Source organism: Oncorhynchus masou, chromosome 16 (assembly GCF_036934945.1).
Source record: "Oncorhynchus masou masou isolate Uvic2021 chromosome 16, UVic_Omas_1.1, whole genome shotgun sequence".
In the NCBI taxonomy this organism is placed as follows: Eukaryota; Metazoa; Chordata; class Actinopteri; order Salmoniformes; family Salmonidae; genus Oncorhynchus; species Oncorhynchus masou.
Genome location: NC_088227.1, coordinates 2860568 through 3004746, shown reverse-complemented (window position 1 = coordinate 3004746; position 144179 = coordinate 2860568). Strand labels below are relative to the sequence as shown.

The 144179-nt window shown below is 41.7% G+C and overlaps 5 protein-coding genes across 8 annotated transcripts; 3 read left to right on the top strand and 2 right to left on the bottom strand.

The window, feature by feature from the left end:
* The first annotated feature begins 2857 nt into the window (after positions 1 to 2857).
* LOC135557157 (arf-GAP with coiled-coil, ANK repeat and PH domain-containing protein 2-like) lies at positions 2858 to 9857 on the top strand. The gene is made up of 3 exons (XM_064990366.1): positions 2858 to 3126; positions 9506 to 9550; positions 9654 to 9857. Exons 1-3 carry the CDS (start codon positions 3070 to 3072, stop codon positions 9777 to 9779), a joined length of 228 nt encoding a protein of 75 aa, XP_064846438.1. The 5' UTR covers positions 2858 to 3069; the 3' UTR covers positions 9780 to 9857.
* A 21369-nt stretch (positions 9858 to 31226) lies between these two features.
* ctbs (chitobiase, di-N-acetyl-) lies at positions 31227 to 44711 on the top strand. Its single transcript, XM_064990553.1, has 7 exons — positions 31227 to 31456; positions 32966 to 33104; positions 39999 to 40207; positions 40769 to 40940; positions 41100 to 41197; positions 43708 to 43869; positions 44175 to 44711. The coding sequence occupies exons 1-7, from the start codon at positions 31346 to 31348 to the stop codon at positions 44376 to 44378; spliced, it is 1095 nt and encodes a 364-aa protein (XP_064846625.1). The 5' UTR covers positions 31227 to 31345; the 3' UTR covers positions 44379 to 44711.
* A 479-nt stretch (positions 44712 to 45190) lies between these two features.
* On the bottom strand, positions 45191 to 62357 carry spata1 (spermatogenesis associated 1). 3 transcript variants are annotated; one of them, XM_064990552.1, is made up of 12 exons: positions 62097 to 62357; positions 61778 to 61884; positions 61422 to 61539; positions 61278 to 61307; positions 60640 to 61003; positions 60284 to 60407; positions 60100 to 60157; positions 59588 to 59690; positions 59368 to 59493; positions 46493 to 46671; positions 45794 to 45937; positions 45191 to 45536 (listed from the first exon to the last, which is right to left on the bottom strand). In XM_064990552.1, the coding sequence occupies exons 1-12, from the start codon at positions 62154 to 62156 to the stop codon at positions 45396 to 45398; spliced, it is 1554 nt and encodes a 517-aa protein (XP_064846624.1). In that variant the 5' UTR covers positions 62157 to 62357; the 3' UTR covers positions 45191 to 45395. The 3 variants fall into 3 exon arrangements, with proteins under 3 accessions (XP_064846624.1, XP_064846621.1, XP_064846623.1); XM_064990549.1 differs by having other exon boundaries at positions 61254 to 61307; positions 62097 to 62356; XM_064990551.1 differs by having other exon boundaries at positions 61254 to 61307; positions 61422 to 61515; positions 62097 to 62356.
* A 21583-nt stretch (positions 62358 to 83940) lies between these two features.
* Positions 83941 to 101347, top strand: uox (urate oxidase). The gene is made up of 8 exons (XM_064990548.1): positions 83941 to 84059; positions 86223 to 86435; positions 86855 to 86971; positions 87320 to 87398; positions 93416 to 93602; positions 97694 to 97817; positions 98649 to 98732; positions 99010 to 101347. Exons 1-8 carry the CDS (start codon positions 84039 to 84041, stop codon positions 99082 to 99084), a joined length of 900 nt encoding a protein of 299 aa, XP_064846620.1. The 5' UTR covers positions 83941 to 84038; the 3' UTR covers positions 99085 to 101347.
* A 9514-nt stretch (positions 101348 to 110861) lies between these two features.
* Positions 110862 to 143834, bottom strand: prkacba (protein kinase, cAMP-dependent, catalytic, beta a). 2 transcript variants are annotated; one of them, XM_064990547.1, is made up of 10 exons: positions 143465 to 143834; positions 127936 to 127997; positions 123840 to 123968; positions 122301 to 122399; positions 120389 to 120471; positions 120089 to 120215; positions 119789 to 119884; positions 119525 to 119647; positions 119051 to 119215; positions 110862 to 118717 (listed from the first exon to the last, which is right to left on the bottom strand). In XM_064990547.1, the coding sequence occupies exons 1-10, from the start codon at positions 143508 to 143510 to the stop codon at positions 118592 to 118594; spliced, it is 1056 nt and encodes a 351-aa protein (XP_064846619.1). In that variant the 5' UTR covers positions 143511 to 143834; the 3' UTR covers positions 110862 to 118591. The 2 variants fall into 2 exon arrangements, with proteins under 2 accessions (XP_064846619.1, XP_064846618.1); XM_064990546.1 differs by lacking the exon at positions 143465 to 143834 and adding an exon at positions 130256 to 130540.
* Between the last annotated feature and the right edge of the window lie 345 nt (positions 143835 to 144179).

Here is a 144179-nt window from a genome sequence, read left to right as displayed (position 1 = left end):
CTTATGACAAATGTTTTTCGTTTTTAGGGGTGCGACTGCTTTTAGGGTATTGCGGAGTTAGGTGGTTAATTGATTTTTGTTCTCTGACGTCCTTGGGTAGGCAGAGGGAGTCTGGAAGGGCATCAAGGAATCTTTGGGTTGTCTGAGAATTTATAGCCTGACTTTTGATGATCCTTGGTTGGGGTCTGAGCAGATTATTTGTTGTGATTGCAAACGTAATAAAATGGTGGTCCGATAGTCCAGGATCATGAGGAAAAACATTAAGATCCACAACATTTATTCCATGAGACAAAACTAGGTCCAGAGGATGACTGGCAGTGAGTAGGTCCGGAGACATGTTGGACAAAACCCACTGAGTGGTTTTGATGGTTCCGAAAGCCTTTTGGAGTGGGTCTGTGGGCTTTTCCATGTGAATATTAGTCACCAAAAATTAGAATATTGTCTGCTATGACTACAAGGTCCGATAGGAACTCAGTGAGGAATGCTGTAAATGGCCCAGGGGGCCTGTAAACAGTAGCTATAAAAAGTGATTGAGTAGTCTGCATAGATTTCATGACTAGAAGCTCAAAATACGAAAACATTTTTTTTTTTTGTAAATTGAAATTTGTTATCGTAAATGTTAGCAACACCTCCACCTTTGTGGGATGCACGGGGATATGGTCACTAGTGTAACCAGGAGTTGAGGCCTCATTTAACACAGTAAATTCATCAGGCTTAAGCCATGTTTCAGTCAGGCCAATCACATCAAGATTATGATCAGTGATTAGTTCATTGACTATAACTGACTTGGAAGTGAGGGATCTAACATTAAGAAGCCCTATTTTGAGATGTGAGGTATCACAATCTCTTTCAATAATGGCAGGAATGGAGGAGGTCTTTATTCCAGTGAGATTGCTAAGGCGAACACCGCCATGTTTAGGGGAGTTAGAGCCCTGTCTATGTTCGTAGATAAGATGAGAGCACCCCTCCAGCTAGGATGGAGTCCATCACTCCTCAACAGGTCCAATTATCTACAAATTATACATTTTGGGAGGGGCAGAAAACAGTTTTCAACCAGAGATTGAGTTGTGAGACTCTGCTGTGGAGCTCATCACTCCCCCTAACTGGGAGGGGGCCAGAGACTCTGCTGTAGAGCTCATCACTCCCCCTAACTGGGAGGGGGCCAGAGACTCTGTTGTAGAGCTCATCACTCCCCCTAACTGGGAGGGGGCCAGAGAGTCTGCTGTAGAGCTCATCACTCCCCCTAACTGGGAGGCGGCCAGAGACAATTACTTGATGCAGACACATCTTTCTAGCTGATTTACACGCAGAAGCCATGTTGCGCTTGGTGACCTCTGACTGTTTCATCCTAACAGTGCTGGTGCCAACGTGGATACCAATATCTCTCTACACTCACCAGTTTTAGCCAGCACCATCTTCAGATTAGCCTTAACATCGGTAGCCCTGCCCCCTGGTAAACAGTGTATGATCGCTGGATGATTTGTTTTAAGTCTAATACTGCGGGTAATGGAGTTGCCAATGACTAGAGTTTTCAATTTGTCAGAGCTAATTTAATTTACCTATATTTAACTAGGCAAGTCAGTTAAGAACAAATTCATATTTTCAATGACGGCCTTGGAACAGTGGGTTAACTGCCTGGGATTTGAACTTGCAACCTTTCGGTTACTAGTCCAACACTCTAACCACTGGGCTACCCTGCCACTAATGGTGGGAGGCTTCAGCGTCTCAGACCCCGTAACAGGAGGAGTGAAGACCAGAGAAGGCTCGGCCTCTGACTCCGACTCGCTGCTTATTGGGGAGAACCGGGTGAAAGTTTCTGTCGGCTGAATGAGCGACACCGGTTGAGTATTCTTCAGCATTTCCCTAACCATAAAGTTGTCAGGTTGCAAAGTAAGGTTAGCAACAAAACGCACAGCAACACGTAAACAGCATTGCTTGCTGTTTGGTGTTGTAGGCTGGGTTTCTGTATAGCACTTTGTGACATTGGCTGATGTAAAAAATTCTTTATAAATACATTTGATTGATTGACAGATTCACACCCACTTTGAGATCTAAATATATATATGTCACCTTGAGCGACAGGGAGAGAGAACTCCAGGGCCAGACCCTGGTCTCTTCACAATGAGATACTGTCTTCTGTGAATTAAGTATCATTCATACAAATCTTAACCTTGTGACCCATTCATACATCTGTTGGTTGTCATGAACATCCAAGAGGATGGACTTTGCTATAAAATGCTGTGTCTCAAACCAGCTCATTGAGTTCTCAGTGATCACCTCCAGGGGTGATTACCGACCAGCTCCATTACTGCACTAATAAATAATAAAGTTTGATTGCTGTACTAAAAGTCTCTCCTTTTGATTACAATAATTCCACCACACCTTACCAACACATGCAGTGCCCTTTGCTCTGTTGACCAAATCCTTCCCCTTTCTTTTTTATTTTCTTTCTGACTAGTCCAGACCTGAATCCAATCGAGAATCTGTGGAAAGAACTGAAAACTGCTGTTCACAAATGCTCTCCATCCAACCTCACTGAGTTCGAGCTGTTTTGCAAGGAGGAATGGGAAAAAATTTCAGTCTCTCGATGTGCAAAACTGATAGAGACATACCCAGAGTTACCAAGCGACTTACAGCTGTAATCGCAGCAAAAAGGTGGCGCTACAAAATATTAACTTAAGGGGGCTGAATAATTTTGCACGCCCAATTTTTCAGTTTTTGATTTGTTAAAAAAGTTTGAAATATCCAATAAATGTCGTTCCACTTCATTATTGTGTCCCACTTGTTGTTGATTCTTCACAAAAAAAATACAGTTTTATATCTTTATGTTTGAAGCCTGAAATGTGGCAAAAGGTCGCAAAGTTCAAGGGGGACAAATACTTTCGCAAGGCACTGTATTTGTTTAAAACACACAAGTCCAGGATGGGACGCAATGTTCCACCACTCTTGGGAAATAACAACTACTGACTGTACCAACTGCTCTGTACTTCTGACTAGAGGTCTTCACAGATCCACCTTCACCCGAATACACAAGACCCGATCTAGGACCCGAGCGGATCCGGATCCAGAATGCTAAATGATGTCACAGGTCTGGGTCGGATCTTATATGATTTCTACGAGTTTCGGGTATGTGTAATTTCAATTGACTTGTCCGGAAGGTTCCATACAGATCCGAACATGACTGCTGCATTAGAGAGAGAGGTGGAGAAATTGCATAATTTATGCTGCTGCTCTTTGCTTTTCACGAGAGTGGCGCGTGTAGCTTGTTGTTGTTGGCCAATCATAAGCCATCAAAGCGGCAATAGGATACAGTCCTATAGCCTCAGTGTGGGGCAAAAGTGAGGACATATCTAATCAATGGAAGATGTGAAAAGTGATCATACTTTATCACTCAGATATGAACAATGATGCTAATTTGCAAAGTCATCAACAGCTTTTGTTTCAATTCAACCCAGGATTCGACTAAAAACAGACAATACAATAAGCTTAGGGTTTCAAGCTCTGGGTAATTTTAAACACAATGATTTTTAGTGATATTGAATTTTGTTTGGTTGTCATCTACATTTGAAGGAGAGGCATCTTCTGCTTGAATAGTTTCATATGTGCCACTGACTAAGTCTGGTTTTAATACCAGTTTGTCTACAAATTAATAATTTATATGGTGGATTCAAGTCTCCATCCCAACCAAAATCAAAGTTAAAGAATAGGACTAATTCAGATCAAATCAAACTTTAAAGGCACTTTAAATCAAGTTAAAGAATAGGACTAAATCAGATCAAATCAAACTTTAAAGGCACTTTAAATCAAGTTAAAGAATAGGACTAAATCAGATCAAATCAAACGTTAAAGGCCTTTAAATCAAGTTAAAGAATAGGACTAAATCAGATCAAATCTAAATTTAAAGGCACTTTAAATCAAGTTAAAGAATAGGACTAAATCAGATCAAATCAAATTTAAAGGCACTTTAAATCAAGTTAAAGAATAGGACTAAATCAGATCAAATCAAACTTTAAATCAAGTCCTATTATTTAACTTAGAATTTTGGTTGAGATGGAGATGTGAATCCAACATAACATAACAATGTATTATTTGTCAGATCTTGTCAGATCAAACTATCCAAGCAGAAGATGCATCTCCTTCAAATGTTGATATTTGGTTTTGTTGATAGCCGAACACCATTAAATATCATTTTTGAAATACAATAAATAGCCTATTAACTTGTCGACAAGCCTTTTAAGGAGGCTGCGAATTTTCGCAGCTTTTTGTTAAAAATCGCGTAAACTTTCAACGTCCTGCTAGTCATGCCAGGAATATAGTATATGCATATGATTAGTATGTGTGGATAGAAAACACTCTGAAGTTTATAAAACTGGTTAAATGATGTCTGTGACTATAACAGAACGTGTGTAGGAGGCAAAATCCCAAGGAAAACTGTTCACAAAAAACACACAAAAAATATCAATCTGCCAGTCTTTGTATTGTCTATGGCAAGGGAAAATAGATAACGACCAATTTACAGTTCCTACAGCTTCCGCACGATGTCGCCAGTGTTGGGAATTGTATTGAAGTTAATCCTTGGTCAAATTGAGTAATAGGCACTTCCTGTCATCGAGTATACCGGAGGAAGTTATGAAAGGTAGAATATGGACGATGATTTCAAGACTTGCTGCTATTGAATACAGATCGCCCCGTGATCAATTTGATCGTTTATTAACGTTTACTAATACCTAAAGTTGGATTACAAAAGTAGTTTGAAGTGTTTTGTCAAAGTTTATAGGCAACTTTTTTAATTTAAAAAAATGACGTTGCGTTTTGAAACTGATCTGACCGTGTTCATAAATGGACATTTTGGGTATACATGGACCGATTTAATCGAAAAAAGACACAATTGTGATGTTTATGGGACATATAGGAATGCCAACAAAGAAGCTCGTCAAAGGTAATGAATGTTTTATATTTTATTTCTGCGTTTTGTGTAGCGCCGCCTACGCTAATTATTTTGTTTACGTCCCCTTCGTGTATTTCTGGGGGTTGCATGCTATCAGATAATAGCTTCTGATGCTTTCGCCGAAAAGCATTTTAAAAATCTGACATGTTGGCTAGATTCACAACGGGTGTAGCTTTAATTGAGTACCCTGCATGTGTGTTTTAATGAAAGTTTGAGTTGTATCGAGTACTATTAGTTGGCGCTCTGGAATTTCCGCTGATTTTGATACCTGTACAGGGACCGCAGCCATACAAATTATACTGTATGTTGAATTCACATCTCCAACTCAACGAAAAATAAAAGTTAAAGAATGGTATTTTGTTATTTTGCCAGTGGCTCAGATGGAATAATCCAAGCAGTTGATACCTTTAAATATGGATATTTGATGGCGTTGTCAAACAAACATAATTCAATATAGCCCCATATACTACCCACCATTGCGACCTGTACTCTCTCGTTGGCTGGCCCTCGCTTCATACTCGTCGCCAAACCCACTGGCTCCATGTCATCTACAAGACCCAGCTAGGTAAAGTCCCCCCTTATCTCAGCTCGCTTGTCACCATAGCATCTCCCACCTGTAGCACACGCTCCAGCAGGTATATCTCTCTTGTCACCCCCAAAACCAATTCTTTCTTTGGCCGCCTCTCCTTCCAGTTCTCTGCTGCCAATGACTGGAACGAACTACAAAAATCTCTGAAACTGGAAACACTTATCTCCCTCACTAGCTTTAAGCACCAACTGTCAGAGCAGCTCACAGATTACTGCACCTGTACATAGCCCACCTATAATTTAGCCCAAACAACTAACTCTTTCCCTACTGTATTTAATTTATTTATTTTGCTCCTTTGCACCCCATTATTTTTATTTCTACTTTGCACATTCTTCCATTGCAAATCTACCATTCCAGTGTTTTACTTGCTATATTCTATTTACTTTGCCACCATTGTCTTTTTTTGCCTTTACCTCCCTTATCTCACCTCATTTGCTCACATCGTATATAGACTTGTTTATACTGTATTATTGACTGTATGTTTGTTTTGCTCCATGTGTAACTCTGTGTCGTTGTATGTGTCAAACTGCTTTGCTTTATCTTGGCCAGGTCGCAATTGTAAATGAGAACTTGTTCTCAACTTGCCTACCTGGTTAAATAAAGGTGAAATAAATAAATAAAATAAAAAAATATTACTTTTGTAATACAGCCTTAACTTTAGGCTATTTACTGTATTACAAAAGTAATATAACGTTCAACCTTAAAATGAGTAACACCTCCATGGCCATATTTTCATATTTTCTGTAACTATACATTTCTTTTTATGTAATCATATAACGTGTGCAAGATGTTCAAGATAGAATGCGTAGGTCGTCGTTGGGCATGTTTTCACAGTTACTGTAATAATCTACACAGAATCTTGAATGGCATTGGTCATTTGCACCATGCAATTATTATGTAATCTCAACTGCAATCCAGGTCATTTGGTTCTGCTATTAGAAGAAGCACAGTGATAACATATTAACAAACAAAATATCTGACATTGTATTCCAATTTGAACTGTGTTGAATATATACAGTGAGGCCCAGAAGTATTTGGACAGCGACAATCACCAATGTCAAATGTGACATAAAGCACAATGTCTAATATGATCTTAACATGGGCTTTATAAAGGGTGCGAGTTGGGTCGCACGATTGGAATATCCTCTATTTTTTTATTTATATTTTACCTTTATTTAACTAGGCAAGTTCAGTTAAGAACAAATTCTTATTTTCAATGACGGCCTAGGAACAGTGGGTTAACTGCCTGTTCAGGGGAACAGTGGGTTAACTGCCTGTTCATGGGAACAGTGGGTTAACTGCCTGTTCAGGGGAACAGTGGGTTAACTGGCCTAGGAACAGTGGGTTAACTGCCTGTTCAGGGGAACAGTGGGTTAACTGGTCTAGGAACAGTGGGTTAACTGCCTGTTCAGGGGAACAGTGGGTTAACTGCCTGTTCAGGGGCAGAACGACAGAGTTTTACCAGTGGGTTAACTGCCTGTTCAGGGGCAGAACGACAGAGTTTTACCTTGTCAGCGTGTCAACCTTCCAGTTACTAGTTCAACGCTCTAACCACTAGGCTACCCTGCCGCCCCTAAAGTGAAGTCATGTTAGTCACATTACACCTAATCTCATTCCCAGACACTTCCGTCTAAATGTGCAGAAGGTCTGGTGGACCAACACATTAAACTTGGCCTTCATTAGTTAAGGTTAGGTTTAACATTACTTATTTAAGAAGATAAATTGTGTAAATAGCAGGGTTTAGCAATAATTATGACTTTTTGACTGTGTTAAGTAATGATGATGACAAATACTTTACTCGGTAAGGTCACTCCTATAGAATTCTGTCGTCACTCCCACTAAGGCCAACTTTGAATGGTTGATATCCCAGGCTTATGTGCCATGTGTGGTGATGAGGTTCCACCAAGAAACACTTACCTTGATGAAAGCCCCCAACCTAGAGAAATTGAGTGGCTTTCTTCTGGAACCAAGTTACATGTTCCTCAGTGCACAAACATGCACACAACAAAAACCAGCCATACCGCACGGTGCTCGGCCCAGTCAGGTCTTGACACAATGTAACAGGTTGTAATCAACCCTGGTCTCCATCATGGGGACAGATGAGGAATAGCTGGTGCGGAAGTCTCAGGTTGGACAACTCCAAATAATCTTGGTTCTGACACACACACACAAATGCAAACATTGCAGATCCATCAATCCATTTATTATTGTTTTATTTTTTAAGTAAATTTTACCCCCCTTTTCTCCCCAATTTCGTGATTACGATCTTGTCTCATTGCTGCAACTCCCTAACAGTTAAAATCAGACCACTTTTGTCATGTATAACACACACAATGCATTTATGTATCATATGACGCTGTACTTACTATAAATTCAGACACCTTTGGTCATTCATAACACATACATGAAGGTTTAATGATGTAAACAGATGTATTGTCAAAAAAGAATAGGACACGTCTGTGGATGCTACTGTTAGATTCGACATTTTGAGCATTGAGATATTAAATAAATGATAGGGAAGAAGTAGAGCAACGGTTGAGATAGGGGAGACAGATGGACATCTGTGGACTAGGGGAAGGAACGGTTGAGGTCAGGTGGTGAGGTCAGTTCCCCTTAATCCCCTCAAGGGAGTAATCCAGGTTTAGTATCTGGTTACCTTCTTCCTGTTGAGCATAAGATGTAAGGATTGGGGAGAAGGGGGAGTGTCTTAAGTGGGATATAAATATCTGGATGGGACAAATGTTGGGTTGTCTGAATACAGCTGTACAGAACCTTTGGGAAGGACTAAACTTGGTTAAAGCTTCTCTATGATGAGAAAGTTAGAGGCTCAAAGATCCCCCATGACATGCTAATCTCTCACCATTACCAAAATCAGTCATGTATACAGCCATGCCTTCATTGCCTGGTCTTCTCCTGGGCTGCTGCAATGATGATGAATGGGCCATGTCGGCGGATAATGGGGCCAGACAGCTTAGCATTAGCTATAGCTTGGGTTTCATAGTGTTGCTGTGAATGGGGAAGTGGAAGTGGACTGCACTTAATAGCACGCACGTTTTCCAATAACAGCAGCATTCTACCAGGGCTGACCAATACTTTATCAAAGCCTTCGAGCGGTATCGATCTCGCCTGCTATCAAGCTCTCCGAAAATCTATAAGCCGGAGAGCAAGGCTGATTGTAAAGGGGCATTCCATTGAAGTTACACATTTTAATATGTTGTTCTTTTCCACATGAGAGTCAGCAGCATGTCAATGTAACCGATGTGAAATGGCTAGCTAGTTAGCGGTGGTGCATGCTAATAGCATTTCAATTGGTGACGTCACTCGCTCTGAGACCTTTGCTCTGCAAGGGCCGTGGCTTTTGAGGAGCGATGAGTAACGATGCTTTGCTGTTGTCTGGGTGCAGAGGGTCCCTGGTTTGAGCCCGGCGAGGGGACGGACTAAAGTTAAACTGTTACATCAACATCACCTTCCTTAGCAGCTATAGTGGAACATTTAGATGTTTACCAATTGATACGGTTACAGTTCTTTAAGTTGCTCAATGTCCTCTCAATTGCCCAGTCTGAGAACAACCAGCAGGCTAGAACCTTCCACTAGTCTCAAACCCTTAAGCTTTTGCAGATGTATGAAAGAAAGTGAAAGCAATAACATAGAAGCGAGGATAATAGAATTGAGTAGATGCAATAAACCTATCCCATTCCTACGGCCTGCTTCTACCTATCCAGTTCCTACCACATCTACAGTGAAGTAATTCTGGTTAATTATATACTATTCATGATGCCCATTTAATGGGAACCGATGAACTTTAAATGCATTTGAAGTTCATTGGTGTGAACTGGGATGAATATTTGATTCGATCATTTCATTAGTACAGTGCTTTGTTTTTCTCATACACACACGCGCACGTACGCACGCACACGCACACAGTAGTGACCCAATCTAACTGTGAGCCTTTCTTTCTACCCACACAGATCAATGTACTCCAGTCTAAGAGAAGATCGGAAATCCTCAAATCGGTAAATATTGTTTTCTATGAAAATAACCATATGAACTTAACTGTTGTTCCCATGTCTTTTGCCTCGTGTACGACGTCTCTGATTGGTATGTTCCTGTCCGTAGATGCTGTCCTTCATGTACGCCCACCTGACCTACTTCCACCAGGGTTACGACCTCTTCAGTGAACTCCAACCTCTCATGAAACAGCTGGGGGGACAGGTAGGCCTTTACCCCATTTACTCCCATTAAACTGTAACTGTATCTCCACCTGGCCCATCCGAATGCATAGTGGTTCTTAAACCTCTCCTCGGGGATCCCCAGATATTTTACAATTCACCGAGTTAAGGGCTTGATGATGATAAGTTGCCAAGTTGAATCAGGTGTGCTAGCTCTGGGGAGGTGTGCTTTCCCCGAGGAGAGGTTTGAAAACCACTGTCCCCTCAGCGCTAACATACCTGATTCAACTTGGCAGCTTATCATCAAGCTCTTACTCTCTATACAGAAAGTTAAAGCCATGCCAGTCAATGCTTTTTTTCTTCCTGCCAAGGAGTTGAACTAGGGTGAAAATGAATTGCTTCGCCCCACAAACCAAACTGTTGTCCATTATTTTCGATGGGTGCATATGTACACAAATGTGCCCTAGTTTAGTTCAGTGGCACTAGGTTGGGACAACCAACACTGGGCCTGTGGCCAGTAATGGTGCACTTTCATTGTGTGTTCCATGGTCACTGGTAGGGCTGGGAATTGCCGGTGACCTCCTGATGCGATACTATCATGATCCTTCGATGCCGATACGATAGTTATTGCGATTCTCACGATTTTATATGTAGGTATTGCAAATCGCTATTGCGCACTATTTGTCTGCTGCGGAGAGAAGAGAGAACAAGGTTTGATCAGTCAGATAAATACAAGTACTGAAGAGATGTTGGCTCACTATTTAAAAAGAAGATATAGGATAAAACAAACTGGAGTTTCGGCTCAGGTACAGACAACTAGCGCTAGCTAACGTTACCTACAGTAGTAAATGTTAGTAATTTGATTTTTTTTTTGAAATATTGATTTTTTTCCACAATCACTGGTCAGATACACCAGCAGCTTCCTCTGGGCCAGGGGGAGTTTAAAATAGGGCTGGGTGATATGGCCAAAGGATCATATCACGTTTTTTTTTTTAAATTGCCGGTTTGACAGCATGTTTTGTGAGTAGTGCGTGACCCTAGGGTGGCAATGCAAACATTCTAAGTGATTTCAATGGGTCTTTCTCCATTCTGATTGTTTTATACTGTTCAATTCAACTTCAATCAAAAATAATTTCCTGCATTTTCTGCACTCATTTGTGATCATTTCCAGACTACCACAAGATATTTCTATTTATTTAACTAGGCAAGTCAGTTAAGAACAAATTCTTATTTACAATGAAGGCCTACCCCTGCCAAACCCTAACGACACTGGGCCAATTATGCATTGCCCTATGGTAATTCCAATTACAGCCGGTTGTGATACAGCCAGGAATCAAACCAGGGTCTGTAGTGACACCTCTATTACTGAGATGCAGTGCCTTAGACCGCTGCGCCATTCGGGAGCACAAACATAGCAAGGCCGTCATTGTAAAAAATAATTTATTCTTAACTGACTTGCCTAGTCAAATAAAGGTTAAATAAAAAAATGTAAATATCAGGAGAGGCTAGCATTTTGGGGGGGTATGATATTTATGCTTCTAACTGAAATCTCTATCTGACTGAGGAACAGGATGAGAGAGAGACCCATAGGGTTAGGTTAACCCAGCCTTTCATATCTGCTTCTCTGTGTTCAAATGATCAGTGTCCAACCTACAAAAAAATGTCGCTCACCTTTTACAGTATGTCCTCACTTATTTTCTTTGAAATTGTTAGTTACAAAACAAACATAGGTTACATTATAACTGGCTGCGTAGAGGGGCCCGATGGGGTCTCACCCTTCACGTGAGGTCAAAGGGTGCAGGGCAAATAAGATGCCCAGTCACTGTCCTGAAATGGGGAGGTGGGTGGTGCATAGAGGCTCACCTTTTTAGACGGTGGAGCCAATGTGTTAAGTTAATGTGTTCTGGCTAAGCAACACAAACATACAGTAGGCACAGACACATGATAACATACGCACATTAATTTTGTGTTGTAGATATGAGGTAGTGGAGTAGAGGCATGAGGGCACACATTTAGTGTGTTTTGAAATCTGTTAAGAATGTATTGTAATGTTTTTAAAATTGTATAACTGGCTTAATTTTGCTGGACCCCAGGAAGAATAGCTGCTGCCTTGGAGCAGCTAATGGGAAACCATAATAAATGGAAATATGTTGTGCGCTCCTTTTGGAAATGGATTGATTATCACTCACCAATCTTTGAATTAGTTAGAATGGTTTATTCATGGAAATCTGTACCGTTTTATATATAATGTTTTGGGAGAGCAGTTAAATGTGTATTGTTACAGTGGTATGTTTTGCACATGTGTGTGTACATAGGACAGTAATCTGGATAACTCTGGAACAACCCTGGCTGGCTTGGCTGTGCCCACTCCCTCTCAGAACCCTGAATTTAGTGTTTTCTTCAATACTCTCATTACCAGTGTGCATTGCGTGGTTTTGTCTATGTATTTATTATTACTGCATGCTACAGCCTTTGGCTAACTACAAATGTCCAAGTTTCCGGGAGTATATGGTGCTCCAGGTGTTACCTGTTAGTGGTGGGGGGTGGGGTGTACATGTAGACGTGTACAGCTTGCCGTGTTCAGGTAGGATGAGAGTCAGTGCTGAAGATGGTGTTTGAAATGTGCGGAGTGCTCCGATTATTATGTTATTTTGGGGGGGGGGGGGGGTCAGCTTTAATATTGCAGATAGATTGAGGCTTCCATCAATGTAATTGTCTGCATCCTTTCAAATCCCCCATTAAGTTCTCTCACGTCACCCCGCTCCTCCGCTCTCTCCACTGGCTTCCAGTTGAAGCTCGCATCCGCTACAAGACCATGGTGCTTGCCTACGGAGCTGTGAGGGGAACGGCACCGCAGTACCTCCAGGCTCTGATCAGGCCCTACACCCAAGCAAGGGCACTGCGTTCATCCACCTCTGGCCTGCTCGCCTCCCTACCATTGAGGAAGTACAGTTCCCGCTCAGCCCAGTCAAAACTGTTCGCTGCTCTGGCTGAGTTATGAAGGACCCCCAATGGTGGAACAAACTCCCTCACGACGCCAGGACAGCGGAGTCAATCACCACCTTCCGGAGACACCTGAAACCCCACCTCTTCAAGGAATACCTAGGATAGGATAAGTAATCCTTCTCACCACCCCCCCCTTAATGATTTAGATGCACTATTGTAAAGTGGCTGTTCCACTGGATGTCAGAAGGTGAATTCACCAATTTGTAAGTCGCTCTGGATAAGAGCGTCTGCTAAATGACTTAAATGTAAATGTAATTCAAAAAAATATATACAGTATATAATTTATTTTATATATTTTCCCCTAACCCTACCATCCCTCCCCTAATTGGAGTAAACTAATGGACAACAACTCTTAGGCTTCTACTTCCAGCTTATTCATACTATATACATTTAATCAACACTGTATAGTTAACTAACCACTAACCCTACCATCCCTCTCCTAATTGGAGTAAACTAATGGACAACAACTCTTAGGCTTCTACTTGTACATACTATATACATTTGATCAACACTGTATAGTTAACTAACCACTAACCCTACCATCCCTCCCCTAATTGGAGTAAACTAATGAACAACAACACTTAGGCTTCTACTTCCAGCTTATACATACTATATACATTTTATCAACACTGTATAGTGTACAATACTTCTCTATTCTTTGTTTTTAGTACCATCCTTCAGCCCCACTCAACCCCTCCCATCCATCTCTGAAAAACATCCATTCTGTGTTTCATTTGTTTTTGTCTGGAAAAAAACAACTCCTTAGTCCTTGCCGATGACAAGCATACCACATTTTTTGCAGTATTACTTAAGTGCCTTGTTGCCAACAGGATGCATGTTTTGGAATATTTTTACTATGTACAAGCTTCCTTCTTTACACTCTTTCATTTAGGTTAGTATTGTGGAGTAACTACATTGTTGATCCATCCTCAAATCACAACAATTAAACTCTGAAACTTTTAAAATCACCATTGGCCTTATGGTGAAATCCCTGAGTAGTTTCCTTCCTCTCCGGCAACTGAGTTATGAAGGACACCTGTATCTTTCTAGTGACTGAGTGTATTGATACACCAGCCAAAGCCTAATTGATAATGTCACCATGCTCAAAGGGATATTAAGCGTTTGCTTTTTACCAATCTGTGCCCTTGGTGCAAAGCATTGAAAAACCTCTGAGCTTTGTGGTTGTATCTTTGCTTGAAATTCAATACTCGATTGAGGGACCTTACAAATATTTATATATATATATATATATATATATATATATATATATATATATATATATATATATCAAAAACACAAACAAGAATATATATATATATGTATGTATGTGTGTGGTACAGAGATGGGGTAGTTATTTAAAAAAAAAAAAAATATCACATTAACCACTATTGTTGAACACGGAATGAGTCCATGCATCTTATGTGATTTGTTAAGCACATGCGGTATTGTGTGTAGATCAGTGACAAAATCTAGATTTAATAAAATGTTACATTCAGGCTATAACACAGAACTCAGGAGAAAGCAAAGGGGTGTGAATACTTTCTGAAGGCACATATTTTCTGAAGTTTTAATTACTTTGTTTCATATAGTCCCACCATTTCTTTATTATTTTCAGAAAACAATGGGTTTTGCAATGATGCTTGAAATGTATTCAAAAGTATATTAGGAACAGTCATTCAGAATATTGGTGAAATAAAAGAGAACTGTGTTTGTGGCAAAGATGACAATGAGATTAAGCACTGTTCAGTGCAGCGACAAACCAAATGGTCTTCTGCAGTCTCCCTCAGGTCCACACTCTTATCATAGATGTTGCACAGACCCATTCAAGTTGAAATCTTGAATAGGAAAGAAAATGAGGAAGTAGGATTTGCAGATGTGTTCATTGACTACATCAGATACTGTTTGACATCTTCAGTAAAACAGTTTTGTAGACTTTCCGGTGGGGAGGCAGTAGAAACCAATGGTGACAGGGATGGTCCTCACTGGGAGGCAGCCAGGCAGACAGCGCATCACATACTCAGTAGCATTTGGACTCCTTGCCTTCAACAATCACCTGCTTCTCCAGCTCTACAGACTCGATCTTCATGCGACATTCTGGGATAGATGGGTGCAGTAATATGTTAACTAAATTAACTGACATTTGTTAAAGTGATGCAACATAGGCAGTAGGCTAAGATTTACCAGACTTGTCACGGCAGTTTTCGGAAGGAAGCTCCCAGGAATGGGCGAAGCTGACTGGGCTATTGGTCAGGCGTCCACTGGGTATTCCTGTCTGACGTCCCCATCAGCCTTTACACAGATCTGTCCCTTCATCTAGTCCACAACTTGAATCTGAGTGCCAAGGATCAAACAGGGAATTAGCCAGGCTCTATTTCAACTATTTCCCACTTGTATCCTGTTTCAGTAATAATGAAATCAGACTTACTTGTTGAGTGTCTGATAGTCTACCATTTACATAGGAGTGGTTAAAACATGCTAATAACGGTCCTCTGAGTATATCAAACAAGGTTTGGTATACCTCAACTGGTAGGCCATCCAGCCCTGGAGTTGTCCCAGACTTACAGGCTTCAATTGCGTCAAGAAGTTCCTCCTCTGTAATTACCTTCACGTGAGTCTCTGTATTGCAGTTAATTTTACATTAATATAAAACAATTAGCTTCCGTTAGAGGATATGGAGGAGACAAATGAAAACAAGCTTAAATTATTTTTGGTACCATTTCAATGTTGAAGATTAAAACAGATTTTTCCCCATATTTCATCCAGTTTGCTTTAGTCATCCAGGTTCAGCTTTTGTGTGGTTAGGCTAAGCAGTAGGCTTGTATTTGGGGTGATGATCTGTGAGAACATTTTATTTGCTTCGTGATTTCTCAAAAATGGGAAACGACTTGTCAAGTCATGTGCCCCGGTTCTTGTATACACTGTAATAAGTACATACAAGATTTGTAATGTGCTGAAGTGGCCAAACTAAGTTAATATTTTTTAGGCAATGGGTGCAGCCATCTGACTTTGTTTATGTGCGTCTTATAGTGAATGGCATTCTGGGATTAGGGAGTTTACGCTTGTCAAACAAACATGGCTGAATTTAGAGTAATGAATTTAGGTACTGTTAGCTTAACTGACACACGTCTCTTTTCGAAACAATATTACATATACTCCCTTGTGCTCACCAGAGATGTGGTACATTGGAAACAAGTCTAGCTGTTTGATCACTAACTTGTATTTTGTTTTTTGACAGTGCAACCTGTTATTTAGACTGGTTTATGGAATGAGTTGGATGTGGATGTGTTCAGTGATGATGAAATTGAGGAATAAATAAAAGTGAAGATCTTTATTTCCCAGCAGTACAAAATATTGTTTAGATGCTTTTCAGACATTGCTGTTTAGATGTGTTTGTTGCATCATAGGTTCTGTTGCTATTGTTCCAATCACATACAGTATGTGAATTGATTGCCCCCCATCTACCGTCAGAGCTCATACTGTTTGGGGACCTAAAGTGGAACATTGCCCTCAATCTCACAAGTTATCAATGAACCTACCAGGTACAACCCCAAATCTGTAAACACGGGCAACTTCATTGATACCATCCTAACCAACCTGTCCTCCAAATACACCTCTGCTGTCTTCAACCAGGATCTCAGCGATCACTGCCTCATTGCCTGCATCCGTAATGGGTCTGCGGTCAAACGATCACTGTCACTGTCAAACGCTCCCGAAAACACTTCAGCGAGCAGGCCTTTCTAATCGACTTGGCCCAGGTATCCTGGAAGGATATTGACCTCATTCCGTCAGTAGATGATGCCTGGTTATTCTTTAAAAGTGCTTTCCTCACTATCTTAAATAAGCATGCCCCATTCAAAAAAATTGTAGAACCAGGAACAGATATAGCCCTTGGTTCACTCCAAACCTGACTGCCCTTGATCAGCACAAAAATATCCTATGGCTTACTGCATTAGCATCGAATAGCTCCCGCGATATGCAACTTTTCAGGGAAGTTAGGAACCAATATACACAGACAGTTAGGAAAGAAAAGGCTAGCTTTTTCAAACAGAAATTTGCACCCTGTAGCACAAACTCCAACAGGTTCTGGGACATTGTAAAGTCCATGGAGAATAAGAGCCCCTCCTCCCAGCTGCCCACTGCACTGAGGCTAGGAAACACTGTCACCACTGATAAATCCATGATAATTGAGAATTTCAACAAGCATTTTTCTACCTGTCTACCCCTACCCCGGTCAATAGCCCTGTAGCCCCCACAGCCCAAGCCTCCCCCATTTCTCCTTCACCCAAATCCAGATAGCCAATGTTCAGAAAGAGCTGCAAAATCTGGACCCCTGCAAATCAGCCGGGCAAGGCAATCTGGACCCTTTCAAATTATCCGCTACAATTGTTGCAACCCCTATTACTAGCCTGTTCAACCTCTTTCATATCGTCTGAGATCCCCAAAGATTGGAAAGCTGCCGCAGTCATCCCCCTCTTCAAAGACACTCTAGACCCAAACTGTTACAGACCTATACCTACCCTACCCTGCCTTTCTAAGGTCTTCGAAAACCAAGTTAACAAACAGATCACCGACCATATCGAATCCCATCGTACCTTCTCCGATATGCAATCTGGTTTCTGAGCTGGTCATTGGTGCACCTCAGTCATGCTCAAGGTCCTAAACGACATCCTAACCGCCATCGATAAGAGACAATACTGTATTCATCAACCTGGCCAAGGTTTTCAACTCGGTCAATCGCCACATTCTTATCGGTAGACTCAACAGCCTTGGTTTCTCAAATGACTGCCTCACTTGGTTCACAAACTACTTCTCAGACAGAGTTCAGTGTGTAAAATCAGAGGGCCTGTTGTCCGGACCTCTGGCAGTCTATGGGTGTGCCACAGGGTTCAATTCTCAGGCCGACTTTTATCTCTGTATACATCAATGTTGTTGCTCTTGCTGCTGGTGATTCTCTGATCCACCTCTATGCAGACGACACGAATCTGTATACTTCTGTCCCTTTTTTGGACACTGTTAGCTAACCTCCAGACGAGCTTCAATGCCATGAAACTCTCCTTCCGTGGCCTCCATTTAACTGCAAGTAAAAATAAATGCATGCTCTTCAACTGATCGCTGCCCGCACCTGCCCGCCCGTCCAGCATCACCACTCTGGACGGTTCTGACTACAAATACCTGGGTGTCTGGTTAGACTGAACTCCCCTTCCAGACTCACATTAAGCATCTCCAATCCAAAATTAAATCTAGAATTGGCTTCCTATTTCGCAACAAAGCATACTTCACTCATGCTGCCAAACGTACCCTCATAAAACTGACTATCGTACCGATCCTTGACTTCGGCAATGTCATTTACAAAATAGCCTCCAACACTCTACTCTGCAAATTGTCACCAAAGCCCCATATACTACCCACCATTGCGACCTGTATGCTCTCGTTTGCTGGCCCTCGCTTCATATTCGTCGCCAAACCCACTGGCACCGGGTCATCTAAAGCCCTGCCTTCGCTCACTGGTCACAATAGCAGGACCCACCCGTAGCAAGCGCTCCAGCAGGTATATTTCACTGGTCACCCCCAAAGCCAATTCCTGCTTTGGCCACCTTTCCTTCCAGTTCTCTGCTGCCAATGATTGTAACGAATTGGAAGAAGAAAAAAAAACACTGAAGCTGAAGTCTCATATCTCCCTCTCGAACTTTAAGCACCAGCTGTCAGAGCAGCTCATGGATCACTGCACCTGTACATAGCCCATCTGTAAATAGCCCATCCAACTACCTCACCCCATACTATTATAATTTTTTTGTTCCTTTGCACCCCAGTTCTCTACTTGCACATTCATCTTCTACACATCTATCACTCCAGTCTCTATCACTCCAGCGTTTAATTGCTAAATTGTAATTGTTTTGCCACTCTGGCCTATTTATTGCCTTACCTCCCTTATCTTACCTCATTTGCACACACTGTATATAGAATTTTATATTGTGATATTGACTGTATGTTTGTTTATTCCATGTGTAACTATGTTGTTTGTGTCGCACTGCTTTGCTTTATCTTGGCCAGGTCGCCAAGATAAAGGTGAAATAAAAGAAAATATATATTTTTTTTAAACCATAAGCAAGCGTCACTCAGTGTTCCATGCTTCAAGTCTTCCTCATTAGCTCAAACTCACAATTACCTAGATTTTCAGAGCTGGTTGGTTTTCTTACAGACAGTTTACATTTTCTTAATACAGTAAATCTACACTGCTCTCTTTCTTTTCACTCTGCCATTCTCTCTCTCCAACTATCCCTCTAATTCACTCTCACTTTTCCTCTCTTTCAACTTCTACCTTTCATTTCTCCCTCCCTGTCTAGCTAAGACACCTAGCTAAAGGAAGCTGGACATAATTGCTTACACCTACCCATTTGATTATTGAGGGTCAACTTATACACTGAGTATACCAAACATTAGCAACACATTCCTAATATTAAGTTGCCCTCAGAACAGCCTCAATTCGTCAGGGCTTGGACTCTACAAGGTGTCGAAAGCGTTCGACAGGGATGCTAGCCCATGTTGACTCCAATGCTTCAAACCGTTGTGTCAAGTTGGCTGGATGTCCTGTAGGTGGTGGACTATTCTTGATACACACGGATGTTGAGCATGAAAAACCCAGCAGCGTTGCAGTTCTTGACACCAAACAGTGCGCCTGGCACCTACTACCATACCCTGTTCAAAGTGTTCTAATTTTAGTAGTAAATAACTCACGGACACTAGAGAAGCTTAACCAAGTTTAATCCTTCCCAAAGGGTTGATACAGCTGTAATTCAGAGAAACGACAGGTCACATGTCACATAAACACTGATATTTATCCCTTTTTCCTAGGCTGAGTCTTCTCCTCCACATCTGAACAGCCAATGCGTCGCTGTTGTTCGACAGAACCTTAGTGATATCTGTTCTTCCTCACTTCATCTGACCTGACCTCTACCCCAAAGTGCTCACTCCTCCCCAACTCAAGGCTGTCATGGTGATTGGTACCAGACTGTGTCTCTTCTCCTCTCAGAGGATCCCTGATGGCTAACAATAACATATCCTGACATAATGTAAACGTTATACATTCCACCCTCTCCCTCAGTGACATTGTTAGGTTCTAAGATCTCCACCCGTCTCCCCTTATCAATGTCTGCCACATGTAATCGCTTTCCTACACTCAACACATTCCAAGCTTAGTTGCACAGACTACATACCGTCCTCCTATAACCCTTAACCTCTGGTGTAGACCCTCTAAACCTTAGCACTCCATCAGTGACATGAATAAGTAGATTTCACATTGAATGGCACACATACACATTCCATGTCTCAATTGTCTGAAAGCTTACTAATATTTTTTTTTTACCTGTCTCCTCCCCTTCATCTACTCTGATTGAAGTGGATTTAGGGGATCATAGACTTCACCTGGATTCACATGGCCAGACTGTCATGTAAAGTGCAGATGTTAATGGTTTGTATTCTCAGTGTACAGTAAAAACAGCATTATTTGTATTTATTAGGGATCCCCACTCTTCCTGGGGTACAATATATTAAAGCACTTACATTATATGTGTCACGGCTTTCGTCGGAAGAAGAAGAAGAGGAGTCATTGGACCAAAATGCAGCGGGGTACGTGTTCATCTTTATTAGCTTAACTGACTGAACACTGAATACAAAATAACAAAAGAATAGCCCGAAACAGTTCTGCAAGGTTTAACCAACACTAAACAGAAAATAACCACACACAACTAACAGTGGGAAAACAGGCTACCTCAGTGTGGTTCTCAATCAGAGACAACGAAAAACAGCTGTCCCTGATTGAGAACCATACCTCACCGGTTTTCTAGCCATTGCAGATCAACCTTTAATTTTTCCATTTGTCTTGTCTTGTTTTCTATCACACCTGGTTTCAATTCCCTCAGTATTAGACGTGTATATAACCCTCTGTTCCCCCCATGTCTGTGTGTGGAATTGTTTGTTGTTTCATATATGTGCACGCTAGACTGGTTTGCACTGGGTTATGTCAACCCATATTGTGTTTAGTGTTCTTAGTGCCTTGCGTTTTGTTAGCCGCAAATAAAAGGCTCCTTTGGCTACCCTACTTCTGCTCCCCTGTGCCTGACTCCCTTATAGCCAGTTACGCATACCTAACGTAATTCCACACCTAACCATGGAGTCAGCAGGAGCAGGTACCCCGGTTATAGGAGTCGAAGAGTGTGTCAGAAAACACGCGGCGATGCTACAATATCTCGGCGTCGCAATGGACCGGGTCGTTCAGAAGCCTCTACCAGCAAACAGGGGTTACCACTACTCGTCCCTCCTGGATCCAGTCCCAGTGAGATGCGTCTCGCCCTTCCCAGGGAGTATGATGGGACTGCGGCACGGTGCCAAGGTTTCCTGCTACAGCTGGACTTATACCTGGGCACCGTTTACCCGGCTCCCTCGGGAAGTGAGAGGGTGTCCGCCCTCGGCTCGTGCCTCTCGGGGAGAGCTCTGGAGTGGGCTAACGCCGTGTGCGGAGAAGAAGATGTGGCGTTGGGCCACTTCGAGGAGTTCACCCGCCGCTTCCGGGCAGTCTTCGACCACACTCCCGAGGGTAGAGCGGTGGGTGAACGTCTCTTCCACCTGAGGCAGGGGACGAGGAGCGTCCAGGAGTTCGCCCTGGAATGTCTGGTCGCAGGAGCGGGATGGAATGACAGGGCCATTATCGACCACTACCGCTGCAGCCTGCGCGAGGATGTCCATTGGGAGTTAGCCTGCAGGGATACCACCCTCACCTTCGACCAGCTGGTGGACCTGTCCATTCAGTTGGATAACCTGCTGGCCACCCGCGGATGTCCAGAGAGGGCTCTGTCGATTCCCCCTCCCAGCACCACTGCTCCGGGGCTGGAGCTGGGAGGTGCTGGGCTCAGGGAGGCCGGAGGAGGGGATTTCACGTGTACCATCTGTGACCGCAGAGGTCACACTGCTGGTCGGTGCCGGGTTGGTTCCTCTAGGAGTCGAGTTTTCCCCGCATTCCCAGCACAAGGCGCTCGTCGATTCAGCTGCAGCTGGGAATTTTATTGACAGAGCATTCGCCCATAGGTTAGGGATCCCTATTGTTCCAGTGGTTAGGCCTTTCCCAGTTCACGCTCGGGACAGTCGACCACTAGGGTCCGGGTTGATTAGGGAGGCTACCATTCCCCTGGGCATGGTGACGCAGGGGGGTCATGAGGAGAGAATCAGTCTCTTCCTCATTGACTCTCCTGCATTTCCCGTGGTACTAGGCCTTCGCTGGTTTGCTCGTCATGACCCCACCATTTCATGGCAAGCGAGGGCTCTCACGGGGTGGTCGCGAGAGTGCTCAGGGAGGTGTTTAGGGGTTTCCTTTGGTGCTACTACGGTGGAAAGTCCAGACCAGGTCTCCACCATGCGCATTCCCCCCAAATATGCCGATTTGGCTCTCACCTTCTCCAAGAAGAAGGCGACTCAATTACCACCCCATCGACGGGGGGCTTGTGCGATAAATCTCCTGCGCACTTCTTAGGAGTCACATGTATCCCCTCTCACAGGCGGAGACGGAGGCTATGGAAACATATGTCTCTGAATCGCTGCGTCAGGGGTACATTCGGTCCCCCACTTCACCCGCCTCCTCAAGTTTCTATTTTGTGAAGAAGAAGGAGGGAGGTCTGCGCCTGTGTATTGAATACCGAGGCCTACTAGAAAGTGTGTGCCCTCAGGCCTGGAGGGAGGCTAAAGTCATTCCGCTACCCAAGAAAAGTAAAGCCCCCTTTACTGGCTCAAATAGCTGACCAATCAGCCTGTTACCAATCCTTAATGAACTTCTGGAAAAAATGGTGTTTGATACAATGCTATTTCATAGTTAACAAATTGACAAGACTTTCAGCACGCATAGAAAGGACACTCAACAAGCACAGCACTTACACAAATGACTGATGATAGGCTGAGAGAAATTGATGATAAAATTATTGTGGGGGCTGTCTTGTTAGACTTGCTCTGCATTCTTAATAACACTATCAACAAGGTAGTTCCTACAGGCCATGGTTTTGTCGCACCTGGAATACCTGTCAGTAGTGTGGTCAGGTGCCACAAAGAGGGACTTGGGAAAATTGCAGTTGGCTCAGTATAGGGCAGCACAGCTGGCCCTTGAAAGTATACAGAGAACTAACAATAATGACATGACATTAATCTCATGGCTCAAAGAGGAAGAGAGATTGACATCATCACTATTTGTTTTGAGGATGGCTGCATCAAAGCTCCCAAACAAAAGGTTAGTAAAGTTTAAGGTGTCTAGTATTGATATATGCATTTGAAATGACTCAACTCTGTTCAGTGTGGTCATAGAATGAGTAAACATGTTGACGGCAACAATAGTGACCGGTGGGATAACTCAGTGCATCTAGGTATGCACATACTTCTTGTTTTACCAAACTTTCTACTCTGTTCTTTCTTTTAGAAAAAAAAATATTTTTCCCCCAGAAATGTCCGGGAACTTGCAGGTGCCTTGGTGGAAGAGTAAGGAAACATCTCACAGCAAGAACTGGCAAATCTGGTGCAGTCCATAAGGAAGAGATGTACTGCAGTACTTAATGCAGCTGATGGCCACATCAGACACTGACTGTTACCTTTGATTTTGACCCCCCCCTTTGTTCAGGGACACATTATACCATTTATGTTAGTCACATGTCTGTGGAACTTGTTCAGTTTATGCCTCAGTTGTTTAATCTTGTTATGTTCATACAAATATTTACACATGTTAAATTGAAAAAATAAAAAAATAAACCCAGTTGACAGTGAGCTTTTGAACATTTGATCTATCACAGGAAATATTCATGTAAAAAACAGTTAAAGAGGTCAGGGAACTCACCACACTTGTCTTTAGATCTCTAGCATATATGGATCGGAAGCCATTCATAATGCTAATGATTTATTAGCAGATACATTTTCATTGGGAACTCTAATGGGGATATCATGGATTAGGGACATCAGTCACTTTGCTACAAGTGATTTCAGCTCTCTAGGTCATGCAGGTAGGCTTCAGTAGGTTGCGTACTAATGAGAAAGATCATAGACCTATTTATATTTTTTGAGCTCAAATTTTTACATCAAATCCATTCAAAATAAGCAATATTTTTTTTATGTAATTGTTGAAAAAAAATAAAGAGAAATAAAGTTTATCTGTAAACAGCAGGTTTGGCTGATTGCCGCAAGTGTATAATATCACCCCATTGAAACAATGTAAAGTTACTTTTTGAAAACATCTCGATGGAGATTGAGGTTTAAGATGAACATGCCAGGAATAGTTGATTCACGTCACTTAACCCGCACTTGTGAATGGAAAGGAAGAAAGCCTTTCTGTATTATTGATGTTTGATGAACAATTTCTTTCGACCCTTGTAAAGCTGGGATATATGAGATATGTGGTGCAAGCTTATGTACAAAAGCCACTTCAATTTCATCAATGTAAAATGTTTAAAGTGTTTGCAAATGGAATATCATTGTTGAAGAGTCTGAGGATGCACAGTGTTGGAATTGGGATGGGAATCACATTGCACAGTTCCCTGAGTGCCATGTCAGATTGAAGGAGATCAAAGTAGGAAGGATCAGGGCTGTTGAGAAAGTCTCCAATGCAGAGGCAGTAAAAATGGTTGAAGCAGCGAGTAGAGATGATGAGGCTGTGGCAGTGGTTACCCAACAGTCTGTGGATGTCAGTCAGTTGAGAGATCCTGAAACACTAATAGTGAAGAAGAAGTAGCTCAGTTTTTACCCCACCCAGTAGGTGGTGGCAATACACCTTATTGGATGTAGTCCGCCAATAAAACCTTGAAGAAGAAGAAGGAGGAGGAGGAGGAACGAAACAGAGGCATTGTCCAATTCTATTCGCTCGAGTAAAGTTGGTGAGAATGAGTGGACGATGGTGAAGTAGAGTGGAGTAAAATGGGCTAAAGTTGTAAATGAACAACAGTTTATGGTTGGAATGCGATTCACAAACAAGGATGGATTTTTGGGTGACCTGTTTGCTCTCAAAGATGGTGAAGGATGAATTGGGAAAAATGGAATTGATCAGAGTAACCAGGAGCGATATGATGTTGATTTCAATGTGTGTTAAAAGCTCAAAAGGAGAAAGCTCTGTGACGCTACAAGCTATCAACGTATGATGAGTTCCGGGCCGCCTCGCTTCGCGTTCCTAGGAAAACTATGCAGTTTTGTTTTTTTACGTGTTATTTCTTACATTGGTACCCCAGGTCATCTTAGGTTTCATTACATACAGTCGAGAAGAACTACTGAATATAAGAGCAGCGTCAACTCACCATCAGTACAACCAAGAATATGACTTTCCCAGAGCGGATCCTGTGTTCTGCCTTTCACCCAGGACAACGGAATGGATCCCAGCCTGCGACCCAAAAAAACGACTTGGTAAAAGAGGAAAACGAAGCGGTCTTCTGGTCAGGCTCTGGAGACGGGCACATCGCGCACCACTCCCTAGCATACTACTTGCCAATGTCCAGTCTTGCCAATGTCCAAGGTTGATGAAATCCGAGCAAGGGTAGCATTCCAGAGGGACATCAGAGACTGTAACGTTCTTTGCTTCACGGAAACATGGCTCACTGGAGAGACGCTATCGGAGACGGTGCAGCCAGCTGGTTTCTCCACGCATCGCGCCGACAGAAACAAACATCTTTCTGGTAAGAAGAGGGGCGGGGGCGTATGCTTTATGGTTAACGAGACGTGGTGTGGTCACAACAACATACAGGAACTCAAGTCCTTCTGTTCACCTGATTTAGAATTCCTCACAATCAAATGTCAACCACATTATCTACCAAGGGAATTCTATTCGATTATAATCACAGCCGTATATATTCCCCCCCAAGCAGACACATGGATGGCTCTGAACGAACTTTATTTGATTCTTTGCAAACTGGAATCCACATATCCTGAGGCTGCATTCATTGTAGCTGGGGATTTTAACAAGGCAAATCTGAAAACAAGACACCCTAAACTGTATCAGCATATCGATTGCGCAACCAGGGCTGGCAAAACCTTGGATCATTGCTATTCTAACTTCCGCGACGCATATAAGGCCCTCCCCCGCTCTCCTTTCAGAAAAGCTGACCATGACTCCATTTTGTTGCTCCCTGCCGACAGACAGAAGCTAAAACAAGAAGCTCCCGCGCTGAGGTCTGTTCAACGCTGGTCCGACCAATCTGATTCCACACTCCAAGACTGCTTCCATCACGTGGACTGGGATATGTTTCGTATTGTCAAACAACACCATTGACGAATACGCTGATTCGGTGAGCGAGTTCATTAGAACGTGCGTTGAAGATGTCATTCCCATAGCAACGATTAAAACATTCCCAAACCAGAAACCGTGGATTGATGGCAGCATTCGTGTGAAACTGAAAGCGCGAACCACTGATTTTAATCAGGGCAAGGTGAGCGGAAACATGACCGAATACAAACAGTGTAGCTATTCCCTCCGCAAGGCAATCAAATAAGCTAAGCGTCAGTATAGAGACAAAGTAGAATCGCAATTCAACGGCTCAGACACAAGTGGTATGTGGCAGGGTCTACAGTCAATCACGGATTACAAAAAGAAAACCAGCACAGTCACGGACCAGGATGTCTTGCTCCCAGGCAGACTAAATAACTTTTTTGCCCGCTTTGAGGAAAATACAGTGCCACTGACATGGCCCGCAACCAAAACATGCGGACTCTCCTTCACTACAGACGAGGTGAGTAAAACATTTACACGTGCTAACCCTCGCAAGGCTGCAGGCCCAGACGGCATCCCCAGCCGCGCCCTCAGAGCATGCGCAGACCAGCTGGCTGGTGTGTTTACGGACATATTCAATCAATCCCTATCCCAGTATGCTGTTCCCACATGCTTCAAGAGGGCCACCATTGTTCCTGTTCCCAAAAAAGCTAAGGTAACTGAGCTAAACGACTACCGCCCCGTAGCACTCACTTCAGTCATCATGAAGTGCTTTGAGAGACTAGTTAAGGACCATATCACCTCCACTCTACCTGACACCCTAGGACTTCAGCAAACAGCAGAGGGAACACCCCCCTATCCACATCGATGGAACAGTAGTGGAGAGGGTAGTAGGTTTTAAGATCCTCGGCGTACACATCACAGACAAACTGAATTGGTCCACCCACACAGACAGCATCGTGAAGAAGGCGCAGCAGCGCCTCTTCAACCTCAGGAGGCTGAAGAAATTCGGCTTGTCACCAAAAGCACTCACAAACTTCTACAGATGCAAAATTGAGATCATCCTGGCGGGCTGTATCACCGCCTGGTACGGCAACTGCTCCGCCCTCAACCGTAAGGCTCTCCAGAGGGTAGTGAGGTCTGCACAACGCATCACCGGGGGCAAACTACCTGCCTTCCAGGACACCTACACAACCCGATGTAACAGGAAGGCCATAAAGATCATCAAGGACATCAACCACCCGAGCCACTGCCTGTTCACCCCGCTATCATCCAGAAGGCGAGGACAGTACAGGTGCATCAAAGCTGGGACCGAGACACTGAAAAACAGCTTCTATCTCAAGGCCATCAGACTGTTAAACAGCCACCACTAACATTGAGTGGCTGCTGCCAACACACTGACACTGACTCAACTCCAGCCACTTTAATAATGGGAATTGATGGGAAATGATGTAAATATATCACTAGCCACTTTAAACAATGCTACTTAATATAATGTTTACATACCCTACATTATTCATCTCATATGTATATGTATATACTGTACTCTATCATCTACTGCATCTTTATGTAATACATGTATCACTAGCCTCTTTAAACTATGCCACTTTGTTTACATACCCTACATCACTCATCTCATATGTATATACTGTACTCAATACCATCTACTGCATCTTGCCTTTATGTACATATTCTTTATCCCTTTACACTTGTGTGTATAAGGTAGTAGTTTTGGAATTGTTAGGTTAGATTATTCGTTGGTTATTACTGCATTGTCGGAACTAGAAGCACAAGCATTTCGCTACACGCGCATTAACATCTGCTAACCATGTGTATGTGACAAATAAAATTTGATTTGGAAAGCTATGATTTTCCGAGTTGGGCACTGGTTAAAGGTGTCAACTCTAGCGTCTCGTTGCACATAGAGGCTGTGTGGTTTAGGGATAACATGCCATGAGTGGTAGACGCACGTTGCTTGACCCAAATTATATACTGAAAGGAGGAAAACGGAAAGAAGGAAGAAAGCCTATCGGTAGTATTGTTGTTTTGATGAAGTGGTTCTCCCGATGTGTTAAAACTTGGGCATGTGAGATATGGGGTGAGACCGTTTGAACAGAAGCCGTATGTATAGTGTTACAATTGTAAAAAGTTCGGACACGTGGCAAGTGTTTGTCGAAGGAATAACTAGGTCATAGTTGAAGAGTCGCTGTAATTGTGATGGAAATCACGTTTCTGTAAGGATGAAGGAGGTATCAGTAAATCAGAGCTATCCAGCAGGTCTCCTATGTGGAGCCAATGAAAATAGGTGGTCTAAAGTGGTCTAAGGCACTGCATCTCTCATGCTTGATGCGTCACTACAGACCCGGCTGTTTCACAACTGGCCGTGATCGGGTGTCCTATAGGGTGGCGCACAATTGGCCCAGTGTCGTCCAGGTTAGGGGAGGGTTTGCCCGGGGATGGCCGTCATTGTAAATAAGAATTTGTTCTTAACTTGACTTTTCTAGTTAAATGAAAGTTAAATAAAAAAGAAGGATCCCGACACACAGTGAAGAAGGTGTTTATAGCATAACTGATTAATTGCACTAGTCAAACTTATAAAAAATCTAAGAAGCTCGGCATCATTGTGAAGGCGGCAAAATGCTGTATCTCCAGGACTTTACAGAGGACTTTACATCCAAAAATGTTACAAGGAATACTGAATGAAGAGGTTCCCCTGTCCCAGGTTCCTGAACGTGTGTAGGGGTCTGAATAGAGATTTAAATCAGCCTGAATGAGTGCAGTTTTAGTTTACTTTTGAATAGTATAAGTATATTTTTCACTTTCCCCTATTATTTTACTAAAGTCTTCACCCCATCCAGTAGGTGGCAGCATGCACCTATAACATTTTTTGCAGACTACAATAATACCATATAAGAACAAGAAGAAGAATAAGGAGGAGGAACGGAACAGAACAGAGAAAAAAAGCAAGTATTGGTAAGAGCCCTTTACTTGTGCTTGATCCGAAAATGTGGTCGGAGGCGCCGTATGGATGGTGTGACGCAATTGTGAAGCCTCCGGAGGCAAGCAGTGGCCAAATTGAGATCAGTACCGCATCGCCATTCGCCTCTCAAATTTTGTAACAATGCGGAGGGTTCAGTATAGCTCCGCATATACATTATTTGTTGACGGTAGGTGAGGGCAGGTCCTGTATAAACACAAACTCTCTTCCTTCACAACAACTTTGTGCTGCTCGGCGAAGCGCAATAAGTATGAATGCCCTGACTTCTGCAGACAATATCACCTTAAATGCTGCACGACCAATGCAGACGGTGGATTGACCATGCAGCACCAATCTGAGATACCTACAGCAGCCCTCATCCCCCACATATAACACCCGTTCTGCCAGTCACATTCTGTTGAACGTCCCCAAACAGTGGCGACCCGTCATTGTGGGGCAGAGCCCCGCATTTGAAGCTAAAAATAAATACACTTTTTTTTTTTACTTTTGTAAAGTGGCTGTTCCACTGATGTCAGAAGGTGAATTCACCAATTTGTAAGTCGCTCTGGATAAGAGCGTCTGCTAAATGACTTAAATGTAAATGTAAATGTTTTTAATTGTGGGGGGGGTTGCCTGTTTTGCATGTTATTTTGGCATTAATATGTGTCACATATCAGTTTGCAAACAATTTAAAAGATAAATAAATAATAATTGAGTTAATAAAGCCACATAAAAACATGGTCTCTTTTTTGCTTTCTTGAGTAAGGCAGCTCCAAAATGCAGGTGCTACAGCCTAGCTTGGTGCATTCTTTGGTGGTTGGGCAGCCAGTGGAAAAATACGGAGCATAAGGGTTGGTAATGTTCTCTTGTTGTGCCGTGATTGGCTCAGTGTTCTGTCATTCATGGAGACACTAACTTCACCGCCAAATCTAGGGGTAGAGCTCGATAATTCAAGCCCCTTGGGTGCTGCCATAGAGTTACATTAGAAGTGCCCATCCTAGAAGGTTCAAAGTTATTGGCCATAGATAAAATAACATCAAATCATGTTATATCTACAGTAGCTTTGATTAGACTGATCATGTCAACATTATACTTTCAAAATCTTAGCTGGCAGCCATCATCATGAAGTCGACAATCTACTGGCAAATCCTTTTTAAACCCTTGTCATATGAAGAGAAATAATGGAGAAATTATTGATAAAACTTATCGGTGCTCATTGGCCATTGGACATAAAGATTACACAACACGTTGGATATCGCAAATTCAACAATGAAGTAAGCAGTGGCTAACTGCAAGCACTGCAAAGCAATCACTAGCCTGCTATTCAGTGGAGTGGCTGTGTGGTCCCAAGTCTCGGTTTAAGGGTCTCTTTTTCAAGCTTAAAATTATACAAATGATTCCAGGCTGTATCACAACCGGCCCGTGATTGGGAGTCCCATAGGGCGGCGCACAATTGGCCCTGCGTCGTCCGGGGTTCGCCGTCATTGTAAATAAGACTTTGTTCTTAACTGACTTGCCTAGTTAAATAAAGGTTAAATATATATATTTTTAATTAATTCAACATTGGCCAATCTAGCATTATTTCTCCCATGCTCAAAACAACTGTTAACTCGGAACTGGGACATCTGACTTCAGTGAGTTCAAAACAACTGGGAACCCAGGAAAAAACTAGCTCCTACTGGGAAAATACGTTTTGAATGGTCATCCGATTTGGAATTGTTGTTGTTTTTCCGAGTTCCCAGTTGTCTTGAAAGCACCATAAATCCAGGGAATGCCAGACTGGAACGAGCTGCCAAAAAAACACTAAAATTGGACAGTTTTATCCTCATCTCTTCATTCAAAGACTCAATCATGGACACTCTTACTGACAGTTGTGGCTGCTTTGTGTGATGTATTGTTGTCTCTACCTCCTTTGTGCTGTTGTCTGTGCCCAATAATGTTTGTACCATGTTCTGTGCTACTACCATATTTTCATGTGGTGCTGCCATGCTATGTTGTTGTCTTAGGTCTCTCTTTATGTAGTGTTGTTGTGTCTCTCTTGTCATGATGTGTGTTTTGTCCTATATTTACATTTTTAATCCCAGCCCCCATTCCCGCAGGAAGCCTTTTGGTAGGCCTTCGTTGTAAATAAGAACTTGGTCTGAACTGACTTGCCTAGCTAACTAAAGGTTAAGTAAAAAAAAAAAAATCAAATAAAAGCCACGCAAAACGTCCTTGTGTGACAACAAATGTGCCCAATTAGCTGATTCGCTTGACATGCGCCCACTTTCAGAGCCACTCCATGTATGCATAGCATTTAGCCATGACGCTATCGTCATGTGATACTAGATATATCACGCTAAGCAACGTAAGACCTTCCGTCGAAGAGATATTGACGCGCAAAACTCCGGATATCTAACCAAAAAACTATTTAGTGCGAAACCTTACCCAACTGTTGTCAACAATGTGGCTGTTTTTGTTTCTGACGCTGGTTAGCGTATGTTGCAAGGCAGAAGTTTGTCCATGCGAGATCCAGGAACTCTGTCAACAAATTCGCGATGAGAAGGACTTTGAGGTAACGTTAGCATGACCGGTTTAGCAGAAATGTAGCCCGCCATGCTGCTGTTAAAACAGGGTAGCATAAACGATGGAACTACTTGAGAGTTTAGGCTGACAGCCCATAAAATGTGACACTAAACCCTAACATTTGGGTGAAGTCGTGGGTGAGCGTACACTGACAAACTAGGCTAATGGCTAGGCCCCGACATTTTTGAGATAGCTCTTACAAAACATAAAGTGGATGGTTGTGTACACATTTTACTGCAAGTGGTTAAATTGATAGATATTGTGACATACACCCTAAACGCAAAAAGTGCAGAATAACGACTGGCTGGAGGGATGGGCCGCATACATTTGTGTCATCCAATATTGCAAGCTCTACTATTGTTACAATTCGTAATACAAGTAGTCCGTTGTCAGTTTTACATACCCTAATGCAGATTGTTTGTATCGTAATGCATCTTGGAAATATAGAATTGTAAACACATACAATAGGTGGACACGACAACTATGAATATTGATGATAAATGTAAGCTTCTTTTTTTTATAGATGATTAATAGCCGTAGTCACAAACCACACTTGCTCTCATTCAGTGCTATATCGTCCTGCCTGACAAATGCATAATGTTGAAAATGTGTTTAATGTTGTGTCTTGTGTAATCTGCTCTAAATGGGTTTAGACATTGGAATTTGATTTTGTTGGGGGTCCAAGTTTCCTTGAATGATGTTGTATATTTAGCCCTACTGTTGTAATTAAGTCAGGTCCACCACAGATTATATTTGGGACCACCATGGATTTAGCTTCAAATCCAATATTGTGTCTAAAATCCAATAAGTCAAATGTTATTGGTTGCATAAACATATTTAGCAGATTTTATTGCGGGTGTAGGAACACAAGCATTTCGCTATCTCCAACATTGTAGTAATATTTAACAATTCACAAGAATGGAATTAATTCATATATAATATTAGGATGAGGAATGTCGGAGTCTGGAGTATAAATACGGTATGTAAATGTGATGGGATGTATAGACATTATGGACGCTGTGGATAGAATATTGTGTATATATACAGCAATAGTTGAATAGGATGGCCTTGACACTACAGTGGGGCAAAAAAGTATTTTGTCAGCCACCAAAAGTTCTCCCACTTAAAAAGATGAGGCCTGGAATTTTCATCATAGGTACACTTCAACTATGACAGACAAAATGAGGAAAAAAAATCCAGAAAATCACTAGGATTTTTAATTAATTTATTTGCAAATTATGGTGGAAAATAAGTATTTGGTCAATAATAAAAGTTTATCTCAATACTTTGTTATATACCCTTTGTTGGCAATGACAGAGGTCAAACGTTTTCTGAAATCAGAAAAACATTATTATTAAAGTGACCAGTATTGATTCATTTGATATGAATGAAATCGTGAAAATATGTTTGTCTAGCCTAGATTCAGTAAAAACAAAAGTAGTTGACACGACAAGAGGCTTTAGAATTCATCACCTGCCACTGGTCTCTTTGCTTTCAGGTGTTTGTGTTTGATGTGGGCAAGAAAGCATGGAAGTCATATGATTGGGGAAAAGTGACAACTGTTGCTGCATTTGGGAAATATGATGCTGAACTCATGTGCCACGCCCACTCAAAAGGAGCACGGCTTGTCCTGAAAGGTAAGGTTAGGCATCTCAACTAGAGGTCGACCGATTAATCGAAATGGCTAATTTAATTAGGACCGATTCAAGTTTTCAAAGAAATCGGTATTTTTGGACACCGATTTGGCCGATTTTAAAATAAAATTAAAAATAATATATATATATTTTATTTTTTATTAACACCTTTTATTTAATCTTTATTTAACTAGTCACTTGTCTAGGAACGGTGGGTTAACTGCCTCGTTCAGGGGCAGAACGACAGATTTTCACCTTGTCAGCTCGTGGGATTCAATCTTGCAACCGTACAGTTAACTAGTCCAACACTATAACCACCTGCCTCTCGTTGCACTCCACAAGGAGACTGCCTGTTACGCGAATGCAGTAAAAAACAATCAATCATAATCACTAGTTAACGACACATGGTTGATGATATTACTAGTTTATCTAGCGTGTCCTGCGTTGCATATAATCTGACTGAGCATACAAGTATTTCACTGAGCGGTGGTAGGCAGCAGCAGGCTCGTAAACATTAATTCAAACAGCACTTTAGTGCATTTTGCCAGCAGCTCTTCGTTGTGCGTCAAGCATTGCGCTGTTTATGACTTCAAGCCTATCAACTCCCGACATGAACCTGGTGTAACCAATGTGAAATGGCTAGCTAGTTAGCGGGGTGCACGCTAATAGCGTTTCAAATGTCACTCGCTCTGAGACTTGGAGTGGTTGTTCCCCTTGCTCTGCATGGGTAACGCTGCTTCAAGGGTGGCTGTTGTCGATGTGTTCCTGGTTCGAGCCGAGGTAGGGGTGAGGAGAGGGACGGAAGCTATACTGTTACACTGGCAATACTAAAGTGCCTATAAGAACATCCAATAGTCAAAGGTATATGAAATACAAATGACATAGAGAGAAATAGTCCTATAATTACTACAACCTAAAAATTCTTAACTGCGATTATTGAAGACTCATGTTAAAAGGAACCACCAGCTTTCATATGTTCTCGTGTTCTGAGCAAGGAACTTGGAACTTAAACGTTAGCTTTCTTACATGGCACATATTGCACTTTTACTTTCTTCTCCAACACTTTGTTTTTGCATTATTTAAACCAAATTGAACGTTTCATTATTTGAGGCTAAATTGATTTTATTGATGTATTATATTAAGTTAAAATAAGTGTTTATTCAGTATTGTTGTAATTGTCATTATTACAAAAAAAAATAAACTGATTTTAATCGGTATCAGCATTTTTGGTCCTCCAATAATCGGTATCGGTGTTGAAAAATCATAATCGGCCGACCTCTCATCTCAACCATATGCCAGTGTGCACTTGATCACCTCCATACATGGATTTGAAAGGATATTACTGGTATTTGAAAACAACCTCGCCCAGGCTTCCTCAACTGGCAGCCCAGTGATTTTATTTGGTTCCCCAAGTTTTCTGGGCAAAAAAATTGTAATTATTTTTATTGTTGGACATAATACAGTGAACACCAGCAAATCAGCTCCAATTCATATACAGTGCATTCGGAAAGTATTCAGACCCTTTTTCCCACATTTTGTTGCCTTTGTTACCACTCAGGGATAACACCATGAGGCCAATGGTGACTTTAAAACAATTCAAGAGTTGAATGGCTGTGATAAGAGAGAAGTGGGGATGGATCATTAACATTGTAGTTATGACAGTCATTTCACTCTAGTCATAACTACAGAGTGAAATGACAGAGTGAAAAGAAGGAAGCCGGTACAGAATAAAAATATTAAAAAACATGCATCCTGTTTGCAATAAGGCACTAAAGTAATACTGGCAAAGAAAGTAATGTTTTGAATACAAAGTCTTATGTTTGGGGAAAATCCAACACATTACTGAGTGTACCACACTTCATATTTTCAAACATAGTGGTGGCTGCATCGTTATGTGTATGCTTGTCATCGGCATGGACTAGAGTTTTATAGGATAAAAAGAAACAGAATAGACCTAAGTGTAAGGATGTAATTATTGGAGGACATCAATAAAAGGGAACCAGTGTTTTGGTTTATTGAGTGTGGCTTGTGACACAGTATCTTGGTTTATTGACTCTTCAGTTTTCATGAACTCTGTTGTTCAGCTTTGTTTTATGAATAGAAAGTTTGGAGTTGGTAATAATTGTAATCACAATACTGTGGGTCCCTTTTTACACAAAATAAACTTATTTTCAAAATTGCAACCAAATGTATGTTTTATTGTATACAAATATGCATACTTTTTGTAGCACAGAAAATAGACACCAAGAAAATATTTAACCAAAATCCTCTACACCGAGTGTGACTTAACCTATAGAACCGGTTCCATAAACCATACAAAAAAATATTATTTTGCTTTAGCAAAAATCATTTCAATCTCTTTCCTTTACAGACGAAATATAGAAAATAACTTTATGACAGTAAAATTCCCTCTTTAAGACCTTAATCCACATAAACAAACATTTGTTAAGAAAAACAAAATACTACAAATTAACTCCTTTTAGACAGTACTGACTTGTCACAGCAAAACTTGTGAGCACCAAAACTGTCAATGTCACCTCAAGCCCACTTGATCACTTTATGGCTATTAACAATGTCCGTCCTTTAATGAGAATGTTCTTCTCTTAGTCACTACAAACATTAATTTGGGAGTTCCAGAGTGGCGCAGCGGTCTAAGGCACTGCATCTCAGTGCAAGAGGCGTCACTACAGTCCCTAGTTCGAATCCAGGCTGTATCACATTCGGCCGTGATTTGGAGTCCCATAGGGCGGCGCTCAGCGTCGTCCGGGGTAGGCCGTCATTGTAAATAATCATTTGTTCTTAACTGACTTGCCTAGTTAAATAAAGGTTGTCCCTTGACAACTTTTAGGGTCCCTTCAAAGTGCTGCTAGCAGTTAGCTATTGTTTTAGCATTAGCTAGTATCTTCATGTTACTAGAATTTTCTTAGTATATCAAATCCAATCCTCTCCAAATAGCATTAGTTACAGTACCAGTCAAAAGTTTGGATACACCTACTTATTCAAGGGTTTTTCTATATTTTTTACTTTTTTCTACATTGTAGAATAATAGTGAAGACATCAACTATGAAATTACACATGGAATCATGTCGTAACCAAAAAAGTGTTTAACTTTTCTTATATTTGAGATTCTTCAAAGTAGGCACCCTTTGACTTGACAGCTGTGGTAGCAATTCTATAGGAAGAGAGAATGTAGATTCTTTCAAGCAACACTTTATTATAAGATTTGCAAAAATGGAGAATCAACTATCCACTCAACAGTGCATAGTTGAAGAGCTCAACGAACAGTGCCGATTCAATGCTTTTATAGAGAAGCACATCATTTTTGTATAGGTGGCAGTCAGCAGATACTGTGTGAAAGGCAATTAGTCTGTGCAGATTTAAGATGGCATGAGGTTGATAGCCCGAGGGCTCAACCGTATCACTGCATTCACAACAACAAATACTATATTGTGCTCCTTTCTGCAAATTACTGTAGATGGTAAACCCACGGGATGTCACATCTTGCGGTCGCACACAAACGGACCGTGGCTGTACGCGCAGTCTTATTACTAAGTCCCACAAAGACAAGTTTGTATCAGGTTAGAAAAAACACGTATAACAAGACAATTCTTTAACCAGTAAAACATGGGCTAACATGAATTTTTTTTAATTTTCCACAACACAGCTTTGTACACTCTTTGCATTCTCTCAACCAGCTCCGTGAGGTAGTCACCTGGAATGCATTTCAATTAACAGGTGTGCCTTGTGAAGTTCATTTGTGGAATTTATTTTCTTAATGCGTTTGTGCCAATCTGTTGTGTTGTGACTAGGTAGGGGTGGTATACAGAAGATTTCCCTATTTGGTTAAAGACCAAGTCCATATTATGGCAAGAACAGCTGAAATAAGCAAAGAGAAACAGCAGTCCACTATAAGACATGAAGGCCAGTCAATCTGAAAATTTCAAGAACTTTGAAAGTTTCTTCAAGTGCAGTCGCAAAAACCATCGAGCGCTTTGATGAAACTGGCTCTCACGATAAAACCATCAAACGCTGTGATGAAACTGTCTCTCATGAGGACCGCCACATGAATGGAAGACCAAGAGTTACCTCTGCTGCAGAGGATACTGCATCTCAGATTGCAGCCCGAGTAAATGCTTCAGAGTTCAAGTAATAGACACATCTCAACAAGAAGAGACTTACTTGGTCCATCTCAACATCATCTGTTCAGAGGAGACCTTCATGGTCGAAAGCACTACCAAAAGGACACCAATAATAAGAAGAGACTTACTTGGTCCAAGAAACATAAGCAATGGACATTAGACCGGTGAAAATCTGTCCTTTGGTCTGAGTCCAAATTTGAGATTTTTGGTTCCAACCGTTGTGTCTTTGTGACGGAGAGTAGGTGAACAGATTATCTCCACATTACCTCCGCGTTCCCACCGTGAAGCGTGGGGGTGCTTTGCTGGTGACAATGTCTATTTTGAATTCAAGACACACTTGACCAGCATGGATACCACAGCATTCTGCAGTGATACGCCATTTCATCCAGTTTGCACTTAGTGGGATTATCAACAGGACAATGACCCCCCCCCCCTCTCCCTCCAGGCTGTGTAAGGGCTATTTAACCAAGAAGGAGAGCGATGGAGTGCTGCATCAGATGACCTGGACTCCACAATCACCCGACCTCAACCCAATTGAGATGGTTTGGGATGAGTTGGACCGGGGAGTGAAGGAAAAGCAGCCAACAAGTGCTCAGCATATGTGAACCTTGAGAGAATGCCAAGAGTGTGCAAAGCCATCATCAAGGCAAAGGGAGGCCACTTTGAAGAATCTCAAATATAAATATACACAGCTCAAAAAAATAAAGGGAACACTAAAATAACACATCCTAGATCTGAATGAATGAAATATTCTTAATAAATACTTTTTTCTTTACATAGTTGAACGTGCTGACAACAAAATCACACAGATTATCAATGGAAATCAAATTTATCAACCCATGGAGGTCTGGATTTGGAGTCAAACTCAAAATTAAAGTGGAAAACCACACTACAGGCTGATCCAACTTTGATGTCCTTAAAACAAGTCAAAATGAGGCTCAGTAGTGTGTGTGGCCTCCACGTGCCTGTATGACCTCCCTAGAACGCCTGGGCCTGCTCTTGATGAGGTGGCAGATGGTCTCCTGAGGGATCTCCTCCCAGACCTGGACTAAAGCATCCGCCAACTCCTGGACAGTCTGTGGTGCAACGTGGCGTTGGTGGATGGAGCGAGACATGATGTCCCAGATGTGCTCAATTGGATTCAGGTCTGGGGAACGGGCGGGCCAGTCCATAGCATCAATGCCTTCCTCTTGCAGGAACTGCTGACACACTCCAGCCACATGAGGTCTAGCATTGTCTTGCATTAGGAGGAACCCAGGGCCAACCACACCAGCATATGGTCTCACAAGGGGTCTGAGGATCTCATCTCGGTACCTAATGGCAGTCAGGCTACCTCTGGCGAGCACATGGAGGGCTGTGCGGCCCCCCAAAGAAATGCCACCACACACCATGACTGACCCACCGCCAAACCGTTCATGCTGGAGGATGTTGCAGGCAGCAGAACGTTCTCCACGGTGTCTCCAGACTGTCATGGCTGTCATGTGCTCAGTGTGAACCTGCTTTCATCTGTGATGAGCACAAGGCGCCAGTGGCGAATTTGCAATCTTGGTGTTCTCTGGCAAACGCCAAACGTCCTGCACGGTGTTGGGCTGTAAGCACAACCCCCACCTGTGGACATCGGGACCTCATACCACCCTCATGGAGTCTGTTTCGGACCGTTTGAGCAGACACATGCACATTTGTGGCCTGCTGGAGGTCATTTTGCAGGGCTCTGGCAGTGCTCCTCCTTGCACAAAGGCGGAGGTAGCGGTCCTGCTGCTGGGTTGTTGCCCTCCTACGGCCTCCTCCACGTCTCCTGATGTACTGGCCTGTCTCCTGGTAGCGCCTCCATGCTCTGGACACTACGCTGACAGACACAGCAAACCTTCTTGCCACAGCTCGCATTGATGTGCCATCCTGGATGAGCTGCACTACCTGAGCCACTTGTGTGGGTTGTAGACTCCGTCTCATGCTACCACTAGAGTGAAAGCACCGCCAAAATTCAAAAGTGACCAAAACATCAGCCAGGAAGCATAGGAACTGAGAAGTGGTCTCTGGTCACCACCTGCAGAACCACTCCTTTATTGGGGGTGTCTTGCTAATTACCTATAATTTCCACCTGTTGTCTATTACATTTGCACAACAGCATGTGAAATGTATTGTCAATCAGTGTTGCTTCCTAAGTGGAGAGTTTGATTTCACAGAAGTGTGATTGACTTGGAGTGACATTGTGTTGTTTAAGTGTTCCCTTTATTTTTTTGAGCAGTGTATTTTGATTTGTTTAACACCTTTTTTGGTTACCACATGATTCAGTATGTTATTTCATAGTGTTGATCTCTTCACTATTATTCTACAATGTAGAAAATAGTAAAAATAGAGAAACACTTGAATTAGTAGGTGTGTCCAAACTTGTGACTGGTTCTGTACATTCTACACGATTCTGTGCTTCCAACTTTGTGGCAACAGTTTGGGGAAGAGCCCTGACCTTAACCCCATCGAACACCTTTGGGATGAATTGGAATGCCTTCTGCGAGCCAGGCCTAATCAGAATTGAGTGATGTCCCTCAACTACAAAATTAGCCATATTGGGAAAAAAATGATTACAAAAAAATAGCTTTTGCCTTTAAATTGCTTCTTGCAATAGTCATTTGGAACATTGTGGTAAAATTGACATTTGAATTCATCAAAATATTTCTATATATCGGCTTGCCCTAGATGAGCCTTCCATGTGCTCTAATCCTAAATGCATTTTTCAGTGTTGTATATTTCTTTACTGTAGGTGATGTGTCTATCCCTGAAATGGTGGACCCTGCCAACAGGACAGCATGGATCACAAGCAAAGTGGACTTGGCAAAGAGGCAGTTTATGGATGGCATCAACATAGACATTGAGCAAGAGGTGGCCGACTCCTCCCCAGAGTACTACACCTTGACAGCACTCGTCAAAGAGACCACTGAGGCCTTTCATAGAGAGATCCCAGGTTCCCAGGTGAATACAATAATGTATCCTAGTCATGCCAGACCAATAACTTGGGGTGTAGGGGATATGTTGGCGTGTAGGCTAATTACGCTCTGATTCACGAATGAAAGCGGGCCACATTCACAATTTTGGTTAAAAGTAAATTGATTAATCCAACCTTACAATCTGCATACTTAAGCTTTTTTGGGTGTCACAACTGAAAACACTCATTAGGCACCAAACAGAAGAAAATGAACTGAAACAGGAAGGGACTACATGAAATTCTCCAATAAGAAACACTTTTTGTTTTACTACGATGTGCCCTAATGCAGGGGTTTTCAAACCTCTCCTTGGGGACCCCCAGCCATTCCATGTATTTGAACTATTCCAGAGTTTGCACACCTTATTCAACTTGTCAACTAATTATCAAACCTTTGATTAGGTTTACCAGATGATCTAGTTCAGGGCTACAACAATAGTGTGGACTGTCTGGGGGTACCAGATGAGATATTTCAAAACCACTGCCCTAATGAATAGGACCCAGCTTCCTCCGTGCCCTTAACTTACCCTCTTCTCCTGACTCGTTCTCAGGTGTCATTTGATGTTGCCTGGTCGCCCAAGTGTATAGACGGGCGCTGCTACGACTACGCCGCCATTGCCGAGTCCTGCGACCTGCTATTTGTGATGTCATATGATGAACAGAGTCAAATATGGGGCGATTGTGTTGCGATGGCAAATGCTCCATTCAATCAGACACAGTCAGGTAAGTAATTTGTGGAGAAGGACCTCGAGAAGCCCAAACCAGAAGCCATTTTATTGCAGTTATTTGACTTAAAGCTGAAAACTACGGATCCCTAGCCACTACTTGTCATGCTGAACAGACTAATTCTAACCTGCTATGGCTTTCTGTCTTTTATTCCAGCGTATGACCAATATTTGGCGATGAAGATAGATCCAAAGAAGCTTGTGATGGGAGTACCATGGTATGGCTATGATTACCCTTGTCTCGACTTCTCCCAGGTGAATACTCCAAAATTGAACTTCTCAACTTTACTGGAGTGTATGCCCTGTTAGTTTACACTATCAATGTTTCCCTCTACTGTGGGGATTATGATCAAATCAACATATTAGCCACTTTTCAATGCACAATACCGTAACAAATCCAACTATGCAAGACAGTCTGTGATTTTGGCAGAGCGCATCATCTGAGGATGCTATTGCATTCACAGGCACGAGCGATCGCAAGTAGATGCGCTTGTTTTTGAGATCAGGGCCTCATGTAGCCACGTGTGCACATGTATTCATTCTTTGCTAGTTAGTGAGGTTATTAGCCCAGTTATACCTTATTTCTGGTCAGCAATGGGGAGTGATTGCTTCCTACAAGAGCACAAAACATGTACATTTCTAGCCATCTTTGAAAATTGAGTCAGGTAAATAGCTTTTTTATGTCTTAAAGAGGCAGTGTTATATTTCGAGACAAACTTGAATAATCTTAGAAGCCGATAGGTAGAGGGTAGCATACATTTTGTCAGGATGTTCTCTAAAGTCTCATGGATTGTAGACCTACATTGAACACGTTGGATGCTACTTACTGTAGGCTGTATCATGGAACAGTTTATTTCAATAGCTATTTCCGTGTTAAAATATTACAGGATGCATTTTCTCTGTTTTTGATGTTAGGCTACTCTGGTAGACCTACATTATGATCAAATAGCCACAGTAGCCTTCTTGGCCACTGTTAAAATGTTCAACTTAAAGCAGGTACAGCCTCAGTGTTCACAGTAAACACGTGCCAGAAGTTGCACAGAATGCACTTTCAAGTTTGTGCTTAGTGCCCTCAGTATTTACACCCCTTGGCTTTTTTTTTTGTTACAGCCTGAATTTAAAAATAATTCCATGTAGTTTTTTTTTGTCACTGGCTACACAATACCCCTTAATGTCAAAGTGGAATTAGTGCATTCGAAAAGTATTCAGACCCCTTCCCTTTTTCCACATTGTTCGGTTACAGCCTTATTCTAAAATGGATTAAATAAACTAAATCCCTCATCAATCTACACACAATACCTCATGACAAATTAAAAAAGTGTTAGCTAATATAGGTATTCAGACCCTTTGTTATGAGACTTAAAATTGAGCTCCAGTGCATCCTATTACCATTGATCATCCTTGAGATGTTTTTACAACTTGATTGGTGTCCACCTGTGGTAAATTCAATTGATTGGACATGATTTGGAAAGGTGCACACCTGTCTATCATTCTTAAATGGAAGAAGTTTCGGAACCACCAAGCCTCTTCCTAGAGCTGGCCACCAGGCCAAACTGAGCAGTCGGGGGAGCTGGTTACTCTGACAGAGCTCCAGAGTTTCTCTGTGGAGATGGTTGTCCTTCTGGAAGGTTCTCCCAACCATCTCTGCAGCACTCCACCAATCAGGCCTTTATGGTAGTGGTCCTCGCAAAGATGGGTACCTATTGGTAGATAGGTAAAATCTAAAATAAAGTCATTTTCAGTGTTGTGAAGGCATTAATAACGCTTTGGATGGTTTATTAATACGTTGCTGGAGAGGAATGAAACCACACCGGGTTTCCAACAGAGTTTTCAATGGCTGTAATAGGAGAATTTAGGATGGATCAACAGTGTTGTAGTCACTCACTCCACAATACTAACCTCATTGACAGAGTGGAAAGGAAGCATGTACAGAAGAGAAATATTCCAAAATATGCATCCTGTTTCCAGTAAGGCATTACCATAAAACTGCAAAAATTAACTTTGTACTAGATACAAAGCGTTATGTTTAATGCAAATCCAACATACTATACACATCATGGAGTACCACTCATCATATTTTCAAGAATGATGGTGGCTGCATGTTATGGGTATGCTTTTCTGTTTTTTACAGTAGAGCTAAGTACAGGCAAAATCCTAGAGGAAAACCTGGTTCAATCTGCTTTCCTTTCCTAGGAGCTCAGATGCAAAAATGTAATGTCCAATGTTGACAGACAAGCTGTCTTCATCAGGCTATATCAATCTGCTTTCCGACACTGGGAGACACTCACCTTTCAGCAGAACAATAACCTTACCAATCTGCTTACCAAGACGACATTGAATGTTCCTGAGTGACCTGGTTGCAGTTTTGACTTAAATCTATGGCAAGACTTAAATGGCTGTTTAGCAATAATCAACAACCAGTTTTGGCAGCCTATTTTAAAAAGAATGTGCAACTATTGTGCAATCCAGGTGTGCAAAGCTCTTAGACTCACAAAGACTCACAGCTGTAAACGTTGCCAAAGGTGATTCTAACTCAGGGGGTTGAATACTTATCTAATCAAGAGATGTATATATTTAATAATTTTCCACTTTGACAGAGTATTTCGTGTTGATCGTTGACATAAAAATGAATATTCTATGAATTTGAATCCCATTTTGTAACAACAAAATGTTGAAAAAGTCTAGTGGTGTGAACTTTCTGTAGCAGAAAAAAATTAGAGAACATCGTCCTGCTGTCTCAACTATGTGTCTTTTTCTCTAATTAGGAAGGGGTGTGCTCCTTAGCCAAGGTTCCGTTCCGGGGTGCACCTTGTAGCGATGCAGCTGGCCGTCAGATCCCTTACAGCTTTATGATGAAACAGATCAACGGCTCTCTGTCTGGCAGGCTGTGGGACGAAGTCCAGCTGGCTCCCTACTACAACTACAAGGTATGGAGACACATTGTATAGAAAGTTTGTTGAACAAGTAGCCTAAGCCCATTTGTCTGGGCTGCTGGTGGCAAATGACAACTCAACGCAAGCTGCAGCCATTTTGGGGGAAAGGCTATTTGACTGAAGTGCTGTTAGATTGAACTAACACAGTCACCTCACAACAAATGGCTTCCTCCAAATCCAATAAAACACTCTGGCTCAAGTTGAACTCTCGCCAAGGCTGCATTATCCTCCTTGTTTGCAAAGAGGGTGCCATTGTCGCTGTTGCCTCATTAGAGTTTGAACTGAACTATCATCCACAGGACCAAAGGGGACAGATCCATCAGGTGTGGTACGACGACCCAGAAAGCATTGCCCTGAAGGTGGCATATGTACGAGAGCTGGGCCTGAAGGGCACGGGAATGTGGTGCGGCAACCTCCTGGACTACAGCAACAACTCAGTTGCCCAGGAACAGAGTCGAGACATGTGGAACGCCCTCATGGGTTGCCAAGACGCTCAGTGCTGAGAAGACTGCCTTTCCATTGGATCCTCACAGCTATTTGTTGCTAGTCAATAGATGCTTTTGTTTGAGGACGGAAGTGGAACAGAGGAACCGTAACGTGTATTCCTCTTGATCTCAGGGATGCGTACTTGCACTTCTATTTCATAGTAGTTTTTTTTATTGCAATTGTAAAAACATGAGCCACTTTAGAATCCTGCCAACATAGATGATTGTCAAACACAGCATTGTGCCACTGTCTGAATCTTACAAAATAAATGTTGCTTTGCCGTATAAGCACTTAATAAATACTGTGAAATGCATATGCCAGTAGATTAAATAAATAAAAACATAAATAACTCCCAGCAAATAATACTTGTCTTTTACTCTCACGAACACTGATTTTAATTATTTATTTTTATTTATTTAACTAGGCCAAGGTTAGTGGGTTAACTGCCTGTTCAGGGGCAGAACAACAGATTTGTACCTTGTCAGCTCGGGGGTTTGAACTTGCAACCTTCCGGTTACTAGTCCAACGCTAACCACTAGGCTACCCTGTCGCCCTACAGATCGTTGTTTTGCTTGCAATGATTGGGATATGTGGTTGTTTTACCTACTTTAGGTGAATGCAGTCACTTTCAATAAGAGATTAAAATATGAAAGTCATTCAGAAAGTCAATCCTAAAACCGCTGTGACTTTGAAGAAAATTCCATCATGAAACAGTTATGAAATCTCTTAGTCATGGCAGATACTGTTGCTTTGATACTGTACAAATATTTGTTTTCATACTTAAGATTAAGATGGTTGTATCAACACAGGTTAATGATCAAATGATAGATTGTTCTTGCTGCAACAGGGACACGACAGTTTAATATGAACAATTGTTGTTTGTTAAACTGTGAAGTCATGGCTTTCACTTGATATGCATTGCAAATAGACATAACAATTTAAATGTGACCTTTTCTAAAATATATAATTTGGAATAAACGGAAAGCAAACATTGTCTTCTGGAATAAGGCCACGGTGGTACTGGTAGAAGTGGCTCAGTTAGGGATGCTTTGAGCCTGTGGTCTGTCCCTTGCTCCTGCTCCAAAGCCCATGTAGCCAGAGAGAAATATCTGGGTGTTCTTCTGGGCCAGCTCAGCCTTCAAGGCTCTCAGCTCTGTGGCAGCCTGCTTCCCGAGCTAGGAGGAAATAAACAAGGAAGTACATCAATGAAAAACATTGAGCACTGTCTGTCCAGCAAAGCTCTCCACCTCCTGCCCAAGTCTCATGTAAAAGTTGATAACTGAAATGTCTGCTTCTCATGTGAAATATTTTTCAACTGAGCCCTTAACATACTGTACTTTTTCCCAATGAGATAAACAGAGATGGAAAAAGAGAATTGTATTTACATTTGTAGAGTTATGAGGGAGTCAAAATGCAATTAAGATTTTAATACCTTGATCTCTGTGACGAGCCTCATCTTGGCATCATCCACCTTCCTCCTTAGGTTGTCAATCTCATGGCTCTCTGTCATTATCTGGATAATGAGCTCATTCTGAACATGGTGGGAAGAGTACCCAATTGTCATACTTGAAGATTCCTTAATAGAAAATGTAAATGTAAAAAAAAAAACATTGACACAATTTACAAACAAAGCATTTGTGTTTAGTGAGTCCACCAGATCAGAGGCCGTAGAGATGACCAGGGATGTTCATTTGATAAGTGCGTGAATTGGACCATTTTCCTGTCCTGCTAAGCATTCAAAATGTAACGAGTACTTGGGTGTCAAGCAAAATGTATCGAGTAAAAAGCACATTCTTTAATTTAGGAATGTAGTAAAGTAAAAGTTGTCCCAAATATAAATAATAAAGTACAGATCCACACAAACACTACTTAAGTAGTACCTCAAAGTATTTTTACACCACTGTCTATAATAATGGCATGGTCTGTATTGACCACAATATGAACTGATTCCCTCTAGTGGATGTTGTGGCACAGTCAAACTGACATTGTTGCTATGGCCTTACTGAACCATAAAACCTGAATCAACTTTGCATCCCAATAATCACTTCCTTCACAGATTTAAAAGTGGTGGAAACTATCGAGCCAATGTTTGGGGAGGGGAGCACACTTCAGTTGAAGGACTGATTGTTACTTTGGTGCTTGACAATCTTGCCCGCCATCTGGGCTTTCCTCCTCCATCCCTCGCCTTTAGCTGGTGTAGGATGTTATTGTAGAATATCTCCAGCTCTTGACGAAGACTTCTCAGTGTGACCTCCAAAGGGGCTGTGGCCTTCTTGGTATCAAAATAACTCCTCTTCCAGCTATCACGAGCTGGAAAACAACAACAAAAGCTCTCAGGGCAAAATTGACTTGCTTTTGCTGCAGTGTCAGTTCTGAACCCTTTTATTTCCAGAAAGAGTTTTGAAAAAACAAGATGAAGGTTAAATTGAGGAAGGAAAACATGATTTATTTGTTTTTTCTGTAACTCTTAAAAGCTGTAGCTATAATGCTTTATACGTTGTTATAAGCATGTATGAGATGTTTTTTTTCTACACTAAACAAAAATATAAACGCGACATGCAACAATTTCAAAGATTTGACAGTTACAGTTCATATAAGGAAATCAGTCAATTGAAATGTATTAGGCCCTAATCTAAGGATTTCACATGACTGGGAATACAGATATGCATTTGTTGGTCAAAGATACCTTGGGGGGGCGTGGATCAGAAAACCAGTCAGTATCTGGTGTCACCATTTGCCTCATGCAGCACAACATCTTCTTCGCATGGAGTTGATCAGGCTGTTGATTGTGGCTGGTGGAATGGTGTCCCACTCCTGGATATTGGCAGGAACATGCTGTCGTACATGTCGATCCAGTGCATCCCAAACATGCTCAATTGGTGACATGTCTGAGGAGTATACAGGCCATGGAAGAACTGGGACATTTTCAGCTTCCAGGAATTGTGTACAGATCCTTGCGACATGGGGCTGTGCATTATGATGGCAGTGGATGAATGGCACGACAATGGGCCTCAGGATCTCGTCACGGTATCTCTCTGCATTCAAATTGCCATTGATAAAATGCAATTGTGTTTGTTGTCCGTAGTTTATGCCTGCCCATAACATAACCCCAGTACCACCATGGGCCACTCTGTTCACAACGTTGACAACAGCAAACCGCTCACGCACATGACGCCATACACGCTGTCTGCCATCTGCCCACTACAGTTGAAACTGGGATTCATCGGTAAAGAGAACACTTCTCCAGCGTGCAAGTGGCCAGCTAAGGTGAGCATTTGTCCACAAGTCAGTTACGACGCTGAATTGCAGTCAGGTCAAGACCAGTTGAAGCGCTTCAGGGGAGGACCATCCTCAGGGAATTTCAGAAAGATTTAAAGTGAAACATTAAAGTTTAACGTTTTAGCTAAAACTACACTAAATATATTCACGTCACCAACTAATTGATTAATAAACACTGTTTTGCAATGAAGTTCTACAGTAGCCTCAGCAGCACTATGTAGTGAGACGGAGGACAGCTAGCTTCTGTCCTCTGAGTACATTGACTTCAATACAAAACCTAAGAGGCTCATGGTTCTCACCCTCTTCCATAGACTTACAGAGTAATTATGACCACTTCCGGAGGACATTCTCCAACCTATCAGAGTTCTTGCAGCATGAACTGACACCCATTCAAAGGATCAGATAATGAATATAGTACTGAAAGCATAAGCTACAGCTTTCTAGCACTGCAGTGCATAACATGTGGTGAGTAGTTGACTCAAAAAGACAATAGTTGAACAGTTTTGAACAAATACATTTCTAGAGAGATTTCGTAGTATATATTTTTTCACTTTTACTTGCTAGCATCGAATGCAGCTAGCTAGTTTAGCCTACTCAAACACCCGGCTCAAACAGAGAGGGATGTTAGCTAGCTGGCTGTCCAACACTGGAACTCTTCCAAGTCAAGGTAAGCTTTTGGTTTTATTAATTTATTGCCGCCTGTGGGTGTAACTACTAAACTGCTTGCTGCTGACTACACTGTACTGCATGTTTGTAGCAGGTTTACTAATGCGTTAATTCTTGTAACTATGTTGACTATGATATGACAACAATGAAGGGACTGTGTGTAGTGGTTAGCGGTCATGACATGGTTTGGCTTGGAAAGGTTTTTTCACCTGGTCACAGACAGCTGATGTGTTGTGTACTGAAGTCCACATGCGAAGGGAAAAGGTGAGAGGAGGAGAGTGCATAGTAGATAGACAACGAGCTGGCTGCTATGAAAGTGAACTGTGTTTGCGTCTAATCGGGTGTATTCATTGTGCCGATTCTGTTGAAAAACATTTCTTAAACAGAATGAAACGGTGATAAACATACCTGAATTTATCCAATAGAAACCCTTTTGTAACTGTTGGACTAATGATTACACCCTAGATCAGCTAGATGCAGGCAAAAGTGTGCAAGGCGGGATTGAATATGTTCCTATCTGTCACCTTGACTACTCAATTCTCTCGACCTGCACACCTACGTTGTAAACTTTCATTCATAGGCTAGATTGTAGCAACCTCACGGTGGGTACAGGGAAATTAGAGTATTATGTAGTAGCCTAAACCTATATTTATACATTGAGCTGGGTGAATGGAATATGAATGACAGTCATCCAATATGCTGTAATAGAAATAAAGCCATGTTCATAAAAAAAAGATCATCCTCCCTCATGTTAAACTGCACTGACCACCACTGGTGAAGACAATTAGTATGCAGATGAGCTTCCCTGAGATGGTTTTCTGACAGTTTGTGCAGAACATCTTCAGTTGTGTGAACCCACAGTTTCATCAGCTGTCTGGGTGGCTGGTCTCAGACCATCCCTCCGCTGAAGAAGCCGGATGTGGAGGTCCTGGGCTTTCATCAGCTGTCTGGGTGGCTGGTCTCAGACCATCCCGCCGCTGAAGAAGCCGGATGTGGAGGTCCTGGGCATCAGCTGTCTGGGTGGCTGGTCTCAGACCATCCCGCCGCTGAAGAAGCCGGATGTGGACGTAGGCTTTCATCAGTTGTCTGGGTGGCTGGTTATGGTAAGAAGCCGGATGTGGAGGTCCTGGGCTACTGCCAAATTCTCTAAAACAACGTAGGTAGGTGGCTTATGGTGAAATTAACATTCAATTCTCTGGCAACAGTTTTGGTGGACATTCCTGCTCTCAGCATGCCAATTACACGCTCCCTCAAAACTTGAGACATCTGTGGCATTGTGTGCTAAAACTGCACATTTTAGAGTGGCCTTTTATTGTCCCGAGCACAAGGTGCCACCTGTGTAATTATTTAATCAGCTTCTTGATATGCCACACCTGCCAGGTGGCTAGATTATCTTGGCAAAGGATAAATGCTCACGAACAGGGATGTAAACAAATTTGCGTACAAAATGAGAGAAATTAGCTTTTTGTGCTGGGATCTTGTATGTCAGCTCATGAAAAATGGGACCAACACTTTACATGTTGCGTTTATATCTTTGTTCAGTATAACAAGGCTCATAATGTTATGCCACTCAGTGTATAATCTACAATTTTGCGGCGATTACATTTTATGCTCAAAAGAAGTCAGTCGTAAATGTTGCATGCAACTGGCCACTATATTCCACTGTGTTCTTAATTTCTTTGTAGTTTATTTTCCCTGTTTTTTGTGGTATCTCTGGTATACCATGCTGTCACAATGCATATGGTGTATGCATTTGTAGGTCAATTTAGAAACTATAATTATTTTTGGCCTTGCACAGTAAAAGCTCCACCTTAGATATTCAACATGCTTCTTATTGTGAGGCTTGCGCCGCAAGAGCCCCGTCTTAGGTATTCAACATACTACTTCTTATTCTTATGCATGCTACGCCTTTTACACCGTTTAAGATAGAAACGCCATTCCAAGTTCAACACGTGTGTCACGGGCTAACTTCTTTGCCCCCCTTCATCCGCTTTCATGGCATTTCCTCAAGACTCTAAAGCTCCCCATTGTGACATAATCACTTCCAACGGCCATTCTCGAAGTGAAATTATGCAGCTTTTGACCCAAATCAGCTAATGATTCCACTTTGCAACAACTTAGACAAAGTTAAAGTGTTCCCGTCTTCATCTACTTCTCTGCTGCTCAAATATGGCATTAGGACAAAAAATACTTTTCTGAGAAAGTTACAGCAGGTTAAGTAACTTCAAAAATATTCAAAGGTATTAAATCTTCCTCTATTTCTCTGCTTGTCAAATCCCATCGCCTGTCTCTTACTAGCCACAGCTCTCTGTGTTATTGAGATTCCAAAACTGAGCTTTTGCTAGGATACTCAGACACAGAGAGGGAAAAAATGATGAGGAGAGTGAAGTGTGACCACAATTACTGACCACACCCACACAAATATTGGCCACATATTGACCAAAACAACTCACCACAACCACACCAACAACTGACCACAACGACTCAACCACATAACTAAAAAAATATTTGAATAATATATGTACAACTTAAACATTTTTTTCACAATCTCAAACGTTTAGAGCTTTAGCAAGCCCCACAACTTTACTTGTAAAGTTACCATCTAGTTATTATTATTCTTCCACATGTTACTGCTACACCGTTTAAGCTAGAAATGTAGAAACTTTTTGATATGTTATACTTTTAAAGTTATTCAACTTTTAGTCAGTTTTCTTTGCCCAAATCCACTATCATGTGATTTCTCAAGATTCTACTGCTCCCCATTGTGCCATTCTCTGTAAATGAAATCATGCAACTTTTGACAGAAATCAGCTAATTATTCCACTTTGCCATTTTAGTAACTCCATTTTACCACGTGCTCTTCTAACTTCTCCCAAACTGCCATTTTGACCACTAACGCAACAAGTTAAAGAAACATTTTCAAAGGTATGAAATCTTCCCCTACTTCACTGCTTGTCAAACCCGAAAGTGTGTTAGAAATTGGTACATACGAAATCGTATGTACCAATCTCTAGGTAAAGCTGTTTTAGTAACCCATTGCCCGCTATCTTCTAGCCACAGATCTGTCATCTTTGAGATTGCAAAACAGAGATGTTGCTAGGATACTCAGACAGAGAGGACCAAAATTAAGAGGAGAGAAGTGACCACAATTATTGACCATATTACAATTGAACCACACAACTACAGAACCACAACCACACAACTTCAGACCATATCTAGTGACCACAACCACACAACTGCTTACCACAACCTCACAACTTCTGACCACATCTAGTGATCACAACCACACAACTTCTGACCACACATCTTCTGATCACACATTTAACTACTGACAATATCCACATAACTTTTGAACAACCACACAACTTCTAACCACAACCACACAACTATTGACCTCAACATCACAAATTCTGAAATCTAGTGAACACAACCACACGGCTCCTGACGTCAACCACATAACTTCTGACTGCAACCACATAACTTCTTACCACATCTAGTGACCACAACCACTGAACTTTAGAACACAACCACACAAGTACTTACCACAACTTCTGACCACATCTAATGACCACAGCCACACAACTTCAGACCACAACCACACAATTACTGACAACCATACAACTTTTAAACACAACCACACTACTGCTTACCACAACCACACAATTACTGACAACAACCGTACAACTTCTGACCTCAACCGCACAACTTCTCACCACATCTAGTGATCACAACCACACAACTTCTGACCACACAACTTCTGATCACACATTTAACTACTGACCATATCCACGCAACTTTTGACCACAACCCCATGACTACTGACCACAACTTCTGACCACAACCAAACAACTGCTTACCACACCTAGTGACCACAACCACAACTATTGACCACAACCACACAACTACTGAAGCACATAACTACTGAACCGAACTTCTGACCACATATATTGACTACAACCACACAACTTTAGACCACATATATTGACCACAACCTTTGACCACAATCACACAACTTCCGACCACATCTAGTCACCACAACCACAAAATTACTAGAGATCGACCGATTAATCGGAATGGCCGATTAATTGGGGCCGATTTCAAGTTTTCATAACAATCGGAAATCTATATTTTGGGGCACCGATTTGGCCAATTTAAAAAATAAATGTTACACCTTTATTTAACTAGGTAAGTCAGTTAAGAACACATTCTTATTTTCAATGATGGCCTAGGAACGTTGGGTTAATTGCCTTGTTCAGGGGCAGAACGACAGATTTTTACCTTGTCAGCTCAGGGATTCAATCTTGCAACCTTACGGTTAACTAGTCCAACGCTCTAACCACCTGCCTCACAAGGAGCCTGCCTGTTTCGCAAATGCAGTAAGAAGCCAAGGTAAGTTGCTAGCTAGCATTAAACTTATCTTATGAAAAACAATCAATCAATCATAATCACTAGTTAACTACACATGGTTGATGATATTACTAGTTTATATAGCGTGTCCTGCGTTGCATATAATCGATGCGGTGCACATTCACGGAAAAAGGACCGTAGTTGCTCCAACGTGTACCTAACCATAAACATCAATGCTTTCTTAAAATCAATACACAGAAGTATATATTTTTAAACCTGCATATTTAGCTAAAAGAAATCCAGGTTAGCAGGCAATATTAACCAGGTGAAATTGTGTCACTTCTCTTGCATTCATTGCAGGCAGTCAGGGTATATGCGATAACAATAAACGTTTTGTTTTCGAAATGATAGTTTCAGGATTCGACCATATTAATGACCAAAGGCTCGTATTTCTGTGTGTTATTATGTTGTAATTAAGCCTATGATTTGATATTTGATAAAGCAGTCTGACTGAGCGATGCTAGGCAGCAGCAGGCTCGTAAGCATTCATTCAAACAGCACTTTAGTGCGTTTTGCCAGCGGCTCTTCACTGTGCTTCGAGCATTGCGCTGTTTATGACTTCAAGCCTATCAACGCCCGAGATTAGGCTGGTGAAACCGATGTGAAATGGCTAGCTAGTTAGCGGGGTGCGCTTCAAACGTCACTCACTCTGAGACTTGGAGTAGTTGTTCCCCTTGGTCTGCATGGCTAACGCTGTTTCGAGCCCAGGTAGGTGGCTGTTGTTACACTGGCAATGTAAAGTACCTATAAGAGCATCCAATAGTCAAAGGTAGGAATACAAATGGGAGAGAGAAATAGTCCTATAAATACTATATGAACTACAACCTAAAACCTCTTACACTGGGAATATGAAGACATGTTAAAAAGAAAAGTTTTCATATGTTCTCATGTTCTGAATAAGGAACTTAAAGCATCCAATAAGTCAAAGGTATAAATTGAACATGTTTCATTAATTTACAAATGATTTTTATTGTTGATAGAGCTAAAATAGTGTCCTATAATTATTACAAATAAAATAAATAAACAACCTAAAACCTCTTACCTTGGAATATTGTCGTCTCATGTTAAAAAGAACCACCAGTTTTCATATGTTCTCATGTTCTAAGCAAGGAACTTAAATGTTAGCTTTTTTACATGGCACATAATTGCACTTTTACTTTCTTCTCCAACACTTTGTTTCTGCTTATCACATCTAGTGAAAACAACCACACAACTACTGACCACAACCACACAACTGCTTATCACATCTAGTGAAAACAACCACACAACTTTTGACCACAACCACACAACTTTTGACTACAACCAAACTTCTGAACATAACCACACAACTACCGACCACAACCACACAACTTTTGACTACAACCAAACTTCTGAACATAACCACACAACTACCGACCACAACTATTGAACCACATAAGTACTGACCACAGAGTCTGTCCAAATCTACTGACGACCAATGGGAATTAAATATGATTTCACAATTTGAATAATAATGATTTCACAATTTGAATCACCACCACAACTACTGAACCACATAACTACTGACCCCAAATTCTGACCTCAACCGCACTACTTCTGACCACATCTAGTGACCACAACCACACAACTCCTGACCTAAACAGCCAAATTAATGACCTCAACCACACAACTGCTTACCACCTCTAGTGACCACAACCACATAACTTTTGACCACAACCACTTACCACATCTAGTGACCACAACCACACAACTTTTGACCACAACCACACAACTATCGAGCACAGCCAGACAACCTCTGACCAAACATCTACATTCTACAGTATCTACTGACCATATTCTCACAACTTATAACCACAACCACACAACTACAGACCACAACTATTGAACCACTATTGACTACTACTACTGACCACAAATTCTGACCAAATCTAATGACTATCGATGGGAATTTAAAATGATTTCACAATTTGAATAATACATAATAATAATACAAATTTGAGGTATCTCTCGATTGAGTTGCTTGTATACAACTTTTTGATATCTGTTATACTTTTTACATTATTCACTTTCTTGTCCTCTTTTTATCCTCCATCCTCTTTCATTGGATTTCTCAAGATTCTAAGGCTCTCCATTGTGACATCCCTTCAAACTGCCATTCTCTGTAAGTGAAATCAGTCAACTTTTGACCCAAATTAGCTAATAATTCCACTTTGCAACAATTTAGGAACACTAACTTTTTGTCTATCGTCGTCTACTAATCTGCTTTTCATATCTGTTTGCGGAATCAAAATATTCACTATGGAACTTACAGTATAGCTGTTTTTGTAACTCCATTACCATGTGTTCTTCCAACTTTTCCCAAACAACTGCCATTTGGATCAGTAATGCAACAAGGTACATAAACATGTTATCTAATTCTCTGCTTGTCAAATCTGCATTCGAAATCGTGTGTGCCAATCTGTAACTAGAGCCGTTTTAGTAACACATAGCCGGTCTCTTTCTAGCTGCTGTAAATCATGTCATAAACTAGCAGATTCATTATTTTCCAAACAACCACCGTTTTGACCACTAACCCAACAAGTTAGCCACAAATATTTTGTAGTGAAATCAATCCAAAAACAGTTTATAAATCGTGTGTACCAATCTCTAGATCAATTTTAGTAACCCATCACCAATCTCTGTGTCATTATTGAGATTCCAAAACGGAACCATTGCTAGGATACTCACTGACACTGAGGGACAAAATTATGAGAAGAGTGACCACAACTTTTGACCACAACCCCACACCTTTTGACCACATCCAGTATCCTCAACCACACAATTATATCCCACAATCTAGTGAACCCAACCACACAACTTCTGACTGCAACCACACAACTGCTTACCACATCTGGTGACCACAACCATACAATTACATACCACAACCACACAACTTCTGACAACACATCTAACCACTGACCATATCCACACAACTACAGAACCACATAACTAGTGACCACTACTACTGACCACTAGTACTGACCACAACTACACTACTACTGACTACAACCACACTAGTACTGACCACAACCAAACTACTGTTGACCACAACCACATGACTTCTGACGATAACCACACAGCTACTGATCTCAACCACTAAACTGCTGACAAACCTCTGACCACAGCCACACAACTTCTGACCACATCTAGTGACCACAACCACACCACGTCTGACCACAGCCACACAACTTCTGACCACATCTAGTGACCACAACCACACAGTGACTTCCAACAACCACGCAACGTCTGACCACAGCCACACAACTTCTGACCACATGTAGTGACAACAACCACACAGTGACTTCCAACAACCACGCAACGTCTGACCACAACCACACAACTTCTGACCACATCCACACATCGTCTGACCACAGGTACACAACGCCTGACCACATCTAGTGACAACAACCACAGTTACTGACAACAACCACACAACTGCTTACCACAATTATTGACCACGACCAAACTGCTGACCACAACCACACGATTGCTGACCACAACCACACTACTACTGACCACTACCACACAAATCTTGACCACATCTATTGAACACAACCACACTATTAACAACAACCACACGACTTCTCACAACAACCACACTACTGCTGACCACATCTAGTGAACACAACACTACTGACACACCTTCTGACCACAACCACACAACTACTGACCTCAACCACACACCTTCTGACCACAACCACACAACTACTGACCTCAACCACACACCTTCTGACCACAACCACACAACTACTGACACATCTAGCGAACACAACTACACCACTACTGACACATCTATTGAACACAACCACACCACTACTGACACATCCAGTGAACACAACCACACCACTACTGACACATCTATTGAACACAACCACACAACTTCTGACCACACCCACCCAACTACTGACACATCTAGTGAACACAACCACACCACTACTGACACATCTATTGAAAACAACCACGCAACTTCTGACCACAACCACAGAACTACTGACCTCAACCACACACCTTCTGACCACAACCACCCAACTACTGACACATCTAGTGAACACAACCACACCACTACTGACACATCTATTGAACACAACCACACAACTACTGACACATATATTGAACACAACCAAAAACTACTGACACATCTCGTGTACACAACCACACCACCACTGACACATGTATTGAACACAACTTCTGACCACAACCACACAACTACTAACACAACAAGTGACCACAACCACACCACTACTGACACATCTATTGAACACAACTTCTGACCACAACCACACAACTACTGACCTCAACACACACTACTGACACATCTATTGAACACAACTTCTGACCACAACCACACAACTACTGACCTCAACCACACACCTTCTGACCACAACCACACAACTACTGACACATCTAGTGAACACAACCACACCACTACTGACACATCTATTGAACACAACTTCTGACCATAACCATACAACTACTGACCTCAACCAAACACCTTCTGACCACAACTACACAACTACTGACCACAACCACACTACTACTGACCTCAACCACACAACTACTGACCACAACCACACAACTACTGACCACAACCACACAACTGCTGACTACAACCACGCAACTTCTGACCACCAGCCACGCAACATCTAACCACTGACCACACAACTACTGACCACAACCACACAACTGCTTACCACATTTTTATTTATATTTATTTAACATTTATTTAACCAGGTAGGCTAGTTGAGAACAAGTTCTTATTTGCAACTGTGACCTGGCCAATATAAAGCGTAGCAATTCGAAACAGACAACAACACAGAGTTACACATAGAATAAAACATACAGTCAATAATACAGTAGAACAAAAGAAAACAAAAAGTCTATATACAGTGAGTGCAAATGAGGTAAGTTAAGGAAATAAATAGGCCATGGTGGCGAAGTAATTACAAAATAGCAATTCAACACTGGAATGGTAAATCGGCAGAAGATGAATGTGCAGGAAGAGATACTGGGGTGCAAAGGAGCAAAATAAATAAATACCAGTATGAGGATGAGGTAGGTAGATAGATGGGCTGTTTACAGATGGGCTATGTACAGGTGCAGTGATCTGTAAGCTGCTCTGACAGCTGGTGCTTAAAGCTAGTGAGGTGAGATGTGAGTCTCCAGCTTCAGATATTTTTGCAATTCGTTCCAGTCATGGGCACCAAAGAACTGGAAGGAAAGACGACCAAAGGAGGAATTGGCTTTGGGGGTGACCAGTGAGATATACCTGCTGGAGCGCGTGCTACGAGTGGGTGCTGCTATGGTGACCAGTGAGCTGAGATAAGGCGGGGCTTTACCTAGCAGAGACTTGTAGATAACCTGTAGCCAGTGGGTTTGCCGACGAGTATGAAGCGGGGGCCAACCAATGAGAGCGTACAGGTCCCAATGGTGGGTAGTATATGGGGCTTTGGTGACAAAACGGATGGCACTGTGATAGACTGCATCCAGTTTGTTGAGTAGAGTGTTGGAGGCTATTTTATAGATGACATCACCGAAGTCGAGGATCGGTAGGATGGTCAATTTTACGAGGGTATGTTTGGCAGCATGAGTGAAGGATGCTTTGTTGCGATATAGGAAGCCGATTCTAGATTTAATTTTGGATTGGAGATGCTTAATGTGAGTCTGAAAGGAGAGTTCACAGTCTAACCAGACACCCGGGTATTTGTAGTCCACGTATTCTAAGTCAGAGCCGTCCAGAGTGGTGATGCTGGACAGGCGAGCTGGTGCGGGCAGTGATCAATTGAATAGCATGCATTTAGTTTTACTTGCGTTTAAGAGCAGTTGGAGGCCACGGAAGGAGAGTTGTATGACACTGGTGACACACAACCACACAACTACTGACCAAATCTACTGACCAGTAGTGACTATCTGTGGGAATTTAAAATTATTTCACTATTCAAATAATATAATCAAAGTACAACTTTTTAAACTTTCACTACCACAACAATACTTTCAAAGAACATTAGCAAGCCTCACAACTTTACATGTAAAGTTTCAATCTAGTTATTATTATTATGACCATGACAATTATGCATCACAATAGTATTGTCACACCCTGACCATAGTTTACTTTGTATGTTTCTATGTTTTGGTTGGTCAGGGTGTGATCTGAGTGGGCATTCTATGTTGGATGTCTTGTTTGTCTATTTCTATGTCTGGCCTGATATGGTTCTCAATCAGAGGCAGGTGTTAGTCATTGTCTCTGATTGGGAACCATATTTAGGTAGCCTGGGTTTCACTGTGTGTTTGTGGGTGATTGTTTCTGTCTCTGTGTTTGCACTAGATAGGACTGTTTAGGTTTTCACACAGTTATTGTTTTGTTAGTTATTTCATGTCTAGTTCCTTTATTAAAGAACATGAATAACCACCATGCTGCATTTTGGTCCGCTTCACCAGAGAAAAACCCTTACAAGTATTGTCTATGTTGTAGGGCAGGTCAGTAACTTATTTTGCTGTGCCCTGTCGCACAGATTATTTTATAGTTAAACAAGCTAGTTGGTATTTAATCTGGATCATAATGAGATGCTAATATATTAGAAGTGCTTTTGTCATATCCTGAAACGAGGGTGCAAAAGAACTAGTCCAGACATACACCACCTTGATTTCGACGGTGTCTGTTCTGGGCCAGCAAGTCTTTTCCTTTTCTCAGCAACTCTTGTCTTGTCTGTTCTAGTTGCTTTCTCTCCTCTTTTGCCATCTTAATTTCCTCTATCAGTTCATCTCCTGAGGGAAGGATGAAACATACCATGTCATTTGCGCCTTACATTTCAGCAACAACAATATGGATGACTGAGACATAACAGAAATGCCTGCTTACTACTTGATAGGAAGACCGAGGCAGCCGTTTTACGAGTGCCCAGGGTTGGGGCGGGGGGTGGAGAGGCGTACTGTGTAGGCATAGTTACTGGGTGTTCAGATACCTACATGAAAATAAGTGATTGGTAAAACATAATTAAAACATTTTGCTGAAGCAAATTGATTTCGGTGAAAATAGTTTCAGTACTCCGCTGCTTCTCTAGACCTATTTCTCTGACTTAGACCCCTTTTTTAATTCAAACCCACCTTCTGGCTGTGGAATTTTGAAGCAGTAACAAAGCCACACAGTATTTTACAAGGCGCTGGTAATTTACAATAAAACTATTCTTGAGTTGACTCAACAACCTCTCTTGGTGTGCAGGACTTGATGGAACTACACCTTTTAAAAAAACTATTGAATGGGCTTGCAGATGTTCAATAGTCTGGCTATGACATAAAAACATGGTAATTGTAACTGATTTTGGCATAATGTCATTTCAGTAAGTATGTTAGCAGCACGCAAGCATATCTTACCTCATTTTGTTTATTCCTGATATACTTCAGTGTCTGTGCATCTTTAGATTTCCTAAACCTCCAAAGAGAGAAAAAAAAATGTGGGTTTACTAATTTTATATGACTGTAACCAGGGTTTAAATAGCTCTGATGGTGGTAGAGCTCTTCCACTCTGTTATGGCAAAAGTGTTCCTCTGTGTGTTACCTGTGTGGGGTGGGAGAAAACACAGAATCCTGATCTTCCAGTGACTCTGGAACACCCGAATTGCTCGCTCGGTTTCTCTTGAAACGCTGTTTCTTAGCAGGTGCCACCTTCCCCACAACTGATTCTGTCAAAATGAATTGACAGTAAATGGTTGTAACAACATCTGTCTGTTACAACAAGTACAAGGTTGACTTGCAGAAACATTTTTCAGAAATGTCAGTTTAAAGTACACTCCAAAATCTAAGTTTTTCAATTTCATACCAGATTCAGAGCACTTTTCAGGTACAACCCCCCCCCACACCAAAAAAATAAAAAAAAGAATGGATTTTGTAGTGACCTATCCCTTTAACGCTCACCTTTAGCCTCTATGACACACTGGGGTGGCCCCTGGGCTTGGGCCTTCCACAGGAGGAGGTCATCCTCAGCGCACCCAGACTGCTGAGAGGTGAGAAGGTCCTCCTCGTTCTCCTCTGTGGAGCAATAGCTCTCCTCTTCCTTCGCCTCCTCATCGGGGCTGGGGGAGGAAGGGGGCTGTGGCTGGAGACCCTGGGGGATCTGAGGGAATTTAAAAGGCTCTTTTGTCCCTGTTGGCATTCCTTGCACTCTGGCAGTGTAGTAAATCTGGGGATCTGTGGAGTGGGTGTTGGGGGTGAGGGACTGTGAACAGACACTGTTGTCGCTCTCCACCCTGGGCAACAGGTACAGCTCTGGCTGAGGGGCCTGGAGAGTAGGAGAAGACCATGACATAAGGACAAGGCATGCAACAAACTTATTATAAATAGATTTCTTTTTTTCACTTAAAAAAATATATCTACAGTGCCTTCAGAAAGTATTCATACCCCTTGACCTATTCTACATTTTACCATTATGGGGTATTGTGTGTAAATTCAGGTTGTAACACAACAAATATGAATACTTTCTGAAGGCACAATATAAAACATGTTTTAACATTTAAGCGGAATAAGCATACATATGGCGGGGCAAAATACTTCACTTTCAAATCCCTTTCTTGTTTGGCTTTGACCTATTAAAAAAAAAATACAAACGCAATGGGACAATGAATCACCTCATGCCAGTTTACCAAATAAAACACAAGCGATAAGCAACTGTGTCCCTGAACCAGGCCCGCTATACTCACCAATGCCAAGCTTCGGCCCACACATTTTAAAAAGGAAAGCTTGTCAATATCTCTCTCAGCTCCGAGGAGAATGCCAAGCTCACTCCTGAGAGTTCTGAGAGATATATCAGGAAAGACCCTGGCATGAAAACAACAATTTACAGTGAAGAGGCACTATGTTCAAAAACATTTTCACATCAAAGAAATATGGCAACCATCAAAGTATCTTGTTGACTGTTTAATCTGCAGTTTTCTTGGCCTCTTCTGTACATGTTTTCTATTATGATTATTCCTACAGATTGTAGGCTATACTGGTCTCATTATTTGCAGTAACCATATGCCACTTCTGAATAGAAAACATTTAATAAATATCTCACCTGATGAATCCAGCAGATATGAAGCTCTTTATGGCTTCAACCGGCACTCTATTCAGTTTTAAGTTCCACTGTTCATTTGGTACAAACAGCACATGGAGCTCAACAAACTAACAAGAAAGCAATCGAAATTAATACGCATTGGAGCTTCTTACACTTTACCCTAACAGGGATTGGTTTTCCAAAAAGCAAAGTCCACCAAGAAAGGGGATATAAAGATTGTTGCGGTAGACAGATGGTGATAATCCTTTGTCTTGAGTACATAATAATGAGTACATAATAAAATCACACGACATAATGGTGCAATGTATAGCCTACATACCTTTCTACTTGTTAGTCGTCTCTCATCAGGATATCTAATAGACTTGCACGAGGATTCCATTTTCAACAAGCCTCACCTATTCTAAGAAATAATCTGTTTGACGAAGGCATCAAGTTTTTCCATGATAAATGCTGTTAGTTTCACAGAATAAGACCTAGGACACGGGCTGGTTTCTTTCTTCTCATAAAAGCTTGAGAATGTGTTGCGCTTTGCTTGTCCAGGGTGAGGAGTGGAGGAGTGGACTGCTAAGTAACAATCTCTTGTGAAGTCAAACAGAGCCAATCTATCTTTATCGATGGCACAAACGGTTGTTGCTCCGCTGCTGATGCAAGATACCCCAAATAAACGTTAAAACATTACCCACTATAAGGTGGAGAATGTAATAGGGTCATTGTTGAATAGCGGTGGCATTTGAGAATAGCATTTTGGAAAAAATGTAAATAATGAAGTGTATTTGGGTACATCTTTTAAGAGTTTCATTCTAAAACACTACAATGCTTTCATAAAGTATTCATACCCCATATCTTTCCAAAATGTTGTGTTGCAGCCTGGATTTAAAAAATATTAAATATACATTATTTGTCACTGACCTACATATAATATGCCATGTTTTCTATCATGTTTATAAATGAATTGAAAATGAAAAGCTGAAATGTCTTGAGTCAATACATATTCAACCCCTTGTTATGGCATACCTAAATAAGTAGGAATTTGCTTAACAAGTAACATAAGTTGCATGGACTCACTGTGTGCAATAATAGTGTTTAGCATGATTATAATAGGGTCATTATATTTGAATGACTACCTCATCTCATACAATTATCTGTAAGGTCCCTGAGTCGAGCAGTGAATTGTAAAACACAGATTCAACGACAATGTGTCTGTAACGGCATTCCTCCTCTGAGGAAGAGAAGCGAGAAGGATCGGAGGACCAATGCACAGCGTGGTAAGTGTCCATAACGTTTATTTAAAGACATAAACTGAACACTACAAAACAATAACCGCGAAACGAACGAAACCGAAACAGTACCGTGTGGCAACAAACACACACAAGGAAAACAAACACCCACAACTCAAAGGTGAAACCCAGGCTACCTAAGTATGATTCTCAATCAGAGACAACTAAGGACACCTGCCTCTGATTGAGAACCATACTCGGCTGAACTCAAAACCCCAACATAGAAAAGCACACATAGACTGCCCACCCCAACTCATGCCCTGACCATACTAAATAAAGACAAAACAAAGGAAATAAAGGTCAGAACGTGACAGTACGCCCCCCCAAAGGTGCGGACTCCGGCCGCAAAACCTGAACCTATAGGGGAGGGTATGGGTGGGCGCCTGTCCGCGGTGGCGGCTCTGGCGCGGGACGTGGACCCCATTTTGCCACAGTTTTTCTCCTCCTCATTGTCCGCCTCCGTTGCCTCTTAAACACGGAGACCCTCGCCACCGATCTCGGACTGGAGACCCTAGAAATGTTGTCCCGAATGGACGGGAGACTCCGGCAGCGCTGGACAAGTGGGAGACTCCAGGAGCACCGGAGTGAAGGGCGATTCTGGCATTGCCTGGATGACTGACGGCTCTGTCACGCCCTGGCCATAGAGAGGCTCTTTATTCCCTATTTTGGTTAGGCCAGGGTGTGACTAGGGTGGGCATTCTATGTACTTTTTTCTATGTTTTGTATTTCTATGTCTTGGCCTGGTATGGTTCTCAATCGGGGGCAGCTGTCTATCGTTGTCTCTGATTGAGAACCATACTTAGGTACCCTTTTCCCCCACCTGTTTTGTGGGAAGTTAGCTTTGTAGTTGTTCAGGGCACATAGCCCAAAGCTTCACAGTTGTTTTTTTTTGTTCTTCGTTTTGTCGGCGTCATTTTTAAATAAAGTTCAAATGTACGCTTACCGTGCTGCACCTTGGTCCAGTCCTTCAGCCAGCTGTGACACAATGACCAAGGAGGTTTGCCTCCCAAAAGATATATATTATTGGTAGATAAAAAAAACACACAAAAAGCTAACATTGACTATCCCTTTGAGCATGGTGAAGTTATAAATTACACTTTGGATGGTGCATCAATTTACAGGCGTCCTTACTAACTGTCGCCGGAGTGGAAGGAAACCGCTTAGGGATTTCACCATGAGGCCAATGGTGACATACAGTTATAGAGTTTAATGGCTGTGATAGGAGAAAACTGAGGATGGATCAACAACATTGTAGTTACTCCACAACACTAACCTAATTGACAGAGTGAAAAGGAAGCCTGAACAGAATAAAAACATTCCAAAACATGCGTCCTGTTTGCAACATTTCACTAAAGTAATACTTTAAATAATGTGGAAAAGCAATTCACACTATACAACCCATTACGGAGTAGCACCATTATTTTCAAGCATAGTGGTGGCTGCATCATGTTTTGGGTATGATTGTAATCATTAAGGACTGGGGTATTTTTCACAATAAAAAAATTAACTGAATGGAGCTAAGCACAGGCAAAATTGTAGAGGAAAACCTGTTTATTCTGCTTTCCATCAGACACTGGGAGATTAATCTCGGTGCACATTGAGGTCTCCCAGTGCGCATGGACCTTCTCAAAGGTAAGTCTCTCTTTAATGACCTCTTGCTGCTACACTGGTATGACGTCTTGGACTTCCTCCGGCACTTTGTCATCCACTTCAGGCTATTCCTGGTTCTGTCCTGGTTCTTCTGTCACTGTAGGTCAGAACTCCTACACAGTAGCTTGCAGTCTGGTACGCCGCTCTGGTTGACTTGGTTGTGGCCTAACATCGCTCTGGTGATGCCGAGGACCAGTTAGAGTAGTATATTTCCTCTTCATCTGAACTGTCAGATTATTGGTCAACTGTGTCACCGTATCTTGACTGTTTCTGTCTTTGTGTTTTTCTTTTGGTTGGAGTGTTGGGAGTGTCGTGTTCCATAGGTAACAGTGCCTTGCGAAAGTATTCAGCCCCCTTGAACTTTGCGACCTTTTGCCACATTTCAGGCTTCAAACATAAAGATATAAAACTGTATTATTTTTGTGAAGAATCAACAACAAGTGGGACACAATCATGAAGTGGAACGACATTTATTGGATATTTCAAACTTTTTTAACAAATCAAAAACTGAACAATTGGGCTTGCAAAATTATTCAGCCCCTTTACTTTCAGTGCAGCAAACTCTCTCCAGAAGTTCAGTGAGGATCTCTGAATGATCCAATGTTGACCTAAATGATTAATGATGATAAATATCAAGTTCTTCACCACCACTTGTTTCAGCTTACTGGACCATTTGCTTTCATTGTCTAGCCTGTCTGTACAGGATTCCTTTGTCCATTACCAACACATGCACAAGTCTCCTTGTTTCTGGTCCCATGAGCTTTTTCTCTCTCATTTGGATTCCATCCTTTGTTTTTCCGCGAGATGACTTGTCTGATTAGTGTCCTTGTACTGTGCCGCTTTGTTGTTCTCCGGTGTAATGGCAGGCACACCTCCAGGTGACAGATCACTGTCTGTAGAGTTGAGTTGCAGTGCAGCCACCCATGGAACATCGTCATTTTTTGCTGCATTGCTTCCTTACCATACAGCTTAGACGACTTCTGGTGGCATATTTTCCGTGTACTCACCCACATGGCTGTGGAGATTGACAGGGCAACGTGACAGCGTGTCAGCATCCATCTTACCAGATCTGTACTTCAGGTTGAAGTGGAAGACAGCCAACTCCCTGACCCAGCAGTGACCCACTGCGTTGAGTCAACGGGTTGTTGTCTGTGTACATGTTAAGAGGTTGGTGCATAGTATACACGGTCTCTAAATTTGTCACAGATTGCCCACTTTTTCTTTGGTGGAGTTAGCGTTCTGGACCCGTACTCTATTACACGTAGTTTCCCGTTTTGATGTTGGTAAAGCACAGCACCTAGACCCTTATTGGATGCATCAGTGTGTAACAAATGTAAGTCACAGTCTGGGTATGCGAGTATGTGTGGATGAATTAGCATTTCTACAAACTTGGCTACGATGGCTCTGTGTACAAATGTCCACTGGACAGGTCTTGGAATGTTTTATTTTGCTTTGGTTTTGCGATTTGGACTCCCCTGCAGGATACCATCCAACCAATATACCGCACTTGATTTGGACTCCCCTGCAGGATACGATCCAACCAATATACCGCACTTGATTTGGACTCCCCTGCAGGATACGATCCAACCAATATACCGCACTTGATTTGGACTCCCCTGCAGGATACCATCCAACCAATATACCGCACTTGATTTGGACTCCCCTGCAGGATACCACACAACGCACTTGCCGCCGGAATACTTCACACTTTTTCGGCCGCAGTTTGATACCTTGCCCCCTTACTGACACAGCACTCGTCTCAGGTCTTCCGCATGTTCACTGGATGTCTTAGAACAGTAGAGGAAGTCATCCAGATATGGTAAACAGCAGTAGTCTCTCATGCCCTCTAAAACTCCTTCCATTCACCTCTGGAAAGGGCCTGGGGTTCAGCTCAAAGAGGATGCGAACCCACTCATACAACCCCCAGGGGGTGCTGAACGCAGTTGCATGTCCTGAGCTTTCATCCACGAAGCCTTGATGGTAAGCGCTGCCTTGGTCGAGTATCAAGAACCAGGTGTATCCCCTAGGGTGTCTAGCATGTATCTTGTATCCGTAGTAACAGGTGACGGTCGGGATGGTCTTGTGATTCAGCTCTCTGAAGTCGACATAACCGCAGGTTGCTGTCCTCTTTGCGCATGCAGACCAACGGGGATGAGTATGGTGATCTGGATTTATTGATCCAGCAGGTTTTGGAAGAATTCTTTCACCTCTTTGTATAGGGGTTTCAGAATGGAGTTGTAGCTTTTCTGTATCAAATTGCATAGGGAATATGACTTGCTCCATCATTATCAGTCGCAATGACCCTGACATAAATTTGAGTTCTATATACAGTATAGTTGAAAAGAGGAGATTCCTAGCTTAAAAATTACATACAACTTGTGCATCAACCCTGCACTGCAGCGCCAGTTACAGAGGTATCACTGATCAGCTGGTTATAGATAAATACACCCTTTTTTTACCTTTATTTAACCAGGCAAGTCAGTTAAGAAGAAATTCTCAATGACAGCCTAGGAACAGTGGATTGACTGCCTGTTCAGGGGCAGAACAACAGATTTGTACCTTGTCAGCTTGGGGATTTGAACTTGCAACCTTTCGGTTACTAGGCCAACGCTCAAACCACTAGGCTACCCTGCTGCCCAAGTCTTGTTAGTTTTCAGCGTAGAGCCATTTGCATTCTGGACATTGCAAAGCAAGTGCCACTGTAGAATACATTGTCTGATATTTGGCATAACTTTTAGCTTGCTTGCTAATAATTTAACAGTTTGACAAGATAGCTAATTGGCTACTATGTTTAAACATTTATGGGTGTGCTAGCAAGCCAAACGGCTAGTTTGCTTGTCAGTTGACCATTAGCTAACCAATTACTTGTTTTGAAAAATGGGTCTTATCATCCGAGACGTTCAAACAAATTGAGTTGGCTAGAAAACATTTAATCCTAAAACAGACAATGCTAACAATTGACTAAATTTGAATGTTATACTAATGAGCTAGCATAACAAGTGATTGAAAAACGATAGAGCACATCACAGAAAGTATTCACACCTTGACCTTTCCCACATTTTGTTTTGTTACAGCCAGATTGGGTCACAGGCCTTCACACAATACTCCATAATGTCAAAGTGGAATTATGTTTATGTTTTTGTTATGGCAAGCCTAAATAAGTTCAGGAGTAAGAATTTTCTCAACAAGTCACAAGTTTCATGGACTCAATAATAGTGTTTATGACTACCTTCTCTACGCCCCACACATACAATTATCTTTTCAATTAAGTATACCTTTGAGAATGGTGAACTTACACTTTGGATGGTGTCACTAAAACGATATAAGAGTCCTTCCTAACTCCATTGCTAGAGAGGAAGGAAATCACTCAGGAATTTGATCATGAGGCCAATGGTGACTTTAAAATGGTTAGAGTTTAATGGCTGTGATAAGAGAAAACATTGTTCACTGAACAAAATATAAAGGCAACATGCAACAATTTCAAAAAATTTACTGAGTTCCAGTTCATATAAGGAAATCAGTCAATTGAATTACATTCATAAGGCCCTAATGTATGGATTTCACATGACTGGTAATACAAATATGCATATGTTGGTCACAGATACCTTTAAAAACATCAGAAAACCAGTCAGTATTTATCCTCATGCAGAGTGACATCTCCTTTGCATAGAGTTGATCAGGCTGTTGATTGTGGCCTGTGGAATGTTCTCACACTCCTCTTCAATGGCTGTGCGAAGTAGCTGGATATTGGTGGGAAATGGAATACGCTGTCGTACATGTCGATCCAGAGCATCCCAAACATGTTTAATGGGTGACATGTCTGGTGAGTATGCAGGCCATCGAAGAACTGGGACTTTTCCAGCTTCCAGGAATTGTATACAGATCCTTGTGACATGGGGCTATGCATTATTATGCTGAAACATGATGGGATAGCGGTGGATGATTGGCACGACAATGGGCCTCAGGATCTCGTCACGGTATCTCTGTTCATTCAAATTGCCATTGATAAAATGGAATTGTGTTCATTGTCCGTAGCTTCATTGTCCGTAGCTTCACAACGTTGACATCAGCAAACTGCTCGCCCACATGACACCATACACACCAACTGCCATCTGCCCGGTACAGTTGAAACCGGGATTCATCCGTGAAGTGCACACTTCTCCAACGTGCCAGTGGCCATCAAAGGCTTTTGCCCACTGAAGTCAGTTAAGACGCCAAACTGCAGTCAGGTCAAGACCCTTGTGAGCATGCAGATGAACTTCCCTGAGACAGTTTAAGCAAAACATTTTTGGTTGTGCAAACCCACAGTTTCATCAGCTGTCCGGTCTCAAGACAATCCTGCAGGTAAAGAAGCAGGAATGTGAATGGCCTGGGCTGGCGTCGTTCACATGGTCTGCAGTTCTAAGGCCGGTTGGACATACTGTCAAATTCACTTATGGTAGAGAAATGAACATTACATTCTCTGGCAACAGCTTTCTGGCAACAGCGTTGTTGGACATTGTGCTGCACATTTTAGAGTGACCTTCTATTGTCCCCAGCACAAGGTGCACCTGTGTAATGATCAAGCTGTTTAACCAGCCTCTTGATATGCCACACCTGTCAGGTGGATGGATTATCTTGGCAAAGTAAAAATACTCACAAACAGGGATGTAGAGAAATAAACTTTTGTGAGTATAGAACATTTATGGAATCTTTCTCAGCTAATGAATCATGGCACCAAACTTTTACATGTTGTGTTTATACTTTTGTTCAGTATAGTTACTCCAGAATACTAACCTAAATGACAGAGTGAAAAGGAAGCCTGTACAGAATAAAACATATTCCAAAACATGCATCCTCTTTGCAATGAGGCACTAAAGTATAAACACAAGAAATTGGACAAAGAAATTAACCTAATCTCCTTAATACAAAGTGTTATGCTTTGGGCAAATCCATCAAAGCCTCATGGAGTACCACTAAATATGTTCAAGAGTGGAAGTGGCTGCATCATGTTATGATCATTTATGAAGGGGCTGCTTTCTTAAAGGAGAATTACTACAAATTAACAGGGTAGAAAGTGATATCAGGGACACACAGAAAATGTTTAATACAATAATAATAAATACAATAATCATGAAAAAAAAACATATTTGATGAGAGAGATCTTAACTAGGACTATAAATAAGGCAGAAAGATTTTCAATATTATTTTATAGCATACATTTCTTGTAGAAGTTGAGAAATAACAATCATACACATATATATTTTTTTTAAATAAATGCTTTAAATTCCCTTTCAAAATCCATATTTTTGTATTTTTAAGAACACCTTATATTTTATACTAAATAAGAAGTAATATTTCTTGGGGCCAGAAAAGCTGCATTTTAGGAATGGCCCTACTAGTTACATGTTTAAAATTGTAATCAGTAACCTTTGGATTACCCAAACTCAGGAATGTAATCTGATTACTTCCCCCTTAAGAGATATTAAAATAAGTAAAAAAGGGTTAATCAAATGCATTTGGTGTGTCATCATAGTGTCTCTGACTTGTGGTTAGACTCGCTCAGATGGAACAAACTTAAACTTGCGCCATTTTTCAATGCTGAATTTAATTTAATTGAGAAAACTAGAAAGGTGTCAATGTTTTAATTTTTGCAAAAATCCTTTCTGAATGTCAAAGTAATCCAAGAAGTAATCATGTCCTTTTCCAAAACTATCTGTAATCTGATTACAATACTTTTTCTGGACCCCTTTTGGCTCAAGAACACACTCAGATGCAAACATTCCGTTTTGCCTCTTTAACATTTGTAAAATGTAAATTATATGCTGATGGTAATGGAGGGTTCGCCAGGTAGTTTGAGTGCAAGTATAGCAGATGTCTTTCTGTTGCATGCTGAGTACCTTTGTACCAAGACCTTAGGACTTGTGTTTGCTCACCTATTTTGGGGGAACTGTCCTTAGTTAAAGGTGACGCAGAGTGCAGAGGGGTGGTGGGGGTAGCCCCTCTCAGGGAAACAGATACTGTGGTTGAACCAGACTCCTGTTTCCTACCAAAGTCAGTCAACAATCCCGAGTCAACAATACTATCAGAGGGATGCTCTTTGCCCCGTAACTCCCCCCTGATGCTACAATCATATTGGTCTGCTCACTTCTGAAGAATCATCGCATGTTGTGCACCGTCACATGACTACAGAGAAGGCAAATAATGGACACATGCTACTGTATATACAGGTCAATGAGTGCATTTTTTTCACTATACCAAATACCAGCTTTAAGTACAGGTTATTAGGATCCTGATTAGCTACTGCACCAGTCCTGGGGTCCACATAAAACGTACAAATGCATGACAATGTACAAAACCGTTACAGACAACAACATAAGATATTACATTAAATGCAACTAAAACAATTGAATAAGAGTTATACATCAAGCAACAACAAAAAAATGATTTACTGAACATGCTATTCATAGATTAATGTTCTTATATACAGTGCCTTCAGAAAGTTTTCACACCCCTTGACTTTTTTCACATTTTGTTGTGTTACAGTCTGAATTTAAAATGTATTAAATAGATTTGATTTGTTACTGGCCTACACACAATACCCAATAATGTCAAAGTGTAATTATGTTTTACAAATTAATAAAAAAATGTAAAGCTGAAATGTCTTGAGTCAAAAAGTATTCAACCCCTTTGTTATGGCAAGACTAAATAAGTTCAGGACTAAAAATGTGCTTAACAAGTCACATAATAAGTTGCACGGACTCACTCTGTGTGCAATAATAGTGGTTAACATGATTTTTGAATCACTACCTCATCTCTGTACCCTACACATACAATTTTCTCTAAGGTCCCTCAGTCAAGTAGTGAATTTCAAACACAGATTCAACCACAAAGACCAGGGAGGTTTTCTAATGCCTTGCAAAGAATGGTACCTATAAGCAGACATTGAATATCCCTTTGAGTATGGTAAAGTTATTCATTACACTTTGGATGGTGTATCAATACACCCAGTCACTACAAAGATACAGGCGTCCTTCCTAACTCAGTTGCCGGAGATTAAGGAAACCGCTCAGGGATTTCACCGAGGCCAATGGTGACAAATCCTAGACGAAAACCTGCTTCTGTCTGCTTTCCAACAGACACTGAAAGACAAATTCACCTTTCAGCAGGACAATAACCTAAAACACAAGGCCAAATATACACTGCCGTTGATTACCAAGACAACATTGAATGTTCCTGAGTGGCCTAGTTACATTTTTGACTTAAATCGGCTTGAAAATCTATGGCAAGACTTGAAAATGGCTGTCTAGAAATGATGAACAACCAACTTGACAGAGCTTGAAGAATTTTAAAAAGGATAATTTGCAAATATTGTACAATCCAGGTGTACAAAGCTCTTAGAGACTTACCCAGCAATCGCTGCCAAAGATTATTCTAACATGTATTGACTCAGGGGGTTGAATACTTATCTAATCAAGATTTATTTGTGTTTAATTCATGATTTTCTTTGACAAATGTTAGAATTTTCTTTGACTTTGACATTAGAGTATTTTGTGTAGATCGTTGACAATTAAATCAATTTTAATCACACTTTATAACACAACAAATGTTGAAAAAGTCAAGGAGTGTGAATACTTTTTGAAGGCACTGTACAGTAAAGTTTAATTAGATCTTTAGAAATAGGAGAGTCGCTGTGATACAATATGTTTTTTTCTATCTGTTTTTTTAAAGCTAAACTTGTTTTTTTTGCCTATTCTATGATGACATTGCTCTATAATAACTGAGCGATGCATTTCATCTGTTTTGTGTTTGGGTTCAGAGAAGAAGACCATAGTAGCGTGTTTGGTGGGGTATGCATGTCTGTTTGAAGAGTATGCAAATAGATTATACAAGTGGTTAGGCATTTTCAACACACAAATGTTTCTTAAAAAGACTAGAAGAGAAGGAGTCAATTTATCCTCAACCCAAAACCATGAAAGACTAGCATGCACGTTGTTGTTAGTTCTGTGTGTGCAGTTAAGGGCAAGGCATGCTGCTTTGTTTTGAGCCAGCCACAGCTTTGCTAGGTCTTTCTTGATGCACCTGACCATATTATCGGACAGTAATCCAGATGGATGGGACATGACCAGAGCCTGACAACTAGTAGAGTTGATCTTTGTTTCAAAAACTCAGAACATCTTTTTATAATAGACATACCTCTCCCCATCTTCACAACAACTTTGTCAATATGAATTGACTATAATAACTGACCATCCAATGTTATGCCTAGGAGATCAGCCTCTTCAACTTACCCAATGATCACACCCTTTATGTACAAGTCCAGTTGAGGTTTAGGTCCTAGAGAATGCTCTGAACCAAATACAATGCTTTTGGTTTTAGATATATTTAAGGCCAGTTTATTGTAAATGACCCATTCTGACCTGTGCCTCATGACACTCACCTGGCTTGTCATTATTGATTGATAACAATTATTTTTCTATCTCTCCCACTCAAACTTAACCAAATTAAAAACAGCAGTCGTTCTCTTTCATTATTAGATCTTCAATACACACATATGATGGTTCACTTTCCAATGTTGTCATTTCACTTCTCAGTTTGTCCTTTTTACTAGTAAAATAGTTTATTTATTATAAATAGTCAAATTTTAAAGATGTTCATAAGACCACAAACTTTTGTTATATGACCCATCAACTTCAATGAACAATGGCAATGAACTTGGTGTTCTGCTCATAATATTGTTTAAGGTGCTCTAAAGTCTTTTTCCATAGGTTTTTAATGTCATTTATTTTGATTTGGTTATATATATATTTTTTGGTTATATAAATATATTATATATATTTGGTTTTGTTAAGTTTAGTCACAAAATATCTAATTTGACAGTATTTCAGCCAATTAGCTGAGCAGCCTGACTTGTTTGCCACCTTTCTTGCATAATTTCTTTGAACCAATTTTTCAATGCATCATTGATCCAGGGGGCACTAATAGTTCTCAAATATAGTTCCCTTAACAGGTGCATGTTTGTCAACAATTGGCAAGAATAATTTCACAAATACTCCAAGTTCTGCATGCAGTATCTACTAACATGTTAGCATGTTAGCAGATACCTATAGACTTCCAGTCATTGTGCTAATTAGTTAGCTAGTTAGTTAGCATTGGCCTGTCAATCTACCTCTAACTTCCGACATACTGGAAACAAAGACATAAAAATTATATCCACAAGTTCATCTACCCATGGGGAAGTAGATAATTGTCAAAATTCCGAAGTATCCCTTTAAATCCTGCAGGGCAAATGCATTACGATGCAGTTAAACATCCCTGTAACAAGTTATAAAGCTTTATACCTGCAGGCTTTAACTCTAGTGGATCGGTGTCCCTAAATCAGGACAGTTATTGTTCAATATGCGATAATGTGACTGGAATGACATTGTAAACAACATCCAACGTACGGTGACATAGTTATGTTTTCTATGGGCAGAAAGCTTAATTTATTGTTAATCTAACTGCAGTGTCCAATTTACAGTAGCTATTACAGTGAAACAATACCATGCTATTGTTTGAGGAGAGTGCACAACACAAAGCACATTTATCTGGTTTGATAAATTCACCTCTGAAGGTAAATAATGTGCTTACGTTCAGTAATATGCTCTGATTTGTCATCCTGAGGGTCCAGGAGACAAAATGTAGTGTAGTTTTGTTTCATGAAATCAAGTTTTATATTCAAATGTAATGGGTTTTACAGTTTAACCCCACTGCGGTCTCTGGCTCCACATCCACCCCGCACGGCCATCTAGATGTGTGAAGGTTAGTGTCTTACCTGTAGGGAAACTAATAACCCATCATGTATGACATTCCTGGGAGTGTCATCCAAATCAAATCAAATCAAATCAAATTGTATTGGTCACACACACATGGTTAGCAGATGTTAATGGGAGTGTAGCGAAATGCTTGTGCTTCTAGTTCTGACAGTGCAGTAATATCTAACAAGTAATCTAACAATTTCTAATAAACTGCCTTATACACACAAGTGTAAAGCAATGTATAAGAATATGTACTGTACATATAAATATATGGATGAGCGATGGCCGAACGGCATAGGCAAGATGCAGTAGATGATGGAGTACAGTATATACATATGATATAGTAATGCAGGCTATGTAAACATTATATTAAGTGGTATTGTTTAAAGTGACTATTGATACATTTATTACATCCAATTATTTATTATTAAAGTGGCTAGAGATTTAAGTAAGGATGTTGGCAGCAGCCACTCAATGTTAGTGATGTTAGTGATAGTTAATGTTAGTGATGGCTGTTTAACAGTCTGATGGCCTTGAGATAGAAGCTGTTTTTCAGTCTCTCGGTCCCAGCTTTGATGCACCTGTACTGACCTCGCCGTCTGGATGATAGAGGGGTGAACAGGCAGTGGCTCGGGTGGTTGTTGTCCTTGATTTTTTGGCCTTCCTGTGACATCGGGGGGTGTAGGTGTCTTAGAAGACAGTTAGATTGCCCCAGTGATGCATTGTGCAGACCTCACTACCCTCTGGAGAGACTTGTGGTTGTGGGCGGGGCAGTTGCCATACCAGGTGGTGATACACCTGACAGGATGCTCTCGATTGTGCATCTGTGTTTTTGGTGACAGGAGGCTGAAGAGGTGCTGTTGTGTCTTCTTCACCACGCTGTCTGTGTGGGTGGACCATTTCAGTTTGTCCGTGATGTGTATGCCGAGGAACTTAAAACTTTCCACCTTCTCCACTACTGTCACGTCGATGTGGACAAGGGGCTGCTCCCTCTGCTGCCTCCTGAAATCCATGATCATCTCCTTTGTTTTGTTGACATTGAGTGTGAGGTTATTGTCCTGACACCACACTCCGAGGGCCCTCACCTCCTCCCTGTAGGCCGTCTCGTTGTTGTTGGTAATCAAGCCTACCTCTGTAGTGTCACCTGCAAACTTGATGATTGAGTTGGAGGCATGTATGGCCACGAAGTCATGGGTGAACAGGGAGTACAGGAGAGTGCTGAGAACGCACCCTAGTAGGGGCCCAGTGTTGAGGGTCAGTGGGGTGGAGATGTTGTTACCTTCCCTCACCACCTGGGGTGGCCTGTCAGGAAGTCCAGGACCTAGTTGCATAGGGCGGGGTCGAGACCCAGGGTCTTGAGCTTAATTACGAGTTTGGAGGGTACTATGGTGTCAAATGCTGAGCTGTAGTCGATGAACAGCATTCTTACATAGGTATTCCTCTTGTCCAGATGGGTTAGGGCAGTGTGCAGTGTGATTGCGATTGCATCGTCTGTGGGCCTATTGGGGCGGTAAGCAAATTGGAGTGGGTCTAGGGTGTCAGTTAGGGTGGAGGTGATATGGTCCTTGACTAGTCTCTCAAAGCACTTCTTGATGACGGAAGTGAGTGCTACGGGGCGGTAGTCATTTAGCTCAGTTACCTAAGCTTTCTTGGGAACAAAAACAATGGTGGCCCTCTTGAAGCATGAGGGAACAGCAGACTGGGATAGGGATTGATTGAATATGTCCATAAACACACTAGCCAGCTGGTCTGCGCATGCTCTGAGGACGCGGGCGGGCCTGCAGCCTTGCGAGGGTTAACACGTTTAAATGTTTTACTCACGTTGGCAGCAGTGAAGGGGAGCCTGCAGGTTTTGGTAGTGGGTCGTGTCAGTGGCACTCTGTTGTCCTCAAAGAAGTTGTTTAATTTGTCTGGGAGCAAGACCTCGTGGTTCGTGATGGGGCTGGTTTTCCTTTTGTATTCCGTTATTGACTGTAGACCCTGCCACATACCTCTCGTGTCTGAGCCGTTGAATTGCAACTCTACTTTGTCTCTATACTGACGCTTAGCTTGTTTGATTGCTTTGGAGGGAATAGCGACACTGTTTGTATTCGGTAATGTTTCCGGTCACCTTGCCCTGATTAAAAGCAGTGGTTCGTGCTTTCAGTTTTGTGTGAATGCTGCCATCAATCCACGGTTTCTGGTTGGGGAATGTTTTAATAGACGCTGTGGGTACAACATCACTGATGCACTTGCTAATAAACTCGCTCACCGAATCAGCGTTATTCATGATGTTATTTTCCGACGCAATGCGAAAAATATCCCAGTCCAAGCAATCTTGAAGTGTGGAATCCGATTGATAGGACCAACGTTGAACAGACCTGAGCACGGGCGTTTCCTGTTTTTGTTTCTGTCTAGATGTCTGTAGGCTGGGAGCAACAAAATGGAGTCGTGGTCAGATTTTCCAAAAGGAAGGTGGGGGAGGGCTTTACATGCGTCGCGGAAGTTAGAGTAACAATGATCCAGGGTTTTGCCAGCCCAGGTTGCGCATTTGATATGCTGATAAAATGTTTTCAGATTAGCCTTGTTAAAATCACCAGCTACAATAAATGCAGCCTCAGGATATGTGGTTTCCAGTTTACATAGAGTCAAATGAAGTTCTTTCAAGGCCGTTGATGTGTCTGATTGGGGAGAGATATACACGACTGTGATTATGATCGAAGAGAATTCTCTTGGTAGATAATGCGGTCGGCATTTGATTGTATTGCAGCATAAATACTGGAGGCTGAGACAGGAGGGGTCGGGAGACACTGTGACCCTTCCCGATGATAACCCCGGAAAGGGCCAAACAGGCAGGATATAACCCCACCCACTTTGCCAAAGCCCAGCCATCACACCATGAGAGGGATATCTTCAACCAAGGCTGAGTATAGCCCATAAAGATCTCCTCCACGGCACAAACCCAAGGGGTGGGGGGGGACATCCCGGACAGGAAGATCACATCAGTGACTCAACCCATTCATGTGATGCACCCCTCTTAGGGACGGTATGGAAGAGCACCAGTAAGCCAGTGACTCAGCCCCTGTAATAGGGTTTGGGGCAGAGAATCCCAGTGGACAGAAGGGAAGCGGCAGAGACAGCAAGGGCAGTTCATTGCTCCAGTGCATTTCCGTTCACCTCTACACTCCTGGGCCAGACTACACTCAATCACAGGACCTACTGAAGAGATGAGTCTTCAATAAAGACTTAAAGGAGACCGAGTCTGCACCTCTAACATGGATAGGCAGACCATTCCATAAAAATTGAGCTCTATAGGAGAAAGCCCTGCCTCCAGTTGTTTGCGTAGAAATTCTAGGGACAGTAAGGAGACCTATGTCTTGTGACCGTAGCGTACGTGTAGGTATGTACGGCTGGACCAAATCGGAAAGATAGGCAGGAGCAAGCCCATGTAATGCTTTGTAGGTTAGCAGTAAAACCTTGAAATCAGTCCTAGCCTTAACAGGAAGCCAGTGTATAGAGGATAGCACTGGGGTAATATGATCACATTTTTTGGTTCTAGTCAAGATTCTAGCAGCCGTGTTTAGCACTAACTGAAGTTTATTTAGTGCTTTATCCAGGTAGCCGGAAAGTAGAGCATTGCAGTACTCTAACCTAGAAGTGGCAAATCCATGGATACATTTTTCTGCCTCATTTTTAGACAAAGTTTCAGATTTTTGCAATGTTACTTAGATGGAAAAAAGCTGTCCTTGAAACAATCTTGATATGGTCGTCAAAAGAGAGATCAGGGTCCAGAGTAATGCTGAGGTCCTTCACAGTTTCATTTGAAATTACTTTACAACCATCAAGATTAATTGTCAGATTCAACAGAAGATATCTTTGTTTCTTGGGACCTAGAACTAGCATCTCTGTTTTGTCCAAGTTTAAAAGTATAACATTTGCCACCATCCACTTCCTTATGTCAAACACAGGCTTCCAGGGAGGGCAATTTTGGGGCTTCACCATGTTTCATCGAAATGTACAGCTGTATATGTCGTCCGCATAGCAGGGAAAGTTAACATTATGTTTCTGAATGACATCACCAAGAGGTAAAATATATAGTGAAAACAATAGTGGTCCTAAAACGGAGCTTTGTGGAACACCAAAATGGACAAACCATCTTCAGAGACAAACTGATATCTTTCCGACAGATAAGATCTAAACCAGGCCAGAACTTATCCGTGTAGACCAATTTGGGTTTCCAGTCTCTCCAAAAAATGTGGGGATTGATGGTATCAAAGGCAGCACTAAGGTCTAGGAGCATGAGGACAGATGCAGAGCTTCGGTCAGATGCCATTTAAAGGTCATTTACCACCTTCACAAGTGCAGTCTCAGTGCTATGATGGGGTCTAAAATGTATACATCATAGACATTGTTTGTCTTCAGGAAGGCAGTGAGTTGCTGCGCAACAGCTTTTTCTAAAATGTTTGAGAGGAATGGGAGATTCGATATTGGCCAAATGTTTTTATATTTTCTGGGTCAAGATTTGGCTTTTTCAAGGAAGGCTTTATTACTGCCACTTTTAGTGAGTTTGGTACACATCTGGTGAATAGAGAGCTGTTTATTATGTTCAACATAGGATGGCCAAGCACAGGAAGCAGCTCTTTCAGTAGTTTAGTTGGAATAGGGTAAAGTATGCAGCTTATAGGTTTAGAAGCCATGATTATTTTCATCAATGTGTCAATAGATATAGTATTAAAAAACTTGAGTGTCTCCCTTGATCCTAGGTCCTGGCAGTGTTGTGGGGCGTATCCTTAAGAAGTCAGAGACCGGACCTTCTCGGGTCTCTCCTCCTCCCTTTACGGGGTCTGAGATGCCGAAGCCTCCCACCATTAGCTCTAACAAATTGAAAACCCTAGTCATTGGCGACTCCATTACCCACAGTATTAGACTTAATGGGGAGAACCGGGTGAAAGTTTCTGTCGGCTGAATGAGCGACACAGGGTCTACAGGAAATCACAGACTCCAAAAATCAATCCAGCCACGTCACGGACACTGATGTCACGCTTCCAGACAAACTAAACACCTTCTTTGCCCGCTTTGAAGATAATACAGTGCCACCGTTGCGGCCCACTTACAAGGATTGCGCCGCCCCTCTCCTTCTCTGTGGCTGATGTGAGTAATTTTTTTAAACTTGTTAACCCTCGCAAGGCTGCTGGTCCAGGTGGCATCCCTAGCAGAGTTCTCAAAGCATGCGCAGACCAGCTGGTGGTGAAGGTAGGAAACAACATATCCACTTCGCTGACCTTCAACACTGGGGCCCCACAAGGCTGTGTGCTCAGCCCCTTCCTGTACTCCCTGTTCACCCACGACTGCGTGGCCATGCATACCTCCAACTCAATCATCAAGTTTGCAGACGACACTACAGTGGTAGGCTTGATTACCAACAACGATGAGACGGCCTTCAGGGAGGAGGTGAGGGCCCTCGGAGTGTGGTGTCAGGAAAACAACCTCACACTCAACGTCAACAAAACAAAGGAGATGATGGTGGACTTCAGGAAACAGAGGGAGCAGCCCCCTATCCACATCGACGGGACAGTAGTTGTGAAGGTGGAAAGTTTTAAGTTCCTCGGCATACACATCACAGACAAACTGAAATGGTCCACTCACACAGTATGGTGAAGATGGAGCAACAGCGCTTCTTAAACCTCAGTAGGCTGAAGAAATTTGGCTTGCCACCCAAACCTTGACAAACTTATACAGATGCACAATTGAGAGCAACCTGTCGGGCTGTATCACAGCCTGGTATGGCAACTGCACCGCCCTCAACTGCAAGGCTCTCCAGATGGTGGTTTTGTTTGCACAATGCATCACTGGGGGCATACTACCGACCCTCCATGAAACCTACTGCACCCGATGTCACAGGAATGCCAACAAGATCATCAAGGACATCAACCCCCCGAGCCACTGCCTGGTCACACCGCTACCATCCAGAAAGTGAGGTCAGTACAGGTGCATCAAAGCTGGGACCGAGAGACTGAAATACAGCTTCTATCTCAAGGTCATTAGACAGGTAAACAGCAATCACTAACTCACAGAGGCTGCTGCCTACATTGAGACCCAATTACTGGCCACTTTAATAAATGGATCACTAGTCACTTCATACAATGCACTCTAAATAATGCCACTTTAATAATGTTTACATTTCTTACATTACTCATATGACATGTACAGGTGGGCAAAAAAGTATTTAGTCAGCCACCAATTGTGCAAGTTCTCCCACTTAAAAAGATGAGAGAGGCCTGTAATTTTCATCAAAGTTACACTTCAACTATGACAGACAAAATGCGGAAAGAAAATCCAGAAAATCACATTGTAGGATTTTAAATGAATACATTTTATTTATGTACATATTCTCTTTCACTCCTTTAGATTTGTGTGTATTAGATAGTTGCTGGGCAATTGTTAGACTTGTTAGATATTACTGCACTGTCGGAACTAGAAGCACAAGCATTTCGCTACACTCGCATTAACATCAGCTAACAATGTGCATGTGACAAATAAAACTGTATTTGATTTGACGCGAATATATTGATAAGCCACCTTGTCCAAGAGAGATTTACATGGTTACCAAAACGTCACGCCAGGGTAAACGTACATGAAACAAAGCCCTTATTTTAAGTGTTTCTAAAATCCCCCATGAGAAAAATGAATGGTGTAAAAAATGATTGGAACCATTTCCCTGTTTGACCGTTATGTTTTATTGGTATTACAGCACCTCCACTGTGGGGCTCTATACCTAGAAGCAACTGCTTGCACATTCTTGTCTCTTATGTAGCAGGCATAAAAGAAACAGACTGGACAAGTAGCCGTGCAATGGATTATAGTCATTGTAGTTAATTATCGCGTTTTCTGCGCTGAACTATGTAAAACATGGTCTGTTGGAAACCACAACTCCCTACTACATTGCACAGTTTGAGCATGATTGATTAATCTTTAGAGAAACTGCAGCACAATGTGCGCATTGAGCTCACAGGAAAAAATGACTAAATTATTTAAATAAAATCGCTCAGCGATAGTTTGACACTATCACTGGGGTCACTTGACAGTGTGGATCCCTACAAGTAGCCGGGGGAAGTGATCGGATAAGAAGCTGCTGGAAAGGGAATACCTCTGTGGATATTAGAATGTTCTCTACATTTTTCTCAAGAAAAATGTTTTACAACATCGTGGCAAGCTTAATTCAATGATATTCTTGGGGGAATGTTATACTATTCTAAAAATAATCACATTGAGTGCATGTAGTATGGTTATGTGCAGTTCATTGAGTCTTTAGAACCTATGATTTTAATGCTGGAATAAAGGGCTAAAGAGCTTATACATACAGTATATACCTTGCCTTCATAAAATATTCACACCCCTTAACTTTTTACACATTTTGTTACAACCAGAATTTAAAATAGATTAAATTGAGATATGTCACTGGCCTACACACAATACCAATAATAGTGGAATCATGTGGAATCATGTTTTTGATTATTTTTTTTTACAAATTAATTAAAAATGAAAAGCTGAAATGTCTTTGTACTAGTTGCATGGTATCCCACTGTGTGCAAAAAGTGTTTAATCAAATCCAATTGTATTTGTCACATATGCCAAATACAAATACTTACAGTGAAATGCTTACTTACAAGCCCTTTAACCAACAATGCAGTTTGAATAACTACCTCGTCTCTGTACCCCACACATGTATCTGTAAAGTCCCTTAGTTGAACAGTGAGTTTCAAACACTGATTCAACCACAAAGACCAGGGAGGTTTTCCAATGCATCACAAATAAGGGCACCTATTGGTAGATGGGTGAAGTTATTAATTACACTTCGGATTAGTCACTAAAAAAATACAGGCATCCTTCCTGACTCAATTGGCAGAGAAGAAGGAAACCGCTCAGGAAGTTCACAGTTAGAGTTTAATGGCTGTGACAGGATAAAACTGAAGATGGATCAATAACACTCTAGTTACTCCACAATACCTAATTGACAGAGTGAAAAGCCTGTACAGAATATAAATATTCCAAAACATGCGTCCTGTTTGCAATAAGGCACTAAAGCAATTAACCTTTTGTCCTGACTACAACGCGTTATGTTTGGGGCCAATCCAATAGACCACATTAAGAACAGAAGTTTTTCTGGACAAAAAAAAGAAACAGAATGGAGCTAAGCACAGGCAAAATCCTAGAGGAAAGCCTGGTTCAGTATGCTTCCCACAGACACTGAGATGAATTCACCTTTCAGCAGGACCATAACCTGAAACACAAGGCCAAATCTACACTGGAGTTGCTTACCAAGAAGAAAGTGAAATTTTCTTGGAAATCTATGGTAAGACCTGCACATGGTTGTCTAGCAATGATCAACAACTAATTTGACAGAGCTTGAAGAATTAAGAAGTTCTTAAACCTTGTTCACACCGAAGGCCTAAATGCGCAGTTTTGTTTTTCAAATCAATTTTGGACTACTGACTGTCCAAACAGCAAGTTACAAGTTACAAAATCTGATTTGTGTGTGTTCAGACAACAGTCAATTGCTGACATGGCTATGCTAGTTGTTATAGAAATGGTGGGTGTGTGCACAGTGGTGTAGGCTGATTGGTGGTGGTGCTCGAGCTTCCTATCACTCAGAAGTTATGCTGCAAGCTAAGGTGACATGGACGTTTCCCAGTTGCTTTGAATGTTTAAAATCATAGTATAAGAACACTTTTAAAGGCTCAAAGGATATGATGATTTAACTTTCAAAACGAGCTAGTTAGCTACCACATGTTCTTGTCAAATTGTCAACAGAGTAGCTAGCGAGAAATAAGATATGCCAAATAACAGTCTAAAAAACACTTCTGTGCAAATAAATCAGATTTGATCGTTCAGACACAAGTCACATGGCCAGGAATCATACTTGTACCCAACTGTGGCTTGAAATATCTGATTGCATATGCTTTTGGGGTACTCAGACTGCAGGAAAAAGAACAGATTCTAATCAGATATGCCCAAAAAATGGATGAGTCATTTCAAACTGCCAATGTGAACAAGACTTAAAACGTATGTCATCAAGATACATTAGTGTTTTATTTGTAATTATATATTTATTTTTTTACAAATGTCAGAATTTTTTCACTACATGGACAGAGTATTTTGTGTAGATCGTTGACAAAAAAAATACTCCTACTTTGTAACAGAACAAAATGTGGAAAAGTCAAGGGGTGTGAATACATTCTGAAGGCACTATATCTGATGTAAGCATGTATCGTTTCTGATTTAAACATTCCCTTTCTAGTAAAAAAATGTTTTGACATAATTCTCAACATAATCTTGAGAACTATCAGAATTGTGATCCACAGTTTATCAAAGACATATATTTTTCTAAGGCAAATGCTTACAGGTTGATAATTGAAAGATATGACAACATTTGTCGACTGACAGTTACTTGCGTAACTGCTAAAATGACAACAGGTAAGACCACCCTCTTTACAAAATCCTCCATCATAGCCAAATGCCACTCTTGCTGCAGACAAGGACACTACAGGGCATCAGGAGACTGGAGGAGGCACAGACACCATGGCAACTACCTCAACTCAGGTACAGAACTTTTTTTTTTTTAGGTTTGTATGTCTTAAGTCAAGTTTGCAATTCTTGTTGTCTTGTTAACATTGACTCATTAGATTTCTTCAGGACATAAATACTAAGTATTTGTTGTGTGGGGTCAATGACCATTGAGCCAAACCGCTCTCTCTGACTGGCAATAGGGTGGTTACTTTCAACATAAAAAACTATTTGTTCATCCCAAACTTAAATCCATTAAACTTTTACCAAGCCTTAAATAATTGTCATAATTCATGGAATTTGTATTAAAGGTGCATTCCAAAATATTTGAAAATATGTGCAAATAGCTCTTACTGTCTATGATAGCTTTCTACTGTCTATACAAGCAACCCTGTCCCCGGAGTGCTGCAGGTACTGCAGGATTGTGTTCCAACTTGGCACCACACCTGACCAACTGAGTTAATTGATCAGTTCAGTGATTGCCTAAGTTAAACACACCTGGTCTTCCAGGTCGGTTAAATCAAGAGCATGAAGTGCCTGCTGCACTCCAGAACCAGCGTTGCCTACTCCTGGTCTATACGGTTTCCTTAGTCTATAATTTACTATTTAGTAGTGTTGGGTTCTGAGAATATGAAATATAATTAGTTATGTCACTGAGGGAGAGAGGGTAAAGTATAGTATTTACATTATGTCAGGATATGTTATTGTTAGATATCAGGGATCCTCTGGGAGGAGAAGAGACAGTCTGGTACCAATCACCATGACAGCCTTGAGTTGGGGAGGAGTGAGCACTTTGGGGGTAGAGGTCAGGTCAGATGAAGTGAGGAAGAACAGATATCACTAAGGTTCTGTCGATCAACAGCATTGGCTGTTCAGATGTGGAGGAGGAGACTCAGCCTAGGAGAAAGGGTTAAATATCAGTGCTTGTGTGAATACGTTTTTGTCTAATGCAGCTGCATTGACCCTCTGGGAAGAATAAACTGGTTTTTAGCTTTCAAAGTCACCGTAGAGTTTTTACTTTGAGAATTAGAAACAAACAGTAATGGAATAACATTTCTTGATTGTCCGGCCCAATATAACACAATACAGTATAACATGTTGATATGCCACAAATATCAGATTGGTTTTTATCTCTTGGAATATAGGGTCTTCAGACAGATTGTAGATAAAGATTAGTATGCATCCAACATATTTTCATAGTAATGTGGCAGAAATAGTACCTTAACACATTAGATACACAGTTTAAAAGTTAATTGTAACACTGTTGATATGCTGCAATAGGTTACAATCAATGTTCCCTCTAAGCCGTGCAGCTCCCCTTGGACTGCCACACAGAAGAAATATCAGCCAGCACAAAGAAGCAAGAGCTTGAACTTCATTCAAATTTCTACAGTTCTCCCCTTTCACTCTACTGTGGGAATGATGCTTGAATCAATGCAATATTAGCCACTTTCAATGTAACAAACCAAAACAAAATTATCTGTGCACGACTTAGTATGCAAAACTGACTATGCAAGACATTTTCTTGTAGGCAGAGCACATTGGAGTAAAATTCTATTGCAATGACAGGCCCGACTCAGGCCATACTCTACACAGACCAGCACGCCATAACCAATCAGAGCTGCAGTAGGCCTATATGCAAATAGCCATTGCCATATATGGATCCGTGCCATTCACTTTGAACTGGACTGTGTTTATAGCACTTTGTAGCCACGTGCACATTTATTCATATTCTTTGCTAGTTACTGAGTTATTAGCCCAGTTATAGCTAATTTCTAGTCAACAATGGGGGAGTGGTTTCTTCCTACAGTATCACAAAATGTGTGCATTTCTAGCCATCTTTGAAAAGCAAATCAGGTAAAGAGCTTTTTATGTCTTAAAGTGTTGTATTTTGAGACGGTCTTGAATAAGCTAAGTAGCCAATAAGCAGGGGGTAGCATAATTTGGATGTTTCTCTCTAATAATGGTAAGGTAATAAGAATGATTTTTATTTCGTAAAGTGGTTTCTTGTATCAAACAACACAACATTTTCAGTCACCTTGTCTGTAGGACAAGTGGATAGACAGGTAAATGTCAAGTCCTGCATGTTTTTTTCAAAAGTCTTTGATGGTAGGCGGTATATCAATTAAATGTATCATTATCATTATCACTGTCACAACACTTTGTGCAACCAACCCCAATGTTCTGACGTTTCTGTAGAATGTGGAGTTTGTGCGGACCGGCTATGGCAAGAATCTGGTCAAGGTGCTGTTTATCAGACGAGAAGGAACTCACCACTACATCACTGAGCTGACGGCTAATGTGGAGCTCACCCTCAAGTCCCGCAAGGACTACTTGACCGGTGACAACTCGGACATCATCCCTACTGACACTGTCAAGAACACTGTCCATGCACTGGCTAAGCTGAAGGGAGTACGTGGTTGTGCACTCACACCAGATACGTAGAAAGAGTTTAAAGGTTTGGGAAGACAGCTATCATCATCTGAAAAGTAGATGGCAGAATGCTGAATGAATAAAAGCACTGCAAATGAAAATGACTTAGTGATACAGTTCACTTCAATATCAGTTTGTTAGACACCCCTACAGGGTGGTCTAATGTCAAGATGAGTGCATTTCTCTAACCTGGAACCAGCCTGATTGCCACGCCAATCTTTCTAATAGGTTCCACCATGCTAGCATGTCTCGTACTCTGTTGTGTAAATTCAACAAAAAAATGCATCAGTCTCACTTGAAATGGAAAGATAGGCTAAATCTAATTTCATATATTTATGTCTTTCCAATTGACTTTAATCCAGGACACCTCAGTGATACTAAGTTTGTGTTTTGTTTAGGTTTTGACCATAGAGCAGTTCGCCATGGACATCTGCAAACATTTCCTGACAGCTTTCAAACATGTGACCAGGGTAAACGTGAAGATTGAGGAGGCACCATGGAGGAGACTGGAGAAGGTACAGTAGAATAAGGCTGGATTCAAAATCCAAAATACAATGCCTTTCTTTGAGGACTTGCCCTCATACAACTTAAGGGTCTAGATAGGTGAAAGCAATAGGGTGCGATCAACATTTAGTCTATTGGGTGTGAAATAGGTTGCGATTTCCCCATACCGCCAACACTTCAGTCCCTTCAGCTCTGCAGGGACACTTTTCGAGGGGAAAAGGAAGTTGTTTGGAATGACGTCTATGATATAGATACGCTATTGGATGTGAGCCCTGTGTGTACTCTGTAAAGGTATACATGGATTAAGTGACATTTAATAGTGATGCATTTAATGAATGAGGTTCGTCTTTCTTGCACAGAATGGTGTTGAGCATGTACATGCATTCATCTACAGCCCTGAATCCTGGCGCTTCTGTGAAGTCGAACAGAATCATAATGGTGAGCAAAACACGCACAAAGTCGATTTTGTCACAGACATACTCAAGATTGAATGAAAATGTCACAGTACGTAATGCCTTATTTCAATCACATAGAACTAGTGAGCTAATAACATCACTTTACATACTAGAACACAACTATGTGAAAGATATCTTACCATCAGGATCTACCTTTAGCACATGGACAACTTATTATCAAATCTGTATGAAGCTAAAAATGTATGAAGGTTTACTTTGAATGATGAGTGGTGAACCTAAAAGCAACTTCATATTCATTAGGCACCAAACCGAAGAAAATGCTCTGAAACTGAGTAAAACAGGGAGGTACAATCTATACTTGTCCAATTAAGCTAGCTATCATGAATGCCAGCCAATACTAGCTAGGTAGCTAGTATACAACAACCACAATGCTCCTCTGGAGAGGTCACTGGATGGCAGTTCAAATATCACAGCTAGATGCTGCCCGAGATGCATAGTGCATCTAAGCAAACAAGGTTCTTCTGGTTCGGACTTTCCATCCGATGTCCAGAGCTCGGGGTAATCGCTTGAATCCTCTGCCAGCTGAGATGCACTTTCCTCCCCAGAGTCCTCCATGTCTTCCCTGTCCAGTCCATCGTCACTGTGAAAATCTCGTGGTTCCACTTGTCAGCCAACTTGCGGCGGCCCCTTTCACACTTGTTGGCGATGAGGACACGATCCCCCATGGACAACCTGATGCCTTTAACCCGCTTGTCATACTCCCGACCTTGTGGTCTCTGTTGCTTGTCAGTGTGCTTTTGGGCAACACTCATAGCTTCCTTCAGCCCAGTGATCAGAGTCTCGACATACTTGTTGCAATCCACAACACTGGAGTCGTCCAAAACATTGCGGAACATAACATCCACTGGTAGCCGAGGGACATTGCTTGGCTGTCTGGTTACTGCATGGCCATGCATGGCCAAGTTTAGTGAAGTGGTCAGTCACCACCAGACCATCAACTGAGTGCTTCTTACTGTCTTCCGCTGTCCAAAAATCCAAACACACCAACTCCATGGGAGAGCAAGTTTTGATGTTCTCTAACTGATCTCTACCCACTGGCTCTTGAGTCTTTGCTAGAACGCATCTCTGGCAGCAGCGCACATACTCCTTGATGTCTCACTCTATTGCAGGCCAGAAAAACTAGCTTGGCCTTGATGTCCTGCAAGGTCGTGAATGCCAGTCATCGCTTTGAGTCTCAACACCTCTGGCAATACATACTGGAACTTTCTCCGGTTTGTGTGACTCTCCTTAATGACACGATACAGAACTCCCTCTCTTAGAATCAAGCTGTCCCACTGTTTCATCAGCAACAACACTTTAGAAGAAACATTGTATTGATCTCGTCTGGTGGGCCGTTTCTTATTGAAGACGAAAGGGATGACCTTGGAAGTCACAGAGTCTTCCAGCTGAAGATCTCGAAGTTCCTCATGCGAGAGTTCAGGCAAAGTGTCAATACCAGGAGAAAGCAGCCGTTGGGTGTTGGAACCAAGCTGGATTGCTTGCATCTCCGTTGAATATTCCCAGTCAATATGGAGCTGACATATGGCCTTCACTTCAGCAGTGGTCAAGGAGGTTATCTCCTGAGGATAAGAAGCCCAACGGAAGGCATCTTGGACATCATCATTCAGTGTCCCAACAGCCTCATTCAGAAGTGCTAGGTAGGACTCCCTCACCAGTCTTTGCGGGACAGTCACTGCGAAGGGGTCGCGGCTCAGTGCATCTGCTACTGCATTCTTGCTGCCTGGGATACGCTTCAAATCGAAGTTGTACGGTGCCAGCTTGGCAACCCATCTATTCTCACAAGCGTCCAGTTTGGGTTTGTCATGATGTACGTTAACTTCCTATGGCTGCCATCCCGTTAACGGGATAATTGTCATCAACAACCACTGAATTGCATAGCGCCACATTCAAATAATATTACTAAAAATATTTATATTCATATAGCAAAACAAAGCTTAGCCTTTTGTTAATCCACCTGTCGTGTCAGATTTTGAAAATATGCTTTACAGCGAAAGCAATCCATGCATTTGTGTAAGTTGATCGATCGCTCAACAAAACATTATGTACACCTAGCATCAAGTAGCTTGGTCACGAAAATCAGAAAAGCAATCAAATTAATCGTTTACCTTTGATGATCTTTGGATGTTTTCACTCACGAGACTCCCAGTTACACAATAAATGTTCCTTTGTTCCATAAAGATTATTTCTATATCCAAAATACCTCTGTATGTATGTCGCGTTATGTTCAGAAATCCACAGGCTCGAGCGGTCACGACAACGCAGACAAATTCCAAATAGTATCCGTAATGTCCACAGAAACATGTCAAACGTTTTTTATAATCAATCCTCAGGTTGTTTTTAAAATATAGAATTGATAATATATCAACCGCAACTGTCTTTTTCAGTCGGAGAGGGAAAGGCAATGGCTGCCCAAACTCTGTTACGCATACAAAACACTGCTGGCACCCGGCCATACAATGACGCGATGTTATCTTTCTCGCTCATTTTTCAAAATAAAAGCTTGAAACTATGTTTAAAGACTGTTGACACATTTCACTGTTCTTCGTAGGAAGTGGCATTTCTTGGGTGCTATTTTGAGATTGTTGGCTCTTAGACAGCTAAACACAACTTCAAGTCACTGTAGAGCCTGTCCCTCGGTGGGTGCAAAGACCAACAAGTCATCTAGGTAACAAAGGAGATTTGAGAAGTTTAGGTCCCCAAATATACTCAACATCATTCTCATGAAAGAGGCTGGGCTGTTACACAGACCTTGTGGCATGCGATTGTACTCATAAAGTCCCATCGGTGTGGTAAAAGCTGTGTACTTCTTGTCCTCTTCGTGAACTGGAATGTTATAAAATCCTGAGGTCAAGTCCATGGTGCTGAAAAATGCACTGCCACCAAGGGCTGCGAGGCAATCTGCTTGATGAGGAAGGGGATGAGCGTCCTTCACCGTTCGTGCATTCATCCACCTGAAGTCAGTGCATAACCTCAGACTCCCGTCTTTCTTCCATACCATGACTAAAGGGGAGGCATACTCACTAACTGACTTGCGTATAAGAACTACTTCTTCCATATCTGTCAATACCTTCCTCAGCTTCAGGTAATGAGCAGGTGGAACTCTTCTGTATGGTAGCCGGAAGGGTCTGTCATCAACCAGGTGGATACGGTGAACATAACCCCTGGCTTCTCCGCAGTCCAGATTATGTCTTGAGAAGATGTCTTCATATTTTGTGATGGTATTCACAAGCTTTTCCTTCCACTGGTCAGCTACCTGGCATCCATCAATGTCAATGTCTACTAATCCTAGATCAGACAGTCTTTGTTTCAGATTGTGGCAGCCATTGTCATCCTGCTTCTGTTCCATTGGGGTTTTCCTCACTTCATGAAGGCCCTGAAAGATTGTTGCATCCTCAACAGCCAAGCATGTAAACATATCGGCCAGCTTCATGTTACGTCTTAGGGTCAGAACAGTTTACTACCTTTAAAGGGACCCAGCCATCTCCCCACATGGGTGTAGTAACTCTACCCACAAGTATGTTTCTGGGCATGACCTTTGACCTGGTAGGCTCGACTATTACAGTGCTGCCTGGAGACAAAGCCACATTTTTAGGAAGTTTACCCCAAACTAAGTGTTCAGTCTTGGGCGAAAGAGTCACAGCTTGAGTGAACTTCACTGTCCCAATCTTGCCACCGACTTGCTGTCCCTTCCATCTTGTGACACTTGTCATCATCTGCAGAAACTTCTCACCCTCTGGTGAGTGGGTCTGGCCATCCTTGTTGTTGATGAGCTTCCAGTACTCGTCAGTGCCTTTCATCTCATGCAATAGATGCTTAATGACATTCGATCCCAGGATGAGATCATCACGCTGTCCAGGAACAACCAGGGTGGGCACTTTAACATCAATCCCATAGATTTGCATCTCCAAATCATAGAAACACTTTGTTGAGGTCTTCTTCCCCCCACACCCCACTAACACTAACTCTGTGGGAGTCTGATAATGCTGAGGAAGGGCACCTGCTTCCAAAAGTCTCTCCTCCGCATGTTCACTCAATGTACAGGTCATAGACCCAGTGTCAAGCCCTTAAGCTGCACTTTCCCATGTACAGACTCAAAGGTGTTAAACAAATCTGGAAAAAGCCTCAACCTCTTGTGAACCTAACATAACAATTTTCTTTCCTTCTTTCGCATCAGAGCACAAAATCTCATATGTTTTCTCGAGATCATCAGATTCTTTCTTGGGGGTAGACAGTTGAACATCCACATTTCCCCCCTTCACCTGTGGGCGTGTCAGTTTAACGGTTACTGCTGTGGTGGGCGTCTCTCACCACCATAGCCTTCCCCCTGTGTTGGACAATTTGACTTCCAACGATCTGGGGAAAAGCACCAGAGGCACAGGTCCTCATGTCTACAGTGCATCACAGTGGAGTGGTCTGTTTAGCCACAAACCCTGCATTCCCTACGCCTGGAGGGCTGGGTGGGGAAAGATGGTGCCTTGGCCTGTGTCTGTGAAACCATAACAGGTGGTGTGCTCTTCTCTAAGGTACGTTCAAGCAGGTGAATGAGTCTCTCCATACTTGCAGTTTGCCCATCTTGTTTGGCGCTTGATGTGAGAGAAGTGTCACTGCACGCACCAGCATAGACCCCGCCTTAAAACTGAGTTATCTGGGGATGTACTGTTACTTGCTTTGAGTGGTAGATTGACACACAGTGGCCTTCCTGCGGCGTTCATGTTCATAGATTCTCTCCTGTACTTCACTCGCAGGCCATTTCTCAGCAGACTTGTATTGGAATACTGCTGCCAGTTTGGGGTCAGGGCAGTATGTTACAAACAACCTAACAAGTTGGAGCTGTCAATCTTCTTACCTTGTCTCTTAAGGCCCTCGTCAGCGACATCTATGGCCTTGTTCAATCGAACCCAAAATTCTATAACAGCCTCTCTGGGTACAGGTTTAGTATTGTAAAAATCAGCCAAAGGCATGCATGAATAGGCCAATTCGCTGAAATTCTGTTTCAGAATGTCAAATACAATCTCTGGCTTCTCTGTAGGATCAGAAGTTGTCTCATTGGGTAAATGTATCATGTCTCTTGCTTTGCCAGATAATCGACTAATCATCTCATCTGATTGACCCCAACAGGACCTCCCTTCATCCTCAAGTATATTCTCATCAACTCCTCCCATTCATGAATGGAGCCATTTGTCTGTACCACCTCCTCTATATGGTGGAGGTTCCTTTATGTCTGTTTGCATGATGAACTTAATTTTACTGAGGTCCACATATCCTACTGACTCTGAATGATGATCACTAATCTTTTCTGTACTTACTGGTGGCTCATAAGTACTGGACCTGCCACTCTGTAGTTCTTCCCTAATGGAGCTCCCTATTTCCCGGGCTAGCTGAGTGACTGGCTCAGCTCGACCATCTACAGGGGCGTTTGGATTAACACTAGATGAAGGGATTTCATCCAAAAAATGTTGTGGGGCAAAACATGGGGGAACCTCCTGCAGCTACACGCTTTACAGGGGTTTGATCAGAGTATGAGAAACACCTCCCCCTCCCAGCAGTGAATGTGGGTTCGTCACCATTATAAGATGCCATAACACTAAACCACTAATGTTACGTTAAAATGTCTGTTGATGACCACACTTCTATGTTAGTTAATACATCGTTGTCAGAAAAAAAATAAACAGGAAAGAAAAGACTGCAGTTCCGCTTTTTGCCACAAGGCGGCAAGAGTACCTCGATGATATAATTAGTCTCTAGAGCAGCAGCACCGTGGTGATTGAGCTAAATCCGGGAATAGAAGGCACCAATGTAACCGGTGCTGTACTGCACCACTGTAACTCTGTGTTGTGTGTGGTTGATTGAGACTATAGACGTGGACTTTGGAGATCAGATAGAATTCTGCTTGATTAAAACTCTCTCTGCATCCTGCATCTGCATCCAAAAGAAAAGAAAACATTTGTAGACAACATATGTTCTGTCTTTCCCCCACAGAGAGCCCTATTCTTCACAGTGGCGTGAAAAACATGAAGGTGCTGAAGACCACTCAGTCTGGCTTTGAGGGCTTCTTCCGAGACCGCTTCACCACTCTACAGGAGGCCAAGGACAGGTGTTTCTGTACCTCTGTCTACGCCAGGTGGCGCTACAACAAGGTCCAAAATGTCAACTTTGACAGTGCATGGTAATTCCCTGAGTTAATGACCTGTATACTGTACATAGTGCCCCATAATACTCTTGACTTAACACCTGTGATATGTAAAACAGATATCATTTACACGTTGGAAACAAAGCTGTCGATTAACCTTTTACTGCAGTGGGCGAAATCAGGGTCACACAGAGGGATTCTTGGTACTCTTAAACAAATCTACTTTGAAACAAAAGTAAGCTGTAAGGTGACGTCAACAGACATGGCATCTCTGCTTCTAGCTCCTAAGCTGTTATTACATACAGCCGGAAATAACTTTTCGATATCAGAGCGGCGGTAACTCACCAGCATTGCGACCAGGAATACAACTTTCCCGAATTGGATTATTTGTCCTTCGTGAGGAGTTTGTTCCACCATTGGGGGGCCAGAGGCGAACAGTTTTGACTGGGCTGAGCGGGAAACTTCCTCAATACGAGCAGGCCAGAGGAGGATGAGCAGTGCCCTTGCTAGGGCCTGATCAGAGCCTGGAGGTACTGCGGTGCCGTTCCCCTCACAGCTCCGTAGGCAAGCACCATGGTCAGCGGATGCGAGCTTCAACTGGAAGCCAGTGGAGAGAGCGGAGGAGCGGGGTGACGTGAGAGAACTTGGGAAGGTTACGGGCTGCGGCGTTCTAGGGGTTTAATGGCACAGGCAGGGAGCCCAGCCAACAGCGAGTTGCAGTAATCCAGACGGGAGATGACAAGTGCCAGGACCTGCGGCTTCCTGGGTGAGGCAGTACTCTGCGGATGTTGTAGAGCATGAACCTACAGGAACGGGCCACCGCCATGATGTTGGTTGAAGACGACAGGGTGTTGTCCAGGATCACGCCAAGGAGCGCTCTGGGAGGAGGACACAGTGGAGTTGTCAACCGTGATGGCGAGATCATGGAACGGGCAGTCCTTCCCCGGGAGGAAGAGCATCTTGCCGAGGTTCTTGAGGTGGTGATCCGTCATCCACAGTGCCAGACATGCAGAGACGTTGTAATCATTAATTGTGTGTCGTCTGCATAGCAATGATAGGAGAGACCATGTGAGGTTTGACAGAGCCAAGTGACTTGGTGTATAGCGAGAATAGGAGAGGGCCTAGAACAGAGCCCTGGGGGACACCAGTGGTGAAGCGCGTGGCGAGGAGACAGATTCTCGCCACGCCACCTGGTAGGAGCGACCTGTCAGGTAGGGACGCAATAGCGTGGGCCGCGCCGGAGATGCCCAACTCGGAGAGGGTGGAGAGGAGGATCTGACACAGTGTCGAAGGCAGCCGATAGGTCTAAGGATGAGAGCAGAGGAGAGAGAGTTAGCTTTAGCAGTGCGGAGCGTCTCAGAGAAGGCAGTCTCAGTTGAATGACTAGTCTTGAAACCTGACCAGAAGGTCATTCTGAGAGAGATAGAGGGAGAGCTGGCCAAGGGCACTCACTGTAACATCGGAGGGATCACTCTTCAGAAGGGGTGGGAAATAAAGTAGCGGTCAGGGATGAGTTGATGAGCGAGGTGAGGTAAGGGAGAAGGTCCCCGGAAATGGTCAGGGGATAGGGTCGAGCGGGCTTCCAGAAGCGAGATTTCATCTGGAGAGAGAGGGGAGAAAGAGGTCAGAGCACAGGGTAGGGCAGTGTGGCAGAACCAGCGGTGTCTGTAGCAAACGAGGATCATACCTTCTCTGGACAAGTTCTCATTCAGAAGGGAGGAGAAGGTGGAGAGCTTCAGGGTTGAGGCATCTCAGAGGAGGAAAATGTAGAGAGGAGGGAGTGAAAGGATGCCAGGTCCGCAGGGAGGCGGGTTTTCCTCCATTTCCGCTCGGCTCCTCTGTTCTGTGAGCTCATCGAGCCACGGAGCGGGAGGGGAGGACCGACTAGGGAACATAGAGAGTCTCAGAAAGGGAAGAGAGGAGGGTTGAGGAGGCAGAGTCAGGAGAAAGGTTGGAGAAGGTATCAGAGGGAAGAGATGAAAGGATAGCGGGGGAGAAGAGCGAAGGTTGGGAGCGATACCATCCGAGTCAGTGTGGGAAGTGTTGGATGAGAGCGAGAGGGAAAAGGATACTCGGAGACTTGGAGGGGAGTTGCAGTGAGGTTAGTCATCTAGTAAAGATGAGGTCATAGCGTATTGCCTGCCTTGTGAGTAGGGGGAAGGTGAAATAGGCAGAGAGGAATGAGTCAAAGGTAGACTGTTTCGCCCAGGACAGTGATCCATAGGCATCAGCTGAGCTCCGAGGGAACCTGGGTTCTCAGTTCAGTCTCTGGAATAAATGGAATTCAAAGGAGGCAGAAAGATAGATAGAACCCTTGGGAGAGATGAGGACTGTACCCCGCTGACCTCGGGGTGTGTTTCACGGAATCATAGCACTATCTGTGGTGGAAATACTGTCCCCAGGAAGTCCATACAGCCAGCTGGGTTCTCAGTTCAGTCTCTGGACAATAAAGCAAAGGAGATTGGAATGACAAGACGAGCTCAGGATGAGGATCTCCTTCCAGAAAGTCATCAGGGACTGTAACATACTCTGTTTCACGGAATCATAGCACTCTCGGGAAATACTGTCCCCGTCCATACAGCCAGCTGGGTTCTCAGTTCAGTCTCTGGACAATAAAGTAGACGAGCTCAGGATGAGGATCTCCTTCCAGAAAGTCATCAGGGACTGTAACATACTCTGTTTCACGGAATCATAGCACTATCGGGAAATACTGTCCCCGTCCATACAGCCAGCTGGGTTCTCAGTTCAGTCTCTGGACAATAAAGTAGACGAGCTCAGGATGAGGATCTCCTTCCAGAAAGTCATCAGGGACTGTAACATACTCTGTTTCACGGAATCATAGCACTCTCGGGAAATACTGTCCCCGTCCATACAGCCAGCTGGGTTCTCAGTTCAGTCTCTGGACAATAAAGTAGACGAGCTCAGGATGAGGATCTCCTTCCAGAAAGTCATCAGGGACTGTAACATACTCTGTTTCACGGAATCATAGCACTCTCCGGAAATACTGTCCCCGTCCATACAGCCAGCTGGGTTCTCAGTTCAGTCTCTGGACAATAAAGTAGCTCTGAGGATCTCCCCAGAAAGTCATCAGGGACTGTAACATACTCTGTTTCACGGAATCATAGCTCCGGGGTTACAGCCAGCTGGGTTCTCAGTTCATCGTGCAGACAGGAGTAAAGAACTCTCTGGGAAGAAGAAAGGGTGTGGTGTATGTTTCATGATTAACTAACTATTCATGGTGTGATTGTGATAACATACAGAAACTCAATTTATTTTGTTCACCCAACCTAGAATACCTCACAACCAAACGCTGACCGTATTACCTCCCAAGAGAATTCTCTTCGGTTTTAGTCACAGCCGTGTTTATTCCTCCTCAAGTCGATACCACTACAGCCCTCAAGGAACTACATGGGACTTTATGCAAACTGGAGTCGGGGATTTTAACAAGAAAACGTGTTAATTTCTTCACCCGCTTTGAGGATAAGACAGTGCACCTACGTGGCTCCCAAGGACTGTGGGCTCTCGTTCTCCGTGGTCGACGTAACACATTCAAGCGTGTTAACCCTCGCAAGGCTGCCGGCCCAGACTGCTAGCCACGTTTTCAGAGCAAGCGCAGATTAGCTTGCTGGAGTTTTTACGGACATATTCAATCTCTCCCTTTCCCAGTTTGCTGTCCGCACTGTCTCCAAGATGTCCACCATTGTTCCTGTACTCCCTAGACCCACTTTAATTTGCTTACCGCCCCAATAGATCCACAGACGATGCAATCGCCACCACACTGCCCTGTCCCATCTGGACAAGTGGAATAACTACGTCAGAATGCTGTTCATTGACTATAGCTCAGCCTTCAACACCATAGTGCCCTCCAAGCTCATCATTAAGCTCGGGGCCCTGGGTTTAAACCCAGCCCTGTGCAACTGGGTCCTGGACTTTCTGACGGGCCGTCCCCAGGTGGTGAAGGTAGGAAACAGCACCTCCACTTCACTGATCCTCAACACCGTGGGCCCCACAAGGGTGCGTGCTCCCTGTTCACCCACGACTGAGTGGCCATGCACGGCTCCAACTTGTGAAATAATGAACAAACTGATAAGCTTGGGGAAATATTCAATATTCTACTCTTTTTGCAGGAACTCTGTCAAGGAGACAATAATTGAGAAGTTTGCTGGCCCATACGATCGTGGAGAGTACTCTCCCTCTGTGCAGAAAACCCTCTACGACACACAGGTCATAGTCCTGGATAGGGTGCCTGAGGTAGGTTCATGCAGAATAAACAAGAAGTCACTTTATGTCCAACATGATGGACATTCCACTCCAAAATGAAAGTTTGTCTTTCAAACCTTTAAAGTAGCAGTGTTCTGTTGAGAGAAATCCATGTCCTAGGCCATCTGTTTTATAGATCATAAACAAAATGCCACAATCAAAAATGGAATGGAAAATATAAGCACGGTGTAATTTGTAGATATGTGTGGCTTACCTTTTCCGTTCATTTAGGCATATAGCTAGATCTACACAACTGCTGTCGAGGGATCTGTCATCTTGACATTAGGCTACTTTTGAGGTCTGAAAACACTGTCAATTTTGTATTTTGGCTTGTAACGTCCCTTTAATCTGACTCTGACTGAAGCTAGATTGGCAAACTGCATGCTGATAAAACCTATCTTGCCTCTTCCTCTAGTTTAGGGACAGTATATAGCCTAACTCACACACTCACATGCACACATGCATACACACTTTTAAACTAAACAAATAGAGGTTTTTTTTCGTGATTACTGATCGATTCATTTATAATTATTAGGTTTTGTTATTTGTTATCTGGCTTCCAACCACACCTGCATAAGTATTAAAAAAACAAATAGTGGTATTGTCCATCACTTGTTTTTCCTTGGTGCAAATAAATAAAACTATTAATAAAGAATCTCAGAGTAGGAGTGCTGATGTGGGATCAGATTCTCCCCGTCCAAGCAATATCAATCATTATGATCAAAAAGGGGAAACCTAGATCAGCACTCCTACTCAGAGACGCTTTAAGAATATGGGCCCCTGTTTCAAAACACTAAGTGTTACTGTGTATGTCTTTTTCAGATTGAAGAGATTGAGATAGTCATGCCTAACCAACATTATTTCACCATTGACATGACGAAAATGGGTCTCACCAATAACAATGAAGTGAGTTGCAACCGGAGAGATACTCAGATGGCCTGTTGCTTCGAGTCAATGCTTCTCCTTGACCTGCCTTTAAGGAAGAGATGAAAAGAAAACGATTTTTTATCCTCTCTTTAAACTTTTTTTACACTAAATTGTATATGGGAAACTTTGAAAAAAGTGTGATGTTACAACTATTACTACAACAGTTGGCAGCATTTCTATGATTTAACAACTTTATCACCACTGGTTGCTCACTGTGGGTTGAATATCTAGTTAACGCAATGCCTTTTCCTTCAAGGTTCTTCTGCCATTGGACAATCCTTCAGGGAACATCATGGGCACAGTACGCAGGAAGCTGCAAGCAAAGCTATGAAAAGGAACACAAAGCTACCCGAAAAGACTTTAATCAAAGTGAGAACAAAATGATAATTAATGTCCCATCGGTTAAGGTCTCTCCAAACACAACATACTGATCAATCTACAAGGTTGTGTTCATTAGGAACGAAACAGAAAGCAAAACAAACTGAAACGGGGAGGTCTAACCTGTCCTCTGTTGCAAATGTATTTCCATTGCGTGCCCGTTAAGTGAAGTAAAACATGTACAAAGCTGTATCCTTGCTAACAATATTACTTCCCTGAAATTACAAACAGACAAGTTTGTTCATATTCTCCATTTAAGAATTTAAAGTGTAGAAAGTGATTCACCGCACATGGTAAATCTTATCCTAAAGACGAGTCAAGGTGAAACTTTTGGTTTACACTAATTGCAATTGATCAAATAATTGTGTGTGCAATTACATAGAATTCATATTTTATGAGACAACAAATATAAATATACAGTTGAAGTCAGAAGTTTACATACACTTTAGCGAAATACATTTAAACTCAGTTTTTCACAATTCCTGACATTTATAAAATCCCTGTTGTAGGTCAGTTAGGAACACCACTTTATTTTAAGAATGTGAAATGTCAGAATAACAAGCTTCCCACAATAAGATGGGTGAATTTTGGCCAATTCCTCCTGACAGAGCTGGTGGAACTGAGTCAGGTTTGTAGGCCTCCTTGCTCGCACACACTTTTTCAAATTGTCTATAGGATTGAGGTCAGGGCTTTGTGATGGCCACTCCAATATCTTGACTTTGTTGTCCTTAAGCCATTTTACCACAACTTTGGAAGTATGCTTGGGGTCATTGTCTATTTGGAAGACCCATTTGCGACCAAGCTTTAACTTCCTGTCTGATTCCTTGAGATGTTGCTTCAATATATCCACGTAATTTTCCTCCCTCATGATTCTATCTATTTTGTGAAGTGCACCAGTTCCTCCTGCAGCAAAGCAACCCCACAACATGATGCTGCCACCCCCATGCTTCCCGGTTGGGATGATGTTTTTTCGGCTCGCAAGCCTCCCCCTTTTTCCTCCAACATAACAATGGTCATTATGGCCAAACAGTTCTATTTTTGTTTCATCAGACCAGAGGACATTTCTCCAAAAAGTACAATTTTTGTCCCCCTGTGCAGTTGCAAACTGTAGTTTGGCTTTTTTATGACGGTTTTGGAGCAGTGGCATCTTCCTTGCTGAGTGTCCTTTCAGGTTATGTCGATATAGGACTCGTTTAACTGTGGACATAGATACTTTTGTACCTGTTTCCTACAGCATCTTCACAAGGTCCTTTGCTGTTGTTCTGGGATTGATGTGCACTTTTTGCACCAAAGTACATTCATCTCTAGGAGACAGAACGCTACTCCTTCGTGAGCGGTATGATGGCTGCGTGGTCCCATGGTGTTTATACTTTTGTTTGTACAGATGAACGCCGTACCTTCAGGCATTTGAAAATTGCTCCCAAGGATGAACCAGACTTGTGGAGGTCTACCATTTTTTTCCTGAGGTCTTGGCTGATTTCTTTTAATTTTCCCATGATGCCAAGCAAAGAGGCACTAAGTTTGAAGGTAGGTATTGAAATACATCCACAGGTACACCTCCAATTGACTCAAATGATGTCAATTAGCCTATCAGAAGCTTCTAAACCCATGACGTAATTTTCTGGAATTTTCCAAGCTGTTTAAAGGCACAGTCAACTGGAATTAATTGTGATACAGTGAGTTATAAGTGAGGAAATCTGTCTGTAAACAATTGTTGGAAAAATTACATTAGTCCTAAACAAAGTAGATGTCCTAACCGACTTGCCAAAACTATAGTTTCTTAACAAGAAATTTGTGGAGTGGTTGAAAAACAAGTTTTAATGACTCCAACCTAAGTGTATGTACACTTCCGACGTCAACTGTACAACAAATGTATATCATTTCTGCTCTGTATGCAATTGTATCTCTTTAAACTTTTTGGATTGTTGTAACACAGGGCACCATTGAAAAAGAGACCTTGTTCTAAATTGGTACTTTCTGTATAAATAAAGGTAAAGAAAAAGGAGTGCAACATCATGGCAACACACTTTTTGAAATAAACATGTTTATTAATATAATAAATCTATGTAGAAAATAAAGACCTGCAATATTTTGCAGGTGCATAGCATTTACCGCTACAACATATTTAAATTGGAGTTTAAATGGAAAAATCAAAGTAATGTAACTAACTACTACAGAAAAAATAAAGCTGTTGAATAAACAAATCAACTACCACATTTTTACTGAGTAAAAGTAATGCTTTAGCAGGTCTAATCAATCTGCAAATACAATATAATCATTCAGGTCTGAACTGTGAATTGAAAATAATTATCTGACTGTATAGGCTAACAAAAACTGGATTACATTAACTCCCAACATGCTATGAAAACAACAATTGTGGATGCAATCACTGTTTTAAGAAACTTAAAAAGAGCATCTACTCATCTAATAAAGCTTGGTGATGAATAGACAACTATCACAATGTTGACACTAGTCTATTGCATGCAATGCCTTTGCAGCTCTGCCCACACTTCTTGATACTACCCATCCCGCATGAGGGTGCGTAACGTAGCCTCAAACGAATTAGCATAACGCAGCGGACATAAATCTTCCTATTCATGAAAATCACAAATGAAATATATTGAGACACAGCTTAGCCTTTTGTTAATCACACTGTCATCTCAGATTTTTAAAATATGCTTTACAGCCAACGCTAGACAAGCATTTGTGAAAGTTTATCATGGCATAATGCTATGGCTAGGCTCTGCTAGCATCAGGCAACATTATCACAAAATAAGAAAAGCAATCAAATTAAATAATTTACCTTTGAAGAACTTCAGATGTTTTCACTCAGGAGACTCCCAGTTAGATAGCAAATGTTCCTTTTTTCCAAAAAGATTATTTTTGTAGGTGAAATAGCTCCCGTTTGTTATCAAGTTTGGCTGGGAAATCGACCGGAAAATGCAGTCACTACAACACCAAACCTTTTTCCAAATTAGCTCCATAATATCGACAGAAACATGGCAAACGTTGTTTAGAATCAATCCTCAAGGTGTTTTTCACATAACAATTCGATAATATATCCATCGGGGCAATTGGTTTATCATAAGAAGTGATTGGAAAAATGGTTACTTGGGTACTTTACGCAAGATTTTCTGCGGGAGCCACCATGTGACCACTTGCTAAATGTGGTCCCTTACGGCTATTCTTCAACATAAATGCGTAAAAATACGTCACAATGCTGTAGACACCTTGGGGAATACGTAGAAAACGTAAGCTCATTCGTAGCTCATTCACAGCCATATAAGGAGTCATTGGCATGAGGTGGTTTTAAAAAATGTGCACTTCCTGATTGGATTTTTATCTGGGTTTCGCCAGTAACATCAGTTCTGTTGCACTCACAGACAATATCTTTGCAGTTTTGGAAACGTCAGAGTGTTTTCTATCCATATGCATAGTCAAGCATATTTTTGTGACAAAATATCTTGTTTAAAACGGGAACGTTGAAAATGAAATGAAAATACTGCCCCCTAGTTAGAAAATGATCCAAAGGCAGGAAAAGGAAAATAATAGGTGGGAACCTTTTGGGAACAGGATTCATTACTACACGGAACAAAAATATAAATGCAACATGCAACAATTTCAACTATTTACTGAGTTCCAGTTCATATAAGGAAATCAGTCAATTTAAATAAATTCATTAGGCCCTAATCTATGGATTTCATATAACTGGGCAGGGGCACAACCATGGGTGGGCCTGGGAGCCAGGCCCAGCTAATCACAATTTGTTTTTCCCCACAAAAAGGCTTTATTCCAGACATAAAAACTCCTCAGTTTCATCAGTTGTCCGGGTGGCTGGTCTCAAACTATCTTGCAGGCTTCAGTGATTTTGGCAATTTGTTCCAGTCATTGGCAGCAGAGAACTGGAAGGAAAGGCGACTAAAAAGGAATTGGCTTTGGGGGTGACCAGTGAAATATACCTTCTGGAGCGCGTGCTATGGGTGGGTGCTGCTATGGTAACCAGTGAGCTAAAATAAGGCTGGGCTTTACCTAGCAAGAACTTATAGATGACCTGGAGCCAGTGGGTTTGGCGACGAATATGAAGCGAGGGCCAGCCAACGAGAGCATTCAGGTCGCAGTGCTGGGTAGTATACGGGGCTTTGGTGACAAAATGGATGGCACTGTCATAGACTGCATCCAATTTGCTGAGTAGAGTGTTGGAGAATATTTTGTAAATGACATTGCCGAAGTCAAGGATCGGTAGGATAGTCAGTTTTCCGAGGGTATGTTTGGCAGCATGAGTGAAGGATAATTTGTTGCGAAATAGGAAGCCGATTCTAGATTTAATTTTGGATTGGAGATGCTTAATGTGAGTCTGTAAGGAGAGTTAACAGTCTAACCAAACACCTAGGTATTTGTAGTTGTCCACATATTCAAAGTCAGAACCGTCCAGAGTAGTGATGCCGGACGGGCTGGCAGCGATCGGTTGAAGAGCATGCATTTAGTTTTACTTGCATTTAAGAGCAGTGAAGGGCACAGAAGAAGAGTTGTATGGCATTGAAGCTCATCTGGAGGTAAGTTAACACAGTGTCCAAAGAAGGACCAGAAGTATACAGAATGGTGTCGTCTGCGTAGAGGTGGATCAGAGAATCACCAGCAGCAAGAGCGACATCATTGATGTATACAGAGAAAAGAGTCGGCCTGAGAATTGAACCCTGTTGCACAACCATAGAGACTGCCAGAGGTCCGGACAACAGGCTCTCAGATTTGACACACTGAACTCTGTCTGAGAAGTAGTTGGTGAACCAGGCGAGGCAGTCATTTGAGAAACCAAGGCTGTTGAGTCTGCCGATAAGAATGTGGTGATTGACAGAGTCGAAAGGCTTGGCCAGGTCGATGAATACAGCTGCACAGTATTGTCTTTTATCGATGGCGGTTATAATATCGTTTAGGACCTTGAGCGTGGCTGAGGTGCACCCATGACCAGCTCAGAAACCAGATTGCATAGCGGAGAATTTTTGGTGGGACTCAAAATGGTCGGTGATCTGTTTGTTAACTTGGCTTTCGAAGACCTAAGAAAGACAGGATAGGATGGATATAAGTCTGTGACAGTTTGGGTCCGGATGACCGCGGCAGCTTTCTAATCTTTGAGGTTCTAAGACAATACGAAAGAGAGGCTATACAGGCTAGTACTAGGGGTTTCAACAATTGTGCACAATCATTTTAGAAAGAGAGGGTCTAGATTGTCTATGCCAGCTGATTTGTCGGGGTCCAGATTTTGCAACTCTTTCAGAACATCATCTGTCTGAATTTGGGTGAAGGAGAAACAGGAGAGGCTTGGGCGAGTTGCTGTGGGTGGTGCAGAGCTGTTGACCGGGTTCGGGGTAGCCAGGTGGAAAGCATGGCCAGCTGTAGAAAAAGGCTTATTGAAATTCTCAAATATCATGGATTTATCGGCGGTGACAGTGTTTCCTAGTCTCAGTGCAGTGGGCAGCTGGGAGGAGGTGCTCTTATTCTCCAAATTTCTGCTTGAAAAAGCTAGCTTTTTATTTCCTAACTGCCTGTGTATGTTGGTTCCTAACTTCACTGAAAAGTTGCATATCGCGGGGGATATTCTATGATAATTCAGGATGTTTTTGTTTTGGTCAAGGACAGTCAGGTCTGGAGTGAACCAAGGGCTATATCTGTTCCTGGTTCTACAATTTTTTTAACGGGGCATGCTTATTTAAGATGGTGAGGAAAGTACTTTTAAAAGAGTAACCAGGCATCCTCTACTGACAGAATGAGGACAATATCCTTCCAGGATACCCGGGCCAGGTCGATTAGAAAGGCCTGCTCGCTGAAGTGTTTTAGGGAGCGTTTGACAGTGATGAGGGGTAGTCGTTTGACCGTGGACCCATTACGGACGCTGAGATCCTGGTTGAAGACAGCAGAGGTGTATTTAGAGGGCAGGTTGGTCAGGATTATATTTATGAGGGTACCTGTGTTTACGGATTTGGGGTTGTACCTGGTAGGTTCATTGATACTTTGTGTGGGATTGAGGGCATCTAGCTTAGATTGTAGGACGGCCGGGGTGTTAAGCATGTCCCAGTTTAGGTCACCTAACAGTAGGAGCTCTGAAGATAGATGGGGGGCAATCAATTCACAAATGATGTCCAAGGCACAACTGGGGGCTGAAAGCTGTCTATAACAAGCGGCAATGGTGAGAGATTTGGTTTTGGAAAGGTGGATTTTTAAAAGTAGAAGCTCGAATTGTTTGCGCACAGATCTGGATAGTATGGCAGAACTCTGCAGGCTATCTCTGCAGTAGATTGCAACTCCGCCCCCTTTGACAGTTCTATCTTGTCGGAAAATGTTATAGTTAGGGTTGGAAATTTCCAAATGTTTGGTGGCCTTCCTGCGGAATGGAAGTGGAGCTCGGTGCTGCAGGGCCTGGATTCATCTCTACAACACCAGAGGAGGTGTAGGATAAGGGTACGGCTAAATGCTATAAGAACTGGCCGTCTAGTGCGTTCGGAACAGAGAGTAAAAGGAGCAGGTTTCTGGACGCGGAAGAACAGTTTCAAGGCATAATGTACAGACAAGGGTATGGTAGGATGTGAATACAGTGGCAGTAAAACTAGGCATTGAGTGACAATGAGAGAGGTTATGTCTCTAGAGACACCATTTAAACCAGGTGAGGTCACCGCATGTGTGGGAGGTGGAACAAAAGGGCTAGCTAAGGCATATTGAGCACGGCTGAAGGCTCTATGGACAAGGCATATTGACATTACGGAGAGGCATGCGAATCCAAGCGATCATAGGGACCAGTGAGTAGCTAGGCGAGCTGGAGACACGGTGATTCAGACAGCTAGCGGGCTGGGGATAGCAGGCTAGCAGAAGGGCCTTAGGGGGACGTCGCGATGGAAGAGTCTGTTGTAGCCCCCTCGGACGGTTACGTCAGCAGACCAGTCATGATGGATCGGCAGGGCTCCGTGTAGGCAGTAAAAGGGTCCAGGCCAATTGCCCAAGAAATTGGCTGATGGACCTCTTCAGCGAGCCGGGAGATAAACCGAGCATGAGGCTAGTTTCAGGCGAACTGGTGCTTGCTTCAGGACAGAGATGTTAGCAAGGAGTAGCCACTCGGATAGCAGCTAGCAAGCTGCGATGATCCAGGTGAAAAGGTTCAGAGCTTGCGGTAGGAGTCCGGAGATGTGAAGAAAAAGCAGTCCGTATACTCTTGAATCGCGCTGTGCAGACTGGCAGGAGTTGACCGGGCTAAGGATGGCTGATGACCGCTAGCAGTGGCTAACTGACGACGAGCTAATTAGCTGGCTAGCTTCTGCTGGGGATTCTGGTTCTAAAGTATAGAAAATAGCAGATCCATACCACATTGGGTGAGGCAGTTGAAGTCAGAAGTTTACATACAAATTAGCCAAATACATTGCTGACATTTAATCCGAGTAAAAATTCCCTGTCTTAGGTCAGTTAGGAACACCACTTTATTTTAAGAATGTGAAATGTCAGAATAATAGTAGAGAGAATGATTTATTTCACATTTTATTTATTTCATCACATTCCCAGTGGGTCAGAAGTTTACATACACTCAATTAGTATTTTGTAGCATTGCCTATAAAATTGTTTAACTTGGGTCAAATGTTTCGGGTAGCCTTCCACAAGCACAATGTTATATGAGATTGAGGTCAGGGCTTTGTGATGACCACTGCAATACATTGACTTTGTTGTCCTTAAGCCATTTTGCCATAACTTTGGAAGTATGCTTGGGGTAATTGTCCATTTGGAAGACCCATTTGCGACCAAGCTTTAACTTCCTGACTGATGTCTTGAGATGTTGCTTAAATACATCCACATATTTTCCCCTCTCATGACGCCATCTATTTTGTGAAGTGCTCCAGTCCCTCCTGCAGCAAAGCACCCCCACAACATAATGCTGCCAACCCCGTCCTTCACGGTTGGGATGGTGTTCTCGGCTTGCAAGCCTCCCCCTTTTTCCTCAAAACATAACGATGGTCATTATTTTTTAACCTTTATTTAACTAGGCAAGTCAGTTAAGAACAAATTCTTATTTTCAATGACGGCAAAGGAACAGTGGGTTAACTGCCTTGTTCAGGAGCAGAACGACAGATTTTTAACCTTCCGGTTACAAGTCCAATGCTCTAACCACTAGGCTACCTGCCGCCCCGGCATTATGGCCAAACAGTTCTATTTTTGTTTTTATAATTTCTCCAAATAGTACAATCTTTGTTCCCATGTGCAGTTGCAAACCGTAGTCTGGCTTTTTTTATGGCGGTTTTGGAGATGAGGCTTCTTCCTTGCTGAGAGGCCTTTCAGGTTATGTCGATACAGGACTCATTTTGCTGTGGATATAGATACTTTTGTAAGGGTTTCATCCAGCATCTTCACAAGATCCTTTGCTGTTGTTCAGGGAATTGATTTGCACTGTTCACACCAAAGTGCGTTCATCTTTAGGAGACAGAACGCGTCTTCTTCCTGAGCAGTATGACGGCTGCGTGGTCCCATGGTACTATTGTTTGTACAGATGAACGTGGTACCTTCAGGCGTTTGGAACTTGCTCCCAAGGATGAACCAGACTTGGTTGATTTCTTTTGATATTCCCATGACGTCAAGCAAAGAGGCACTGAGTTTGAAGGTAGGCCTTGAAATACATCCACAGGTTCACCTCCAATTAACTCAAATTATGTCAATTAGCCTATCAGAAGCTTCTAAAGCCAAATACATAATTTTCTGGAATTTTCCAAGCTGTTTAAAGGCACAGTCAACTTCTGACCCACTGGATTTGTAGGTGAAATTTGTGGGTGAAATCCACAAATCCACAAAGTGAAATAATCTGTCTGTAAAAAATTGTTGGGAAAAAAATACTTGTCATGCACGAAGTAGATATCCTAACCGACTTGCCAAAACTATAATTTGTTAATAAATGTGTGGAGTGGTTGAAAAATGAGTTTTAATGACTCCACCTTAAGTGTACGTAAACTTCCGACTTCAACTGTACATATGGACGAGCGATGTCAGAGCGGAAAGGACTAAGATACAGTAGAATAGTATTTGAAAAAAACAGTATATACATATGAGATGAGTAATGCAAGATATGTAAGCATTAAGTGAATGAGATAACATAGAATATTATAGAAAAGCATGTATACACATGTGAGTAATGCTAGATATGCAAACATTATTAAAGTGACTAGTGTTCGATTCCTTAAAGTAGCCAGTGATTCCTAGTCTATGCCTATAGGCAGCAGCCTCTAATGTGCTAGTGATGGCTAATTAACAGTCTGATGGCCTTGAGATAGAGACTGAAAAGCAGTGTCTCCTAGAGGCTCTGTTGTGCCTTCTTCACAACACTGTCTGTGTGGGTGGTCCATTTCAGTTTGTCAGTGATGTGTATGCCAAGGAACTTAAAGCTTTCCAGCTTTCCCGTCGATGTATGTAGGGGGTGCACCCTCTGCTGTTTCCTTTAGTCCACAATCATCCCCTATGTTTTGTTGATGCTGAGTGAGAGGTTGTTTTCCAGGCACCACTCTCCCAGAGCCCTCACCTCCTCCCTGTAGGCTGTCTCATCATCGTTGGTAATCAAGCCTACTACTGTTGTGTTGTCTGCAATTGAGTTGGATGCGTGCTCGACCACGCAGTCATAGGTGAACACGTGGAGCCGGTTCGGTCATCATGTAAGGATGACATGGTTGTAAGTAGCAAAGTGTAAACACATGTTGTAACATAGAAACAAAATGGACAGGGACAATGATTTAATGTTAGAGATGTCACAACCTGTGATGTCAAGTGTCACAAGCTGGACAACTGCTGACCCTAGAGAAAAACCTAAGGAAATTGAATTGGGGAAGATGTCTCCCTCTATTTTGAGAAACACTGAACAAAAACTTCCAATATATAAAAATAAAAAAAGTAAATTGAAACATTCATTCGGCACTAATCGATGGATTTTACGACTGGGAATACAGATATGGATTTGATGATAACAGACACCATTTTTTTTTTAAATGCAATGGTGTTCATTATCCTTAACTTACGCCTGCCCATAACATAACCCCAGTACCACCATGGGCCACTGTTCACAACAATGACAACAGCAAACCGCTCACGCACATGACGCCATACACACTGTCTGCCATCTGCCCACTACAGTTGAAACTGGGATTCATCGGTAAAGAGAACACTTCTCCAGCGTGCAAGTGGCCAGCTAAGGTGAGCATTTGTCCACAAGTCAGTTACGAGTGGCACAGCAGTCTAAGGCACTGCATCTCAGTGCTAGAGGCGTCACTACAGACCCTGGTTCGATTCCAGGCTGTATCACAGCCAGCCATGATTGGGAGTCCTATAGGGCAGCGCACAAATGGCCCAGCGTCGTCCGGGTTAGGCTGTCATTGTAAATAAGAATTTGTTCATAACTGACTTTCCTAGTTAAATAAAGGTTAAATTTTAAAAAACGACACCAAACTGCAGTCAGGTCAAGACCCTGATGAGGACAACGAGCACGCAGAGGAGCTTTCCTGAGAGTTTGACAGTTTGTGCAGAAATTCTTTGGTTGTGCAAACCCAAAATTTCATCAACTGTCCTGGTAGCTGGTCTCAGACAATCCCACAGGTGAAGAAGCCGAATGTGGAGGTCCCGGGTTAGCGTGGTTAAATATGGTGGTGAGGCCGGTCGGACATACTGCCAAATTCTCTAAAATGTTCAAAGGGGCTTATGGTCGAGCAATGAACATTAAATGATCTGGTAATAGCTCTGGTGGACTCTGGTAAATAGCTCTGGTGGACTCTGGTAATAGCTCTGGTGGACTCTGGTAAATAGCTCTGGTGGACTCTGGTAATCGCTCTGGTGGACTCTGGTAATCGCTCTGGTGGACTCTGGTAATCGCTCTGGTGGACTCTGGTAATCGCTCTGGTGGACTCTGGTAATCGCTCTGGTGGACTCTGGTAATCGCTCTGGTGGACTCTGGTAATAGCTCTGGTGGACTCTGGTAATCGCTCTGGTAATAGCTCTGGTGGACTCTGGTAATCGCTCTGGTGGACTCTGGTAATAGCTCTGGTGGACAATCCCGCATTCAGCATGTCAATTTCAGGCACCCTCAAAACTTTACATCTGTGGCATTGTGTTGCGTGACCAAACTGCACATTTTAGTGGCCTTTTATTGTCCCCAGCAGAAAGTACATTTGTGTAATGCGGTTTAATCAGCTTCTTGACATGCCACACTTGTCAGGTGGATCGATTATTTTGGAAAAGGAGAAATGCTCACTAACAGGGATATCAACAAATGTGGGCACAAAATGAAAGAAACAATCTTTGTGTATATATAACATATCTTTTGTTTCAATTCATGGAACATGGGACGAACATTTTACATGTGGCATTTATATTTTTGTTAACAATTTGTAACAATCACATATGACCCTTACACTTAAATGAAAGGTTCATAAATGTCAGGATGTTCATTAAAATACACCTCAAAACGTCAAATCAGTGAACAATTCCTTATAGCATACTTTTGGTGAAAGATTGGAAGAAAACAGGTAGCCTGTGAATTATCTATACAACCTTAACATGAATTACTTGCATAAAATCTGGTTTCATATTAAAACAAGAAAATAATCTCAAAGTTATGCACAACTTCAAGGTGAAACCAAAAAAAAACAAAGACATTTCACATAATGAATGTTATTTCCAAGCATGTAAGTAAGAGTAATGTTAATGTGATATTCAACAACAACAAAAAACATGACATCCAGCCTTTATTAAAACCTTATTGTCCATGAATGTCACTGCAGCATTTATTGCATACAGCATCTCTTCAGTCAAATTATATACAAAATATAATATTTTAAGAAATAAATGTATTACAGTGACATCTTTTGTTCCATAAAATCTGTTACAGCAAATTTATGTTATACTTCTCTAGCAAACAAGTAACTATGGGTGGGAAAAAGTGGCCTTCTAAATGACATTGTGCAACATATCCAAAAAACTAAATACAGCCATTTTTCATATTATGGCCTATACTGGTATGCTTGTGACTATAAATTAGTTATACATTGAAACAATTTTCATCTGCAAGGAGTGTCAGGTAGCTCAGGAAATAGTGCCTTAATTTACAAGTAACTTTGCAACAAACATTACACACATCATTCAAACTCACAAGTTGCTGTAAATTTACCATAGTTTTGGGAAATGGATAAACACATTCATAGAGATTGGATTGACACATGCTTAATACCCAGGATGTTAACAAGGCATAAGATTGGATTGACACATGCTTAATACCCAGGATGTTAACAAGGCATAAGATTGCAAAGTAGCCTATTTCATGAAATATTATTTACCTAATAATATATATATATATTTAAAACAAAAAATCTAACATACTGGGACCTATGCAAGTTTAAACATAAAAATATATCCAATAAATGTATCTCTAATAAGTATATATAAAAAAAATAGCAATTGTTCCTCTGAAATGAGCTGAACAAAATGCCATATGAAAGGAGCTGAAACTCAAGAAAAAAAATTGCATGTGAAATCATGTTTTAGTTTGTGAGAATACAACATCTTCAATACCCATTCAAGGGAGTCGCTACAGTACACTGTTGTATGGAGGGATGTAACAAATGGAAACAGACATGCAGGAGTAAAAAAATAGAAATGGCAGTTACACAATGTCTTCTGAGCGCTTTGCTAAATGATCATTTAAAAACAAAAAGGTGAGACTGAACCTGCCCATGTAACCAACACTGCTTCACAGACACAGCTATGTAACATCTGACAAAACTAAAGCAACTAAACCATTTACATTTGAACAGTTAAAGGAAAACATGTATTAAAGGAAAATTCCATTGTTAATACAGTCCCAAAATGTTTTGCATGTCAGCAATGAAGTTTTCAAAATAAGTCACTTTCAAAATACAGAAATACTGCTGCATTTTGCATCATACAGGCTATATTTCTGCTGACATGGAAAACATTTCGGGACTGTATTAACGGACTAATGAAACAAATACCAAAATATATTTGTTCCTTTAATTCAAAACAACTATAAGCTTCTGCAGTTTTCGGATGTGCTACCAAAATGACAACCTATTGTATAGAACAGGGATTCTCAAGCTTTTTGGGTCCAGGGACCCGTTTTGTGACAGCAAATTATATCAACCTCATAAATCAGAACAGCTTGAGTGCGATAAAAATAGAGTTTTACTTGGAGAATGTTTACATGCACACTAGTAATTTGAATTTAAACTACTTATGACAGAAGGCCGAGTATGCCATTAGTCTTGTAAAGAAACACTACTCTGCTTATCTGTGTAAGGTCATAATCGAAGTCAGCACACGCAGAATAAAACACCTGGTTTTCAGAGAAATCTTTCAAATAATTAGGACATTTAAACATCTTAATTGACGTTCCAGAGGTGTATTTGATCTGACATGAGCAAGTACTGGGTAGCGTAAGCGTCCCTTATGCATGTGTGAAGTGAGTTCGGAAAAACTGAAAGTATGCATCTTAAAGTTCACATTCAAATTTACCATACACATGTCCGTACTCAGAATCAAATTGTCTTTGCAAAAATAACATGGTCAGTGTGGTAGAACGTTTGTGAATGGCGATTTTCTGCATTTATCCAAAGTCCAGATGTGTCCATGTAAACAGCAAAATCGTTCTTGCAAAGTACATAAACTATTATAAACTATTAAACTCACTATTCACAATAATCTGATTGTGTGCATGTAACCGTGCTCAATGACGTCTGCAGTGGACGAACTGTCTCAGCCCGGGGAACTAACATTTAAAAAGGTCTGCCTCTTGCAATTGGAAAGAAAATGATCAGTTTAGGCTAATTTCTTGAGTTCCACACATTTTGCCATAGCTTTAAATCTAATATTCTGCAATTTTACACATTTTACCATGAGGCAGAGAGATAATGTTGCAGTTTTAAAGCTACAACAGTCTTCACTCTTCTGGGAAGGCTTTCCACTAAATGTTGGAACATTGCTGCGGAGACTTGCTTCCATGCAGCCACAAGAGCATTAATACGGTAGGGAACTGATGTTGGGCGATTAGGCTCACAGTCAGCATTCCAATTAATCTCAAAGGTGTTCAATGGATTTGTACAGTGCATTCGGAAAGTATTCAGACTATTTTCTCTACATTTTGTTACGTTACAGCCTTATTCTAAAATGTATTAAATATTTTTTTTAATTATAAATCTACACACAATACCCCATAATTAAAGTAAAACAGGTTAAGAAATTTTAGAAAATGTATTAACATAAGTATTCAGACCCTTTGCAATGAGATACGAAATTGAGCACAGGTGCATCCTGTTTCCATTGATCATCCTTCAGATGTTTCTACAACTTGATTAGAGTCCACCTGTGGTAAATTCAATTGATTGGACATGATTTGGAAAGGTACACACCTGTTTATAGAAGGTCTCATAGTTGACAGTGCATGTTAAAACAAAAACCAAGCCATGAGGTCGGAGGAATTGTCCGTAGAGCTCAGAGACAGGATTGTGTCGAGGCACAGATCTGGGGAAGGGTACCAAAAAAATTGAAGGTCCCCAAGAACACAGTGGCCTCCATAATTCTTAAATGGAAGAAGTTTGGAACCACCAAGAATTTCCCTAGAGCTGGCAGCGAGGCCAAACTGAGCAATCGGGGGAGAAGGGCCTTGGTCAGGGAGGTGACCAAGATCCCGAAGGTCACTCTGAGCTCCAGAGATCCTCTGTGGGGATGGGAGAACCTTCCAGAAGGGCAACCATTTCTGCAGCACTCCACCAATCCGTCCTTTATGGTAGAGTGGCCAGACGGAAGCCACTCCTCACGACAGCCAGCTTGGAGTTTGCCAAAATCCACCTAAAGGATTCAGACCATGAGAAACAAGATTCTCTGGTCTGATGAAACCAAGATGGAACTCCTTGGCCTGAATTCCAAGCATCACGTCTGGAGGAAACTTGGCACCATTCCTACGGTGAAGCACAGAGTTGGCAGCATCATACTGTGGGGATGTTTTTCAGCGGCAGGGACTGAAGAGACTAGTCAGGATCGAGGGAAAGATGAAAGGAGCAAAGTACATTGATCCTTGATGAAAAATAGCTCCAGAGCACTCAGGACCTCATACTAGGGCGAAGGTTCACCTTCAAACAGGACTACGACCCTAAGCACACAGCCAGGACAACACAGGAGTGGCTTTGGGACAAGCTTCTGAATGTCCTTGAGTGGCCCAGGCTGAGCCTGGATTTGAAACCGATCAAACTTCTCTGGAGAGACTTGAAAGCAGCTGTGCAGCAACACTACCCCTCCCCAAATACAGGTGTCCCAAGCTTGTGGCGTCACACCCAGGATTTAATTGCTGCCAAAGGTGATTTAACAAAGTACTGAGTAAAGGGTCGGAATAATTCTGTAAATGTTAGTTTTTTAAATTTAATAAATTTGCACAAATGTCAACCTGTTTTTTGCTTTGTCATTGTGGGGTATTGTGTGTAGATTGAGGGAAAAACAATTGAATACATTTTAGAATAAGGCTGTAACGTAACAAAATGTGTAAAAAAGTCAAGGGGTTTGAATACTTTCCAAATGCACTGTGTGTGGATATATATCTATATATCCACACACTACCAGTCAAAAGTTTGGACACACTTACTCATTCCAGGTTCTCTCATAATTGTACTATTTTCTACATTGTAAAATAATAGTGAAGACATCAAAAACTATAAAATAACACACATGGAATCATGTAACCAAGAAATGTTCAATCAAAATATATTTTATATTTGAGATTATTCAAAGTAGTCACCCTTTGCCTTGACAGCTTTGCACAATCTAGCCATTTTCTCCACCAGCTTCATGAGCTCGTCAGCTGGAATGGATTTCCATTAACAGGTGTGCCTTGTTAAAAGTTAATTTGTGGAATTTCCTTCCTTCTTAATGTATTTGATCAGTTGTGTTGTGATAAGGTAGGGGTGGTATACAGAAGATATAGCCATATTTGGTAAAAGACCAAGTCCAAGAAAAGCTCAAATAAGCAAAGAGAAACAACAGTCCATTACTGTAAGACATGAAAGTAAGTCAATGCGGAACATTTCAAAAACTGAGTTTTATCAAGTGCTATGATTAAATTGGCTCATGAGGACCGCCACAGGAAAGGAAGACCCAGAGTTAACTCTACTGCAGAGGATAAGTTCATTAGAGTTAACTGCACCTCAAATTGTTGAATTGTGAAGCATTTATTTGGGCTGCAAACACATCAACATCAACTGTTCAAAGGAGACTGCATGAAATCAGGCCTTCATGGTCGAATTGCTGCAAAGAAACCACTACTAAGGGATACCAATAGAAAGAAGAGACTTGCTTGAGCCAAGAATCACAAGCAATGAACATTAGACCGGTGGAAATCTGTCATTTGGTCTGATGAGTACAAATATTAAAATTCTTGAGAGACAGATGTTGAATGGATGATCACCGCATGTGTGGTTCCCTCCGTGAAGCATGGAGGAGGTGTGATGGTGCTTTGCTGACGACACGGTTTTATAATTCAAGGCAAAATTAACCAGCATAGCTTCCACAGCATTCTGCAGTGATAAGCCATCACATCTGATTTGCGCTTAGTGGGACTATCATTTGTTTTTCAACCGGACAATGACCCAACACGCCTACAGGGTGTGTAAGGGCGATTTGACCAAGAAGGAGAGTGATGGAGTGCAGCATCAGATGACCTGGCCTCCACAATCACCTGACATCAAAACAATTGAGATGGTTTGGGATGAGTTGGACTGCAGAGTGAAGGAAAAGCAGCCTAGCATATATGGGTACTCCTTCAAGACTGTTGGAAAAACAAAACAACTGGTTGAGAGAATGCCAATAGTGTGCAAAGCTGTCATCAAAGCAAAGGGTGGCTAATTTGAAGAACCTCAAATATAAAATATACTTGTTTAACACTTTTTTGGGCTACTACTGTACATGATTCCATAGTTGATGTCTTCACTGTTATTCTACGATGTAGAAAATAGTAATTATAAAGAAAAATCCTTGAATGAGGTGTCTACAAACTTGACTGGTACTGTATATGTGTATAACATCTGGTTACGGGCCCCCTGCAGTTCCCCACTTTGAGAACCCATGGTATACAGTAATTCTATACTGAACAAAAAGATAAAACGCAACATGTAAAGTGTGTCACATTTTTCATGTGCGGAAATAAAAGTTCCCAGAAGTTTTCCATACGCACAAAAAGTGTATTTCAAATTTTGTGCAGAAATTTGTTACCATCCCTTTTAGTGAGCATTTCTCATTTGCCAAGATAATCCATCCACTTGACAGGTGTGGCATATCAAGAAGCCGATGTTTACAACATGATCATTACAAAGGTGCACCTTGTGCAGGGGACAATGAAAGCCCACTCGTGTCACACAACACAATGCCACAGATGTCTCAAGTTGAGGGAGAGTGCAATTGGCATACTGACTGCAGGAATGTCCATCAGAGAGAATTGAATAATAATTTCCCTATCATTAGCTGCCTCCAACGTCATTTTATAGAAGTTGGCAGTGCGTCCAACCGGCCTCACACCCGCAGACCACGTTTAGCCACACCAGCCCAGGACCTCCACATCCGGCTTCTTCACATGCGGGATCGTCCGAGACCAGCCACCCAGACAGTTGATGAAACTGGGTTTGCACACCCAAATAATTTCTGCACAAACTGTCAGAAACCGTTTTAGAGAAGCTCATCTGCATGCTCGTCGTCCTCATCAGGGTCTTGACCTGACTGCAGTTTGGCGTCGTCACCGACTTCAGTGGTCAAATGCTCACCTTAGATGGCCACTGGCACGCTGGAGAAGTGCACTCTTCACAGCTAAATCCAGGTTTCAACTGTACCGGGCATATGGCAGACAGCGTGTATGGTGTCGTGTGGGCGAGTGGTTTGCTGGCGGTGGGGTTATGTATGGGAAGGCATAAGCTACGAACAACAAACAATTACATTTATCGATGGAAATTTGAATGCAGAGATATCATGAGACGATCCATTATTGTGCCACTCATCCGCCGCCATCACCTCATGTTTCAGCAAGATAATGCACAACCCCATGTCACAAGGATCTGTACACAATTCCTGGATGCTTAAAATATCCCAGTTCTTCCATGGCCTGCATACTCACCAGACATGTCACTCATTGAGCATGTTTGGGATGCTCTGGGTTGACGTGTATGACAGCATGTTCCAGTTCCAGCCAATATCCATCAACTTCACACAGCCGTTGAAGAGGAGTGGGACAATATTCCACCGGCCACAACCAACAGCCTGATCAACTCTATGCGAAGGAGATGTGTCCGTTGCACTGCATGAGGCATATGATGGTCACACCAGATACTGACTGGTTTTTGGATCCACACCACCACTTTTTTTTTAAGGTGTCTGTGACCAACAGATGCATATCTGTATTCCCAGTCATGTGCAATCCATAGATTATTTCAATTGACTGATTTCCTTATATGAACTGTAACTTCGTAAAATCTTTGAAATTGTTGCATGGTTTCGTTTATATTTTTGTTCAGTGTAGTTAAAGCCCATAAGTTTCCTACCCCTCTTGGGGTTGTTGTACCTTAAAATATATAATCTCACTTCATCTTAATTTGAATACAATACATACTCGGAGGTTAAAAAAATTAAAATAAAATGCCCCATGACCTGACAAGTAAAACATTGCTACAAATGATAAATTAAACATCTCACAGGTTTTTGCTTTGTAATAAGGTTTGCTACTACTGTACCCCTCATCAAGGACTGCATGCCCATGTGACGGTGGTATTGTATTGACTATTTTCCTTTTCTGACATCCATTTCTTTGTAAAAAGATACTGTATCTTTAGATTATGCAGAAAGACACAGTCTACTTCTTAAGGACAGCAAAATGTTTAGGATTATAGACTGGGCCAAGAAAGTTGAATTAAACCTAAAACAAACACTGACGTGTAGGCCTAACACACAGGAACTGGCACGAGTCACTAGCAAGAACTAGGAGCAACTTAAAAATCACTCAAATGTGTAATGCCACCTACTATAGACTAACTCTTTGTGCCACTGTAAAATGGGCATTTCATTGGTTTTTGTCTTGCTTTGCAAATAATCACTTGGTTTAAAATGGAGGGAAGGGGGGGGGGATTCCTTAAAGCAACAAATGTTTTAAAAACAAAACAGGAAACAAAAGACAAAAAACGTGGTCTACCTAGTATTTTTGTGTCGCAGCACGAGGGGTGTCTGCATAATGTGCCTGTGTATACGTTTAGTGCTAACCGCACGCGAGGAGGATCATGGCAAGAAGGACCTCATTCAACCTTGTGGAATGAAGGAACTAGGCAATTGTTTTGAATGCGTCATGTCTCAGCTCCACCCTCAACAGACTGCAAAAATCCCAATACATGTGAGACCTTATGGAACACGCCTGCCTCCCCTTGCTAGAATTCGGAAAACTCCTTCGCACACTTTTCTGTGTCGGACACACGGACATCCTCCTCTTCGTAGTCGTCAAAGTTGCTTGTGTCTCCTGGTCCTCTGCACTTTGGTATGAAGGGAGCTTCCACCTGAAAGGCAACAGGACAAGTGTGTGAGTGGCTCGAAAGACCACAATACAATCACAACAGCTACACATTGTTTATGTAAGGCAATCAATCTATGTTGGTGATGAGGGTTAGAGGGAAAAGCACTGAACTCCCAACATCCTTGCCTACAAGCCCTGCAAGGCCTTTATAATGCAAATGTGTTATATCTGGCAGTGTTTTTATGACGGTAAAGCTCATATTTAATTACACCTGGAATGTCAATCTTTCTGGGGATACATAATGTGTTACCTGTGGTTTTTACTGTTCCAAACTAACCGTGGTTATTTCACACTTAAACTAACGATCGGGACATACCTTCCTCTCATAGATTGCGATCCAGTCCGTTGTGGCAAACCACTTGTGGTTCTTGATGTCATTCACCCCATTCTTCAGGTTGCCGTAGCGCTTCGTCAGGTCCACCTGGAGCAGGTTCCTCAGCAGGTCTTTCAAGTCTGAGCTGAAATGGGAGGGGAATCGTACCTGGAACACAGGAGAGGAGTTGGGCTTTAACTGTGGAGCTTATTGTTAAAATATGGATAAAAGTCACTGGGACGATAGAAACACGCACAGCAATGTTGGCAAATAACCAGAACATCAAGGGACACCATATAGGCTAATAGCTCTGTCATTTTTGACAGTAGGGGCCGCTGCAAAATATATAGGTAAATCACCCCTGTGAAGAAAGTTTTATAGGACACTAATATGCAATAGTTTTGCATAACAGTCAAGAACGCATGGTGTCCGGTAACATGTCAGTCCAGACTACACATAACATCAATTCCTGCACACCTTGCCAGACACGATCTTCTCGTAGATCTGGATTGGCTGATCAGCGAAGAACGGAGGGTACCCGGCAGCCATCTCGTAGATCAGGACCCCCAGTGCCCACCAGTCCACAGCTTTGTTGTAGCCCTAGCAGAGTACAGCAGAGAAAACAATCTTCAGCGACTTTCTTTGCACATACTGTGCAAACAACTAATTCCTATCTACAGGTAGGTTGCAAACAGTCAAACACACTATGTACAGCACGCTATATTGGACACGATGGCCCACCTTGCTGAGGATGATCTCTGGAGCCAGGTACTCAGGAGTTCCACACAATGTCCAGGTCCTGCCTTTTACTCTTTTGGCAAAGCCAAAGTCTGTGACCTGAAACGGACCAACAAGGGCATTAGAACCATGTAATAATAACAGTCCACATTTGCATAGGGCAAATTTGCATGGACTGTCAACGGTAATGTGATGTTGAACCTCTCATTATTTGCTACTCAATCTCAAGACAGAAGTCTTAGAGGAGAGTTCATAGACAACAAATGTGGATATGCTTTGGTTTGGATATCGCTGTATCTGTACCTGGATGTACCCTTGGTGATCAATGAGAAGGTTTTCAGGCTTCAGGTCTCTGTAGATAAGGTCTAGCGAGTGGAGGTACTCAAAAGTGAGTACTATCTGAGCTGCATAAAATCGTGCGTGATGTTCACTGAAGACAGAAGAAAAATGTAAGTTGACGTGGGGTCAAACGGGTGAAAAAAATGAAACCAAAGACAACAGAGCACAATACCTTATAATTCATAGATTGTGCCCATTATTTTGTATCTCAAGTATACAGACATACCAGGCTATGAACATGGTGTCAAAACGTTTTGGATTCACCTGAACCTCCCGATGCGTCTCAGATGCGAGAACATTTCTCCTCCTGGAACGTACTCCATCACCATGTAGAGGTTGGAGTTATCCTATGGTTCAAATCAAGTTAGAACACACACACTTACTGTGGGTTGAAATTGATACAATTTTTTTTGTCAAAATGTACAAGGACTATTCCAACATATTTGCAAGTAGAATGATAAATTACAATAAATATTGGAATTAGATATTTCTATAAATAATTAACACAGCCGTTCACAAAGGAAAGATGTTACTGCAGCAGATAAGCAACCTCTGTTGTTGGGTGGGATGGGAGGAATGCTTTCTTTTGGGAGGTGGGTCAGGGTTATCTTTGTATGCATTTATTTGATTGTTTTCGAACCTGTAAACCCCCCTCTGGAAAAAAAATACCAAAACAAAGTTGGTCATCAACTTTTTTACGATAAATTATTTTGGGGGGAGTTGCGTTATGGACAAAAAGTAATATTGTGATCAATGTAACTACTTTGCTGGATAACAATAAATACAACAATATTTGTATTGATTTCAATAGACAGTTACTTTACATTCGCATCAGGGCTATAGATAATCTTCCAGTGCCAAGTAAGACAGGTGAGATGGGAGCCTATGATTAAAAAGTAAGCCCTTTCATCTAACATTTCCAGGGAAAGCATGATTCTGGTTAAAACAGAATCCATTATTATCACATTCATTTGGGCTCTTTGTGAATATTGGCCTATAGGCTATATTATTCACCACCTGAGGAAGTGGGAACTCAAAACACTTAGCTAGACTACTCTAAACATGATATTGTTGCTATATAGCCATATACGCTAATTGATTCATCTATCGTACAAAAGAATTCCATCGCTAGGCTTAGGCTACTTGATGTAGGCCTATCCACTGCAAATGGTGCGCTCTGCGGGCGCATCAGAACCAGACCATACTACAACTTACTCCAGTTGTAAAGTGGTGCCATGAATTCAATATTAAGAGGTGAGAAATAAAATATACTCACAGAAAGCTGTGACTCTCCTCTCTAACTGTAACAGCAGTTGCTTTGAAAACTGTATTTTTCCCGCAAATGCATTTTGAACAACGGTCATATGCTTGTGTTTCTCAGAATGCATCTCTCCCTCCTCCAGGCGCACAGTGGGGAGTTAGAGGCTCGCTAACACAGCAGCCGACAGGAAAACAGGGACAGGCAGATACTTTTAGAGCAGGAATCAACATACTCTACCGGGTTCGATCCCAAGCTGTGTTACAGCTGGCCGTGACTGGGAGACCCATGAGGCGGAGCACAATCGGCCCAGCGTCGTCCGGGTTAGGGGAGGGTTTGGCCGGCCAGGATTTCCTTGTCACATCGTGCTCTAGCGACTCCATGTGGCAGGCCAGGCGCCCGCGAGCTGTCTTGGTCGCCAGTTGTACAGCGTTTCCTCCGACACATTGGTGCGGCTGGCATCCGGGTTAAGCGAGCAATGTGTTAAGAAGCAGTGCGGCTTGGCAGGGTCATGTTTCGGAGACCTTCGCCTATCCCATACGGGAGTTGCAGCGATGGGACAAGAATAACTACGAATTGGATGTCATGAAATTTGGGAGAAAAAGGGGTAAAAAGTACCCCTTTTTTTTACAGGAACCAACATAATGCATAGGCTATTACTGTCAACCAAATAACGGTTTTAGAACAATCTACAGCACGTGTCCAAATCATTCCACGGAGGGCCGGGTATCTGCAGGTTTTCTTTGAGACCCCTGATTTACAGTAACATTGTGTCGCAAAATCACAGAAAATGGCTGGGGTACCAAGGAAGGCCATTTTTGGTTTATCATCCAAGCTCTATTAGCAGGATAACACTGCTCATCTCTTTCACCAATTGTATGGTGCACATTTTAGGACATCCTACTGCTGCTGACATACCTTGAAGGAATACTCTAGTCTCACGAGAAAGGGGAAGGACACCGCCTGCAGTATTCTCTTTTCGTTTAGCGTGTGTTCTATCTGCTTCAGCTTCACCACCTGTGAGAACAATGAGAGAGGAGGCATAACGATGAGGAGAGGAGGCATAACGATGAGGAGAGGAGCACAATAGTACAGAGAAAAGTCACCAGTCATCTGATAAAACTAATGCATGTGAGCGTACCACTAATGAAGAACATGTGACCACATCCCAAAGAAGAATTTATGGTGGTGGCTAACTTTGGAGATTAAGGAATGAGTGCCTGGGCAATAGGCAACGTTTGGAGTACTTTAGTCTATTTAAAAAAAAAATGTTTTACATGCATTGAACGTGCAACTTACAATTGGCTCATTCACCCCCCTCTCCCCTGTAACTATTCCCCATGTCGTTACTGTAAATGAGAATGTGTTCTCAGTCAACTTACCTGGTAAAATAAAATTAATAAACTGGACCTATGTAGCATATTTGTTATCAGAATGCTAGTAGTGGGAACATGTGATGCTTACAAATCTACACACGAGAATAAAGAGAACAAAGTGTTTGCCTTTCCATATAAATTCATTTGATACACAGCAAAATAATAATGTAAGAGACAATATCAAGGGAACATCCCTACTACATATGGTGGCAGCCAATGCGATCTTGTCAACACCATTTACGATGATCAGGGCAATTAAATATCAATAGGACAGTCCAATTGCTAATCTTTAACAGCTTTAGAATACAGCATTGTGGTAAAAATACCACAGTGTAGGTTTAAAGCCAAACTGTCAAGAGGTCATAGGTTCAAAAGGCACGTCAGTCACCGTTTGAAACCTGCATGCGACTGACATTTCATAAAATATCCTTCAAGTTAACAGACCCAAAGCAGGCAGCTGGAAAAAGTTACTTTGTAGCTAACAAAATATTGTTGCCTCAATGACTGGTTTACATTTTTAATTCAGATTTTAAACTTTTTTTCCCTGCTCTCACTGGGCCTAGCAAACACATGACAATGTACAAACACATTAATTTGAACTGAAACAGTGAAAACCGTTTAGTTCTGACCATCATGTGCCTTGATGTAAGATCAAGTTAACCCAAAACAATATACCAGTGCTATAACAAGGGTACAGGATCTCTCATACGGTCTCATTAAGTTTCACTTTAAAAATGTCAGGCAAAAAAATACAAGATGTATTTTGTGGTTAACCAAGCCTCACAGCACCTGAGAAGATGTACTTCCAGTTCCTTTTGAACTAGTGTAAACTCATGCTAGATAAAGCCAGTCTCTCTGACACCAGCCAACTTTACTGTCCGAGGTGATTTAACCAGCCTAGGTTTTGTTCAACTTCATTCAAAACAAAACAGGGTCATGTTCATTAAGCACTAAACCGGAAGAAAGCAAACTGAAACAGGGAAGGACTACCTGGACATACTCAATAAGGAACGCTCGTTTTCTTTTTCCGTTATCTAACCTAATGAACACAACCCAGTGCATGTTAATGCATGGTACCCACTTTCTGTTTGTCCAGGATCTTCATGGCGTAGAACTGTTCTGTTCCTTTATGTTTCACCAACATCACTCTACCGAACGAGCCTGTGCCAAGAGTCTTCAGCCTGTCAAAGTCATCCAGTCCGGTTGTGCTCTGAGGAGGAAAACACATCCTTAAAATGTGACAGCAAACAACAGTGAGCCGACATTAAAGTTGAAATTCAATACAGGGCAGCACACTTTAATGAAGGTAATTGTGCAGCGTTTACAGTCTATGCGATCTCCGCAAAGAACGGGTAATATGCCTTTAATTAAGAGGGCACATTGTAGGCTGCTCATAGACTGTAGAAAGAATGTACGGAGCCATCGATGTGGTCGCCCAATCGTTTACTTTGTGACGTCTCAGTGGCACATTTGAAGATCAGGAAGTGTCTATTTAGCGTGTTGCCATCATGCTTCATGAGAGTTTTTGGAACATTGCATGCGCAGTTTGAGCTACTCGAGGAGGTGATGTTCAGTGTTCTTCCAAGGATTTTTTTAATAAGGTGGTGCTGCTGAGTACAAAAGCCAGAGATTTTTGAATTTTTAAACACCAGTAAAGTTAAGGTTCAGCCATTTTGAATGTTCTATTGTTTTTGTGCATCTCTGAGTGATGTTCTATCGATTCTCTGGGTCATTTTATGTTTATGTGAGTTATTGGTGTTCGAGCAGGCAGAAATACGGCCGGTATTACGTAGTACCGTAAGTAAGTCGCTCTCACAGCATTGAAAGTTAAGAATACGACTTTTAGATTGCGAAAACGTCTATCGTACATGTCAGATTTGAATGCTGGCCGATGTCATAACTCTGGAGGATCTTCTCTCTCGAATGAGCCATTGAACATATTTTTACGATATTCCTACCTTGAGAAATGTGTCATTTAACTAGCACATTTTTCATATTTGTCTGCCTCTTTGGTCCAGGGTGCATTGCATGGTACAGTTGCCAGAGATACGGTTGAAGTCGGAAGTTTATATACACTTAGGTTGGAGTCATTAAAATTTGTTTTTCAACCACTCCACAAATTTCTTGTTAACAAACTATAGTTTTGGCAAGTCGGTTAGGACATCTACTTTGTGCACGACAAGTCATTTTTCCAACAATTGTTAACAGACAAGATCATTTCACTTATAATTCACTGTATCACAAATCCAGTGGGTCAGAAGTTTACATACACTAAGTTGACTGTGTCTTAGCTTGGAAAATTCCAGAAAATGATGTCATGGATTTAGAAGCTTCTGAAGGGCTAATTGACATAAATTGAGTCAATTTTCAATGACGGCCTAGGAACAGTGGGTTAACTGCCTTGTTCAGGGGCAGAACGACATTTTCACCTTGTCACCTCTGGGATTCGATCTTGCAACCTTTCGGTTACAAGTCCAACACTCTAACCACTAGGCTATTCTAACTGACCTAAAACAGGGAATTTTTACTAGGATTAAATGCCAGGAATTGTGAAAAACTGAGTTTAAATGTATTTTGCTAAGGTGTATGTTAACTTCCGACATCAACTGTATTATAGAAAGGAAATAGGAATCTAATGAATGAAGGAACGTATAACGCCCCACCCAGCAGACTGTCGACCAATCATGTTCACGTTGTCATGCAGTTGCTAAGCTAATCGTCACACAATCCTTTCTCTAAGTCAGTGTACATGTCGAGAAACCTGCCCATTTTCCTCAAAAGCACATAATGCCACGATTCCAAAGCTATACGATACTACAGATAGCAAGATGATTATCTCACATTTCAGAAGATATTGGTAATGTTGTACTTCTTGTTGACAAGATTCTTGCTAATGTTTTTCACTCCATGGAGTGCATTCTTTGGTAGCAAAATCGCCCAGAATGTACCGCGTGGCACATTGACATGGCGTAGGCACCGTTTCCCTCTCTCCTCAAAAGTATGTGCCTTTGCGAATGTTAGACTCTACTCTGGCCGGGAACGAAAGATGGTAGAAGCTGAAGAAGATTCTGAATACAATGGCAGTAGAATTAAGCAGAATTGGAGTATTGTCCCAAAAAATTGAAAACTGCCTGTTCTGCCTGTGATTATTATTATTTGACCATGCTGGTCATTTATGAACATCTTGGCCATGCTCTGTTATAATCTCCACCCGGCACGGCCAGAAGAGGACCGGCCACCCCTCATAGCCTGGTTCCTCTAAGTTTCTTCCTAGGCTTTGGCCTTTCTAGGGAGTTTTTCCTAGCCACCGTGCTTCTACACCTGCATTGCTTGCTGTTTGGGGTTTTAAGCTGGGTTTCTGTACAGCACTTTGAGATATCAGCTGATGTACGACGGGCCTATATAAATACATTTGATGATTTTGATTGAAAACAGAGCAAAGTAGTGTACAGTGATGAGAATGACCCTTTGTATCCCGTAGGAGTAGTGTTTGTTAATGAGGAGCAGCTGAGCAGAGTCTCAATCATGAAGAAACCATTGGAGTTAACCAAAATGGTGGAGAGTGTGCTGGGTAAAATGAAGGCTGTGAGGATCCTGGGAGGGGCTTATTTTGATTCAGAAACATTCTCAGGGAAGCCCTTTGTGTCCTTACCAGGGTCTTAACCTGACCGCAGTTTGGCGTCACAACCAACTTCAGTGTGCAAAACCTTTGACAGCCACTGGCACACTTGAAGTGTACCTTTATGGCTAAATCCATTACATTACATTTAAGTCATTTAGCAGACGCTCTTATCCAGAGAGAATTCACCTTCTGACATCCAGTGGAACAGCCACTTTACAATAGTGCATCTAAATCATTTAAGCGGGGGGGTGAGAAGGATTACTTATCCTATCCTAGGTATTCCTTGAAGAGGTGGGGTTTCAGGTGTCTCCGGAAGGTGGTGATTGACTCCGCTATCCTGGCGTCGTGAGGGACTTTGTTCCACCATTGGGGGGCCAGAGCAGCGAACAGTTTTGACTGGGCTGAGCGGGAACTGTACTTCCTCAGTGGTAGGGAGGCGAGCAGGCCAGAGGTGGATGAACGCAGTGCCCTTGTTTGGGTGTAGGGCCTGATCAGAGCCTGGAGGTACTGCGGTGCCGTTCCCCTCACAGCTCCGTAGGCAAGCACCATGGTCTTGTAGCGGATGCGAGCTTCAACTGGAAGCCAGTGGAGAGAGCGGAGGAGCGGGGTGACGTGAGAGAACTTGGGAAGGTTGAACACCAGACGGGCTGCGGCGTTCTGGATGAGTTGTAGGGGTTTAATGGCACAGGCAGGGAGCCCAGCCAACAGCGAGTTGCAGTAATCCAGACGGGAGATGACAAGTGCCTGGATTAGGACCTGCGCCGCTTCCCCGTTTCAACTGTACCGGGCAGATGGAAGATCGCGTGTATGGCGTTGTGAGGTAGAGCAGTTTGCTGATGTCAACATTGTGAACAGTGACCCATGGTGGCGGTGGAGTTATGGTATGGCCATAAGCTACGTACAACAAACCCAATTGCATTTTATAGATGGCAATTTGAATGGACAGAGATACCGTGACGAGATCCTGAGACCCATTGTCGTGCCATTCATCCGCTGCCATCACCTCATGTTTCAGCATGATAATGCGCGACTCCATGTCGCAAGGATCTGTACACAATTCCTGGAAGCTGAAAATGTCCCAGTTCTTCCATGGCCTGCATACTCACCAGACATGTTACCCATTGAGAACTTATGGGATGCACTGGATCGACATGTTCCAGTTCCTGCCAATATCCAGCAACTTCACACAGCCATTGAAGCGGAGTGGGACAACATTTTACAGGCCACAATCAACAGCCATATCAACTCTATGCGAAGGAGATGTGTCGCGCTGCATGATGCAAATGGAGGTCACACCTGATACTGACTGGTTTTATGATAACGCCTCTAATTTTTAAAATATATATTTTTAAAGGCATCTGAACATCTGTATTCCCAGTCGTGTAAAAACTCATAGATTAGGGCCTAATTTATTTATTTAAATTGACTGACTTCCTTATATGAACTGTAACTCCATAAAAATCTTTGAAGTTGTTGCATGTTGCGTTTTATATTTTTGTTCAGTGTAGTATTTTGTTACCTGTGGGAAAGAAGTATTTTGTTATTGATCTCTTACCTGTGGTGGGCACTCCCATTTTCGTAAAAAGTCTTCTTTGGCTTTGGCTAAGAACTCTTTCACTGAAAGGTGAAGAAAGAAGACAGAATAAACACAGGTTAGACAGGTCTATAGACCTATTGCATTTCTACTTAGATCAGAGTTGCTGGGTATCTAACAGTCAACATGTTCAGGGGATCACACTAACTACATAAACCGTTAGTAAGGTCAGGCCAAAGTAAAGTACCAGGTAGAGGTACTGTACTTAAAACATCTTTATTAGCTAGCAATTTACCATGAAGAGATGCAAAGAGCACTCACAGGCTTTATAGATAGCCAATTCAAAGAATAACAACAGTGCATTCCTTTCAGAGGGTTAACACTATTGAAGGGGGAAAAAATGTAATTAAAATTCAGCAAAAGTTTTAAAAGCCACAGCAAACTAACTACAGTGCAGGCATAGAAAGTGCTTTGCGGAAACCACAGCAGCCATGAGCAGTCCATAGTCACCGAGGAATGACAAAGTAATTGGCTAAATCCATGAGTTAGTCATGATGTTATTACTATTGAAGAAAAGCCACACATTTTCTACTGTTGTAGCAGCAGCCAGGTTGTAGTCCGAGCCTATTTGTTGAATGATATCTAGGCTATTGGCTGTCTGCTCTCTCTGTGACTTAGGACAGCTTATGGAAGAGAATGCGCATACCAAAAGTCTCTAGTTCACCAAGGGATTTCAGGAACATTCACCCACATGGAGGGAAATGATGAAGAGGAGAAAGAGGGAAGAAATGTTTATGTAAAAACAAGAATATTAGCTAGATACTTAAGTGGGTTAGATGTAACAACAAAATTACATTGGAGAAGACAACATAAGACTGTGCAATTTCAAATAGCCTAACTCAAATGGATTAGCCTGAAACCGCTGGAGTTGGGGGGAATCTCAGTTTAATAAATAGACATGGATTTAATTCATTAACTGAAAGTCCACAATCTTCACAAAATCAACTCTCAATGCATGAATGTAAATTCAGTTCATTCCCTATCCTGACTGGATTTCAGCCCAACTATGTCTACATATCAGATTTGTCTAAATCTCAATTATGTCTCTAAAAGGCAAAACGTTAAGACTGAGCTAGCTGTTGAGCTGACAGGGTTTCTGCATGCAGTCTAAGCCATGTCATTGGAGAACTTCCTGTCTGTCTGTAGCAGGAGTTGTAGCTCACTGCTGTAACTACACGATAATAGGGGCGTCTATTTCCATGGGCCTCTCATATCTGACATGATAGTAGGCCTAACTGGTAAGGGAGACTACGTCTCTCACTAGCTGTTTGAAAGCTCACTGACCCCTCTGACATTGAAGGTAACATAGGACTGTTAAGGACAGATCATTAGAAAGAGGAGAAAAAAGTGTTTAAAATAAAAATCAGAATAGAATACAAACCATCCACCCTCCCCGGCCAAGAAGTGGCACAAAGAAAATGACAGGACAGAGAGATCTCATTCAGACGAGGCAACAGAGACTGACTGCAACAATGTTGCTGCGCATTTTCAATATACATTACACGTTGATGACAGTGCAGTTTGTGTACGATGCATCTTCAAAGTTACAAAGAAGGTTTTAAGAAGAACAAATAGCTGCATAGACCTAGTTACTGGTGTGTTTTCTTCCTGGTGAATTCAATACATTATCTAATAACTTCCTGACTTTGGGCACTGGATTCCAGGGCACGTAGCACTAGGTAGTGTTTTATGGGACTGACTCTGTGTAAGAACTAACCTAACTCTCCATGCAATTTTAGATCCATGGTGAAGATCAACCGAATGCTTCTATAGTTAGTAACATTGAGGAATCAAGCAAGTTCCATGGTTGTCATATGACAAGAAAAAAAAAAAAATGAAAACAAGTTTCAGTAGGTCACTTCTGGTTTTATACCATTTGCTTCTGTTAAAACTTTAGTGTGTTTTAGGATTAATCTTTTGGTTTTTCAGACCGTGTCCCTTTAGTTTAGCCTAAAGCACCAGTCTGGTCTCACTCTGGTTTAATTATCAGCCCTGACAAGTTTGAAGAAAACACAAGGCTCAGTTACAGCGTATAGACTCATTTAGAAAAAGCACCAAAAAGTCAAGTGTTACTGTGTCCATGTAGCCATAAAGATACCAGGGGTGTATTCACTAGAAACTTAATATTTACTGGTTAGGGTTTTGCCAACGTTGACATCAGCAATTATCAAATAAAAGCAGTTACACAAGTTGAGAGTTTGAGCTCGTCTAATAATTAGACCCACTTGGTCACACCTGCCTATTTTGATAGCTACAGCATGAAGACCACACAGTAACTTACTCAACTTATCCCAAATGATGGTGAACTCTGAGACATGAGGCCCCTCACTCTCCTGGGCTTTTTGCTCTTGGTTGCCTTTGCGATACCTGTTGAAGAATCGGCTGGCAAGGTCGTCCAGCTTTAGGAAGGAATGATCCTTTCCCTGGGCCATTTAGAATTTAAATGGCGTTTTTCCCTTCCCAATGACTAGATCAAACTTACAGCTAAAAGGTAACCAAACCGTTTTACAACTGGAGGCCATACAGAGTGATATACACTTCCTGTTTGTGATGAATTGCAAACTGCGATGCTTGACTAACCACACACTAACACGGTATGGGCTTCCTGTTCAACTGTACTTCAGTTCTTGTAAAAGAAAGCCGCTTCAGAACTCTAGACTACTGTCTAAACTATTTTCACTTTCATACTAGATTTTAACAGCACTCATGCTTTTTAAAAATAAGTTTAAAAAACGTACAAAAACATTGCATCACAAAACGATGCACTGTGTTCAAGAACGTTCAATATTTTGTAAACAATACATCTAGGTCTATGATATAGGCTATTGAAACAAAGGTGATATTGCTCTCTAGTGGTAATGCATAAAGGTTAAAGGTTAAAGGTTCTCCAGAGTCTGTTGCATGCCCATCACTGCAACTTAATAACCTTATTCTTAATTAGATTACATTGTAGAATGGACAAATAATACATCTGGTACCTGTAGAATATGTAGAAAAAAATATACAGTACCAGTCAAAAGTTTGGGCATACCGTCTCATTCCAGGGTTTTTCTTAATTTTTACTATCTTGTACATTGTGGAATAATAGTGAAGACATCAAAACTATGAAATAACACACATGAAATCATGTAGTATATTTCCATCTTCATCCATGAAACCAATCGCATGTGCATTTTAGAATGGCACTTTCCCACAAATTACATTTTGGAACCTTTGTGCATACCGCCATGTGGGGCACATTCATACCCTTTGAACCCTTTGGGCTCGAGACACACGGTTTTCAGTAAAGTAATGGTGAAGCCATGACAGTGACGAAGCTGTGCCCAGTTTTTATCTATGGCACTCAGGCTGGACTAGGAAGGAACACAGTTTGACAGTGGAAAAGGTTTCCGGCTGAAAATGAGTCTTACAGGCTACTGGACCAGTGACCGGCACTTACAGAAAACAGAGCCGTCCCTACGCTTTTGGGCAGATTCAAACCCTACTGTTACGCTTGTTTACACTGACCTGCACTGGGGTCGGAATGTAATCATGGGTACGTTAAGACACCGTGGACCCGGCGCGATATATGGGTAATGGAGTACAGTGGCACATCCAACCCCTTCACTGTGGTACATTTTCTGACAAATCTCCCCTTCTGTCACGGATGCCATGGTTGCCCTTAGTTTGAAGATGTAATCCAGAGCATTCTGGGTTCTCTTGTCGACTCCGTCTGAATAGTTGCAATCAAATGGCAGACTTTTCTCCCTCACCTTAGCTATCATACTCTAATCCACTGATTTCAAAACTCGGTCTTCCAGAAAGTGGAGAGCAACACTTATGCAGTTCTACTACGTGATATCTTTCAAAAAAGAAGCGTTAGAAAGGAATACCTACGCATGACCAACTCATACTATAGACAGAAGCGTGCAACATGGCAGACCAATCCAAACTCATCTCTCGGCATGTCCACCCCACTCATTATCTCAGCCAATCATGGCTAGCGGGACGGTTGCTGTCGTTTTCCATGGCTCAACCAACTAGGCTCGTAATTTAACAATTGTATTCGTATTTACATATGGAATACAAGTTTGTTATTATGACACATGAAAGTTCACATGTTCCAGAAGGAATTTCTGCCCAAAAAGTTCTAATGGCTCTCCTGTGAAGTAGTGACGTGCGACATACGCCTAGTTTCCTGAAACGAGTCACAATAAAGCTGTCAACGCTAATCTAATGTTGAGATGTTCAGACTGACCCAACTTAAAATGCATTCAGATTTGATATTACTTATACTTAATAATTTTACATTTGCATAAATTAACATGGTTTGAAGTAGAACCACAGTAATATAGTGGTAGCTATTTAAAATAGCTCCTTGGTCAGTTAAGTTACAAAACCAAACTTAAACTTTCAGGCTATCCTATCATATAATAATAGTTGTAATAAGTTAAGAATTGTAACACCAACAGTAACTCTTGAACCGTTTCAAACGAGAGACATCAAACCAATTTTCTCATGTTCAGGCTAACTTCAAATTCGTAACTTTTAAAAATATTTTTTACTTCTGATATTGAGATGTGCCGTCTCTTTCAGATCATCATTATCACAAGTCGTCCTATAATAAATGTGGCCACATATGCTTCCGGCAGGTCCAGTTATTCAGGAAAGCTTAACACATGCTCTGCCTCCTCTCCAATCAGTGGCTATTCCTTGCGCACCTAGACCATAATGCTTCAAAATTGCCAAAATGCGTGTAATTTTACCTGTTATATGTGGCATGAACACAAGTCAATGTTTTATTCAGTTTAGGTTACTTCAAAAGTCTCTTGTAGGCATGTGCACATTAATCCCAAAAAATAAATTCCAGCATCCTCAAAATGGATCAACATTAACCAGGTTTCCATCTAACCTTTTTATGAGAGTAAAGTACATTATGGGAAAGCATGCCGTTTATTAGGCTACAGATGGAAAAAAATGATGAACTTCACAAGGTGGTGAAAGCGCCCGGTGATGAACTTACTCTGGTGACATGATTGGTGCTTGGCTGCCGTTTGACAAACCTAAATAATCTTGCTCTTTTGTCCATAATAAATCTCATGTAGGAGGGTATACCCACACTGTATCTGCGAGCTGTTGGCTAGAATGCATGTGCCAGAGTGGAAATATTTGCCATATCTACTCAAAATTTTTAGTGACAAAACCACCAGTAGGCCTAGAGTTGAAAATGCGATTAATGGGTTTCTAAATAAACTCATCAAAAAAAAGAAATGTCCGCTCACTGTCAACTGCGTTAATATTTAACAAACTTAACAAGTGTAAATATTTGTATGAACATAACAAGATTCAACACCTGAGACATAAACTGAACAAATTCCACAGATTTTGTGTGGGTTTGTGCAAAGATTGACCGATTATTTAGGGACGATTTCAAACTTTCATAACAATCGGTAAATCGGCATTTTTGTACCCAGATCATGGCCGATTACATTGCACTCCACGAGGAGACTGCGCGTGGCAGCCTGACTACCTGTTATGCGAGTGCAGCAAGGAGCCACGGTAAGGTGCTGGCTAGCATTAAACATAACGTATAAAAAACAATCTTAACATAATCACTAGTTAACTACACATGGTTGATGATATTACTAGTTTATCGAGCTAGACCTGCGTTGCATATAATTGATGCGATGCCTGTTAATTTATCATAGCCTACTTCGCCAAACGGGTGATTTAACAAGCGCATTAGCGAAAAAAGAACTGTCGTTGTACCGATGATAAACTAACCATAAACATCAACGCCATTCTTAAAATAAATACACATTTTTAAACCTGCATATTTAGTTAATATTACCTGCTAACATGATTTCTTTAACGAGGGAAATTGTGTCACTTCTCTTGCGTTCTGTGCAACAGAGTCAGGGTATATGCAGCAGTTTGGGCCACCTGGCTCGTTGCTAACTGTGTGAAGACTATTTCTTCCTAACAAAGACAGCCAACTTCACCAAACACGGGAAGATTTAACAAAAGCGCATTTGCGAAAAAAGCACAATCGTTGCATAAATGTACCTAACCATAAACATCAATGCCTTTCTTAAAATCTATACACAGAAGCATATTTTTTTAAACCTGCATATTTAGTTAAAAGAAATGCAGGTTAGCAGGCAATATTAAACTGGGGAAATTGTGTCACTTCTCTTGGGTTCATTGCACGCAGAGTCAGGGTATATGCAGCAGTTTGGGCCGCCTGGCTCGTTGCGAACTAATATGCCAGAATTTTACGTAATTATGACATAACATTGAAGGTTGTGCAATCTAACAGCAATATTTAGACTTATGGATGCCACCCGTTACATAAAATACGGAACGTTCCGTATTTCAATGAAAGAATAAACATTTTGTTTTCGAAATGATAGATTCCGGATTTAACCATATTAATGACCTAAGGCTCATATTTCTGTGATATTATAATTAAGTCTATGATTTGAGGTGGTAGGCACAGCGGGCTCGTAAGCATTAATTCAAACACTTTACTGCGTTTGCCAGCAGCTGTTTATGACTTCAAGCCTATCAACTCCCGATATTAGGATGGCAATACTAAAGTACCTATTAGAACATACAACAGTCAAAGGTATATGAAATACAAATGGTATAGAGAGAAATAGTCCTATAATAACTAAAACCTCTTACCTGGGAATATTGTAGACTCATGTTAATAAAAGGAAGCACCAGCTTTCATATGTTCTCATGTTCTGAGCAAGGAACTTAAACCTTAGCTTTTTTACATGGCACATATTGCACTTTTACTTTCTTCTCCAACACTTTGTTTTACATTATTTAAACAAAATTGAACATATTTCATTATTTATTTGAGACTAAATAGATTTTATTGATATATTATATTAAGTTAAAATAAGTGTTCATTGTTCATTCAGTATTGTTGTAATTGTCATTATTACAAGAAATATATAAAAATCAGCCGAATAATCAGTATCGGCTTTCTCTGGTCCTCTAATAATTGGTATCGCCGTTAAAAAATCATAATCGGTCGATCTCTAGATTGTGCCCATAGGCAACGTTATTGCCGGTGATGTCTGGTGAGGACCTGCCTTACAACAGGCCTACAAGCCCTACAGTCCGAGTCCTGATGGAGGGATTGTGAGTTCCTGGTGTAACTCGGGCAGTTGTTGTTGTCATCCTGTACCTGTCCCACAGGTGCGATGTTCAGATGTACCGATCCTGTGCAGGTGTTGTTACACGTGATCTGCCACTGTGAGGACGATCAGCTGTCCGTCCTGTCTCCCTGTAGCACTGTCTTAGACGTCTCACAGTACGGACATTGCAATTTATTGCCCTGGCCACACCTGCAGTACTCATGCCTCCTTGCAGCATGCCTAAGGCACGTTAAATAAGGAATGGATTAAGACTATATACATCTGTCAGAGCAGCATTGGACTAAGATACTGTGGCATAGAATAGAGTACAGTATATACATATGATATGGGTGATTAAAAATTTACACACAATTAAAGTGGCCAGTGATTCCAAATTGATGTCTATATGCAGCCGCCTCTGATGTGCTAATGATGGCTGTTCAGCAGTCTGATGGCCTTGAGATAAGAGACTGAAAAACAGCTCCGAGACCCAGCTTTGACGAACCTTTGTGGGCAGTGCAGTTGCCATAACAGGCTGTGATACAGCCTTAAAGGATGCTCTCAATTGTGCATCTGTAAAAGTTTGTGAGCGTTTTAGGAGTTAAGCCAAATTTCTTCAGCCTCCTGAGGTTGAAGAGGCGCTGTGGTGCCTTCTTCACCGCACTGTCTTTGTGGGTGGACCATTTCAGTTTGTCAGTGATGTGTACACCAAGGAACTTGGTATACACAGAAGCTTTCCACCTTCTCCACTGCGGTCCCACTGCTGTTTCCTGAAGTCCACGATCATTTCCTTAGTTTTGTTGACGTTGCACGAGAGGTTGTTTTCCTGGCACCACACTCCCAGAGGACTCACCTCCTCCCTGTCGGTTGTTTCATTGCTGTTGGTAATCTAGCCTACTGCTGTTATGTCATCTGCAAACTTGATGATTGAGTTGGAGGCGTGGTAGGCCATGCAGTCAATGGTGAACAGGGAGTATAGTAGGGGGCTGAGCACACACCCTTGCGGGGCCCCAGTGTTGAGGATCAGCGAAGAGGTGTTTCCTACCTTCACCACCTGGGGGCGACCCCTCAGGAAGTCCAGGACCCAGTTGCACAGGGTGGGGTTCAGACCCAGGGCCTCAAGCTTTAAGGGTACTTTGAGCTTTGAGGGTACTATGGTGATATGATTGATTTGGACAATTATGGGCTAGAGGGCAGCATTTTGACGTCGAGATGAAAAGTATGCCCAAAGTAAACTGCCTGTTACTCAGGCCCAGAAGCTAGGATATGCATATAATTGGTAGATTTGGATAGAAAACACTCTAAAATTTCTCAAACTTAAAATAATGTCTGTGAGTATAACAGAACTGCTATGGCAGGCAAAAGCCCAAGGACAAACCATCCAAAAAATATATATTTTCAGCCTACCACTGATTCCAATGGCTGCCATGTTTATTATGAGGCGAAATCATCCCAGATTGCAGTTCCTAGGGCTTCCACTAGATGTCAACAGTCTTTAGAGTTTCAGGCTTGTTTATGGAAAAATGAGTTAAAATTTGTATTATTTCTCAGTGCCACTTAGAGCCACTTATTTCTCCCATTTTGGCTGTAATGTTTTCATGCGTGTGGATAAGAGCTCGTTCTTTGTTGTTTATCTCCGGTAAAGACAATAACGATTCTCCGTCTTAAATTGTATCGTTTATTTACGTATTAGGGTACCCGAGGTTTGATTATAAACGTTGTTTGACTTGTTTGGAGAAGTTTATTGGTAACGTTTGGGATTCATTTTGTATGCATTTTGAAGGAGGGAAACCAGTGGATTATTGAATTTTTTTATTTATTTTATTTCACCTTTATTTAACCTGTTGAAACTCTAGACGCAAGTTACATTTTTGGATAAACAATTAACAAGTCAATCACAGTTTTAAAAAAGATATTTTGTCACAAAAAGATGCTAAACTAGTTTTGGATATAATTGAAGGAATTTATCGAAAAAAGGACCACTCTAGCTGGGAACTTTTGTCCAGAAATACAAAGCATTTATTTTTCTATTTCTGACTTTCATGGCGCACCTGCCTGTTTGAAGAATGGTTTTTAGCTTTTGTTCAGGCAAAACGCATGGTGTGCTTTCGCCTTAAAGCCTTTTTGAAATCTGACACAGAGGCTGGGTTAACAATTTTGATGTATGACACTTGTATTTTCATGAATGGGGCGGCAGAGTAGCCTAGTGGTTAGAGCGTTGGACTAGTAACCGAAAGGTTGCAAGTTCGAATCCCCGAGCTGACAAGGTACAAATCTGTCGTTCTGCCCCTGAACAGGCAGTTTGGAACTGTTCCTAGGCCGTCATTGAAAATAAGAATTTGTTCTTAACTGACCTGCCTAGTAAAATAAAGGTAAAATTTAAAGTCACTCTGCAATTTCACCGGATTTTTCCATGGGATACAGAGAGGAAAGCAAGCTTCCCAGAAAGGTTAATGAAGACAATGCATTAAAAAACATCCATTCCAGGACTGATTCCAAACAACGTTTGCACCATAGCCAATCAGAGCTGTAGTAGTTATTTTTGCAAACAAGCCATTGCCACAGGCATGTCATCATTAATTTTGAACTGGACTGTGTATTTACAGGCAGTTGCAACAGCGCAACTTTAGATCATGAGAAAGCATTTCTGAAAGCCACAAAATGAATGGATTAATACCTGACTTGTTTCAGGGAAGAAGGCATATGACGCATTTCACTGGAGGCATTTGAACGTAAACATGCCTTCTGAAACATGTGAACTTTCATGTGCCTTAAACTTGTACTCTATCCATAAACACGAATACATTTGTTTAATTACGAGCCTCCTTAGTTTAGTCACGGAAAAAGACAGGAACCGTCCCACTAGCCATGATTGGCTGAGAAAATGGATGAGCTGGACATGCAGGGAGATGAGTTTGGATTGGTCTGCCATGTAGCGTGCTTCTGTCTGTTATGTGAGCTGATCAGTATGTGTTGCTACTCCTTTCTACCGTGCCATTTTTTAAAGATATAACTTCAGACATCGAGAACTACAAAAGTTTTGCTACTTTTCTTTTCCTGTTAAGGCTATGCACAATACTGCCCCCTTTGAGATGACAGTGTAGTAAACAGAAAAAAAAATCTGTCCAAAATTGCTAATATATGCATATAATAATTATTATCGAATAGAAAACACTCTAAATCTTCTAAAACCGTTCGAATTATGTCTGTATGCTAAAGAGAACTCCAGGGCAGCCATTCTCCCAAACCTCGGATCTCATCAGGAAAGTTACCCCAAGAAGTCATAACCACCCTTACCAGCTACGGATCTGGGAACAGTTTCTGTGTGTTCAGCGTGCTGTGTTCTTTCAATGGGGCCAAGTAATAAAAAATCCCGAGCTTTGACCGGTTGAACAGGCAAAATAGAGTTGTCACTGGAAAATATCTGTGCGTCCAAGTCAATAACAGCCTATTCTTTTGTTCCATTTCGTTTGAGAAGAGTTGCGTTTAGTCTATCGCCAATTGTTTTGTATGCTTAGAACATCCTAAAGCTTATTCTGCACTTAGTTTGACCAGTTTAGTCGGATATGTAATTTTGAAGTTTTGATGCGCAACTGTTCGTGACCAGAAGTTTTTTGTAGCATTTCAGCTGGAACTTGCAGCATATGCTAATACAAAGACACACGAATTGAAACCAAACGATGTTTTGGGTAAGTATGACTTCTTCCACTACATTCTGATCGAAGACCATCAAAGGTAAGGGAATATTTATGTTGTAATCTTGTGTTTCTGACTCCAACATAGCGGAGGAATATTGCTTATGTCTGAAGTCTCAGATTAGTGCCTTTTGATGCGAATTCTGTAACCTAAAAATAAATGTAACAGCGGTTGCATTAAGAAGCAGTGTAAATCTTTTTAACTATATGTAGAACATGTATATTTAGTCAAAGTTTATGATGTGTATTGCTGTTATCTGGCGTTATCTGGCGGAGCTATGTATAATTTATCATGACATTTTTGTAGCATTTTTTGAACATGGCTAAATGTAAACGGAGATTTATGGATATAAATTGCATATTATTGAAAAAAACATAAATGTACTGTGTAACATGTTCTATTACTGTCATCTGATGAAGATTTTCAAAAGGTTAGTGAATTATTTTTCTGACCTGCCTAGTAAAATAAAGGTAAAATTTAATCCTGCGTTTGTGATTGTATATTTTTGTCATTTGACAATATGGCTACATATTGTATGTGTACTAGTGGTGGTTTGATATACATATGTGCTATGTTTTCGCGTAAAACATTTTAGAAATCTGCGCTGGGTAGATGAACAAGGTGTTTATCTTTCATTTGAGCTATTGGACTTGTTAATGTGTGGAGGTTAAATATTTCTAAGAATATTTTTGCATTCTGTGTGCCATCTTTTGAGTTGAGCTTGGGGGGGGGGGTGCCCTTGGGGAACGTGTACCGTGATGTCTTCAACAACATTGATGCCCTGAATTTAGCAGGCACTATTGACATATCAGTTGGATAAAGTGATGGGCTACTTTCTGCACAACGCTGGCCAAACAAGATGTAGCTACAAACAAAACGGAGTTAAATGGTTCCAGTCTGCCGTGATATTGCAAGTTAACGCATACTACTAGTTAGCAAGCAAACGTTAGCTTGATTGCTCACTAGCTTACGTTACGTGTATGATCTGCGTAGTAATATTATTCAAATCAGAAATCTATTTGCATTGCTAGTTACAGCCTAATCTTAGCTAGCTAACATTGAATGTAGTTTCTACCTGCAGATTCATACTACAGCTATGACAATGTTGGTATTGGTAGCAGTAAGAGTTGAGATTATGCCTGTTCATTGTTTAGCAAGCTACCTACCTGGCTAGCTACATGTCTAAACAAGACTCCACTTGGCCAGATTATTACATCACCCACCAAATTAGCCATGTGTTTCTGGGAGTGATTACAGCCATCTATTGTGTTTCATTAACATGTGTACATGTCTAGACAATAGTGACCCATCCACTTAGCTCGATGTGGCTGGGGTTTGGTAATTGCATTTCCTTCACATGACCCATCAATTTAGACAAGTGGGTCGGTAAGTGTCATCTAATAATTATAAAATATTTTTATCTGGGCACTTTTTGTTTTTGATATTGCTACTATACAAGTACTATCTCTACCGTTTACATTTCTGTATCCTGTGACAAATAAAAGTAGATTTTATTTGATATAGCCTGTTTAACATCGCCTCACATGTGAATCCTTAAAGAAATGGGTGGGGGTAAAGCTTATTAGGGTAAACAATGCTGTATGAGTTTAGACCAATTTGGTACACCAAATAAAAAAGTTTCACATTTAAAAAAAATACAAAAGTAATTTTTTACATTTTTTTCCTTCACATTTTCAAACAGTCCATTTATATTTTGCAACTAGGCTATACATTTGGGCCAGGTTTCTCTCGCCTGGTAGTTTTGCCAAAAATAAAAGTTACACCATCTAGTGTTCAGCGAAATAACAGAATGACAAACACAGGTAGCCGAGTCAAACAAATGAAATCCAATCACATTACCCGTTACTCTCTCTCAGGAATTCCACTAAAGTTCTGTATGTAGCCAAACGTAGCTGCTGCTCACGTCGGTATCTGTACTGATGACGCAAAAGCCATGACAGGGAGACATAGTGGAGTGGGAACGCGCGTGCAAGCAGTTGCTCCCGACGCCACTTGGGTACACTGCAACATCCACAGAGAGGCTCTTGCTGCCAAGGGAATGCCTGACAGCTTGAAAGATGTTTTGGACACTACAGTGAAAATGGTTAACTGTTAAAGCAAGGCCCCTGAACTCTTGTGTATTTTCTGCACTATGCAATGATGTGGGCAGTGACCATGTAACGCATTTACAACATACAGAAGTGCGCTGGTTATCAAGGGGCAAAGTATTGAAACGTTTTTTTTTAAATTGAGAGACAACCTTAAAGTTTTCTTTACTGACCATAATTTTCACTTGTCTGACCGCTTGCGTCATTACGAGTTTCTCACATGACTGACCTATCTGGGTGATGTTTTTCTCGCCTGAATAATCTAAATCTAGGATTACAGGGACGCGTCACATCTATATTAAATTGCTAGGGACAAAAATGAGGCTATGATTAAGAAGTTGGAGCTCTTTTTCTGTCTGCATTAACAAGGACAACACACAGGTCTTTCCATCATTGTATGATTTTCTTGGTGCAAATGAACTCAAGCTTATGGACAATGTCACCTGAGTGAGCTGGGTACGCAATTACGCAGGTAATTTCCCGAAATGGACGACACAAACAACTGGATTCAGTCCACTTAACGATATCTGAACAACAGAGCCTCATCGAAATTGCAACAGGCGGTTCTGTGAAAATGGAATATAATCAGAATAGGGCTCTGGATTGGGCTGTTTCAGAGTTTCTTGCCTTGGCAAATAGCGCTATTAAGACACTGATTCCCCATCCACGTACCTATGTGAGAGTGGATTCTCAGCCCTCACTAGCATGAAAACTAAATACAGGCACAGACTGTGTGGAAAATTATTTAAGACCGAGACTCTCCAATACAACATAGCAGAGTTATGTGCATTCTTTCAAGCATTATTAACCTGTGGTGAGTTATTCACCATTTTTTATGAACAAATAAAGTTTTATATGTAAGATGGCTAAATAAAGAGCAACATTATTGATTATTATTATTATTTGTGCCCTGGTCCTACAAGAGCTCTTTGTCACTTCCCAAGAGCCAGGTTGTGATAAAAACTCACTCATTCTTATGTTAAATAAATAGATTGTATAGTGTGTGTGTGGCAGGCTTACAATGACGGCACAAAACTACATTTGAGAGTGCGCTGACCCTGGTGGGTGAATGTTTGCAACTGGAGGGTGAATGCTTGAAGTGGCACGGGACTATAACAAGTTTGGGAACCACTAGTGTAGACAAAGAAGAGCTCTCCAGTTGGTGTACCAAAACATTCAAGGGCCATTTTCTCAAAAGTGGGGTTACAAGTTTATCAACTTACAAAGCATGCAATGTATGATAAACCATTTTCTTGCTCCGAGTCTCTACTTTTATAACAATTTCTAGTGTTGCTACATAAGAGCCAATCGAGGCATTCGGTCACATGTGTCAACGCCCTGGGAGTCCTCTTATATTTGGGAACTTTACAGTCCTATAGATCAAACAACCATGGCAAGGTAGGCTGGCACCTTCAGACAAGAGTGCTCTGAAATCGGAGTACATAGCTTGCCAGAGTGACTTTGCGAACACAAGCGATATGCTAACTGGACAACAGTCGTTCAGTATAGCTAGCGAGCAAAGTTATTCACATTTCTTGCTAGTTAACAAAATGGCACGTGCATCTCTAGCTGTGTAGCTACTGAAAAACGATACATGGGGGGAAAAGTCAGTCAGTCATCCACTCCTCCAATGACATTACGCCCCGCTAGCAGCTAGCTAGATAGCTAACATTAGGCTCTGTTTTTAGCTTGCTACATAAATACATATTTGTTATGACTGACTTGGGATCATTGCCCTTGCTAGTTTGATTAATTGACATTCCCTGCCTCAGTTACCTTTGTCCATGTTATTGAGTCATTGAAACTTTAACAACCTGAAAATGTATTGGTGAATATGAATCATGCATTGAACTGCATCCATTTATTCTGCCACTAGACTCATGCCTTAGTGTACTAGACTCATGCCTTAGTGTAGCAGTAACTTACATCATGGAATGTTGAGTTTTACATTTTTAAAACTTCAAAGTTGGTTTTGTATTATAAACTGGGAATGTTATTTTTTTACTGAAATTATGAACTGATGATTGTCTGTTTCATATTTGCAAAGTAGTTATAACGCTGCCAGTTCCACTTTAAGGTCAGCGGTTTTCTGAAATAAAAAACGTTAGCAAACAGTTCAAGTTACCACGTTATAGTAACGTTAACTACTTTACTTACGTAGCTGCTAAATTAAGTAGCTGGTTATCTAACTACAGTAACTGGACAGACAGTGTCTTCGTGAATATCAACATTAAACATGTAAATTGTTATTTACTGTCTGACAATTTCCAAAATGTTTAGCTAGCTAACGTTACTCAAACACAAATGAATTAGAATACCCTCCCTCCCCCACCCTGTTGCACCGCTGGTAGTACGACGGCCGCATCGTCTACCCAACTGTCAGTGTTGCTAGCTAGTTAGCTCGTTAACGTTAGCGCACTGTTGCTAACGTTTGTTACGTTAGTTAGCTAAGCCAGTTCGTCCCCTAAGCCTGCAATCCTTTATCAACTTGGCTCTTCAAATAACGAACATCATTAGTTAGCTAGCTTTTCAGGGAAGATAGCAATAATCACTTACCGCTCTCTTGTTCGTTGCCTTTCTTAGCTGTAGCGGCGTTTCCCATCGTACTAAAATTAAGACACGGCGATATATTTGAAACGATGGTGGTGTTGATGGGTCCGTAGCTAACAAGCTATTAGTCTTCTGACAGATACTTAATGTTCTGCTTATTAGCCAACGTTACTGTAGCTGGATGGCTAACTAACATTTATTCCGTTAGTTGCACTACCGAATGGGACTCTGCCAGCCCCTTTGACCTTTCTTGCAGTTTACTTTATCGTTAGATGCCTATTAGTGTAACACCTCTATGTCACTGACATAAAGACATAGTCAGGCTTTTCACCTCAGCCTGTCGTTCCACCAGCGCAACAAAAAAACAACAACAATATTTTTGCTAACACCGGAAATTACGAAAACTTAATCTTCTTCTATAATATTATGGCGGTCCGCAAACAAACGTTAGATGTGAATTCCGCCACCTACTGTACTGGAGTGTGTAGTCAATCACAGTTTAGACTAAATTAATAAAGAAACATTAAGATAAACTAAACCCTACTATCTAATCCTGTACTACAAAGAAAAGAAAAAAGAGCCCTACTAACTTCAAACCCTCCCTCATCCACCCAATCCCTACACATCTATCTTTCCCTCTCTTCCAAATACCGGTACTTACAACAATACATCAACACATGCTTTATTGTTTCATCAACCATACACAAACCATTTGCATTCT

Excerpts from the sequence above, each read along its gene's own strand:
- LOC135557157 (XM_064990366.1), top strand. The coding sequence starts at position 3,070 with ATGCTAAATGATGTCACAGGTCTGGGTCGGATCTTATATGATTTCTAC. Across the intron at positions 3,127-9,505 it reads ATGATTTCTACGAGTTTCGG|ATCAATGTACTCCAGTCTAA; the intron begins GTATGTGTAATT and ends CTACCCACACAG. Across the intron at positions 9,551-9,653 it reads GATCGGAAATCCTCAAATCG|ATGCTGTCCTTCATGTACGC; the intron begins GTAAATATTGTT and ends TCCTGTCCGTAG.
- ctbs (XM_064990553.1), top strand. The coding sequence starts at position 31,346 with ATGTGGCTGTTTTTGTTTCTGACGCTGGTTAGCGTATGTTGCAAGGCA. Across the intron at positions 33,105-39,998 it reads AGCACGGCTTGTCCTGAAAG|GTGATGTGTCTATCCCTGAA; the intron begins GTAAGGTTAGGC and ends TCTTTACTGTAG. Across the intron at positions 43,870-44,174 it reads CTCCCTACTACAACTACAAG|GACCAAAGGGGACAGATCCA; the intron begins GTATGGAGACAC and ends TATCATCCACAG.
- spata1 (XM_064990549.1), bottom strand. The coding sequence starts at position 62,156 with ATGGAATCCTCGTGCAAGTCTATTAGATATCCTGATGAGAGACGACTA. Across the intron at positions 61,308-61,421 it reads TGGGCCGAAGCTTGGCATTG|GTCAAAGCCAAACAAGAAAG; the intron begins GTGAGTATAGCG and ends TTTTTTTAATAG. Across the intron at positions 45,938-46,492 it reads CAAGATTGTCAAGCACCAAA|GAATCTTCAAGTATGACAAT; the intron begins GTAACAATCAGT and ends TTTTCTATTAAG.
- uox (XM_064990548.1), top strand. The coding sequence starts at position 84,039 with ATGGCAACTACCTCAACTCAG. Across the intron at positions 86,436-86,854 it reads CACTGGCTAAGCTGAAGGGA|GTTTTGACCATAGAGCAGTT; the intron begins GTACGTGGTTGT and ends TGTTTTGTTTAG. Across the intron at positions 86,972-87,319 it reads CATGGAGGAGACTGGAGAAG|AATGGTGTTGAGCATGTACA; the intron begins GTACAGTAGAAT and ends TTTCTTGCACAG.
- prkacba (XM_064990546.1), bottom strand. The coding sequence starts at position 130,406 with ATGGCCCAGGGAAAGGATCATTCCTTCCTAAAGCTGGACGACCTTGCC. Across the intron at positions 119,885-120,088 it reads ATCACCAAGGGTACATCCAG|GTCACAGACTTTGGCTTTGC; the intron begins GTACAGATACAG and ends GGTCCGTTTCAG. Across the intron at positions 118,718-119,050 it reads TCGCAATCTATGAGAGGAAG|GTGGAAGCTCCCTTCATACC; the intron begins GTATGTCCCGAT and ends GTTGCCTTTCAG.